This window comes from Pelodiscus sinensis, chromosome 2, assembly GCF_049634645.1.
Source record: "Pelodiscus sinensis isolate JC-2024 chromosome 2, ASM4963464v1, whole genome shotgun sequence".
Taxonomy (NCBI): Eukaryota; Metazoa; Chordata; order Testudines; family Trionychidae; genus Pelodiscus; species Pelodiscus sinensis.
Genome location: NC_134712.1, coordinates 73,063,625 through 73,207,803, shown reverse-complemented (window position 1 = coordinate 73,207,803; position 144,179 = coordinate 73,063,625). Strand labels below are relative to the sequence as shown.

General features: G+C 40.4%; 2 protein-coding genes and 1 long non-coding RNA gene across 3 annotated transcripts; 2 read left to right on the top strand and 1 right to left on the bottom strand.

Annotated features, from left to right (window-relative positions):
* The first annotated feature begins 45,879 nt into the window (after positions 1 to 45,879).
* On the top strand, positions 45,880 to 87,837 carry LOC102451706 (desmoglein-1). Its single transcript, XM_006113601.4, has 16 exons — positions 45,880 to 46,131; positions 55,425 to 55,460; positions 55,845 to 55,973; positions 57,004 to 57,159; positions 57,338 to 57,485; positions 60,266 to 60,429; positions 60,715 to 60,849; positions 61,388 to 61,573; positions 63,099 to 63,370; positions 68,019 to 68,158; positions 69,167 to 69,388; positions 71,655 to 72,029; positions 76,131 to 76,288; positions 76,678 to 76,741; positions 78,682 to 78,884; positions 80,902 to 87,837. The coding sequence occupies exons 1-16, from the start codon at positions 46,084 to 46,086 to the stop codon at positions 81,826 to 81,828; spliced, it is 3,363 nt and encodes a 1,120-aa protein (XP_006113663.2). The 5' UTR covers positions 45,880 to 46,083; the 3' UTR covers positions 81,829 to 87,837.
* A 79-nt stretch (positions 87,838 to 87,916) lies between these two features.
* LOC102451556 (uncharacterized) lies at positions 87,917 to 98,690 on the bottom strand. Its single transcript, XR_012901498.1, has 3 exons — positions 97,848 to 98,690; positions 94,188 to 94,296; positions 87,917 to 88,045 (listed from the first exon to the last, which is right to left on the bottom strand). It is a non-coding gene; the product is annotated as an uncharacterized LOC102451556 (long non-coding RNA).
* Positions 98,691 to 98,735: 45 nt separating this feature from the next.
* On the top strand, positions 98,736 to 142,267 carry DSG2 (desmoglein 2). Its single transcript, XM_025180007.2, has 15 exons — positions 98,736 to 98,927; positions 114,527 to 114,562; positions 116,399 to 116,533; positions 119,780 to 119,941; positions 120,128 to 120,272; positions 122,840 to 123,006; positions 124,494 to 124,628; positions 124,873 to 125,058; positions 126,209 to 126,468; positions 126,934 to 127,076; positions 128,526 to 128,753; positions 129,980 to 130,210; positions 131,449 to 131,573; positions 135,981 to 136,388; positions 138,122 to 142,267. Exons 1-15 carry the CDS (start codon positions 98,877 to 98,879, stop codon positions 139,214 to 139,216), a joined length of 3,507 nt encoding a protein of 1,168 aa, XP_025035792.2. The 5' UTR covers positions 98,736 to 98,876; the 3' UTR covers positions 139,217 to 142,267.
* Positions 142,268 to 144,179: the final 1,912 nt, after the last annotated feature.

Genomic DNA, 144,179 nt, shown 5'->3' with positions numbered 1-144,179 from the left:
TGGGTATTTCATATATAGGGGGGAACATAAATATATTTGCATAATAAATGTCAGTCTAAGTGGGGTACTTCATAAGAAATTCCTTACTAGGTGTGTCTTGGCGCACATTTTGGGCCACTCCTTGAGCAAGACTAAGTGAACTGAACTGTACTTTACCAAGAGAAGCTGGGCCCTAGATATACACTTTTGAATTACAGTTCCATTCCCCTTTTTCCCTTTCTTTCAGGGAGTAGGAATGTTTTGCAAGCCTACACCAGCAGCAAATATGACAATTTCTTTCATGGCTTAGCTGCACTGTCTGATCGTTGGAAAGTCTGACTGGAGCCAACACCCTACTTGCTCTCTGCATACTAGTTCCAGTGAGGAAGACATGCAGTTTCTAATATCCCCCATGCGCTCACATCCAAGTAGTTCACAATGGAATGAGAAGTAAATGGAGCTTTCTCAATTGTTTCACAAATCTTGAAAGAAATTTATATTTAAACATTGGTTGGACCGCTCCCTCCCCCAAAGACATAGAGTTCTATGCAGATACTTACATCAGCTACTTTTTTCACATTCATAAGAGCTGCCACTGACCAAAGAACTTAATAGGGCAAAATATAAGGACAAGGATAATTGTCTGCCTGATCTAGTGAGGAAGCATGTCTGAAGCAGCCTATGTTAGTAGCATGGCGTCCTTTCCTGTGACCCAGACAACTGTGCCATAGTATTTTCTGTTCAAAAACACCGTGGCTAGTTAATTTTACTATATACACTTTTACTATATACAGTAGACTTCTGATAATCCGGAACCTATGGGACCTAGGTGGTGCTGGATTATCAGATATGCCGGACTATCAGGAGGTACTATAAACTGGTTATATATATACTGTATACATTATGTACTGTATATAAAGTGTTCTTAACCCTTTTTATTGTACATACTGTATACAGTATACTGTAATGTTTTTGGTTTTTTAAGCCTTTTTTACCCTTTTTGCTCAGTTCAGCTGCTGCCGCTGTTACCTTGTGACTCATTTTTGCCGAAGATCACTCACTAGGCTCTTGCCATTTTGATGCCGGACTATCAGGAGTGCCGGACTATTGGATGCCGGACTATTGGAGTTTTACTGTAATTCCTCCCCTAACACCAGCCTATAATATGTATGTTCCCCAGACAGAGAGGAGTATCCTAGTTTCCCTGTGTGATTCGGGTGCCCATTATGCTTTTTTATGAGTAATTATTGACTCTGCCCACTGATGTACAGATTTAGCCTCTTCTTGATTCATGCACCATCTGGCCTTGTCAGCCCATGGAGGACAGCATCCCCAGGATCCAATGGCCCCCTGGCTGTCAAAGAATGTAGACGGGCTCTTGGCTCTCCTTCCATACAACTTAGAGTCACTGTTCCACTGAGTAGAGTCACAGCTCCACTGAAGCCCCTATGGGGGACGTGACAGTTTCTCTGTGTACCCAGTGCACAGTACCTCAGCACTTGTTCCTGAACCTGAATATATAGTAAAATTAGCCCTTCACATGTTGACTCTTTTTCTCAGCCTCATGGCCTTTATCCCCAATACTGTCCCCAGGTGGGCCTCAGCGGATCCTGCCCCAGTCTTGAATGAACTCAGTTACCTAACACTGTAAGACCCTTTTTCCAAAAAAATTCCCACAAACAGGCATTTTGTGAAGTGCCTTTCTCTCACCAAGAAGAAAGAAAGGTTCAATCCCAGCCAGCCTTCACAAAATGTAAATACTCAGTCACAAGTAAGCAGATCCCTACCACACCATTCTCTTGTAGCGCTATGGACACACTTTGCCCTCTGGATCTGATTTTCCCATCATCAGGGTCAAGTTGACCAACCCCTCACCACACTGAAAGCGCCAAATCTTGCCCATTCAGGCACTAGTCCACTGACTCTAATGCTCAAAAAATGCAATCAGAAATGTTGCCTGGAACAATTAAATTGCCACATCTGGAGAAGATATTGCATCAGATCTCTAAGGATCTGCATAAAAACAGATTGGCAGGGATCTTGCCTTTGACACCCCCACACAACAATCTGGGTAATCTTTTATTCAGCTACAAACTGTGGTGCCTGTTAAGTGATAAGTGATGGTTGATGACGCTGGGCCACGATGTACCAGTAACACCATGTACTTTGGTTTTCAGGACTAGGGCAGATCATAGGCCAGTCAAACCTGCTTTGTGTTCAGCAATTAATCAGCCTTCTGGCCTTGGTCTTCTGTGGCTGTCACTACAGAGGAGTTCCCAGGGGCTTCCCTTTTTTTGCCAGCAGCAGCTACTTTGTGGCTGTGTATCTGGGGTGAAATCTTGGCCACTGACATTAGTGAAACCTTTTCCATTGACTTCAGTGGGCCCAGGATTTCATCTGCTTACAGCAAGCAAAGGCAAGAGCACCTAATACGAGCATCGTGGGAGGGAGAAGAGAGTGGGGGAAGGGGTGTGGTGGAATATGGCTTGTTTATTTGTTTTAACCAGAGATAATAAAGTAATATTGCTAGAATTCTTTCCTACTTTGGTTGTAGAGACTAGTTGGAGGCAGGAATTTGTAAACAAAAGAGTGAGATTCTGCAGTGACATCTGGGAGTGGGAGGTGATTCACATCAACTATAGCTAGTCCCACAGATCTCCCAGCGTTAGGAAATTGAGAAGGGCATTATTCCTGTGGTGGTTAACTTACACGCAGTGGTCTCCAACCTTTTTACACGCAAGATCACTTTTTAAATGACAGACCAAGCCAAGATCTACCGCCCCGCCCCTTCCTTGAAGCTCCGCCCTCTCTATTCTCCTCCTCTCCATCACTTGCTATCCCCAATCCTTATACTGCTGCTTTTTAAAAAAAAAAAAAAAAATCTTTTGTAGGAAGAGGTTTTTCCAACATTTGGTCTGTCTAGATTGGACCAAATATCAGAAAAAAAAAACCTTCTTTTGGAAGCCACCTTATTCCTTGTGTAAAGAGGAATAGAGGGGTGACCAAAAGAGTCTGTTTGCTCTTCCACTAAAAAAGGGGAAGAACAGATGCAACCCTGGATGCAGAAGAGTTTTTCTGGGATATCTCCAGAATCCTGAAAAACTCCTGCAGTCTAGCTGGACCCTTGCTTTGTTGAGACAGGATGTGAAGTCTCTGGGGTGGGAATGAGGGATTTGGGTGTGGGAAGGGGTGAGAGGTGCAAGCTCTGGGAGGAAATCTGGATGCAGGAGGAGGTGGAGAAGGGGACACTGGCTCAGGGAGGAGGCTCCAGGCTGGGCAGTGTTGGGATACTAAGCAAGCCACAGGCTTGCGGATGTGAGGGTGCAGGAATCTGGGTTGCGGTATGTGAGGGGCTGAGGGCAGGAGGTTCCAGTGTTTGATAGGCTCAGATCTAGGGTCTGGGGAAGGGGGAGTGCAGGAATGGTTGTGGCCAGATGTGGGCTTAGCCCCAATTGGGGGTTTGTTGACCAGGCTTCATTTTTAAATAAAATACTATGTTAAACACAAAAAGTTTCTGCATTCTCTTTATTTATGAGAATGGCAGGAAACCTGCCTTGAGTCTGGGGGCACTGACCCATAGAAAAGTCATTTGGGAGCAGGGGACACAGTACTGGGGAGGGGTGCTAGTGGGTTCTGGGGCAGGGAACAGGGTGCCAGTGAGGGCAGGGGAGAGGGGGCAGGGTGCCAGGACAGGTTTCTGCATCAGGGGACAGGGTGCGGGAGGGGGGCAGGTTTCTGTAGTAGGAGACAGGGTGCCAGAAGGAACTGGTTTCTGCAGGGGGGGCAGGGTGCCGGGGGACAAGTTTCTGCAGAGGGGGGGCAGGTTTCTGCAGCGGCGTGGGGGGGCAAGGGAGAGGGAACAGGGGGCCAGGAGGGTGGGGGACAAATTTGGGGCAGAGGAGAGGGAACAAGGTTGGGGGCAGGGAGTTCCCTACAACAGCCACGGAGGGAAGCCTCTGACCTGCGCTCCCTCCAGACTGACCGCAGGGCAGCCAGGCTGGAGCGAAGAAAAGCGGCTGCCCAGCTAGCTGGCCATGGTGCTCAGCCAAGGTGCCACCAAGCTCCACGTAGGCAGGCGCAGAGGGGACGCCGCTGATCAGCTGGAGCGCGGGGCAGCCTCTTTCAGCTGAAAGCCACAGTCAGCTGGCTGGAGTGTTTCAGCCCTCCCAACCTCCCAGCTCCCACCATTCCTCGCAGCTACTCACCTGTAGTGTTGCTCGGTGAGTAGCTGCTCCTCAAATGAGGAAAACTAATAAATGTACTGAGCAAGCGCGCAGTTCAGAGAGGGCTCAAGAGCTACTCTTAGAGCCCCTGAGTTCTACCAGTAGCTCGCGATCTACTGGTTGGTGACCACAGACTTACAGTATCTGTTACACTGCTACATGTGCCCAAGATTAATAATGGCACAGGTGATGCTTTGTCATTACTTAGCAACTTGTTCTTTAGGAAGGTGATCCTTTCAGTTGACTGTTTTTGTGCCATACTTAAATAGTTTTTAGCTGGAATTCAACCCAACCTAAAATTCATGGTTTTTGTGCTGGTTGCATGGTATGATTGGGTTTATTTTTCTTCATTTCCTAGCAGAAAACAATAAACCTATGTCTATTTGACTACTTAAAAGATGCAGAATTATTTTGAAGACTGCAATGTTCTGTGTAAAATAGCTCAGCTTGGGTAGTGTCTCTTTAAAGAGTCTACAAGGAAAAAGAAAAACCAGTTAAACTACTTTCTTGGGTGGAGTATTTTGTGAATAATTAGCCTTGAGCAATGAAACTCCAGAGCCACACCTGACTTGAATCTTTGATCTGTCATTTTATAGTTGTAATCACATTACAGCGTGTATGGTTTATACAGATCTTGTACCTGACAAAATCATTGCCATCCCTTGCGTACTGTAGCAAAATGTTTATGTCGTTACTTTATCTCTGGATGCTGCAGTTCACAGCTGAATTATGTTGAAAACAAACTGTCTATTCATCTTTTATTTTAGGGCGGTTTAGTCTTTTTAATGCATTGTTGTTTTTTTCATTATTTTGTATCTCTTCTTTTTTTAAAAAAAAAAAAACACCTTGAAAAACTGGAATTCTATGACATGGAATTCTACTTCAATGATAACATCAGTTATGTTGTGAATATGTGTAATAATTCGTTTGCTGCTGACAATACAGAATCTTCATGTGCCCTATTTAACAGGTGTACTTTATTTAAAGTTATTTAGAGTAAAATAAAACAAAATCATTTCATGATTTATAAGATGTATACAATTTTTATTTTAGTTTAACTTTTAAGGATTAAGTAAAAATCTTAAGATCGAGGTATTATTTAAAAAGAGGAAGGGAAACATAGCCTCATATACATAATTTATTTGTGTATCTGACATAGTTACAAGTAAATGTTCATTGCTGAATACTTGGGAAGAAGTGTGAAAAAAGCAGTACTCATCTGTAAAAGCGACGAGCAGTATCTGAGGAAGTGGGTCTTTGCCCACGAAACCTTATGCTCCAATAAATCTGTTAGTCCACTCTATAAGGTGCCACAGGACTCCTCATCGCTTTTGCAGATTCAGACCTAATATGGCTACCTCTCTGATACTATCTCATCTGTGTTTTACTCCTGGTTGTGCTGCTAGCTCTGTTTGTAGTCTTGGGCAAATTATTTAATTTCTTTATCTTCCAGTTTCCCCTTATGTAATAATGATGATAATAATAATAATAAATATTTACTGGTTAATATTTGTATATTGCTTTTAAGATTATGGGCCTGAATCTTCTCTCATTTGCAGTGTATATTAGCTTCATTCAGCTAATTTATAATAGTGAAAGTGAGAGTACCAATACATGCTAAGTACTATTTTTTTTGGAGGATCCTAGTATCCTATGTGAGACAGTTCTTCCTACTGTAGAGATTTCAGTAGGGAAACTTTGGGAATGTCTTTATGCTTTGATTGGAGGCTTATTTGTACTTATTTGAAGCAAAAAAACTTCAAGACCAGAGTTCAAAGAGAAACTGCAGAGCTACAGTTCATCTGCAAATTTGACCCCATCAGTTTAGGATTAAACAAAGACTGTGAATTGCTAGCCAACTACAAAGGCAGTTTTTCCTCTCTTGGTGTTCACACCTCCAGATCAGCTGCTAGAAGTGGGCCTCACCATCCTGCTAGCCTTATTCTGGCCTGCATATTTATACCTGCCTCTGGAAATTTCCACTACATGCATCTGACAAAGTGGGTCTTTGCCCACAAAAGCTTATGCTCCAATACATCTGTTAGTCTATAAGGTGCTACAGGACTCCTTTTTGCTTTTGTAGATCCAGACTAACACAGCTACCCCTCTCATACTTTTTTAGTTATTTACACCTGTGGAAAGTGTGATCCAAGCAGTTTTATTCATAATGTATAACAGTTAGACATCCTTTGCACTGGTGTAAATGATTATGCAAGGTGCAATACAGTGAAGATATGGTGCATTTGTTTCTTAATGCACCATATCTTCAGCTATGCATTGAACAGCTGTAAACACATTGACTACGTCTAGACTGGCATGAATTTCCGAAAATGCTTTTAACGGAAAATTTTTCCGTTAAAAGCATTTTCGGAAAAGCGCATCTAGATTGGCAGGAAGCTTTTCCGGAAAAGCACTTTTTGTGGAAAAGTGTCCATGGCCAATCTAGACACGCTTTTCTGCAAAAAAGCCCCAATTGCCATTTTCGCGATCGGGGCTTTTTTGTGGAAAACTACCGTGCTGTCTACACTGGCCCTTTCGGGCAAAAGTCTTTCAGAAAAAGACTTTTGCCCGAACAGGAGCAGCATAGTTTTCCCAGAAAAGCACTGATGATTTTACATTAGATCGTCAGTGCTTTTCTGGAAATTCAAGCGGACAGTGTAGACAGCTGGCAAGTTTTCCCGGAAAATCAGATGATGTTCTGGAAAAACTTGCCAGTGTAGACACAGCCATTGGGTGTGATTCCCCAATCATTTGCACCATTCTTACACCTATGTCAGTGGAGAGACTCCTGACTGATACCTGTGTAAGTGTGATGAATAAGAGGCCTGGTGTCTGCACCCTATCAATATATATTGATAGACCTGCTGAAACTTTTTGGATTGGATTCCAGTTTAATAATGCACAGCTTTTCACAACTGTCTTTAGATTTTATTTCGTTGGACTGGTATATTTAGCTAAGGTGTATGTCAGACAGGAGAATCTTGTTCCACACTGTTAGTTCCAGGCCTGAGGGTCTTAGGCATCCTTTTGTTTTGTCAGGACTTGCTCGTACTTTAACTAATAACTCACAATTCCTATATCTCTTTAAAATACATCAATGCTGGTAAAGATACCTATTTTTTGCTAGTGCTATACTTCCATGCAGACATAATTAAAAGGCCTTCAATATTTGACTAGTATCCCTTGTGTTATGAGTTAAGCGTCTTTACTGGAGATTATCCAAAACCAGAATGCCTTAGTCCCTTGAAGTTCACATAATCCAAATCTAAACCACCTGTTTTTCTTTTTTACACCACAATAAAAACCACATGGAAAAAGTTTAGCAAATCAAAACCTCCTCCAGTTTTGCCCATCTTTACTTGCTATGGTAATTCTTCTCTCTTGCTCTGAGAAGCTATCTGAAAACAAAATGTTACTTGATAAGAAACAAGGGTGGCATCAATGACTAATGCAATACAGTAGACACCCAGGGCCTCCTGGCTATTTTTGTTTTTGTAAATACATAGGTGTATTCCTCTAATCAAGGCACCAGCAAGTACTGAAAAAACTAAGGGATGTTTATGACCTTAAGGCTAAAGTGCTCAGAAATCCTTAGTGGAAGATGTACAGTGATATTCTATACAAATTCTATTAGTGACTTAGAATGGCTGCCATATATTCTTATATGATTGCCTGTCTACCCCAATGCCATGATGGCTACAAACCACAAAATATACATTTTTATACATTCTAGAAAAATTGTACCCACAGATGTAGATTATATTACGTTTGATGTGTGGGCAAGAAGGTCAATTCCAAATAATTCAAAAGTGTGCTGCCTTAAAAGGTTTAAAAATGATTTCATCTGTGTCAAAAATACACTGTATTTAAAATCTTTTTAATGGGCAGAACAAACAAAGACCCCTAACTCCTAAGACAGGTAATACCAGTCAAATCTGGGAGCCCTTTTAATTGTACTTATATGAAGAGTGGTAGTTTCAGCTCACAGGTACTTCCATGAATCTTTGATTATTATTTTTCTTCACAATCCCAGGAGAAGGATTGGGGGAGTTTTTTGCGGGGAGGGGTTGGGGGAGAAGTAGACGGGGAGAGGGTATTTTTTAAAAGTGTGTGAGAGAGAAATGAGAAGATGCTGAGGTCAAATGATTTAGATCCTCTCCTAGTATAAATGTTGTTGCTCCATTCAAGTCAGTTGAACTACTACCATAGCAAACTATCAGTCCCATAATGGCTCTGGTTTGCCCCAAATTCGGCCAAGGTAAGTTCACCAGAAACTTTAACCAAGTACATGAAAGGTTCTATGAAATTTGTCATGGACTTGGATGAAGTTTCAAATTTGTACCAAAACCAGAAGCTTCAGGATCTCTACCAAGCATTTATAAATCTCAACTACCCACCCAGAGAAATAAAAAAGCAAAGTGAAAGAGCCAGACGAATACCTAGAAACCATCTACTTCAAGACAGACCCAAGAAAACCAACAATAGAACACCACTTGTCATCACCTACAACCCCCAACTTAAACCTGTCCAACACATTATCAATAAACTATAGCATATATTGGAAAAGGATACCATACTCCAAGAGGCTATGGGAGACAGACCCATAGTCTCCAATAGACAACCACCTAACCTCAAGATGATTCTTACCAACCACCACAGGACATACCACACTAATACCAACCCTGGTACCTTCCCTTGCAACAAACCCCGTTGCCAGCTTTGTCCACATATTCATTCTGCTGATACCATTATTGGACCTAACCAAGTGAGTTATAAGATCAAGAACACATATTCCTGCGCATCCAGAAATATAATCTATGCTATCATGTGCCGAAAGTGTCCGTCTGCTATGTACATTGGACAAACATCTCAGACACTTCACCAAAGGATTAATGCCCACAAAACAGATATCAGACAAGATCACAAAGAGAAAACAGTTTCTTGCCACTTTAACCAGAAAGGACACTCTCTAAATGACTTAGCCACCTGCATTCTGCTACAAAGACCTTTTACATCTGCACTTGAAAGGGAATCCTCTGAACTGTCATTCATGTTAAAATTCGACACTTGCCAACAAGGACTTAACAAGACTTTGAACTTTCTCACCCATTACCAAGACAGTTTCCCCAATTATCACCTGTAATACCATTAACTCACAAACATCCCACTCTCCCTACCTTTAATATCATCAATTCACAGACACTTACCTTCCTTCCTCCCCCTTCCCCCCCCCCCCCCCCCCCCCGCATCCCCCTTCTGTTCTGCAATGTGATTTGTCCTTTTCATATTTGTTCATTTTTTTAATTGTATCCTTTGGTATATGTGGTTGTGACTACTTTCTTCCACTATTTGATCTGAGGAAGTGGGTCTGGCCCACAAAAGCTCATCATCTAATAAACCATCTTGTTAGTCTTTAAAGTGCTACATTGTCCTGCATTTTGCTACCAAAACCACACACTGGAAAAGTTTCACCTGCAACAAATCCCCAAATAATAATAACAACCAATATCCAGGATAGTTTTATAAACCACAAAGAACAATAAACTGACAACACAACTAGAAATATGAGGAGAAAATGGGGCCGAGAAATTCTGCAATGGTTGCAGCATCTAGAATAGCTTCAAACCATTCTTGAAATGGTGTCAGAGGAGGAGGAAATGATGATATACCTTCACACACTCCAAAAAAGGATGGTACATTCAAAATATTTTTGATGCTTGTCTCCCCACCTCACCTTTTGACTAGATCTTCCAATTTTCATTTGGGAGCAATGGCATACTAACTATGCCCTAACTCTCCACCTGAACCATTGTTGCTTTCAAGAGAAACCTAGTTAGGAGAAAATTGCAATACTCTTATCTTGGGGGAAAGTAACAGAAAGATAGCCTTGTTAGTCTGATCTTGGTAAAAGAAAAAAAGCAGTCATGTAGCATTTTAAAGACTAACAAGATGGTTTATTAGGTGATGAGCTTTCATGGGGCAGATCCACTTCAGATCATATTCTGAAAGTGAAATGGCGTGACCATTATCAGGGCTTGACAAACCGCAGTGAAATCTACCTGCCAGCCCCGCACTGCGAATGAGCAAGACCCACATTGCGCATGCGTGTGCCGCCAGTGAATGGGGCAACCGGCTGAAATCTACTCACCATGGGCAAGTAGATTCACTGATTTGTCGAGCCCTGGCCATTATATAACAGAGGGATACAATGAAGAAGTAAGGAAATTATACAGTAACAAATCAGCTACATAGAATAGAAGGTGAGGGTAAGGGGACAAGGAAGGAGGAAATTGCTTATTGTAAGAGTCAATTAAGTGGCTAATCTGGAGTTACTACAAATATCACAAGGTGAGGAAGTTGTCTTTGTAATGTGCAAGGTAATTATCATCTAAATTAAGGCCCATTCGTAAGGTGTCGAATTTTAGCATAAGTAAAAGTTCTGAAGTCTTCCTCTGTAATCTGGTGTTAAAGTCTCTTTGAAGTAAGATGCATGTTGTCAGGTCTTTAAGGGAATGGCCAGTTTGGTTGAAACGTCGGCTAACAGGTTTCTCTGTGTGGAGATGTCTGATTTGTGAGCATTATCTTGGGGGTGACAAATGGATGGATGACTGTAGCAGTAATTGCCTCAAAGAGGAAAGGACACAAATTAACAAGAGATCAAAGGTAAAGAAAACATAGTACAGATATCTCAGCCAGAATCCTAACACTATCTCAAACTGAACCCCTATATTTTATCATTCAGTAAATGCTAAATATGTATTGCCCGAGTAAGAGGCAGCAACACTGCATCATGCAATAATTTGAAAGGGAGATTCTTGGACAATAACCAAGCACCTATGACCACCTTTTGAAACTTACTTTACAGTAATGAACTTACCCACTGCTCTTCTCTCATGCAAGCCAGTTCCCCATCTGCCATGATCTACAGCCTTATATTAATGCAGCCAGATGTAGAGGGCTGATTAGAAATTTAATATTATTATCAGAGACAGGCCCTTTAGTCCATAGGTAGAAAATTGTCCCAACAAGTTGAGTGAGATATCCACACCACGATCTGCCATGGGTACAACATTCAAATTGGCATAACTAAGCCAAAAAGGACATAGTTACATGGGATAGAGGAGCAATCTGAGTCTTGCAGAGTACAGTCTGGATCTCAGAAAGAATTCTGTTAGGTCTTCCATTAATAAAGAAGGTAAACTAGGAGAATGAAGTTCATGAAATTGAGATTATTGAATTATTTATTGAATAGACTTTGGGGATAGATAGACAATATAAAGCACAAGAGTGAGCATGAGATAGGAGCAAATAGCAGAGCACAGTACAGCAAAGGAGGGAGAAAATAACAGAGCAAGAAAGATTAGGGGAGAAATATAATATCTATGAATAGCCTTATTATTCCTGTTGACTTGTAAATTGGTGTGAGCAACACGAAAATCAGGTCCAACAATATCTTTAAAAATCATTATTTCCTACTACTGTTTTGTGACATCATTATTCCCTAGTGCCAATCATAGTGGCCATTTTAATATCCTTCACCTTGGGAAATGACACACAAAATGTGACTGAAGTAATATTAGACATACCCAGTGATACTTATTGAAGGGCTCATCCCTGTGGAATTAATGAAAGAGTGGAGCATGATGACCAGCTGAAAAAATATTTTTGTGTGTTTGTTGGAATGCTTTTAACAGCACACACAGACTGGATTTAAGATCACAGACTATAATAAAATAGCAAGGGTGAGAGAGCAGAACAGGGGAAAATAGAACAGATAACCATAGTGGTCGAGAGATAATAGAATGAGGGGTGAAGGTATGAGGCCAGGGTGGAGCTGAAGGGGAAAGACTATGAACAAGAGAAAAGAGCATTCTTGAACTGAAAGCTCAGATCAGTTTTTTCAACAAGTGTGGGGCCTGATTCTGCCACTCTTGCGACTAGCTGGGAATTGTCAGACAAAAGAGAAGGTAAAAGACCTGACTGCTGGTCACTTAGTTATATAAATAAACGGGCTCAAAATTTTCACACTCTGTAGGATTAAGTTAATGGATCTCTAAATCCCCAGGCTTGCTTTGAAAATTTCAACCGTGGATTAAAAACATTCTAAAATAACACACTTTATTAATTATTAAACTTCACTCTTTCAAGAAAATGCCACTGACTTGCTTTATGATCTGTTCATACTGTAGTTGTACTAACCTGCCTGCAACATAGCCATTGATGTGCCCACTTAGTTCCACAGCATTTCATATACAACTTCTAATAATCTTCATTTAAGAGAGAGGTCTGTACAACTTAGTGGCAAATATTAAAGTGCTCTGGCTTTCACGGAGCACTGCTTCATAGGTAGTTCGTTGGATCTAAGTGTTTCTGTATGTGGTATTGTCTTTATATATTTTGCAATAGATCATGAAAGGTTTGCAATATTAATTATTAGAGAGATGCTACTAACACCAACTAGCATATAGCTCTTTTGATCTTAAAACCATTTTTCAAGCATTAACCAAATAACCCTTGCACTATGCCTTTAATGTAAGTAAAGAACATGCACTTTCTGGGTGACACATTTCTTAGATGGCTTGTCTATCACCACAGAGAAAATCATCTTAAAATATTAGAAGGAATTCCTAGCTCCTCTCCCTGTGCTCTAACCCTTCCCATATGTCTCTTTAATAATTGTAACGGGAGGGAGGGGGAAACAAAGCAGCATTTTCTTTATTTGATGGAGTAAAACTCCATGTTCACTTTCTAAATTTGAAAATCGATCTAAGATTGGCTTAAAACAAAATGTTTGTTTAAATGTATTTAAATTTTGTTTCAGTTCAGTTCAGTTTGCCCATTCCTCTTTTTTTCAGACTATTTTTCAGTGACCTGTTAGAAATTGTTACCCCTCTTGATGGGTTGATGCAATTTCACTTTTATTTTGCAAACTCATCTCTCCCTTATTTCTCCAGAATCCAAGGCAAGCCTGCATTCCTCTGTTATCGGACATATGGTTCAGAGACTGAATGTAATATTTAACTAGAGTTTACCCAGACTGGTTTTAGTTCCACAAGCTTGTGGATCTTTTCAGTTTTCTGTGATGCAGTTGGTATGTTTAACTTTGGCTTATCATCCAAGCTCTGCTTGTTAAAGTATATAAATAGCCCTGAACATTTTTTTCAGGTAATTTTTTTAGATGCTTTTGAATTATTTTGTGGTGTTGTAGAAGTCTATGAATTGCACTGTGGCTAGTCTGGCATCGGAAGCTTGAGTTGTTTGCTGAAATGTGTTGATTAATAAAATTCTGAATAGCATCCCACATGTAAACAAAACACAAGTGACAACATTTAATTGTGAATGTAGGATCTCATCCAAAGCCCACTGAAGTCAATGGAAAGATCACCCTTGACTTCAATTAACATTGGATCATCTGACCTGTTCTCTCTCTCTCTCTCTCTCTCTCTCTCTCTCTCTCTATGTATGTACATATATATATATATATATATATAATTGGACAATGGAAAAGCAGAAACTGTTTGGCCCAGATTCACAGCTCCTGTAAATTGATATAGTTCTGATGAAACTAATTCGATTATTGGTTTGCACTAGCTGAGCATCTAGCCCTTTATACTTATGACACCATTAAAACTAATTATCTTCTAGCATATGTACTTTTTGTTCTTCAGTTTCATCTTTTTATTTGTCCCTGGAAACTGAGTTCTAGTTTCACAAAGATTAACTCCTCCACAAGGAGTAACGGTAGTTCGAATTAGCCTAATTCGAACTACCTACTCCATGCCGCGTGTAGCCGCGGGCACGGAGTCCGCACTAACGGGGATTTAAAAATGATGGCGCCCAGGCTTCATTTGCAGCTTCGAATGACTACATTAACCACCCTCGTTCGAATTAGGGTGGTAGTGTAGACATACCCAGAGTGAGGTGCCTAAATCTAGTGTTTAGATCCTGAAGCTCCTTGCTCAGCTACCTTCTAACTATGTAGGCACCTAAAGTACCAACGTCCCTATATTTCTGCTGGTAAGTCCTTAGTGCTTCGTTAGCAAAAAGAAAATCTTCATTTGGGTTAAACTGAAAAGTGGAACTTTATTAAACCCTGTGCACTATGTTGTCCATAGGCTGGCAGCAATTCAGCCCTAACTCCCCACAATTCCTGTTTTCCTGGGGTTCTGTAAGTGACAGCCCCTCCAGAGAACATTGGCCTCCTGATTCCAGTTCTACTTATCACGATACATTTTCCCTGTGTTACAGACATTGTAATATAACCATTAAAAGCAATTGATTCCCTGAGCCCCACTCCTTGCCCGTTTGGCCAGATGTTGCTAGCACATAGCTGAGTTAGAATCTCATCTTTACTACAGACTCAGTTATATTATCTTTGGGGTAATGCTCTCACTAGCAGACCACACTGGGCGTAACTTATCTCTGTCCCATGTCACCTGCTCCTGAGTCTAGCAAACTACCTGTCTGTGGAGTTTTCTCTGTTGCTGTGAGGTTGGCCTCAAAATAGTTCACTGCCTGTCTGTTTTGTGGTGACCTCTGTATTTCTGCAGGATATGTCTAGGTGTTGTCGTCTGACTCATATGTGTCTCTTTTTCTTCAATCATTTGTACCTTCTCAGTAATAATCAGTCCTACAACGAAGATTTCATCTGCAATTATTTTTCATCTGAGGGAGTCTTTCCAGAGCTTGGAGAACCTTCCTTGGAATATCTTTGGTACTAAGATTATGGCCTTCAGCAAGTGCAGCCAGCTGTATTGACCAAATGATGTTGCAAAAGTTGTTTATCCAGGCTTAAATGCCAAAACACATTCCTTACCTCAGGGACCATAACAATTTTGGCTTTGGAGCATTCTGGCAAAATCTCATCACTTGCGGGTAGTGCATCTTTTCAGTGGATGGGCGTTGAGTCAATCCAGGTACGTAATTTGCTCAATGGCTCTTTTACACAACCAAGCTGCGTACCCTGACTGTATTGGCCTTTGTAGGTGCTATGGTACTCTTCTGCTCTGCAAGCTAGTACATTGGATTAGATAGTGCTATTGGAAATTTTCTTTCTAGTGAGGCTTTATTATAGGTAGGGCTCGCTGAACTGCGGCGAGCCCTGCTCGCCCGCCACACTGTCCGGTGATCTGCACATGTGCAGATCGCCCCAGGCGAGTAGACTGTACTATTTGTCGAGCCCTGATTATAGGGTCTGCTTCCAATCGCAGCTTTGTTCTGGAACACCTGTTATCTTTGACAACATTCCCATCTGTTTCCAAAATTATCTACATTATCCATGGGATGCTCCCTTTTGCTTCTTGTGTAATGTTGACAGGTGGATCCAAACCTGCGACCTCTGGAGCTTAGTGCATGAGCCTCTGCTGCTTGAGCTAAAAGCCACCAAATTATAGAGGAAACTCATTCTTTCTCTCTATAAGGGCACATCTACACAGCAGGGCTAATGTGGAATTAAGCTACGCAACTTCAGTTACGTCAATTGTGTACTTAAATCGGAATAGTTTAACTCTGCTTTTGGCACTGTCAACACAGCAGGAAATCGAAGGAAGAATGCTTCTCCTTTGACTTCCCTTACTCCTCGTAAAATGAGGGTTACAGGAATCAGAGTAAGAAGTGCACCAGCTCAACATTATTTTGAAATGAAGGCTTGTAGTGTAGATGCAGACTATGTTATTTTGGAAATTACGCTGCTGTCTAGACATAAGCTAAGTGATCCAAGTGCCACTGCATGGGACAGTGAACTACACCTAGTAGGTGCATGGGTTACACTTGCAATTCAGCTACTACATTCTGAGGCTGCACCCTGATCAGATCCATGACTTGTATGGCTGTATTCCTCATTCATAGCTCCATATATAATCATGACACTAAAATTATAATCAAATATTACAAATTAACAAAGACATATGTATTTAATGTGTACAAGGAGACTTGCAAAGTTTTCTTACTGTCAAAGAGTTAGCTTCCAAATTAATATACTATTTTGATCATGAACTTACCTAAATTGATATAGTAGATGCATTTCAACAGAGAATAGTGATGATTATTTTTTATTATGCTATTTAATCGAATAATGTATTACACAGCTGTTCATTCCATCATCATGGTTTTGGTGCACTCATGAGACATAACTTTTTTACTAAATAGTTTTACTTTATGTTTATTAAAAATAAGAAAGAACACTACATCAAATCTCAAAACAAAATGGTTTGCATATATGTATAGTCACTTTCATGCTAGTGTCCATGTAAGAAGCCTTAGGTTATAAGTTTACAGTACCAGTAATAAAAACTTAATAAAAGTTTAATAAAAACTCGCAAGTATGTATTTTTATTTGCACGTTTTACTCTTTCAGAAAAACTGAAGAATTTTCATGTATTTTGTATACTTTTCAAAAAGTAATCAGAACATAATCTGTTCTCTCTCTACTCATCTACACACACTCTTTCTCTCTCTTCCCTCCCCTCCTCCCACCTTTCCCATTGAAATTAATGGAAGTGATTTGCACCTGCCAATGGACGCTGTTGGCCAAATGCAGAAATAAAAAGGTAAAGCAGTGTAAAATAGACTTCCTTATAGTGTTCTAACTCTAAGCTTGATTCTACAATGTGCTAAGTGTTCTGGCCCTAGTCCACCATAGCCTTTTAAGCACATGTTCAATGTAATTGACTTGGATAGACTACTCACATGCTTAAAGTTAAGCATGTGCTCAAGTTCCTTGCTATATCAGGGCTAACATGTTCAGAATCAAGCTGTTAATTCCAGATGCTGCCTGTTTCTTATTCAGATACACATTATGGTAGAATATATAGTGAACCTCATCTTCCAGGCTTCCCCATAGACAGCCTGTGAAAGGATGGGGAAGAGTTACAGTCCCTTTACAGGGTGCAGACTGGTATCTCTATACTACCCTGGAGGAGGTAAAAGAGACAGGGCTATGGTTTTGCTCCCTGCCCATGCACCAGCAATGGGCCAATTACACTGGGGGGGAAAAGACTTCATTCTACTAACAGATTTCATAGAAGATACTCATCCACTTAATATATCCTGTGCATATAAGGCACAGTGGAACCCATAGACTCTATTTCCACAACTTTTGTTTACTGTGTCATCTAGTACACTCCTGTCTTCTAGTCCCTTGGTACATGAGTTACACCATCTTCTGATAGCCTTATGATTTCTTAGCCTCAGATTATGTAGGCTGAGTTCACAGGTAATTAGTAGGGTACACTGGAAATCAGGTGCAAGTCTAAGTTGGTTTAGCATGCATGGTACATGAAGGTTTAACGTGCATGATTCAACAGCATAGATTGCTACTAGAGTTACTTAAACTCACATCTGAATTTCACCTTGTGGTCCCTAAAATTGCAATTTAGAAACAAAATACAGTTCCTGAAGGTGGCAGCATTATAAGCAAAGCATGTAAAAAAAAAAAAAAACCCCCAACAGAATATTACCTCATAATTATATGGGCTTACTTAACAACAGAGCCCTATATGAAGTGTGAATACAGCATAGCCAAGAGTAAAGCTTGTGTTAAAATGCAGGTGCATATTTTTAATGTTAGCATATGCAGTATTAGCATAATATCAAAAGCCCAGCTTTGCATTGCCACAAATTTCTAGTCAGGCAGAACTATTTACATAATTAATAAGAATGTTCAGTGTTTTGCTAAACAGTTGTAAAACAGATTTAAAAGTCCTTCACCTTGGATTCCTTTTAACATGGCACACCAATAACAATTATGAGTCACCGTTCATATTAGCTGCATTAATGATGCACACTGCAACGTTTTGGTAAAATTGACACATGCTGTTCCTGATTTGTGTTTTTACAAAGAATCCCTTTACCCCACTCTGTTAACATAAGGGACCTTGAAGGGGCTGTAATGGCATTTTATGCTCACTTTGGGTGTATCTACACAGCACCCTAAACTTGAAATAACTTATTCCAAAATTTGGCACATCTACACAGCACCAAATTTCGAAATAACATACTATTTTGAGACATGCCTTAACTCTCATTGAATGAGAGTTACAGGGATGCCAAAATAGCACGCCTCTTATTTTGGAAAATATTTTGAAATAGTGGGCGCATTTTAAAGATACGGGATAGCCTTTTTGGGATATCTCCAGTATTCTGAAATAGCCCCACTGTCTAACGTATCCTAAAAGGCTCTTTCCAAGGGTACATCTACACAGGAAACATTATTTCAAAATAATTTAGTCTGCATCTACATAGCAGGCAGTTATTTCAAAATAATGTCAAAATACTGTCAAGTTGGAGGACTTCTTACTCCAACTCCTGAAACCCTCATTGTACTAGGAGTAAGGGAAGTCGGAGAAAGAGTGCTCTATTTCAAAATAAGTGTGGTCTAGATGCACCCAATTTTGAAATAAGCTATGCAATTGATGTCGCTCAATTTGCATAGCTTATTTTGAGTTAAGTCCTGTTGTGTTGTTGCACACCAAGTGAAAAGGGACCTTAATATAAATGAGAATTTAGCCTTCCCATACCCCCAACATGTAGATGATCCCTAATTTTATCTCACTTGCTTGGATATGTTTGTTCATTTATTAAGGCTTCCAGCTGCATCTGTCTTGGTGTTCTATAGCAAAGGAGTGATGGGTAGAGCCACTGGTTCACACAACTTGTCTCCACAGGCACACAACCCTATGTAGAAGCCACATTTCAGGCTTGGTTGCTCCCTGATCTCTCTCTGAAAGGCTGAAGCTCTGCACAAGCAAAGATTTTTTTTAAATGTTGGTTTCAAGCTCCTACAAAGTTAGAAGCCACTGTCTCTCATTACAATCTGCAGTCAGAAGGAAAGGTCCCATTGAAATCAATGAGCACAGGATGGCCTCCTTATATAGGGCCAGATTCTGCTTGGACCTTTCTCAAAAGTGTAGGGCTGGGAGGAGGAGAAACCTAGTGACCATCCCTCCCTCACTGAGAATTTGCCAAACCATGGGATGTCAATATTGTCTAGAAGCATTACCAACACTTGCATTAATTACTGAGCTCTTAGAAGACATAAGGGGTAAATTAGAGCTCAATAGCAGCACAGAACATTGAAAGTCAGGACTGGTGGCTATAAGAAAACTTTATGGGACCACAGGAAACTTGGCCACACCCATGATAAGTGGACATCTGGCTAACTAAAATCATGTCAGACCATGGATGTTGCTGGACCAGAGAGTGCTGGACTAGACAGGTTTAACCAGTACTATCCCATTGTAACTTCTGCTGGCTACAATATAAGATGTTCTAGCCAGCTCTGACGCTTTTGTTATGACCTAGCAGATGGCAATGTTATAATTTAGTTTGAGAAGGTCAAGCCATTCTAATCTGTTTTGAGAGTGAGTCTTGAGTTTTTTACCTGTCTTTTGGAAATGTGCTGGAACATCACACACTTGATTTGCCTGAGTTTAAAAAAAATGAAAATCCACGTGGTCATATTTGATTTAGGAAAGCAGAAAACTCTTTTTCCCATTTTAAATAAAGACAAATTTGCAAGCCCTCCCCCCCCCCCCCCAATAAAGCTGAAATGGCTGAGTGTTTAAGTGTTAAAATGTAGTTCCAAGCAGATCAAAATAGTGTATGTCAGAGAAATCCAGGGGGGGAAAGGAAGAATGTAATAGATGTGCTGGTGTTGGCCTTTCAGCACTGGTGGAGAATTAGGCTTGTGATCACTCCTGTTATTAAACTATATTGTGCCCTTGGGAACAGCCCAGAGTCAGGGACAGGGTATAAACTGCCATTCCAGGCCATAGATCCCCTGAGAAGCATATTGTGCTCATGGTCCCTTCTCTACGCCTCTCATGTCTAATTATCTCTGGGGTCAACACATGTAGAGGGTGGTGCCCAGGAGCCTCTCTGCCCCTCCATGTCCACTCCCTGCACCCTTGCTCATAATGGGGAGTAACATGTAAATCCTCTTCTCCCCATTTCTACCCTCGGGCCAGGCCAGTCTACTATATCCATGCACAGGTGTGTGAATGGGCTTTACTCTCCTGCTTTGTTAGACCCAACAACAAGCTAGGTCAATAACAGAGGTTTATCTTATTTTGCTGCATGCAGCACAAAAGTTTTTCTAGTGACTGAATTTCATGTATTTAACAGCATAGGTTGTATATGCCTGATTGTACATATGCTCAACCATATTGATAGCTAGAAATGTTCAAAAGAACAAGAAATCAATTCACATTCAAGGCAACTGCATGTTGAAATCTTCAGAACATTTCCAAAGTTTTGTAGACTAGAATTGTCCAAAGGTGGTGGTATTTTAAACAAAAACACAGGAAATGTTTGCTCAAATGCCTGGTTAGCAAACTGCTGAAAATATTCATAATCTTTGTCAGACATTGTTACATGAAAACAGCTGGAATCATAACCCAAGGATTCTTTTCCACTTAAAAATATAATCAAGTCTTGCATAAGAGGATCAGGTCCAGTGATATCTTCTTGCAAACTTAAAAAAAAAGAGAGAGAGAGAGCTACAATGTAGCTTTTAAAATTGAAAATCCTTTATAATGCGTGACATGTCTGTGCTTGAGATTATGAGATTACAACACATTGTCTGTACATCTCTAGCTTTTAAATACATAGTTAACCATCAACAGAAGAATTATGCATGTTGTGTAAGGACTCCCAAATTCTAGAACACTGGTGGGTTTTTTCCTTTCTTTCTGTGGATTTTACTCCCGAAGAACCTTCTCACTTTTATATTTTCATTAATGCTCAGTTCCATTTGAGTTTTAAAGCGCTTAATCAATGGAAGCCTCTTCATGGGAATGGAGAGTTTTGAAAAAAACAATTTTTAAATTATATTGACTTGAGATGGGAGTTCACTTTGGCTGCTGTCCAAGATGAGAGAGAGAGCTATAGCCTAGGAGCAAATTAAACCTCCACGCCCAGTTAGAAATAGGCTGTAGGTATTAGTCATTTGCTGAACAGAAACACTGCGTTAGCAATTTTAGTCTTCTTTGTTCTTTATGCAAGATAGGAAGCTTCTCCAGATATTTAGAAATTATGGCTAGGCTGGTGGTTTTATTAGAAGCTAACTTTCCTCATGTACAATTACTTTTTAATATGCAACTTGCTTCAGCCTAAAAGGGCTATTTTTAAGTGTCTTCTTCCATTCAATATTTTTATAAATATTTATTTTAGAAATTATTCTAAAATACTTCACTGGTTGGTTGGTTGTTTTTCTCTCAGAGAGAACAAATACATTTACTGTGTGTTTCTGTTCCACATTGATATCTTGTGTGTGTGTGTTCTTTTGTATTTCTTTGCACTGGAGTGTGAAGCATCTCTGAGATACATTTTCTGCTGCTTTATATAAAATAGATCTGGATCATGAAAAGCAGTGTAAGCCTTCTCAGGCTTGGGAACAGAATGTTTTAGAGTTAGTCATTCCTGCAGCTCAGTATGAGAATAATCTATATAGTCATAGAGAGGTGTGGCCAGAAAATCCTATCTGTATGAACTTGCTTGGTTTCAGAGATCAAGGATGGATGATTACAAAATAAATCATATTTCTCTTCATCAGATGAACGTGTAATAGAAAAACATGGTACTGTCTATATTTTTTAATGAATACAAAAAAGGCATAGAGATCAATCATGTTCACACAGACGCGGTATATTCCAGTTTTATTGATATAACAAAGGGTAGAAATTAGTCCACAATTTGGCTACAATGTAATCTGAAGCCCCCCTCCCCCATCTTTTATTATTATTATTCTATGGGACTGCTCATGAGAGGAGGATAAGCAAGATTTAGCCTTGCAGAGAAAGCTGTTTTGAATTCTTTAAAATTAAACAAAGGACCAAAATACAGGACACATGCAGTAATTTCACTGTGTCTGCTGGCTCCCAGCAATGTTAATTCTGCCTATAGTAGGATGACCAGACACCAAGCGTGAAAAATCTGCATGGGGTGGGAGGTAATAGGATCCTATATAATATAAAGGCCTGAATATCGGGACTTCTGGACACCATAGCCTAGAGCAGGGGTCTCCAAACTTTTCAGCCCGAGGGCCGCATTAACTATCAAACAGCAGTTTGGGGGCCGACTACACACTTGAGGTCCAAATAAAAAACAATCAAAACATGGATGTTGTTTTTAATTATTTATTTAATATTATTTTATTCAGTTATTATTTAATAACACATTGATACACTACACATGAACACCTGTATTAGTGTGAATGGTGAAATTGTTTCCTGGATGCCAAAATAGCAGACATTTCTGGCTTTAGATTTGTTGTCCCTAACATCAGCAGTGACCTGAGATTATCATCGGACAAGTTTGTTCTCAAATTGTTCTTCACGTATTTCATTCTTGAAAATGTTTGTTCACACAGGTATGTTGTTCCAAAGATTGAAAGGTACCTTGATGCAAAAGTTTTGACATTAGGAAAACATAACGCACTACTGCGTGCCTCTATTTTAATTCGGTAAAAACATAACGTCCACGTAAGCGGCGGCTGATCTTGGCAGGATACACGTAAATTTCCGTAATTTTTTTTCCATAGACAAAAAGGTCTCCACGGGCCGGATGAGAGGGCCTCGCGGGCCGGATGCGGCCCGCGGGCCGTAGTTTGGAGACCCCTGGCCTAAAGGACTGCCGTGGCACAAGATGCCTGCAGCACTTTCCACCCTTAGTATATCTGCTGATAGACAGCCCAGACCCAAAAAGTGACATTACTCTGGTGGCTGGGGATGTCCTCCAAAAGCCTTTCCTGGCTAGGTCTATAATATATATGTGAGAGAGTCTGCCTGTCTGTTTGTTCAAGAGTGCCTTTTAAACATTAAGAGTTAGGACCACCAAATTTGGTATGCAGCTTCCTCTTATAACTTAAAGCAAAGTCAGGGTTTGGTTGTGGCAGGACAATAGGATAGGCCCAGAATAGGGTTGCTTCTCAGAAAACCATACAGAAACGAGACAGAATCACTAGGCAGGTGAAAGGGGCAGCTGGGGGTGCCTCTCCCACATCATGTAGGACTACTGCAGCCCCAAGCCACTCACCCCCAGGAGCCCTTTTAGGAGGGCAGCGGAGGGTGGGGGAGAGAGAGACTGAAGCTCTCCTCCCATTGCTGTCTGTTCCTCATTTTCAGGGAGCAAATGGAAAGTACAGATTGCTACATTCCTCACTCTGGGTGGGGAACGCAGGGGGGCAGACATACACTCCTCCCCCAGCTGTCCCTGCTGGACTTTCAACTATTCACCTTGCCCCAAGGTGCTGCACTGACAAAGAGTTGAGGTATCCTCTCTCCTTGGGCAGCCTGCATACTGACCCCCTCATCCTCAGCCCCACCCAGAGCAATGATTTAAAGGAAACATGTCCATATATATTTTATTTTCCAAAAACCAAAAATTAATTAAGTTAAGGACCTGAGCAATAGTAGGTAAAGCTTCTAGCAAAACATAAAGTTTCCTTCTCCTTGTGGCCATTATGCCCTTTTCTAGCATAGGTAGGAGCAAGTTAAATTCTAAAACTTGCATAACTAATTCTTCCATAGTTCCCTTCCTCCACTAGTCATCCTTCCTCTTTGTTTAGGAATCAGGGTTAGCTATGTTTAAAATAACTGTGAAAGGAAACCCAGTTGACCAATTTGCAGTGAATCGTTTGTTTTAGTAAATTTAAAATTTTGGTGAGCTGGTGATCACAAATTACTGCAGGAGCTTTGATTCAGAGAGCTTCCCTCCTCCCCATGGATCACAGTTTAACAAACATTGCATGAGAAGAGATTTCAGCCTCTGATTGCTTCCAGATTCATTGAAGTATTTACAAGACAAAATTTATTTTTGGAGCCATGGTAGATTGCCTGCATTACAGGGCTTGGTTTCTGGTCTCTGATTAGTTACCCTAACTTTAGAAACAGAAGGAACATCCAGCAAAAATCTTTGGACCTTTGATTCCCTCAGGGAGAGAGTGAGAAGCAATTTAGGGATGAGGATTCCTCAAGTGATAAAAATGCCAAGGAAATTTTAGAATATTTTCCACTACAAGGTAGACCAGTGGTCTCCAACCATTTTAACCACAAGATCACTTTTTCAATGTAAGTGCAATGTCAGATCTACTCAAACCCAAATACCCTTGTCCCACTTCCTTCCCGCCCCTTCTTTGAGACCCTGCCCCTGCTCCACCCCTTTTCCGAGGCCTCATCCTGCTCATTCCATCCCCTTTCCTCCCCAAACCTCATTCACTTTCACCAGGCTGGGGGTAGGGGTTAGGGTGCAAGTTCTGGTCTTAGGTCAAGGGATTTGGAGCATGGGAGGGGCTCTTGGCTTAGCCCCAGGTGGGGAATTGGGGTCCAAGAGGGGTTTCAGGGTGCAAGCTCTGGGAAGGAGTTTGGATGCAGGGGACTCATGTCTGGGGCAGGAGATGGTTCGAGGTTGAGTGCAGGAGTTCAGGAAACAGGCACTGGCTGGGCACCGTTTAACTGAGATGGCTTCAAGGTGGTGGACCAATAGGGTTAAGGCAGACTCACTGCTGCCCTGGTCTTGAACCACTCCTGAAAGCAGCTGGCATATACAGCAATGTCTCCATGGTGCCAAGTGCAGCGCCTCATCTACAGGCACTGAGCTCACAGCTTCTACTGGCCATGGTTCCCTGTTATTGATAAATGGGAGCTGCAGGAGTGGTGTCTGCAGGCCAGGACAGCATGTGGAGACCTCCTGCTTTGCCTCCCTCAGGGCTGCAGGGACATGCCAGCCACTTCCAGGAGCAACAATTACCACAGAAGTAATTACTCCAGCCATGACAGATTACAGTTTTAGACCACAAAAAATTACATTTAAGCATTAGAGAGAAATTAAAATTATGAAGTGCACAGACCAGTCACAAATCAAAAATAACCCACTTTGCAAGCAGTAAAAGAAGTAACAACAACCTCCCATGTACGTGTTGGGTCGGGAGGTGAGAGTCAAGTACAGAGTGTGTCTTAGAGAATGACAGACACAAGCACATAGTGAGAGAATGACAGAGATTTTCATTGCCATGCTCCATCCATCCCCTTTTTTTCTGTGTGGAGATGAGGTACAGGAGTGGAGGAAAGGAGGACATCTTGACATCCGTGCCCCCCTTCTCCCTCCCACACTCTGCACAGAAAGCAGGAGGTTCCCAAAGAAGCAAAGGGTAGGAGCAGCATGACAGTGGGTGGAGGGGCAACTGAAGTGCCACCACTTGAGAGCTTCCCAGCCAAACCAATCAGGATCCCCTATCAGAAGCTGAGGAGATCCCTATTTACTAGGTGGTGACCACTGAAGTAGACTATATTGGGCTGTGCAGATGGTCCTGTATTTAAAGTACCTGAGTTGCCTTCTGAAGCAAAGGAAAAGAGAAGGCTATGAAATAGGAATGAATTCTGGCCCCATTGAAGGCAATGAGAGTTTTGCCATTCACTATGAGGAGGCTAAGATTTCACCTAAGGTTTATCATCTGCCCTGCATAGTGGCTGGTGAACAACCACATTTCCCCATGAAAAGCACCAGAGTGGCTGTGCCTTGGTAGGAGGCATCTCTCCTGATTTTGCTCAGTGCACAAGTACTCAGAACACATTGCTCTTCCCAGTGTGCCAGCCCCATTCCATGCACCAGTATAGAGAGAGGGTGGAGTCATGGCCCTCCTTCCTCCACACTTACCCTTGCTCTCTTTTTGACCACTTTCTTCTAAGGGGAATAAGAGTGAGCATTCCCAAAGGTTACGATTGTGGGGATTAGAGTCTTTTGCATGGACTCAGCCTCCCTCCTGTTCTCTTAGGACCTCTCACAATCTGCCCCTCCCTTTTTCATGTCACTGCTACACCATTGCAGGTACCTGTGGGCACCTACCTGTGTCACCAATTACTACCACTAATCAGTCATCAAGACTGATGGGGAAGAGGAGATGATAATTTTTTTAGAGATGTGATTTTATAAGCTTCAGTAACACACTAATGACATATTTTTGAAGCAAATTTTAAACTAGGGTCCTCTAGACTAACAGTAAATTCAGAAACTGACACTATATACCTGAGGTTGGCAAATATCTATTAAATGGCTTAATTACCACCTGAATGACCCTTTCACAGGCTCAGTGTTCTGCTAATCGGTCTCACAGGCTTTTTAACTTTCAAGTTAACTAAATCCTCTTGTGAGAAAGCAGAGCCACAGAGCAGGGATAGGACGAGACAGACGGGTGAACATTAAGACCCAGTGGTGCTCCAAACTTTCAGATGCCCTATGCAGCTGCATATTCTGGGTATGAGTAAGGACAGCCCTGGTCTCATACAGGTTGTGTAAAAAGAAGAAACATTTATCACTTGGCAGGAGGCTCTTTTGTTTATATGGGATGGGGGCCACTTTTCTCTATTCACAAGCAGTGATTATGAAGGTTGTTGCTTCCAAAGAAGAGTTCATTTGCAGATGATTTGTGGCTGGAGTTTCCTTCTTCTGTGAGCAATCTTGATGATTGATCAGTGGTAGTAATTGGTGACAATTGTTCTGGAGTATTTTTCATAGTTTGTAAGTAGTTACATGAATAGAAAGTATTTGATACTAGAGGGTCCTTAATCTAGCAGTCAGAGGCATAACAAGAGCCAGTGGCTGGACGTTGAAGCAAAACAAATTCAAATGGAAAATGAAATGCAAATATTTAACAAAATAAATCATTTTAAACCTTTTGCCAGGGTTGGAATCTCCATCATTTTTTGACGTCATTTACATCAAGGCTGGCTGTCTCTCTAAAAGACGAGTTTTGATTCAAACAGAAGCTATGGAGTCAGACAAGATGATTACAATGGTCCCTTGTGGCTTTAAAATCTGTGAATCCTGTGTGGAATCCTATGAAAGTGGAGGTAACAGAGGGGAGGAGTTTACCATGATATGCTGCTGACATCAATCCCCCAAAGTTTTGCAAAGGAAAGTGGACTGAAGGGAAGAAGCTGGTACTACTAGATCAATGAAAGGTTGTGGTGACTATATGAATACAGGACAACTCCATGTTGCTCCCTATGCTGGAGGTGCACACAAACAACCACAAACAGTGGAAGAGCAGGGTAGAGCACTTGCTACATAGCAGGAGAGGATGAAATCATGGATTCGAGAGTATAAATCAGGATACCGCTCATCCAGCCAGTGTAAATGAGCTGATATGCCCGTGTTGAAGCAACAGCACCAGTAGGATCTAGAAGAGCAACAACTGCAAAAGAAAGTTGCAGGATCAAATGTATCCTCACCACAGCCATTGCAGTGTCCTCCCGCATGGTGTCCCAAAGCTGTCTCAGCACTTTCTGGCCCACCTCCAGCGTTTGTTTCTACACGATCAACACCCACATCTCCTCCCCAATTACCTTTCTGTGTGCTCAAATTCCTGCTCCCTTATGGTCCGAGCAATCTACTCGTGCCAAGTCACTGCTATCATATGGGAGATGTTGGCATCAAAAACAGGATAAAGGTCCTCCCACTCCATCTACCTTCCAGTGTGACCCCCTCATTCCTCCTCAGTAGCTGCAAATACTTCTTGACCATTTCACTTTGTATTGCCATGATCGGGCGACCCACGATGTCCTTTCTGCAGCAATGTACACCTTCGGGTGCGACGTGCCCTTTGGGCAGTGGTATGTCTCTGCTTGAACTGTTCATTCATTCCCCTCCTCACTGCCTGGCAGAGTTCTAAGGACACAGCTGAATGACCTAGCACGTACCACATTTCACGAACCACTCCTGGAGGGGGCTGGACATGTCGCACTGTTGCTGCTATGCAGCTACCTATCTCCTCATTGCTGCTGATGGTTTTATTTGTTTTTTCAATGGGTTTTAATTCTTCCTGTTCCTGTGCCCAAAATTTTCCTCCTCCCCTTCCACATTGCTGAAAGCTTTCAAAATGGCCTTACAAGCTCTTCCGGTGCACATGCTCTCACTTACATGCTCCTTCATTGCTTGAGACTTGGGCCAGGAGAGTCCCATCCCCCACCTCTTTGTATTCAGTGGGATGATATGGAAATGGTTTCCTCTTTCAGGTGCTTTTTTTACAAAAAGGAAACTTATCCTTTATGAATGATGTATCCATCTTCCCAGCTGATGAGACCAAATGGAATAACTACTTCAGTTATAGGCCCTTGTGTTTGGAATGTGCTTAATACAGGTGAGAGAAATGTCATTGCAAATGTAGGCACTTGAAAAGATGACTGGCTTCCTTTTGCTTTCTTAACACTCTTTGTACATCTATCACTACATGGATATGTCACTCTCTCCCTTGGCTGTTTCCTATATCCTGTTATACCAGTAGGGTCAGTTTGAGACACCACCTTTCTGTTAGATTTTCTGGCAGTTGTGTAGAAAAGGGAGATTTGTTTTTATTTTTAAACTGCATATTTTCTTCCAATGGCTCTCAAATGTATTCGATTGCACCCCCTTCTCTGTGTATGTAATAGTTCATACCTCCTCTCACTCTGCTACCCAAGTACATATACTGATCTGCAAACTGCTTTGCCTGCAGAGCTCGGTGGCTGGAGAACACCCAAGAGCCCAGCTCTGAAAGCAGCATGACCATCAGCAGTAGTGCAGAAGTAAGGGTGGCTAGACCATACCATTCCACCCTTATTTCTACACTTCTGGTGGAAAGCTGCCTTTAGAGCTGGGAACCTGGCTAGTATTTGCCACTCTGCCTTCAGAGGTGGGCAGCAACTTCTCATGCACTCCCCCAGAAGACATTCTACACACCCCCAATTTGAGAACTTCTGTTCTACACCAAGAACCAATACTATTACCAGCAATGGTAGTTCACACCTGTCTTTTAATCTTATTTCAAACAGCCAAATTCCCGGGCTTAACCCATGTATATTCAGTATCTCCTTTATTATTCTGTTTTGCTTTGACAGTCAGAACAATTCAACCTCTATTTTTGCCATTTGCGCTGACATTAATTTTATGGCAGAAAAGAGTCTCACTTGAAGAACACAGATATATTTTCTTCTGGGAAAACCTTCAGTAATGCTTCCCCTGGACATTTTATTATAAGTTGTCATTCTTACAAAATACTTATATCCTGGTAAATTTACACAATGCTTTACAATCTGTGTTCGGAGCAGTCAACAATCCCCTAGCAAATATCAGCATCAAAATTCTCTTCCATCAGAAATTTTTAAATGAAGATGGAATTTTTCTCAAGAAATCAGTTGAGGGAAGTTCTGTGGCCTGTATTATGCAAGAGGTCAGAATAAATAAACACAGTGATCTCTTCTAGTCTTAGAAGCTATAAATCCATGAAGCCTAAATAAAGGCTTTCCACAGAGTAATGAAAGATAAGCACAATCTTACACACAGCTCCGCAGTTAGAGGAACAATTATTGATTTTTGTATTCTTACACTTCATTGCATGGGCAACCAATGGAAATGGGTTACTAACTAGACGTGTAATTTCATTGAACAACCAAACAAATCTCAGGGCTTGACTGAAATGTTCTGATGGTTTGTACAGGGCAATTTTGAAATCACTTTGTCAGATTTTCAGTTTCTGCGCATGCTACTGCAATAGGCAAAGAAGCGTCCTGGCAGTGAGTCTGTCTTTCTTCTTATCAGCATGTGTGTGAAGTACTGAAACTGTTTATCGGTTTCCTAGGTGGCTGCATGTTTACCTGGGCGTGACTCTACTCAGTGCACTGTAAAGCTGCACCTCTGAGTTCTCATTGCTTTCATCCATCATTTTGCTCACAGTATCATTACATGCACAGTATCATATCCTTGAGAAATTGGCAGCTGGTAATTAATTAATGCTGTGGCAGTTCTTTCTCTTGATTCATCTATTAATATTTAACAATAAATAGGACAATTGGGTTTTTTCTTGTCTTTGTTTTTATACATTGTGTACATTATAGTCACTTTGTCGAAGAGTCTGGATGAGGGTTTTCTAAATTACAAATGATTTTTTATAACAACTTTTGGGTACTTATTCCCGTTTTTTTTTCTTTCTCCTCCCTGCAATTATATATTTGAAAAGTGTTAGTTTTTTTTATGTGCATTGGAAGATGGCAGTTTGGGCCGGTGCCATTTTTTTTTTCTGTTTGCTATTAGCAATAAACAGCCTACTCATTGTCAAAGTCCAACTTCACTTTGTGACAACAATGAGGGTTGGAAGATGTGGGAGAGAGGGAGATTGGTATAACAGGTCTGGGAAGTGTTAGATAGTACTAATAAATGTCAATTTCACCATATAAACACCAACTAAAATATTTCCATCAATAATAATTTACATTTATAGATGAGCAAAGATGGAAAAAAGCCCTGCTGCTTTTTAATAACTTTGGTGTTGGATTTGGGGATATTTACTTTTGATATTAACAGTTTGTCGGTTAATCGTTATAAATCTTTAATTTTTTGAACCTCAATGTGTCTCATTAAATTATTATCGATTAATCCCCCAATAATTTCCTATAAATATGACAATTTTAATAGTTAAAAATAGAGAAAAGCTAAAAATAAACATTTATATTATCTGCCAAATTATTTAAAACAATCAAATTCTGCCAAGCCAAATATAATGTGAATTCACACGGTGGATAACTGTTGGTTATGTAAGTCTTCTGTCTAGCCATCAGACACAACAATAGCTTGTAAGAAAGCCTGTTGGTCAGGGGCAATTCAAAAGGGCCTGGGGCTTCCAGACATAGCCACTGCTACTGCTCTAGAAGAGCTTGTCAATGAGGGCTCTGGGCCACACTGTGAGAGATGCTTACACAGGTGCACTAGAGCAACACACAGTGAGCTCCTGTTCTTTATGTGACCATTATGAGGACCTGTCATATTTGCAGTCCATGCCCACATGGGAACTCACAGTCTGCTTCCTCATGGCACCAACCGTGCACCAAGCGGAACGGAGCTGGGAAAAAAGAGGTGCAGGGAGGACAGGCTGTATCGTTCCAAAAGACCACTTGTAACCCCTACTTAAGCCAGTAGTTGAGTGATCTCTATTGGCCTGGTAATTTTAGAAATGTGAGAAATCTCCATAATTTTTCAGTGAAAAGTACTTCAGATGCAGCAGTGAGTCTGGAAGTCTCTGGGATCATAGAAGTATTCAGAAATAGCTATTCCGCATCTTTAAACGTGCCCATCATTTCAAAATATATTTTGAAATAATGGACACGCTATTCCAGCATCACTGTAGCCCTCGTTCAACGAGGGTTAAGGGACTTGTCAGAATAATGCTTTATTTCAAAATTACCTTGAAATTTTGCATAGCTTATTTCGAGATAAGGCTGCAGTATAGATGCACTCTGAGAGAATGATGATTCCTGGGATGCTGGCAGGATGTTCAGATAGAGGGGTGACTAGAAAAAGTACTCATACCCAAGTGAATGGAAGAAGGACAATTGGAGCCAGAGTGCATGGAAGAAGGTCAGCTGTTCTATGAAGCAGCAGTCATCTTTGCTTCTAGGAGCATTCCATGCTTATCACTCATGGAACTGTCCTTCAAGAAGAACGTTGAGTCTTGGACAAAAGAGATTCAGAGTAGCCTTCTCTACTAGGCAGCTGCTCCATCCCATTGGGTAAGTCAGTGAAGAGACACCATGGTTCTGTGGAGGCCAATGTGATCTTCAGCAGTCTGCATTATAAAACAGATAATTGTGCTTTTCAACTTCATCTTCTAAAATATTCAGCTTTGTTTTAGTCTCTGACCATTTATTTTACCTCATCAAATCATATGCATGTTAATTGAAATATGAGTTTTGTCCATCTAACTGATGGACATAACACACCTGTTGCTGACAGAACACGAGTTAGGTAAGCCCAACTAATTGTCCAGCACAAGGAAAGTAAATCAAAATACAAATGAAAAGATTTCTGAGCTCTATGATTTTAGGAACTTTTCACTACAATACTGTTTCTGCCAGCGGGTATTCAGACCAGTTACCTGAGAACTTGTGGGCAGTGTTTTGCTGATCCTCCAAAGTGCTGGTTTATAATCGCTTCTGAGGTGCAGCTCACCTGTATGTTTGCTCCCAAAAATTTCTGTTTAGCACAGATTGTTTCACTTTTCCCAGTTGCAAGTGGAATCATTGTAACTCGGCATCTCCAATTTGAAAGGTTCACCTCATGACAGCTCATCCCTCTGTCCACCAGCTTTGACAGCGAGATGGGTAGAGAATGTAGCTCCTCTTGAGTACATGTCTACTGACTTTGGTTCTGAATGCCAGTTACCCTTGCCTGTCTCCTCTTCATCTGAAGAAGTAGGTTGTACCCATGAAAGCTCATGATACTATCTATATTTTTGTTAGTCTCTAAGGTGCTGCAGTACCATTAGTTGTTTTTTTAAGTTTTTTTTTCTGTTACAGACCAACATGGCTACCTTTCTGTGACTTTCCTAAGAGTGGGTTATTCAATCCTAAGAATGTGCAAGCAGCAGCTTTTATCCACAAATCAACAGGCAGGTTCCAATTAGAATTGCATTTAAACAGCGCACTATTCATTTTTAAAAGGAACACAGAAACAACAAAACTAAAGACCTGCATTTCTTCTTCTTCTTCTCCTTTAGATGCATAGCACAAGAACCCAGCCCTTAGCTACCCTCCAGATGGGTGGATGTGTGGGGGAGGGGGAATGGTATTTGAAAGCAGGCTTCTCTGGAGGATTAGCCTATAATATGTCATATTAATCCGTTGGGAACTTAAAGCAAAATGGAGTCTCTGCCACCCACCATCTACCTTATCAGGGCTGGCGTTTCCATTAGGGAAACTGAGGTGGTTGCCTCAGGTGCCAGATTGTGGGGGGCACCACTAGGACCCAGAGTATAGAAAATTGTCTGCTGCTGGTGCATATATATTCTCTCCGAATTACCATAAGAGGAGTAGAAAAGGAAGAAGGCAGAATTGAGACCTTTCCGTTTTGGCCCAAGCGAGAGAGCATGGGGGTTCATTTGAGCTCCCCGCCTCAGGTGCCAAAATGTTGTGGGTCGGCCCTGTACCTCATATATTAAATGTGGGTTTGATCTAGAAAGGGTAGGCAGGTATGACAGAAAAATGAAAAGTTGTGTGTGGTGTGGTGTGAGAGAGATGGAAAGAGTCTGTCTGAAGATGATAAAATATGTAGTGCTTTGAAGATACTTTCATTCTATTTGCAGCTTCAGATTGATGAAACAAGAGAAATTTGATCAAGAGACTCCTTTTTGTAAAAGACTTCGAATACTTTTGTGGTTTTAGTCAACAATTCACATCATAGTTACTGAGCAAACACTGCCAGATTAGGCAAGAAATTGCATGCCATGCCTTGCTTGCAGTCCAACTAGCTGCTTCCCGCGGTATAAAAAGGAAGAGGTATATTGCCAATAGTACATGGGCATCAGGGCTCATAGCTGTTGCTCTCATACTCTGCTCATTCTCACAGAGCCTAGGTGAGGATAACATAACTGCAACACCAGTACTCTAATACATTTAGCCTAATACAGTACACAAGTCCAGTGTATTGGCTTCCCCAACGCCCTCTGAGAGATGATATAGACTAAGCCTTTGGAGTGCACGATGTTAGTGCCATAATACAGTAGAGTCAAACAGAAGTTTTTCCTTTCTTCTTTCCTTCCTTCCTTCCTATGGAAGTTAGGGGGACTAGTGACCTTTCCCACTGACTCAGGCAGCATTTGTAGAGATGAGATATATCCTGTTATGCACTGAGTCTGTGGTTAGAATTGTGCCCAATCCCACAGAGACAGATAGGAAGAGGGTGTGCCCTCTAGGTGGGAGGCCAGAGAGCAAGCAGGCCTCAAAAGGAGGGGCTAGTCAATCTCGTCCAAAACAGATGTAAAGGCAAGTGGAGGAGGGAGACATATGGAGGCCAGCCTGGTTACATGTTTTACTAGTAATCTCCAAATGGCTCAGTGCACATGTGTGAAGTACCATGGTAACGCCAACTCTTGTTGCTGATATTGTACATATGTGCTGATAGGCGCGAAGTATTTAAAACAAAACCCAAAGTGCCTTGTTTCTTTAAATCATGAACACAAAGGCAGATGACTTCTCTCTGCTGTCATCCAACGCATAAGGCATGGAGTAAGTCCTGGAATCAGTGCCACACCTAGGGTGCAACTATCCTCAGATCAGGTGCCTTCTGCCAATGCAGCTGATTATCATTCCTGCACTGAACACCTGCCCATCCTTGTTCACACAGTGCAGGTCGACTCACGCTCAAAGAGCTTTTAACTGCATTCTTTTCCAAAAGAGCAGAAAATTGCTTTAAAATAAAATGGGGATTTGAGTGCCGTGCTCCAAATATTTATATAAGTTTGTGCACTGAATTTAGTAAGTCTGGCTAGCAACTCTGATCACCCACCACAGCTGCATGGTTAGGCACTGCAATCTTTTCAGTTAAAAATCTATAATCATACAAATAGAGGGAAGTTGCTCTCTTGAGCAGCTGAGTTTAAACATGCATTCACTGGCCACATTTTCCCTTTAAGATCTGTGAAAAGTCCAGCAAGTTAAACATATTGAGGATTATTACGGGCTGTCATATAAAAGAAATGATCCAACAATAGCTTGCTAGTCTTGTGAAGTGGTGAATGTTCAGATCTGCAAAATAGATACTGGCCTAGATCTTGTATCTGACATGTATGGACCTATGGCAGTATTTGTGTCTGCTTGTCTTCTGCCTGCTGTGGCAGAACTCCAGAGGGGTGTGTGAGTAGCAAAACCTTACATTACATTACATTACCTCACTACAGAGGTCGAACTTGGCCTGAGCCAGTACAGTAAATGTAAGTTATAATTGATGTTGGAATGAAAGTACATACTCTCTGGTCCACAGAGGTTTCGGTGGTTGTCGTAAGCATAGTAGCTTTGAAGCATTTGGGGGTTTTGTTTGTTTTTTTATTTATATTTTAAACAGAGCTCCAAAGCTTCTACAGTGCTATAAAAGTCTGAACAGAAAGGCAGTGACCTCTTCCCAAAGGCTAGAAGGTGCTCTCTGCTCCATTTGCAAAGGTCAGAGAGCAAGTTGAGGGAGGCAGTGCTCCAGAAATGGAAAGGAACTGGATAGTTGGATAGCTTTGTGAATAGCTGGGGTTCCTGTTCATGGGGGTGGGATTCATTGTCCCCTGTGTTCAGATATTGTTCTGCCTAGATGGTGTAATATACTGGCTAGTTTTTGTTTCTCTTCTGAGTGCTAGCTGGAAGAAACTTCCATTTAGAGAGAGGTCAAATCACTTCTAAAAACTTTCAGTAATATATTAGCACCCTAAAGCAATGCGGGAGGAAGGGCAAAGGGCACAGCTGCCCCGAGGCCCAGCGATTTCAAGGGCCCAGGCTCCAGCCCTGCCCCTTCTGCATGAGGCCCCATCCTTTCCAGATCTCTGGAGCCTCTGGGTGCTACTGGAATGTTAATGATAACAACTTTAATTTGCTTTTGATGCTCATTATAATAATAAAACAATAACAACATTAATTTATTATAATACTAAAACAAAATAAATATTTAATACATGGCAACTTTCAGCACTCCTGATGCTCCCACTGACAATTTTGCCTTTAATCCTGACGCTGTTAATTTGCACCTTAGCGCTCACATTTTGGGCATAAGCATTACAAAGACTAACAGTCTGAAAACCTCTGCCAAAAACAAGTGTTGGTATAATCCTGTCCAGCGAGACTAGTTCTTCTAATACCATTGTCTTTATTTTCACATGAGTGCCACTTCATCTTTACTTACGTTTTAGGGTCTAATTCCATGAGATGCTGACTGTTGAATTTAGACATATGGGACAGGTCTCTTAAACCACAAACCATGGTATGTAATACAATGGCTCAACTGCATCCCTGGTATGACACTGACTTTTGAGGGGTTTGCAGCAAGGATTGATTTGGCCTTCTGTTGCCAGCTATGTATGAGCGTACTCGCCCTGGTTAAACCATATCGAGAAGCGTTCAAAGTACCGACAGAGGCTGCTATGGAGAAATTACAACATACCTACCTCACCATACCCCAAAGCTGGTCAGGTGAGTTATGATAGTTTATCAAATGTATTGATCCTGCAGCATAATATTGGAGTCAGGGTTGCTGGCCTAACAGGGAGAAAGTTTATACACTTTATCTGAATAACCAAGGTGTATCAAGCAAAACCATAGCGGTGGGGGGGGAGGGGAAATGTATTTAAATTTTGCACTTATGTATACTCTGTCCACTAGCCTAAATGTGCCATGTCTTTTTTCAGATTCCACCTGAACAGCTGTTCTTTATTTAATAGAAAAAAAAAACCACAGAAGCCAGTTAGTTTCCTCTCATGTACAGCAGCCGATATCCATAACAGTATGGAATGAAACAGAAACTGTGCTCTGGGTTTTGTTACATTTAATCCTGGGCAAGTAACAACGGCAAAGGTCAATTTATATTGGGATCCATTATCACTGGAAATACCATTTCATCCAGGGCAGATCATCCCAAGGGCTCCTATGGGTCCCAAACAGAATGTGCATCCCACTCTGACACAGTTAACCTTTTTGGCTGCAAAGTGCCTCTCTAAAGATGAGGCATACTTCAAAAGGCATGATTTCATACAGCTGGCTCTCTTAGGCTGCCTCTGTAGCTCCTCCCATTGGCCTGGGTCTCCTCTCCCCCACATTCATTTCTATGCTCTGCACTCACTAATAGGCACACTAGTTCTGCTGGCTGTTCCCAGACTCCTCGTGGAATGAGGAGTAATGGTAGTTTGAATTAGGATCTTTAATTCGAACTACCTAGTCCGTGCCGCATGTCGCCGCGGGCACGGAGTTTGGACTAAAGGGGATTTAAAAATGGCAGCACCCGGGAACATGAAAATGAAGCCCGGGATATTTAAATCCTGGGCTTCATTTGCAACTCCGCTTGTCCTCATTACCCTACCTAGCTCGAACTAACAAGCTAGTGTGGACACACTCATAGAAACATTAATCTTAGGGATGGGAAAGACTGCAGCACTGGTTCTCACAAAGTGTGGCCCATAAAGCACCAGTGACCTGCATAGTGCTTTCTGGTGATAAATATTTTTTTTGAGATTCCAGGAATGGGTTGGAAAGAGAGGTGCTTCCTGAGAACTATGCAGTTTTCTTTATTAATTGCTCTGCAAAACTAAGGGACAGAGATTCACTGAACCATAAAAGCAGATTACAATGTCAGCCCATCCAACTGTGCTTCTCTATACTTAGCTCTCTAGGGCTACGTCTACACTGACCCCTTCTCTGGAAGAGGCATGCTAATTTAGAACTTTGGAATAGGGAAATCCGCGGGGGATTTAAATATCCCCCGCGGGATTTAAATAAACATGGCCGCCGCTTTTTTCCGGCTTGGGGAAAAGCCGGAAAAAAGCGTCTACACTGGCACGATCCTCCAGAATAAAACCCTTTTCCGGAGGATCTCTTATTCCTACTTGCAAGTAGGAATAAGAGATCCTCCAAAAAAGGGCTTTATTCCGGAGGATCGCGCTAGTCTAGACGCTTTTTCCGGCTTTTCCCCAAGCCGGAAAAAAAACGGCGGCTATGTTTATTTAAATCCTGCGGGGGATATTTAAATCCCCCGCGGATTTCCCTATTCCAAAGTTCTAAATTAGCATGCCTCTTCTGGAGAAGGGGCCAGTGTAGACGTAGTCTAGGAGTGTGTCTTCACAGCAAAGTTATTTCAGAATAACAGCTGTTATTGTGAACTAACTATGTGGGCATTTACACAGCAATTCTGTTATTTTGAAATAATTTCAAAATAACAGACAACTTATTCTGACTTCTGTAAACCTCCTTCTATGAAGAATAATGCCTATTCCAAAATAGTTATTTGAAAATAGGGGTTATGTAGATGCTCCACTTCTGCTATTCCGAAATAGTCTCACACAAGGGCCATTCTAAATTATTTCTCCTGGGGTTCTAAATCGAGATAACACATCTACATTAGGGAAGCCTGCCTTGGACTAATTTTGAGGCTTTCCTGCAGTGTAGACATGCTATTTCGAAATAAGTTATTTCAAAATAACTATTCTGGAATATCTTACTCTGAAATAACAGTGGGGTATAGATGAAGCTTAGAGGTACATTTACACTACCGAGAAGATTGAAGCTACTGCTGTCATTCTTCCAGGGTTCGAATTAGTGGGTCTAGTGAAGACACGCTAATTCAAACTGAGACGGGCACTCCAGTCAATGCCGGTAGTCCTGCTTCCACAAGGAATAAGGGAAATCAAAGGGAGAGTGTTCTCCCTTCGACTTCCTGCAGTGTGGACAGTGCCAAAAGTCAAGTTAAGGTACTTCAACTTCATCTATGCAATTAACATAGTTGAAGTTGTGTATTTTAGTTCAACATAATGTAGACAAACTCTAAGGCTTTTTCCAGTCTAGTGTTAAATTTATCTAGTGTTGGGACTTCCATTACCTTTCTTGTAGCCTCACTGTAGCGTCCAACAGTCCTCATGGTTAGGAATTGTCATAGGATCTTCAAATCCTAGGGCTGGACGAGAACTCAGGAGGTCATCGAATGCAGCCCCCAGCCCAAAGCAGGACCAACTGCAACAGAATCATCCTGATATTCAGCACACATCTTCCTGTTCCTATGTTTATTCCGTTACTTTTGGTTACACTGTTTCTTTTGTAACTCTCAAAACAATTGCTCTGCCTTCTCATGCCCCAACCAGCACCATCTTCCTCATTTATTCATATTTAAGTCCTATAATTTCTCCTCTTAACTGAGTCTGACCACAACAGTATTTAGGCGCACAAGAATATTTGAGTAAATCCGCAAGCACAAGCACTGTTACAGAGTCCCACAGCTATTGCATCTTATGGTTGCTGGCAAAAGAAGCAGCCACTGCCCACTACTGTCCTTGCTGAGCAGGTGGCCTTCTCCCCACCTGTCTCATGCATGTGAGATGCAGGGCTCAGCAGGCAGGCAGATGAAGGTGATGTGTAAAGCGCTGCCATCTGCTTATATTCACTCCTTGGCAAAAGCAGAAGTTTCCTGCTGTAAGATGAAAAATTAGCATTTTTCTTCCACCTCTTCTTGGCCCCCTACTAGCTCCCATTCAGCCTTTTGTTTCTTTCCTTCCCAGTCAGATAGCCGGGGTTAAGGAAGTCTGTGGGACCTGCTTATTCCTTTTGCATCAGTGAGACCTCCCTAGACGTATGGCCTCTAAGCACCACAGTGCATAGGGTAGGATTGCCAGTGAGACTAATCTAATACCATTAAAAAAAAAACCTTTAAAAACAATGAATAGTCTAGTAGCACCTTAAAGACTAACAAAACATGTAGATGGTATCATGAGCTTTTGTGGGCACAGCCCACTTCTTCAGATGACTGGAGTATTAGAAGTCCAGATCCAAGAATAAATAATGGAAGGTGGGGGAGAGGAGGAAAAAAAAGGAGACAGCAAATAGATTGTCCAAGTAGTTACAAGAGACTGATAAGAACAATTAGCACCTCCATTATTTGGATAATTTTGATAATCCAGTCATATGAAGAAGTGGTTTATGCCCACGAAAACTCATGACACTAAGAACATAAGAATGGCCATACTGGGTCAGACCATAGGTCCATCTAGCCCAATATCCTGTCTGCTGATAGTGGCCAATACAGATGCCCCAGAGGGAGAGAGCACAACAGGTAATCCTCACATGATCTCTCCTGTCACCTACCTCCAGACATACAGAGGCTAGGAACACTATTCCTACCCATCCTGGCTCATAGCCAGTGATGTACCTAGCTTCTGTGTATCTATCTAGCTCTTTTTTTAACACTGTTACTGTTCTAAACTTCACCACATCCTCTGGCAAGGAGTTCCACAGGTTGGTGATATGCTGAGTGAAGAAAAACTTCCTTTTGTTTGTTTTAAACCTGCTGCCTATTAATTTCATTTGGTGACCCCTAGTTCTTTTATTGTGGGAATAAGTAAATAACTTTTCCTTACTCACTTTTCCCCTATCAGTCATGATTTTATAGATCTCTATCAAATCCCCCCTTAGTCTACTCTTTTCTAAGATGAAAAGTCTAAGTCTTTTTAATCTCTCTTCATATTGGACCTGTTCCAAACCCCTAATCATTTTTGTTGCCCTTGCCTGAAACTTTTCCATTGCCAATATATCTTTTTTGAGATGAGGCAACCACATCTGTACGAGGTATTCAAGATGTGGGCGTACCATGGTTTTATATAAAGGCAATAAGATATTATTCTCTATCCCTTTTTTTAATGACTCCTGACATTCCATTTGCTTTTTTGACTGCTGCTGCACACTGAGTGGGTGTATGTCTACACTACCACCCTAGTTCGAACTAGGGTGGTAATGTAGGCAACCAGAGTTGCAAATGAAGCCCGGGATTTGAATTTCCCGGGCTTCATTTGCATAAAGCCGGGTGCCGCCATTTTTAAATGTCCACTAGTGTGGACTCCATGCCGTGCGGCTACATGCGGCATGGACTAGGTAGTTCGGACTAGGCTTCCTAGTCCAAACTACTGTTACTCCTCATGAAACGGTAGTTCGGACTAGGAAGCCTAGTCCGAACTACCTAGTCTGTGCCGCGTGTAGCCGCGTGGCACGGAGTCCGCACTAGCGGATATTTAAAAATGGCGGCGCCCAGCTTTATGCAAATGAAGCCCGGGAAATTCAAACCCCGGTTTCATTTGCAACTCCGGTTGCCTACATTACCACCCTAGTTCGAACTAGGGTGGTAGTGTAGACACACCCTTGATGTTTTCAGAGAACTATTGACAATGACTCCAAGATCTTTCTCTTGAGTAGCTGTATCCAAATTAGTCCCCATCATATTGTATATGTAGTTGCGATTATTTTTTCCAATGTGCATTACTTTACATTTGTCAGCCTTAAATTGCATTTGCCATTTTGCTGCCCAATTGCTTAGTTTGGTGAGATCTTTCTGAAGCTCTTCACAGTCTGCTTTGGTCTTAACTACCTTGAGCAGTTTGGTATCATCTGCAAATTTTGCCACCTCACTGTTTACCCCTTTCTCTATCATTTATAAATAAATTGAATGGGCTTGGTCCCAGGCCAGACCCTTGGGGGACCCCACTAATTACCTCTCTCCATTTGGAAAACTTACCATTTATTCCTACCCTTTGTTTCTTGCCTTTTAACCAATCATCAATTCATGACAGGACCTTCCCTCTTATCCCACGATAACTTACTTTACTTAAGAGCCTTTGGTGAGGGACCTTGTCAAAGGCTTTCTGGAAATCTAAGTACACTAGATCCACTGGAACCCCTTGTCCACATGTTTGTGGACCCTCTCAAAGAATTCTAGCAGATTAGCAAGGCATGATTTCCCTTTACAGAAACCATGTTGACTTCCCCCAAAAAATGATATTCATCCATGTGTCTGACAATTTTATTCTTCACCAACTACATGTTTTGTTACTCTTTAGGGTGCTACTAGACTACTAGTTGTTTAAGTTTTTCCTGTTAGAGACTAACTTGGCTACCCCTCTGAAGCTAGTACTATTCAGTCAGCTCCCTCCAGGGATTATCTTCCTAGTCTGTGCTGTGATGCAACTGTGTGTGTGAACAAAATCCATACTTCTGCCTTTTTTTTAAAGTTATAAATAACATTAAAGACCATTTTGATTTTTTGGTCCCATCTGTTAGGAAGATGGGCTTGTCAAATTTCTGTCACAAAGTAGCCTTGTGATTTGGATCACTTTGCTTAGGATTGCATTTTCAAGGGGACAATCTCTTTTTTTGCAGATGGGAAAGTGATCCCAACATTTTTGAAGATGCAAATCTAAGTGTGTGTGCTTTTAACTATGTGATTGATGGTATAAATCAAGTATTTAGAAGCACAAGCTCTCAGATTTGTGTCTGCAGTGAGATGCCACAGATATTCAGGCAATAATTTTGTGTTTGCCACAAGTAGGAAGACCAGTCCTTTCCCACAAATGGGTCTTTAATATGCATCTCCTTTTCTCTTACCCATTTATAAAGTGCTTCCAGACCATGCTTTGAGAACATCCACATAAGTGTGTTGTTTTAGTAGTAGTAGCATTATCAGCCATGTCTTTCAGCATTAATGCTTTCCAAGAGTAAGCAGGATCTGAAGGAATGATTCTCTTATGGGTAGCTAGAATGGAGGAAAGACCCTGGGTGTACCTATGTAAATACAATTTACTCCTCCTTTGCTTAGATTTGTGCAGATAGAATGCTATTTTGCTCATTGTAATCAACTTAATTTGTGACCCAACACCAGCTATGTTTGTATTAAATGCAGGTATAGCTAAAATATAGTTACCAGTGTTTGTAATATTGTAGGAATACAGAAATGCAGGACTGTGCTAAATTATTCCAAAGGAAAGGGCTCACAGTGAGCAGAAAGAAGCTTGCTAAGCAGGGGCTTGATTTTCAGAGCTCATTGAGAGGGAGGAGGTAAGGGAAGGTTATTCTGGTCAGGAGACTGTATAGCTTCCCTTGCCTGGACTGGTTTAACCTGTTCCCCTCTACACTGTTCTAAGAAAAGAGCTAAATAGGCATAATTAAGAGCCCCTTTCTTATGTAAATTGTATTAGAATTTGTGTTTATTCTACCCTGATTGCTAAGAATTGAAATAAGGAACTGAAATCACTTGAGACTGATGGGCAGAAGTCACAGCCAAGAAGTGGATGGTAGCGGATGGTGACTGACAGCCAGCAGGGCGGCAACAGAGAGATGCAGATGAGTGACCAGCATGGTGGCAGAAGTATGACAAGTGGCCAGCAGGGCGGCAGCAGAGCGCAGTAAGCAGGTGGATGGTGAGTGACCAGCAGATTGAGTAAGATGGCTCTTTACCTCCTTATCTACCCACGCCGGGAGACAAACTCTGCAAACGCACCTTTGAATTCTAGGTCTGCACTGACTAAGGGCAGCAAATCTGAGTGGGGGGCAGAGAAGGGTTGAGCACGTGAAGGGGACATTTATATTGCAGGACTTAAGAACCTGAGAGGTAAAGAACATTGCCCAACCTACTTGGAATAGGACTTTCACTCATAGTTTACATTTATTAACTCTGTTTGTGGTATTTTCCCCCAAATTAATGCCAAGTTATTTCCCTCCCATGTTATTGAAAGTTTATTTTCTATACTCAGACTCTGTGCTTGCAAGTGGGGAAGCATTGCCTCTCTAAGGCACCCAGGGGTGGTATGTTAATTTCCCAAGTTACTGGGTAGGGGCTCAAGTTCTGTGTTGGGTGGATGGAAAGGAACCTATAGATTTTGAATCTAGCTGCTACTGGCTCCACCTGGCAGAGGGTTACATAAGTATCTCCCTGTCATTGAATTTCCATGATCTAATAGAGTTGTACTTCCTTAGACTGTGTCTGTATTGAATTAAAACAATGGATTGATTACTCTTTTATTCGGCTAGAAATAAAACTAGCATGAAACCCCATGCAAGTTTGCTTTCAATGAAAACATCCACAAAGAGAAAGGAAAGACTATTTTTTAAGCAAGTTAGTTTATACAAAAGTATTTGTATAGCATGGTAATAGAGTTATTCCTGTGCTGATATACAAAGAGTGAGGCAGAAAGCATACAAAATCTTTATTCCCCTTTGCAACCAATAGCATAAACAAGTGCACTAAGAGATGAGTCTAATCAGCCTGTGCAACATGTCCCCATGGGCTTATGGTCAGTGAATCAAGGGTCCGTCTATCCCAACCTCCATCCCTCAGTGGCTATCAGGTATGTTGCAGTTGAAAATACTGGTTGACAGTAAGTAGGAGCATAATTGGCTTCTGCTCTCAGACTTTGTCTACACTACCGCTTATGTGGATGTAACATATGTTGCTCAAGGCAAAAGGACACAGACTGACTCTTTTAGATATGGCCTATTTAGGAGACCATATATTGATTACTTAAGCATTCCCAGTTGTCACTGAGGGTTGGTAGGTTCTTGTCCCAGCATTAGGCCCAGTATTATGTGCAGAGTTGCAATACTCAGACTGTAGCAATCCTTCTATGTTACAATAGTTTATTGCTACATTTAGCAAATCACAAACATTCTAACTCAGTAAGGTAGATACAGATAATACAGCGTGTACATCTGAGCATTCATATAATCATGCCAGCCCTTGCAGAACAACCTGAAATGTTAGTCACTGTTTTCTTCCTCATCACTATCATTCTGACCCTAAAGGCAACATCTCTCTCCTCCCACTGCCACCTGGGATACAACTTTTATAATATGTTAGGCTCAGGCTACTCTGTCTAAAGCATATTCAGTAGAGGTTTCTTTCCCCTTCCTTATTTGTATTTCTTCACCCTATTAATGTTGTGATGCCTTTCTCCTATAGGTTAGTGTATAGATTCTCAGCTTATCATATCTGACAATTTGTAGCCATAGCACTTTTGTGGTCAGACAGCTGCATGTTAGCTGGTTGGCTGGTGTTGTGGTAAATTTGAACAAAAATCCCCCATACCCAATTTTTTCTCAGTTCCCCAAAATTTGGAAGTTTCTGTTGAACAGTTTATCTGTGCCAAATGTAACTTGCTTCCTGTGAAATCCTGCTGAAGCTAATGTCTTACAAGATATGGATCTGTTGGTTCCTTGCATTACTGCTGAATAGAATAAAGGCAGGATATTATGAAGGCAAGACAGTGAGTATAATAAAGGTACCAATAAGAGCACTGAATAGAACTGGAGCTCATGCTGAGCAATTCCTGAGATGCTGAGCACTCTCAGCTCTCATAGAACTCATCTGAAGAGATTCTTAGCATGTTGCAAACCAGAGCCATTATGCCTCAGGGAGTCAGACTTCTCCCAGAATTCCCAACGTGCTTAAGGGGCACACCCACTGCACCATTCCTTTGGTGTGGTGTGGCAGGTTTAGAAAGAAAGTGGAGCCGTCTGCTCCACCTTCTTCCTGTCCATTTTGGGATGTTTTGTGCACCTACGGGTGATGTCTCTTCAATCTGTGTTCCTACATGCTATTTTGGCCCACCCCAGAGTCAGGTGCAAAGAAAAGAAAGTTTGAGGCTTCCTTCTCTCATACACTTATGCAATGGTCATTGAGTCTGGCCCCAGCTGAGTTCCAAACCACCCTTCCTTGTCCTGCCAGAAGAGTTCTAGCCATGGCCCACAGGATTTCTGTTTCAGGGGATGTGCTGTGCAGCCTCTTTGCTTCCAGTTGGTAGCACCAGGATGGAAATGATCCATGGCAAGAAAAAGGATAGTGTCAAAGCACAGCAGTTAATAGGATCATAAGGGCTTTGTTTCTTATCCTAAATACTTCTGGTATTTTTATAACCCTAAAAATAAAGATTTTTATCAAAATATAGTATGATCTTGTTTATGACTATTCAGTTTATTTTTTCCTAATTGCACATATGGTGTAAATAGGTCTAGTCAATGTCTGGTCCAGAAGACAGCTATTTGGTTTTATTCTGCTGCATGAAATGGATATATATTTTCAGATGAACTCGTCATTTGTTAAAGTTCAAATTCTTTACAATAATATTCATTATGTGCCTTTAGTCTACTGACAGTAAAGAGAAATCTCTCAATTGCATTTGAAGTGATCAGTTACCATTTTAATTTGTTCTCCTGGTGTAAGTTGTAATGTATTTGGTATCATCCCTGTAAAGCTTGTCTTCTCTCTTTAAAATGATCTCTTTGGTATCCAGCAAAGGGGTTTGTTGCAATAAGAATTAAGGTGTGTCTCTAAGCTTGTACCTGGAAGCAATAATGATGTTGTTCAGTATTTCAGGTGAGACCAGCCCAGGATTTTTGGGTGGGGAAACAGACTCTGTTATACGCTATCTTCAGTGCTTCCTTCAGAGGAAAGCAGAACCTCTCCCAAGCTAGGGTGAAGAACATCTAGCCAGTGTCTTTTTTACACTGGCACCAGACTGAAGGAGGGAAAGGGAACCGGAGTGTAACAACAACTCATTTGGACTTGTATCTAAGAATAATCAGATTCAATGGATTGGTTCCCTTGCAGAACAACTGCATTTCTAATCATTTTAATGGTAAGTAGAATTTTAAAACAATATTTGTAAGCTTTCTGTTAATTTCAAAGTCTTTTTCTGCAGATGATTACATTTTCTGCTGTCTCCACTTTAACTACATTGAAACTCATATTAATCAAGGCAGTATTAAACATTGCGCATTAGACATTAACCATATTTTAAAACAACAACCCTGTTTTTAATTTTAATGTTAATTTCTGAGTATAATTCTATACATTGGACAGCTTTGATTGTTAATACAAGACACGTTTATAGTCCTAAATATGTCTTAAGAGGCTTTTTCATTATTATAATTATTTGTCTTTGTTCAATTTAAGGGGGAAAATCCAGAATTCTTTAAAAAAATCATGACTAGGATTATTTCACTGTAGGTTTCTGTAGTGTAGTGGGTATCATGTTTGCCTAACAAGCAAAAGGTCCCTGGTTCAAAAACAGTGGTTCTTTTGGCCCTGTATTGAGGGTAGGAGACTGGACTTGATGACCTCTCAAGATCCCTTCCAGTTCTATGATTCTATGATTCTAGTGTATAAAAGTAGAGAATAAAGAAACCCTTATTATGGAGATGATGATCTGTTACTAGGTTTGTATTTTATTATGAGGGAAAAGGGGCAGGAGGCAGAATAGTTATATAAGCATCAGGAAGTTGAAACTAATTAAAAACAGGGAAAAACTTAAACAACAATAGTGTAGTAGCACCTTAAAGACTAACATCTTTAAAACAGAGAGATATGAAAGAGGATGCTCTGTTCTGGCATCATATTTTATTTTATTGGCTTGGGGTTTGCTTTTCATAGTTCATCTTGTGTTTCTATAGTGAAGGACAATTATAAGACCCTAAAAACTAACACAAGTAGAAGTCCTGTACAGGAGTTTATTCTGTGGTGTTTGTTTCACACACAAGCTGTAGAATGAAGTGTAAATATAATAACTTTTTAAATACTACTACTAAACTATCCAGAGGATTATTGACATAGAATAAAAATAGTGGGTCTTCTTTTGGGAAGATTAAACAAACTTTAGCTCTTAACTTTGCATTCCGTAAAATAGATCTAATAAAGAGGGGCAGCTGCAAAGTAACTAATTTTGACTGTTGGCACACACAAAAAAGGGTTCTGATTCCGACTAGTTTCTGTTTATTTCTTGTAGCATACTGGTCTCTTCCAGGTACGGAATATTGTGTGCCATGTTAACAACTTTAGCCTTTTGTTTAATATTATCAGTATTAGGTGTGACCGGGTTAATTAAATTACATGGTAATAATTCTTCATACTTGGATGGGCAGTGCAAATAAACTACAACTGTACTATAAACTACTGTCCATTCAGTGCATATTTTACTGTAGAAAAATAATCTTTCAACACTGCATTTTTTAAATGCTTAATTTTACCATTGTATTGTGACTGAGTGAAAATTTCAGTTTCAACCAGGAAAACTGAAAGCTTATGTAAACACTATTCACATTTTGGCAAGTGTTAGCTGTATGGAAAATCATTATGCAAAGAAATTAGCTATTATCTTTGGAACATAGAACACGTCTTTCTCTTGTCAGAGGACTGGTCAAATGATCATAGCTGGGATTTAAATGAATCTTCTTTTAATTCAATCTCATAGTAATTCCCAAATGGATAAGAAAAAGAGTCCTTTTGTACATATGGAAGTGGAGAGATTAAATACATTTTGAAATAATTCAGTTTAATAAATGACATAAAGCCTGCAGCAATCCAAATGCCTTTTAAAATTAAAACGTTAATTTACGAGAAGCACATTGAACTCTGCAACTATTAAAGTTTTGGTACACATTTCCCCACTCATAGGCCTGATTCTACAACTTTTACTCAGATGATTTCCAAGGGCATTACTTGCTTGAGTACAGGGTGTAGAACTGGATTTTGTTTCTTATTGCTGCAGAGGCATGTTTTGATGAAACTGTATGTTTGATTCAGTATGACTTGTCTCCTTCCAGCTATCATGTGATTGTTAGTTTATAACAATCTTAAATTCATCATCTCTCTTGCCTGACCACTTTTTTCCATTTATTTTCGGCACTTTCTCTTCTGATTGCAAAGATACAGGTTTCATTGACTACTCATAATTTCTGCAATACATTGGAAACTGAAGGTGACATTTATACATGCTATGTTTTCCCAATGTATCTCCCACTGACATTAAGAGAAGTTACACTCCCCACAGCAATGACAGCAAAATAAAGCCCAAAGTTTCAGTCACTTTTAAATATTTGTATTCATGAAACTAAACATTTTAACATGTTTGTCATCAGGATTTTTTCTCCCCTATGAGATAAATAATACAGGACAAACCTTGAGAAAGGACTAAAGGTTCCTTTGGGTATGCATGTAGAATACCCACTGAAGCCAATGGAAGATGCAACAGAATTTAGCTTGGGAACTTAAGCCAAAGTTTTCAAAGTATCTGAAGTTAAGTACTTACATTTACATTTAGTCTTCTAAATAAAAGTGGACTGATTTTCAGAGATGCTGAATGGAAACTGTGGATTGAAAGCACCACTGGAAATCAGAAATTTTTTATTTAGGAGCCTAAACATGGATTTAAGTATCTAACTTATTAAATTCAAGTTTAGAAAAATAATTTCTCCTTAGAACCTTTACTCGGGTTAGTTCTCCATTCATTTTTTAGATGGTTAATGTCAGTTGAGAAATGGAACCGTGTATAATTTCTACAGGGTTTGGCCTTTATTATTCAAGTGACAGAGGAAAACAAGTCCTGATGACAAAGTGATGACAAATCATGCATCCCCTTAAAAACTATTTGATAAAAACTATTTGATAACAAAAGGGAAACCAGTTAGATAAGAGCAATGAGAAATATGCTTTTCTGTTTTGATTTAAAGCTACTACATGCTTTATTTAAATAAGTAGGGAGGGAATCTCAGGCCGAAGCTTCAATCCTATTCCTCATTGGTTAGCATACAGTGGCTGGGGTTGGTTTTTCTGGAGTTGAGTTACAGAACTCTGGAAATAGACATTCATGAAAGGGTTTGTTCTCATAGACTTTTACTCAGTGCAAGTGTTGGCTGAGTAAGGAGTGCAGTATATGACTTAAAGTGCTGATGCAAACATAAGCACAGCAGCCCAAGGATGACTAATATAATGAGTGTGAGTTCTCTATACTCCTCCCAACAAGATCAGCAAACACTCCCCTTGACTTCAAAGAGTAGAATCAGGTGCTATAGAATGATGCTGGGAACCAGAGCAAAATATGGGCATGTTCAGTCATTTGGATGTGAGTAGGTGGAGGAAGGAGGATTCCAAAATTGCATATTATAATTTTGCTTGGCAGTCAGTTAGTGATTAGTGAATGTCTGAATACTGCTTTGAAGATGCAAAATGCTATATAAATGCTAAGGGCCAAATTCTGCTCCCAGCTACTTTAATATAAACCTGGAGTAGCTCAAGTGACCTTAATGGTGTTTTAATAGATTTTTCTCCAGTGCCAGTGGCCCAGGTCTTTCATATTCTGCAACTGAATTGCAAATCTTTGAGACAGACAAAATATAAAAATGTTTAAGATGGTCTTAATTAACAGGACTTTTTGGCATTGCATGCCTGCCTCAGTCTAGCAAATGCGTCCCTCAACTGCCTGCTCACTCTATTATGGACCTTCTTTCAGTGTGAAGCCTCACACAGGCTAATGGTCTGTGAAAGGACAAAAATTGTGATGCTGTGCTGAAGGGTACCAAGGCTCGTTCCCTGAGCCTTCCAGCAAACCTATCAAGTTTGTCTCTTCACTCAACTTTCCATCTGCCCCAAAATTCCAATAGCATACCTCATGTCTTATATCCTTTCAGTGGTGCTGAGGGCTGTGCATGTAACAAATCAACAGCAACATAGATAGTGAAGCACTTAACTATATAGGTTTGGATGTAACAGATATACTTAATATTGATATTTCACCACAGACTTCTCATATAACCTTGGGGAAGTCGCTTAGCCTCTCTGTGCCTCAGGGCCCAATCTGTAAAATAGCACTTCCCTACCTCCCAGTGGAGGATAAATGTACTAAAGACTAAGAAGTGCTTTGAGATCCACTGATAAATAGCACTGTACGTTCCACGAGGCGTACAGATAGTTCGGAATGGCTACCTAGTTCGAACTATCTAGCCCGTGCCGCGGGTAACCGCGTGGCACGGGGTTCGCACTAGCCGGCTTTTAAAAATGGCGGCTCCCCGCTTATGCAAATGAAGCCCGGGAAATTCAAATCCCGGGCTTCATTAGCAAGGTCGGTATGCATACATTACCCCGCTAGTTCGAACTAGCGGGGTAGTGTAGACATACCCTAAGAGAGCATCATTATTATTGTATTGTATACAGACATCACATTCATCAGCTCATTGTGTACTTGTAACATGGGGACCCTTGACTCAAAAATCAAAAGTCTCCTAAGAGATCCTTTGTTAACCACAAGTAGCGTCAGGGCTTTTTTAAAAAAAAATTCTGTAGCACAGCCACTAAAGGACAGAGGAGGCACTAATTTTCCCTTCACAAACCGCTAAGTGTCACTGTGCGAACTGTTTCTCTTTCCCCACCAATTCTGAGGTGCGCATTCAGAATGTTCCCAACGAGGCGATGTCTAGACTGCAGGCTTCTTTCAGAAGAAACTTTTTTCAGAAGAGATCTTACAAAAAAATTTCTTCTGAAAGAGACCGTCCACACACAAAAACGCATCGAAAAAACAATTTGCTTTTTCGAAAGATAGTGTACATTCAGTGTGGACATTATCTCACATTTAAGCTGTGATTAGTATGGTCGAAGTGGCCACCAGAACACCTGTGCTTTTTCCTCTTTCCTCTTCTTTCAAAAGAACTCCCTCTTCCCCATCCACACAAACCTTTTTCCGAAAGAACTCTTTCGGAAAAAGGCTTCTTCCTCATAGAAAGAGGTTTACCAATGTTAGAGAAAAATGTCTGTTCTTTCAATTTACTTTCGGAAGAATGCAATTGCAGTGCGGACATAACTCAGGTTTTGTCAGAAAAACAGCCGTTTCTTCGATAAAGCGCTGTAGTGTAGATATACTCCTAGTGATGGCCTCAAAAAAACAAAAGAAAAATCTCCAGTGTAAAACTAGTACTTCTCATTGCTTGCTAATTGTTTTACCTGCAGGTCAGGTGAGACTAAAAAGAAAGATTTTATGACTATTCGTAAACTTAAAGATGAATACCTAGGGGTTCTTTAGTAGCCCAGTTCTCCTATAGTGGTAACATTATATCTTTAACACAATCTTGTGATAATATATTTTGAATAAAGGAATTCTATTGGATAGCTTAGCATATGTCAACATATGGAATACACATTAAAAAGCCGAGTCTTATAATATATATATATATATATATATATATATATATATATATATATATATATATATATATATATATATATATATATATTCCAAGGCCACTAACTCTCATACACCTTTCCGGGCCAATAAGGTTGCTTGCAAGCTGGGGGGAGGAGGGGCGGGATTTCATTGTAAGGAAGCACTAAGATCACCAGCACAGTCTCTTTGGGTGCCATTTTAATTCCCAAAGGAGCTACACAGAAGCTCTCCCAAAGGAAGTCCCTGCTAAAAGACACTGAATCAGTGTAATGTCTGGCAGGGTTTTTTATCGTGCCATTTAGGTGGTGTAATTTGTTTCATGCTGTCCCGCCGGTAGGTCAGCTCTGCAGTGACATCGAATTAGGCTTGTGACTGTCAAGCAGAGCACAGTCAAATGTGGGCAGAGTATCCTCCCCTTCTCTCACTAAGTGGGTAATAATTGTGTCTGCACTAAAATCTGATTCCATAGCTGAAAGTTTAAATTATCACCTAGATGTACTTTTTTAGATTAAAAGTGAGACTAAAGCTACTTGTCCAACATGTCCATAGCTCTATCTTTCTAAAGAGCCTATTTGCCTATGTCGTTATCCTTTCATGGGGAATACTTTTCTTGTCAATTTAGGTCCCGATTCTGCCCCACATCCACCTTACAGTGAATAGTACATACTCTTTGAACAGTCTCAAGGCTCTATTCAGTCTACATTCAGGTGGCAAAATCTGCCCCATAATCACTTCTCTTCATTTTGCACTAATTAGGTGGGACCAGACTATAAAGCTTACTGAGCAGTATCTGGTCACACTGGCAGTCCCATTCATTTGAGTGGGATTACCTGCATGTTACTATTTTTGGAACTTGTCACCAATGCACATAAAGGGTTTACAATGTGGCGAAGTAGAGTCCAGTGGACAAAATTGCCATTTGTGAACCTCATTGCCTTTGGAGAGAAGTGATTTTTAAAAAGAAAAATAACTACAAATGGCATCCAGTGATAGAGTTCATGACCAGCTTCTGACAACACACTCGTTCAATAATCTTTGGAGGAAAATGTTTATAGGAAGGATGCATGAATTAAAATTAGCACATATTACACAGTAACTTCTGTTAAAACCACAACTTCTAATCTTCCACAACACCTGGCATGAAATCTATTTGTTTAAAATGCACAGCAAATGAAACTGTGGTTAGTTGCTGTTTAGTACTACATATTCCTATTAAGAAATGGACTTGGTAGCAGGGATTCAGGGAAGAGAAGGCTGTCTATGAGAGCCAAAGATGATGAGAAAAGAAAAAGTCCAGAATCTCATTTGAGCCGCTCGCATTGTTGGACCTTTTCAATGCTGAATGGAAATAAGGCCCCAATCCTGTATCAGTTCACATTAGGAGTCTTTTCTCATGAAAGAGATGCAGGATCAGGGCCTAAATCTATAACTGACACTGTGAACTGATAATTTTACTGTATCAATTGCCCTTTTTTCTATATTGAATGATATACTTAACTAAACTAAGTTTCCTTTCAAATTTTATATAAAAATGCCTCTTTCCTCCTGATTTTTTTTATTGTTTTAAAGCAAATTCACATTGTGTCTGACCCTACAATCGTTATGCACATGAATATTTCCTTACTTAGTTAGGGTCTGTCCAAAGGCCACTAGACTCCATGGGAATCTTTCTATTTCCTTCCCTGGGTGTACCAGCCAGAGCATAATCACTTTGACATTAACAGAACCTCCATATGAGTAAAAACTTTCCATGTGAAGAGTGGCATAGAGTCTAACCTAATGTACTTAAACAAAGCCAGTATATTGGCCCATGCTTGGACTTTGGCATGAACCTAGTAAGAACAATTGCAACCTTTTTACCAATACATCTCTTTTAAAGCAAATCCAGGACCCTCTTTTGTAGTCCTGTCTTTGAGAAACGCAGTCTGACAGAATCAGATTATTTTAATCTAATTTTGTTTATCCATATTTAAGGAAGAGGTCTCAATTTTTAAATTTTTAAATATATTAGGATACTAAATTATGAAGAAACAATTATGATATATAAATTAAATTTTCAAACAAAATGTTTGAAAAATATTTTATCCTTTTGCCAAGAATAAAACTTAGAATTTTGTTGCATGATATCAGGAGTTGAAAACATCACTAATGCTGAAGCAGAACACGGTACTCAGTTTTAGAGGTTAAAAAGTCAGAGCAGTAGTCTTGTCTCTAACTTTAACAACAACAAGTAGTTCTATGACACCTTAGGTGCAATTGCATAGCTGAACTCAGCTTTTGGCACTGTCCACACTGCAGGAAGTCACAGGGAGAACAGTCTCCTGTTCAACTTCCCTTACTCTTTGTGGAAGCAGGACTACCAGCATCAGCTGGAAAGCCCTTCTCAGTTTGAATTAGTATGACTTCACTAGACCCACCAAGACTAGGTCTACACTACACCCCTCTGTTGGCAGAGGAATGTAAATAAAGCACGTCGAAAGTGCAAATGAAGCGGGGATTTAAATATCCCAGGCTTCATTTGCATAATCACGTTCCGGCGCTGTTTTGAAAAAGTGCCATTTTGAAACTGAACCCCGCAGTTTAGAATTGGTTTTGCCAACAGTGGGGAGTTTTTTCGACAAATCCTGTACTTGAGGAGTACACGATATGTCGAAAAACACCGAGCTGTTGGCAAAACCGTGTCTAAACTGCGGTTTCAGTTTCGAAATGGCGCTTTTTTGAAACAGCGCCAGAACGTGATTATGCAAATGTGATGAAGCACGGGATATTTAAATTTAGATCTTAGTCTAATTCAAATCCTAGGAAAGATCAACAGTGGCAGCTTGGATCTTCTCTGCAGCATAGTCATATCCTTCCAGAACAACATAAGTATAGTAAAACCTGTGTTATCCAGCATGCTCAGGGATTAGGGCATTCTGGTTATCTAAAAATTCTGGTTATCTGAGGATCACATCAACTTAGGAAAAACCAACGGAAAATAATAGTAAAACTCAAGTTTTTAATATTGATAGTTTTGTAGTGTGAGGCAATTGCTTTTACATTTCTAGTTTGAATTAAATATGATTAGTACTTCTTCAATAAAAAATTGTTAAGCCAGTCATGGTAAATCAAGCAATTCAGTTCCTCTTGAAGGATGGAATAAACTGTATTTGCTTTTTTTCCTATTGTTCTCTGAAAAGAAATGATGGCACTATTACCCCCTTTTCTTCTAATCAATGTCATTTCTTTGTTCCTCTTCACTCTGTGTTCCTTTGTTTGTTTTCAACAACAAAAAACTAAGCCCAAAATCATGTTTATAGCAACTCGCCCCAATGAAGTGCCAATTCATGAAGAAGTTGTAATGAAGTAAATGCCAAATTTTCCATTGACTGAAATGGGAGCAGCATTGGGTTGTAGAGCTTCTGAGCTACCTCACAATTCTTAACTAGAATGTTTACTTTCTGAAATTACTAGTTGTGATCCAACCACTTAACACATGCTCTTAAGTCATCTACTGGGAAACTGTGCTTTAAACCCAAACCTCTTGGCTACGTCTACACTAAGATCTTCAAAGTAGGAATAAGATCCTCCGGAAAAGGGCGCTTTTTCCGGAGGATCGGGGCCAGTGTAGACGCTCTTTTCCGGCTTTTCTAAAAGCCGGAAAAAAGCGGCGGACATTTTTATTTAAATGCCGCGGGGGATATTTAAATCCCCCGCGGATTTCCCTATTACGATCGCTGAAATTAACATGCCCCTTCTGGAAAAGGGGCCAGTGTAGACGTAGCCCAAAAGTAATCTGAGTAAAAGTCACATACTTTCAGGATATATCGTTTCACAGACAAAATTCCTTGTGTGGAACACACAGATTGAGTGCTAAATATGTCTCAGTACGTTTTTCTTAGATTTGTTAGTGAAAGATACCCAACCTTTGTAGTCCACTGACTGCTTTGCTATATTTGCAGGTATTTTTGGATATCAGCGCTGGATTTCATGTTGAGGTAATATATTTCTAAAACTATTTATTAAAGAGCAGATATTTTTGAAGAATGAAAATGTACCACCATTAAAAATGAAAGGCCTTTGTAAGCTAAGAGATTTTTGGACCATAAACCCTGACAAAAATACTTAAATATTGACCTGCTAAACAAGAAAGAGATCTGCTCCTGCAAATTCCTAATCACTAGGGTAATTCTACTGAAGTCAGCAGACTATTCACGTAAACAAGAATAGTGCCATGCCATCTTAGGCTCTGTGACTATAAGCTTTATTAACAAGCTATGAGTCTATATAGATGTCCATACGGTCTTCCCTACTTTACACTGTTAAAATCCTACCACTGTATTCAGATTGTCATAATGACCCTGGAACCCTTTCTGTCCAAGGTGAAAGAATGGAATGAAAATAATGTGACACGATGGAAAACCTTCAAAAGACAAAAGCGGGAATGGATTGAATTCGCAGCAGCTTGTAGGGAAGGAGAAGATAATTCAAAAAGGAATCCAATTGCCAAAGTAAGTGTGCAGGAGTGGTGTTTATTGATTGAAAAATCAATAGCGTACTCCCCGCCTCCCCTATTTATTTTGGGTCTGCACATCCTAAACTCAAAACTCTGGTCATCTGAAGAAATGGGTTGTGCCCACAAAAGCTCATGATACCATCTACATGTTTTGTTAGTCTATAAAGTGCTACCAGACCATTTGTTGTTTTTTAAGTTCATCAGTTATAGGCGTCCAAGGGGAAATATGACTCACTTCGAGGTATCACAGAGAGATGCTGCAAAGAACATCTAATAAAGCTAGAGGCCTAACTGAGCTAATTGGTGGAGATCTTTAAACAATACATTTTGTCTAGACTATCTAAAACAAAAAAGGCAGAAAAGGTGAGGGAAGAAGCTCTAGTACTGCTAGATATACTGAAATTGCAATATCCACATAAGATCAGAGATTTATGGGCTAGATTGTGGTACAGAGTGTTTTGAGGGCAGTACAGAGGCCTCCTAGACCACAAGAGGAACATGAATGCTGCTCCATTTTTTGGAAAATACAGCTTACATTCTGATTGTCTGATGTCAGGTACACTATCGTTACATAATGGCACTTTCTTTCTCCACACACTTTGAGAATCCCTGAGAGCAAGGTTTGGGATGGTGCCTGACTAGTGCACAGGAAGGCAATTGGGTGTTTAATTGCCAGGGCTTGACAATTAATGTAATCTACTCGCTTATGGCAAGTAGATTACAAGCTGGCACAGCCACACAGCACAGTCTGCGCGTACGCAGCGTGTTGAACCGCGCGGCTGGTAAGTGGGGCTCGCTACAGCTCGGCGAGCCCTGTTAATTGCAGTATAGATGTATTTTGAAAGAGCAGCACTGACAAGCTATCTAAGGGGCTACTCCCAGCCCACCATGAATTCTGACATAATACAGTCTGTGGGGCCCGGGAGGAGAATAACTGAGAATTCTGTGAGGGAGGGGAAAGCCATCACTTGTGATTTCAGTAAACTATGATGAACATCATAATTTCCATTTGTTTATTTCTGTAGATTCGGTCTGATTGTGAAGAAAACCAACCAATTGTATACAGCATCTCAGGAATAGGGATTGATCAGCCACCTTATGGGATCTTTGTTATTAATAAAAACACTGGAGAAATTAATATAACATCAATAGTTGATCGAGAGGTGACCCCAATGTTTGTTGTAAGTATTAAATCCATTTAGTAGCATAATAATTAGCCTCCTATTTTTTAACTTTTTGCCTTCTTTTGATGAATGCCAACAGAGAAAGAAGTGAAGCTTCAATTAATAATTATGTTCAAAGTTTGAGTTTATTTCTTCTTCTTTTAAATTATGTATATTTGTAACCCTCTTTATCCAGATAAGATGCTATGCTAGACATGCAATTACTAATAGAGAAGTAGAACCACCTCTTGACCTTCGCATCAGAGTTCTGGATATAAATGACAATGCTCCAGTATTTTCACAAGCTACATATATGGGATCTATTGAAGAAAGTAGCATGGAGAGTAAGTAAATATTTGGTGTACATATTATAATAATTGTCACTAGCCATTTGCAATAGTGGAGATTCCAGGAGGATTGCAATGGTTTTTGTTTTTGTTTTTTTTTCAGTTTCTCATAATGTTCTCAAATTCTTTTCACATTTAGAATTTTTTAGGAAAATTGGTTCCTTTTTCTTTTTAAGTTTGATTACTTGTTTTTGAGGGTAAATAAAATATTCTTTCCCCATTTGTCTTGGTCTGAAAACATGTGATTGTATAACCAAGAAAGTGGCTGAAGCTGTCAATTGCAAAGTAATATCCTAATATGACAAACCCTTCCTACTAAGCACAAGGCTTACTATCAAAAGAATTCCAAATTATCTTATACACGTGAATAACTTTGACACATATTGATATATCACTGAACTGAGTGGGATTATACAGATTATTCACGTGAATACATGTTTGAAAGTTTAAAGCCTTGTGCATATCATGACTTGAAACCAGTCCTTGTTTAATAAAAACCACTTATTGCTTTTTAAACTAAATTGGACCTATATTTGTCAATGTCCAATTTTTATATTAGAAGAATTTCAAGACTTTTTTTTTTGTTAGGCCCCAATCCTGCATGTAACTCCATGTGTCTTGTTTGGTAATAATTTTTGAGAATTTATTTTTTTTTAAAGTAATTAATTTCCGTGACCCAGGTTTAGCTATAAGTAGCTATCACAATGTGGACCATGAGTTGTCCATGTCTATTCTGATCCCAATCATTTGAGAAGCATCATTTAGCTCAATTTTCATGTGTCATATTCTAAAATAAGGCAATTTGCGTGAAGTTAACCCTGGAAAGGCAATAAATAAGAAAGTGAATTTACTGTTTCTGGCATTCCCTCCTCTCCTATGTAAAGAGGACATTTTTCCATATCTGTGCCATGCACCAAGTAGGAGAAGAAGGGACACCTAATAGCTATGCCATCCTCCCTTTTCCCTCCTGCCAAAACTTGAGTAGATGGAGAGGATAGTTGAGATGTGAGTGGATGTTCCCCTTCACATCTCCGTATTGTAAGCATGTCTGTTATCACTGGGCTAGCTATAGGTCTGCTTAGGGACATGGACTCCTTTAAAATGTATTTAATCAATTGCCCTCATTCTTCTCCTCCTCCTGTGTCCTACTGCACAAAACGATGCAGTTTGTTTAACCACATGCCATCAGTATACATAGGAATATATTAATATAGGAATTCATTAAACCTGTTAATGGGTAACAGGTTTAAAACTAATAAGCAAAAGATCTTCACACAGCGCATAGTCAACCTGTGAAACTCCTTGCCAGAGGAGGCTGTGAAGGCTAGGACTATAACAGAGTTTAAAGAGAAGCGAGATAATTTCATGGAGGTTAGGTCCATAAAAGGCTATTAGCCAGGGAATAGAAATGGTGTCCCTGGCCTCTGTTTGTCAGAGGCTGGAGAAGGATGGCAGGAGACAAGTCACTTGATCATTGTTTTCAGTCCACCCTCTCTGGAGCACCCGGTGTCGGCAGATAGGCTACTGGGTTAGATGGACCTTTGGTCTGACCCAGTACGGCCATTCATATGTTCTTGTGTTCATATAGCCACAAAATTAGTGAATGCCTCCTGCTTTTTTGATGTGTTCATAAATACTAAGGCATGAACGGAACCATAGTCAGATTTCCTGAATAACTCAGGTCATAGAATTTCAAAGTGTATCTACTTTAACCATTGAAAGTAAAGCCAAATTTTTATCCTAAGGAAATTTAAAAATCCAGCTGTTCAGTTAAAAGCCATGTGAATAAATTTTTGATAGAACATAAACTGCTGAATAATAATAATAAGTTCTCCAAAACACCTGTGGGGAGGAAGGAAAAAGTCTGATTTTCATGATTTTATTAAAACAAATTTTGAATATTTGCTTTTACAATGTTTTTCAATCTTAAATATATGTTTATGCAGCCCTAAAACATATATGTAAGATTAGACTACTATTTTACAAATATAGTGTGATTATATGTGCTGTATATAATCTGTACCAAGCAGCACAATACGTAATTTATTGAGAAATTATTTGCTGGCATTTCAAAATATTAGGGTTACTAACATATCTGTTCATCTTCAAATAACTTCACTTAGGCTATATCTACACAACAGCATTATTTCAGAATAACTAATGTTATTCCAAAATAACATAGTCTGCATCTGCACTAAAGCAATTATTTCAACCTAATGGACTTCTTACGCCAACTCCTGTACACATCATTTTACAAGGAATAAGGGAAATTGGAAAAGAGATGCTCTAACTCAGACTTCCTGCTGTGTAGACAGTGCCAAAAGCCGAAATAAGCTATTTCATTTTAAGCTATGCAATTGACGTAGCTCAAGTTACGTAGCTTATTTCGGTTTTAGCCCTGCTGTGTAGATGTGCCCTCCATGTGGCAAAAATTATAGATAGTTTACAATCCTGATTTTTCTTTTTAAAAATGTACTGATGGTATAAGTTTCCAAACCTCTGCTTATCGCATCATAATAACCACTGCAAGGGAGTGTAAATGGTGTTAATAATAATCAAATTATCGATTCCCCTGATGTAAGTACAACCACAAATTTACTAAACAAAGCACTTTCTCTTCTTTTCTTAGTAAATGAAATAAAACATAGCTCCTTATAGGAACATAATTATTGTGTTTTCATTAACTGAGTTTTTAAGACTGCTTGTGTTGCTAAGTACCTTAAATTTACAAAATGGGGCTTTTATGCCAATTTAAATGATATTGTCTTAATTCCTAGCTACTCTGGTGATGAAATTAATTGCCACGGATGCAGATGAACCAAATAACTTGAATTCCAAAATTGCCTACAAGATAGTGAGTCAGGAACCTGCAGGTGCATCAATGTTTATTCTAAATAGAGATTCTGGAGAAGTTCACATAGCAAATTATCTTGACAGAGAGGTAAAAACTTCAATATGTTAATATTCATGAAAGAAAGAGTGTGTGTGTGTGTGAGAGAGAGAGAGAGATTAATATATTTAGTTGTTGCAAGGTTGAACAGAAGATTGAAATGACCTTATTTTATAATAAAGAGGTGTTGTATGGGTTTTTGCTATATTATATGAAATATTTGTACGTATAACAAATTGACATATTTGAAAGGAGCTGCAAGAAATTACTGATCAGTATGGGGTTTTTTTATGTTTTTGTTTGTAAATAATGTGTACACTGCTCTTTCCAATTTAGCAATATGACAGATACTCTCTTGTTGTGAGAGCTTCAGACCGCGATGGAGCTGCAGATGGAATCTCTTCCCAGTGTACCTGTTCCATTGAAGTTATTGATGTCAATGATAATTTCCCAACTCTTTTGCAGAATTCAGTAAGTTTTTTCCCATCAAAAGTAACATCACTAACATTTCTCTTCCATAACAGCTCTGAGATAAAGAGTGGAGCCCTTACTCATTGTAGGGAGAACTTGTTCATATGAATAGTCTTCTCAAAGCTACTATTCCCATGAATAAATACTCACCAGTATAGGTAAGCGTTCAACAAACTAGCCTATGGTTTCTGGACACAATTGTGATGACATTCACAGCTTTCTTTTGAATCTCATGAAATCAGCTTTGTTCATGCAGAAACGGGGGACAAATTACGTAGTCCAGAGATTATTCAATCCTTGCTCATGGAAGATACCATTGTCTTTACCCAAGATGATTTCACAGACATGCGAGGCAATACTCACATTTGATTCAGCAATCAGAACCACACCCAAATGAGTATATTCATAATTAGTATTGATTGTGAAAATGCCATCTTTCAAAAATGTAAAACCAGCATATGCTTCTTTGTAGTAGTATTTCTTCATTACAAAATATCTTTTCAGTGCTTGTTAACTGAGTATGCATCTGTCATTCTAGTATTCAGCCAGCATTGAGGAAAATACACTCAGTTCACAACTGCTAATGATACAAGTTGTAGATCGTGATCAAATGTTTTCAGACAATTGGGCGGCAGAATTTTTCTTTCTATCTGGCAATGAAGATAACTTCTTTGAATTCGTAACAGATACAACAAATAATGTGGGCATTCTGAAGGTTATTAAGGTAAGGATGTAAAAGTATTAAAATTCACAGATTTAACAATGACATTTTCAGATCATTAGGGGGCAGATTCTGGCATGTGTGTTAAATACAAAGGAATCCCAAATCATGCACTCCCAGTAGAAGGTTCCGTAGAAGCCTATGTTAAGAGTGGAGATAGGTTCTTTGAAGCAATTATCTATCTTTAGGCATCAGGGGGGCTATGGTCCCACAACCATATCACATTAACTAGCAACGCTTGCCAAGGGATGTGCATGTTATGCTTCTAGGAAAGAGCCACTGAAAAATAGTCCTTATAGTTCCAGTGTCTGTGTTCTCATTGTCATAGCACTCTGTACAGAAGGTTTCTTTTTCCTTACCATATTTGTGGTTTACATAGCCACTATATACCATTCATAGAGCAATCCACAGTAAAAAAAGCTAAAGTTCACTTTCCTGCCTAGACTCAAACTGCTATAGTAACAACAAAGAATAAAAGAGGGATGTCTATTTTAACTTTGTATTTCTTGGCTTTTCAGCTTACTATGACTTTATTAAGTGGAGTATTTTAAATATGGATTTTCCTCTCTAGGCTCCCTGTATTCATAGTTACAGTTTCTTTGTCTTAAAGGATATGATTTATCTATAGGAGCATGAACATGTTTTAATTTATTCTTGGAATTAGAAAACTAAATTTAGAGTGATACATAGAATAATAATCTGAGCAAAGCCACATGTACTATGTGATTATGAGACTAAGCAAATAGTCACCTAATCCTCCCCTTTCATTAAGCAGTCACACCAGTTTCTTATGTGGCACAGAAAAGACCAGCCAGAGGCTCAGGCACTAGATTAGCAAGGAGGCCAAAGAAAAAGATCAGCTTCAGAAAGAGGCTTGAAGATGAATCCCTGCCTTTGCTAAGCTGGCTGGATCAGAACCCCCAGTCATATGCTCCAATTCCCTCCTTCACGGTTTAAGAGGTCTACCGTCCTGGAGCTGGGGCAAGCTGAGTAGTGATAAGGAAAACAGCTTGGCTGCTTCTGTTAACATCTTTGGCGTGACACAACTGGGAGTGTGTCTACTCCATTAGGTTCTGAAGCTTTCCTGTGAGCGCAGTTCTGGTGTAGCGTGAATTCAGCAGCACAGGCATCTGGTCCTGGGATCCTGCTCAGCTCTAACTTTAATGGCTTCAGCTGCTTTCCTAAATCTCCCCCCGACTGACCTAACTCTCAGAATATCTTCCCAACAGAAGAGAAAGAGGCTTTCAAATATCCTGGGCTTACTTCATTAGACAAAAGCAGCCACACACAAGTAGATCAGCTGGCCGCACCCACCTTTGCAGGTGGTGGCAGCCCTGCCCCTTGTCATACATGCGTTTTGGACTTCCCTTGTTCATGCTGTCCAGTCAAAGGACATCCCTTGCTAATGAAAGTATTAGCGTGCGCATTGGGAAGAGAGGCATGTGTGTTCATTTAACTAAAATTAATGAGTGAACCGATATTTCTGGATTTGACAACGTTCCTATTTCTTTGTTTCTAACATTTTTAGCCACTGAATTATGAACAGATGCAAAGTTTACAGCTGAGCTTTGCTGTTAGAAACAAAGCTGCATTCCACCATTCGATTGCTTCTCAGTATCAAGTTATTGGAACTCCCCTGACAATACAAGTAATAAATGTGAAAGAACCACCATCATTTCAACCATCTACTAGGATCTTTTATATACCAAGAGACTTATCAAAGGAAGCCATGTCTAATTACATCGTTGGAATGTGTGCAGCCACCGATGAGGAAACTGGATTAATTGCATCAAATGTCAGGTAAGACGGGCTTTACTTTCTGTGGGTAATATCCTCTCCCCAGCACCCAGCCTGATAATTTGAGCACCTGAATAACCAGGGAGAGGAAGGAATCCTCTACTCTAGATCATGGAAGAAGAATCTGAGTCTGGGACAGGTGCATATTTTAAAACAAGAGATTTTTCAAAAATGAAATGAATAAAGCAATAAATAGCCTTTTAAATAATCTGAAAATGTTTCATTCTAACTTGGTTACCGATACATTTTAAACAAAGCATATAGGGAAGTAAACAACAATATTGTCTCCATTTCTAAATGACATACCAAAGCAGTTTATATTACAAAGACTATTTTGTATTCATCACATCTCTGTGTTGCCAAAGACAATCTTAGTGGCTGGTCCTACTGAATATCAGCTGCTAGGAAAGGAAGAGTGGTAACTCAGTCTTGGTCACATCTGATCTGAACAGATTTTTTTTCAGGATTTATAATACATTGCATTTTAAAAACAATATTATAAGAGCATACAAAGTCAAACACTTGAAAGTTAGTAAATTTCACCATTATGGTCACCCATGAATCCTTACTTCTAGTGCCTTGCGCAACTAGTATTTACTGAAGGATGCTGGATTTTGTGCAGAATAAAAGTATGAGATGATGTCTTTAAAGATTATATCATAGTGATGGACAACCTAGGCTAGTGAGTGGGCCATATTAGTGATCCTCCATCTCAGTGGGCCGCAAGATAATTGAAATCAAGATGACCTCCTGGGATAATTTTTGCTAACTGCACTTGCATACCTAGAATTTACCAGCTATGCTAATTTAACAATAGCAGCGCTTTGAGTGGATGGAAGGAGGAGTGCACAGGCCTCAGTCAAAGTTGTGTTGTGCAATCAACATGCACCACACTTCATTTCCCCTTACTTTATGGGTGTGTCTAGACTACATGCCTCTGTCGCCAGAGGCATGTATATTAGGCTACCCGGCATAGGGAAATGAAGCCGCGATTTAAATAATCGTGGCTTCATTTAAATTTAAATGGCTGCCGCGCTCTGCCGACCAGCTGATGATCAGCTGTTTGTTGGCAGGTTGGGGCAGTCTAGATGCGCCGCGGTTGACAAGGAAGCCTTTGTCGACCAGCACAGGTATGCCTCGTGAAACCAGGTTTATCTGCGCTGGTCAACAAAGGCTTCCTTGTCAACTGCGGCGCATCTAGACTGCCCCGACCTGCTGACAAACAGCTGATCATCAGCTGGTCGGCACAGTGCAGCAGCCATTTAAATTTAAATGAAGCCACGATTATTTAAATCGCAGCTTCATTTCCCTTGGCCCAGTAAACAAATCTACATGGCTCTGTCGATGGAGCCATGTAGTCTGGACATACCTTATGTGTGTGTCACTTTAATAACACCCATAGAAGAAGAAAAAAACCGCTGTGGATGGAAACCAGCAGAAACTGGAAACCCTGCATATGCAGCCCACAAGATGCAATTTACCCATCATTGCTATATAATAATGCATATGCCCAAAGGGGTCAAAATAAGGTTTCCCAGGCAACCAGGAACCTGGTATCTCTTCACTTTTGAGGGTTTCAAGTAACATCACCAGGTGAACCTGGGACTTTTATCTCAACAGCAAAGAATGCTGCTACTTACACAATAGGACTGATTAAATTAGGGGAAGACAGTTATCCCAGACACAGGGATGTCCCAGGGATGGTAATGGGGAGCCCAGTCCAACTTTCTCTCTCACCTCTTGGGATATGTAGGTATTTATCCCTTTTTGTGCTATGAGAGGGCTGCAAGGGACACGTGCTGCGTCTGGAGCATGCATTGAGGAATTTAGTAGGGCAGAACTGGTGTTAGATGTTCTGCCTACTTCTCTGTTCTGCTATAGCTACTTCAGCAGCTCCCAAACATTCCCTATGTAGGGCTTTAGTGCCAGCAAGAGCCCAGCTCTGAAGAATGTCTGTGTTTAGTTACTATTTTGGTAAGCTGTCCAAATGTGCCTGAGACTTAAATGTGAGAGGAGGGAAATGTCATGTCTCACGCTTCATAACTCAGCTGAATCTGAATAGAAATTAGACAAAAAAAAGTCTCTCCTCTAGCTGAGGGGTTTTCTACCAGCCAAATTTGAAAGGCCTGCAGCAAACAATGTAGGTGTTAGTTCAGGGACGGACAAAATACAGTCTCCAGCTCAGATCTGGCCTGCCAAGCTGACAAATTTAGCCCATTAGAGTCTCTGCCAATCTCCCTGTCTGCCCAGACTAGGGTTGCCAACTGTCCGGTTTCTGTCCGGGAAACAAATTGAGAAAATACCAGATGTATAATTTTCTAATTAAGTAAGTTGTATTATTATCATGAGTGTCAGTACGTAGTTTCGTACTGCCTGGCTGGTAGTCATGCTCAAGCTGTGTAAGCGTATCTACCAGCTAGGCAGTACACAACTACGCAGTAGAGAGGAGGGGGACGGGGCTGGGGTGAATAGAATCCCTGGCGCTGGACTCACTCGTGCTCCACCGGGACCATGTGTGGTATCGGCAGCGCCCCAGGATCTGCGTGTGCCTGGGTCAGCCTCACTCCCTGTCAGCCGGTTCCCCTCTGCTCCTCCCCACCCCATTCAGCCTCCCCCCCCCCAAACTCTCCCAGCCAGCCCTGCTTCCCATTGGCCAGTTCCCCCTTCCCCCCCTACCCCAATTTCCCCCGGTCAGCCCCACTTCCCCTGACTTTCTCCCGACTAGTCTCCTCCCACCCCCCATTCTGAGATCACAAGTGTCCAGTATTTTTTTGAAACCCATCTGGTAACCCTAGCCTACATACACAGACACACTGCTCAGAGCAGCTCTCTGAATACTGCAACCCCAGGGGGAGGGAGAGGCTTCATGCACTGCCCCTACCCTCAGCACAATCTTGCAGCTCCCATTAGCTGATTTCTGGCATGCAACGTACCCCTCCTCCTCCTGGCTCACAACATTAAGAACCACACATGGCCCCAGCAGCTGGTCCAGGGGCATGGAAGGCAGGAAGCCTGGCTGAGGAACCATCTGGGTTGCTGTCCAGGAGCTGCCCAGGTAAGTGCCTCCTAGTCAGAACCTGCATTCAGCACCACAGTCCTTCCCTCTCTTCAAACCTCTGTCCCCCTTCTCTAGGCATTATGTGGCTCTTACAGAGGGGAGAGACTTCATGTGCTGCCCCTGCCCCCAGCACAATCTTGCAGCAAGTCCTCTCTTGCACCCATACCCACAGCCCAACCCTGTGCCCTATTCTGCACCCCTCCCACAGGTCAGAATCCTCTCTTGTACTTATACCTCCTCCCAAATCCTGCACCCCAATCCTCTGCCACAGGTCAGAACCCTCTCCTTCACCTGAACTCCCTCACAGACCCCAGATCCTCTCCTCAACCTTAGTGCCCAACCCTGAGCACCCTTCTGCACCCAACCCCAGTCCCCACCCCCACTTCTATTGAAAAGTGTGGCCCTTGACCATTTAACAAAATCTTGGAGTGCCCCCCCTATCAAAAATTATTGCCCACACCTTTATTAGTTTCATTAATAGTAGTTGTGATTATAAAACTACTACTACTACTACTACATGTTTATGATAGAAAGTAAGAGTAGTCTAAATACAGAGGTCACTTTCAGCACATCTTGCAGCAAAAATAAACAACTCTAAATGTGTTCCTATTGAAATCAGTGGTAATTTTGCAACTTATTTTACTTTGCATCCATCTGCACATATTTGCAGCTGATTTCCATGGGAACAAGAGTAGTTCCTAGTGCATATATATTTATCTAAATATATACAAACTTACATATATAGGAAGAGGGAGAGAGAGAGTTTGCAAATTTTCTGTAGAGCAGATGATACAAAGTCATATGATATAACTATATAACGTGATATCATATTACTAGTCGCCTGTTCAATGGGATTTAAGTGATACTCACTGATTTTTAGAAAGGATTTGCAGGATTAGGCCCTATATTACTGTTAGAATGGTATATCATATTAACAACAGGATGAATCTGCGGCCAAATCCTTCAATTAATAGTTAGGTATTCTTCAGGCAAATCTCCTTTTGAAGCCAATGGTATATTTGCTTGAGTAAGGACCATAGAGCTTGGCATTTAGCAAACATAGAAATATTATAAAATAGTAAATATTATTTTTAAAATAGCAAATACATAATAGTATATTACAATGCAATGATCTTATATTAGGATTCTGGTGACAAATTATATGAGATGCCCTTGCAAGGTTCAAAATGTCACGAGATCTGCTGAATAGAATTACCCTTATACTACCTGGCTGATTTTCTATTATGCTAGTTTTACTGGATAAAGGAAAGATAGTGTATAGGCTGATGTAAGATATATTTTTAAAACTGTAATGAACATTGTATTGTTATTCAGTGTCATAGTTTATAAAACATGTTAGTACAGTTGTATTTCTCCAATGCATTAAATGTTATTTCAGTACAAAAGTTAAATTAATAATTTTCTCATAAAAACAAAATTGGGAGCCTCATCTTCAACTTGTGAAAATTGCTGTATTTTCATTTAAACCAATTAAATTATACTAATTGACATGAGCTGAATATTTGGTACTGTCATGTTTGTAGTGCTTTATATTTAACATAATCCTGAGCAGTTTGTGTAAATCCAAAACAGATATCTGATGGGATATGATCCGGCTTCCATGTTTAAAATCAATGCCAAAACTGGTGAACTCCGTTTGAACAAATTTGATTGGTCGATGTTGAATGTGGGTAAGGGGTTCTACAAGGCAGAGATACTGGCTATTACAGAAGGTAAGAAAATAGATTTACCCTTTGTCATTTTGTATTTTTATAGAGCAGTCCTGATCCTATTAATACTTGTCTCCTATTCTATTAAAGTGTCTGTTTCTTTGAACAAAAAGAATTAGAATTAAACTGGACAAAAGCCAAGGTTTTTTTTCACATGGAAATCTTCAACAAAAACAAAAAGAATTTTAATTTTCATCCACAAATTTCCAGGAAATTTGATTTTCTTCAGCAAAACTTGAAAAACCAAAATAATTCAGACAAAAATGGGAGTTCAGCTTTGTTCCTTTTGTTCCTTATGTTCCTTATTCCCCTGTCTGGGCTGGAATCCCCAGGTGGACTACATCTCCCAAAATGCATCATACCTCCCTTGTTTGTGAGAAGCTATCCATCAGGGAGACTGCGGCTCTGATGCATTATGGGAGATGTCTTCCCATAGAGACCAGCTCTCACAGAGGTCTGATTCAGCATACCATTAGTCACTGGAATATTTTCAATGAGACAACACATGAGAGCCAGAACTATGTACGTGAGTAAGGGTTCATAGGATGGGGCCCATTCAGGTTTGCATTCCCAATCAGTGCTCCTCGTGTAACGTGAGATTTCAATATACAGTTATGGGCTAACGTAAGTGTTGGATCCCTTCAACCTCACTTGTATATGAACAATATTTTTATCCTGGAAGTTGAAAAGTTAACTATAACTCTGTCTATAACAATGCAGATCCAGCCCAGTGTAAGAGATGGCAGCATGCAGAGCATGTGAGCAGCTGCCACAGCTAAAGCCCCTTGTTTGCAGTGGCTCTGGGGACTGTGGCTTTGATGCTATACAAAGGCATTTGAATAATGAATATGCAAACATGCAAATAAAATGTTACCCATTACACTAATATTATTTTATCATGCTGTATTAATATTTTAGACTGTGATATAAAAGAGGTATAAAGATTGTGCATGTTTTGACAGGCATTTACAATCCCTTAAATACTTCTTTAACACCAGTTATTGTTGACAGGGATTCCTGCAAACACTGCCACTGGTACCGTTGTGATTACAATCCAAGATGACAATGATAATTGTCCAGTTCTTAGTACTGACATAAGAAAAATATGTATGAGTGCTCCCTCAACAGTTCTCTCAGCAAAAGATCTATACAGCGAGCCATATGAACCTCCCTTTACATTTATCATAGTTGACCAACCTCCAAAAGGTTCATGGACTCTTAGACCAATAGATGGTAAGTAAAGTTAAATTTGTATAACATAAGTAAAAATAAAAGTCACAGTAGTGATAGAAGTAAAAACTCATATGTTTAAGAATGATAACAATGATATACGTCTACAAGCAAATCAAATGAACAATACAGTTATTAGGCTTTGCTTTGATCTCACTCCAATAGTTTTCATATTGATATTATTCATTGACTACATAGAGTTGCTCCTATGTTCAATTTGTATGAGGAAAACAAGGCTTGTTGTTTGCATTTTATTTAAAATGATTCGCTTTCAAATATATCCAAAATATAAATGTAAACAAAGATTTTATAGGACAGTTCCACTTTTTTTTTCCTGCACTGTAGTGATAGTAGACAGAATATATATCTGAAAAAGGTCTAAAGTTAGTCTAGCAATTTACAATAAACAATAAGTTATTTGAGACATATTCTGTTCTGTGAATTGGCCAAAGAATTCTCATCATTTCATGAAAATCCCAAGCGTGTTAATTATATGGCGTTATTCATTAATTTCTTGCTCAACAGAATACTTGATTTATTAAATGAGTATATTATAATTGCAAATACCATTTGCATTACAATTCACAATCCTGAACCCATTGCCACTGACTTTAATGGAGGAAGTGTTCCCTACCTTAGTTTAATATTGAAGTAAAATTACAGCATGCTTTTCAGACTCTAAATTTTAATTGTCACGGATTACATTCTGTTACCTAAGTAAGACATCCAACTAAGAAATAGAAACAGTATCACAGGACTTACAGAATATGAGCAAATGGTCTTTCAATTATGATGTAAGTACAAGTCCACATATTTTGTAGCGGGTCAAATCACCCCCTTTGCTGGGTGAGGGTGTTATAAATAGGTCACTTCAAAATAATCTCCATACAAAGCTTAATCTCAGGGTTGGCTTTTCTTCCCATAGACTGTTGATCCAACTCTCTAGATTTCTCATTCAGAAGAGTGCCCCTACTTCCTTTACATCCAGAATGGAGTTGGTACACCACACTTATAAAAGAGTCAAGAGGGTTCACTAGTCATCTCCCAAAGAGTCAAAACCTGCCAAGAAGGTGGGTCCATAGAAGAACTTGCCACCATGTTACACCAAACAATACAGTGTAAACTTGGAATTGAATATACATTATTTTATTTATATTACAGTAGCATCCAGAACCTCAGCTAGGATCTGGGGCCTGATGTAATAGGGACTACATAGTAAGAGTAATTATTGTCCTGAAGAACTAATCTACTTTTGTTTCTACCCTTTATCTGTTTTGTCCATTTAAACACAAAGAAGTGACGTGACTTACTCAATATCATAGTGTAGAAGATCAGCAGCAGAGTTAGGGCAGAAACCCTGGTGCCCTGACTCCTAATCCATTGCCCACTGTACTAGGCCATGATCCCAAAGTTCTTTTGTGGAGAGTATTCAAATAAAACAGCCCTTTGGAAATGTTTTTGCTGGTCAAGTTCAAGCACTTGTGTGTCTATGGAAAGGGACATATTTATATCATGTTTGAACTGAAAGTTTGCATTTCAACATGAACTAATTTTCATATTAAAATGTTTCCGTTATTCTCTTCAGCCCAGATTGTAAAATATATTTCAGCATTACTCCAGTCAGCATATCAAGGCCTATGTGAGTGAGATTAACTAATTCCCATTTTAAAAAGTGACTTAGTGATCAGAAGTAAGGATACAACTACTAATAACCTTCCTTCTTTTCAAGCTTTTCCATATATGCATATTCAGTGGATGATTGGGAATTATATCTGTTATCTACATGCAAACCTGTAACTATAAAGTTTTGAAATCTAAAAATCATATTTTAAAGCATGAAACATAACAGAAACTGACTTGCTCAGAGAGAACAGCAAAAATGTAACATTTTATGTTATGTTCATCATTTTATATCTCTTTGAGGAGAACCCTGAAACGTTTTAAACTACAGTATAAAGAAATGTATTTTCCCTTTGCAATTTCTACAACTAGATACTTGGTGACCTGATTTGGTTCAGACTTTTTTGTAAAAAATAAACAAAAAAACCCACCTTTTGACTGAGACCAGGAAGGTTCAGCCCCAGCGACAATTTTAGACTTAAGAGAAACTGAAAAGACAAGTTCATCATGGGAATACCATGTTATTTTCAATCTTAATGTTCTGTATTGAAAACACCATAATAATGAATTGCCACAAAGGGTATAGAAGAGAGTACATTCAAAGCAGAATTCTTAATTTACATCATTATTTTCTTTTTTTCCCCAAAAGATCTCTCTGCAGAACTAACAGCTCAAAAGATGGAGTTTTTAATTTATGACATCGATGTATATGTGATAGATAGCCAAGGCAGAAGATGTGAACGACCACAACGAATTCCTTTGCAAGCCTGTGTTTGTGATGATCGCCAAACATGCACTACTGGGGCTACTGAAAAAGCACCTATTGAAAGTTCTACAATTAGTGGTGGGGTCACTCCTCGTGAAAATGGTTTTATAACTACTGATCCTACTATTTATACCGCTGTTTCTACTGGCGTTTATGTTGGAGATAGTACTCCAGGACGCTGGTCTGGCCGAGGTGGAACAACTACACTTGGTGGTGGTGCTATTGCTCTGATGTTTCTTGGAGCCTTAATATTTCTATGTAAGTATTCAATAAGGTGTGCAATGTAATGATATTTCTGTGCAAAAAGTACTCTTTTACTCTTCTAAAATAATTTATATTTTTTTTATTAAAACAGAAAGGCACAGAATATCTCTGTGGCAGAAAAAGCAGCATCTTTTAAATAATGTATTTTTGTATGCAGTTTATTCAGAAATGATGAACTAGTACTGCCCTTATCATAATAATGATTATATGCTGCTCCCATTTAAGTCAATGGGAGTTTAAGCAGGATTAGAAAGAATTGTGGAAGTCAGGAAGAAGAGTCAGTAAAATCTGGGCAAAAGCAGGCTCTGAAATTTTACCACAACTTGCATTTATTTAAATGTATTTATTTACCGCAACATGAATGAAACTCCTTATTTAAAAAACATGTGTAAAAAGAACAATCCATGTTAAACTGAAAACTAACCAAAAGGCAATAAATAAAAACCCAGTTCTGGTTTCAGTAAAGATAGAACAAAAATGCCCTGGACTTCGATGGCAGAAAGACCAAAGTCCTATTATTTAAGTCCATTTCTGAATTGGTGAGTATATGATAATGAAAATTGATATTTTCTGTGAGAACAACGAGAATAGATTACTTATGTAAATATGTTCTCATTTTTGAAATATCATGCTATGGGGAGAAAAATCCAATCACACAGTCATGCTTACGTAGCAAAGGTGGACTTTAGAAATGACCTCCCACAATACCAGAATCATAAATGGTGATAATTTTCAAAAGTATGACTGTTAATGAGCATGCCGGTCAGAAACAAAGAGCTTTAACCATAAAACCCCCTTGTTTTAGTATACTTCACAGTTGTGTAAGATAATGTAAGTAATTAATTATTCTCAGCACATAAAACTTCTTTAATACTATCAATGGCCTTTTAACAACATTTTGAAATTGCCGGATTCACAAATATTGGTTACAGTTATTGTAGCTTCCCATTGAAGTATTTTATTTTTATTAGTATGGGGGTGGGGGTGGGGAGGTGAGTACATAGCCGGTCTAGCAGCTGGGAGGCTGGCAGCCTGAGGCCCAGCTGCAGGGCCAGGAATGGAGCCAGTCTGGCAGCCAGAGGCATGGAGCCCAGCCAGGACCAGCAGTGGAGTCTGGTGGTGAGCACTGGCAGTGGGGCTAGCCCCCATGAGGAGAGTCCGTCCAAGAGGCTGCAGGCTAGAGAGCCCAGAGGCCAGCCACAGAGGAGCGAGAATTGACCATCCCTGGTCTGGCAAACTCCCTCATTCAGGACCAGTCAGGTATCGAGGGTGCTAGGGAGGTCTGACCTATAGAAATGATAGGTTATTTATTTATAGGGCATATCTAAAGAAGCCCCCCATCCTCATCCCTAGCTTTTCTGTCCTTAAATTTAAATTTCCCAAAGAGGAAATGTATTTTCCTTTTTGTGATTTTCAGTATAATCAAGTATCAGAGGGGTAGCCGTGTTAGTCTGAATCTGCAAAAGCGGCGAGGAGTATAATCAATTTGTTTATAAAGTTGTCCGTCCACAGGATTCTTGAGTTACAATAATTCAAACAAAACACCCTAAAGCATAATAAAAACATGTTGAAAATCATCCTATTCAAACATCAGGCCAACAGAACAAACCAATAGGAATCAAAATTGGAAGAGAAGGTCATAAATGTGGGTACAAAGAGACTAATACATCTTATGTATCTTGGCCCCAATATTTTTGAGATTTGTATGTGCCTCCCCAAATGCCTTCATTCATATACAAATTCATACACATACACAAATTTCATATACAAGTCATTGATGGGAATATTTGCAGTTATTCAAAACACCTCAAAAACACCTATAATTCAAGTTGGCTGATTATAATTATAAAGAAACTGCTTATAATTTGTCCAACTTGATGTGTTCAGGCTAAAATTTTCCATGCTAAGTTTCTGCCTCAGGCTGATATATTTTTTTCAGTTTCTTGTTGTTGTTGAAAGTTTCAGCTACAATTATTCAGCTGTTTCTGAGAATTAGGTTAAGGGCTTTATGTACTGTTTTACATACATTAAAATATTATTATAAATATTTGATTGAGAAGCTCTAGCATTTTGATGCTGTGTTATTCCCATGACAATCAGACCAAATTTGGCCAAGTATTAAGACACTTAAAAGCACAGTTCTCACATGCTCAGTAGAGTTTTTTAAGAGTTTGTTGGCTAATTTGCAGATTCCATCTCTACTGGACATGTTCCAGCCTGGGACTGCAGAGGCTCTTTCAGAATTTTACTTGCAGTTGCTTCTCCTGGCAGCTGAGGTCCACGGTTGTTCAGCTTCCTGGCAATTTTCCTTTGCTTCCAATGATCCCATGTTAGTGCTCAGGCAACAAAGGGGAAAAGGAGGAACCAATCTGACTGGAATGTAGAGAAGTGAGGAGCAATAAGGAGAGGGGAGACAAAAAGGGGAAAAGAAGAATTGGAACAGTGGGAAAGGAAAATAATGGGAGGGGAAAGAGCTGAAGTAGGAGGGGACAGGAGGAGCTGAGGGTTGGAGGTGGATAGGTTCAGAAGGGGCTGAAGGAAGGATGCCTGGGAGTAGGGATGAACAGATAGGGAGGGCATAGGAGGGAGCCAAATAGGAACAGAGGAAGGGGGGGGGGGCAAGAATCAGGAAGGTAGGGATATATAGGAGCAGAGATTGTCAGAGACATGTAGCAACTGAATTGGAACAAGAGTGGGGGACAGGTTGGAGGCACAGAAGCAGAATGGTTTATAACTACTAGAGAACTTTGCCCTGCAGGACCTGGAAGAGTCTTGTTATGAGTCTTGACATAGTGTTTAGCCAACAACTGTGAAACCCACAGGCAAGTGTGTAGGTCATCTCGGGATCTGACGCAGTAGAGGTTTCTACCCCCATTAATTTTTAAAACTGCATTAAAAGAATGTTAAGGTTGCAAAGTCAAACTCTGACTTTGGGAAATGCCAAAAGTAAATTTGTTTATGAGCATTTAATTTGGTCCTCTTATCTGTATGAATTAAGATACAATCTTTAATTACATGACCACGCATTATTTTATCCACAGAACTTTTGCCTCATTCGGTGCATTGACTTGTCAGGGTTGCATCATGAATGAGTCTTTTATCCATAGAACTCTTGCCTCGTGCACTGTAGAAAATGGAAGTTATATAGTGAACGAGGCAGGAGCTTTCTAGAAAAGGGGGGCTCACAGTTTTCAGAGCTGGATTTCTTTTTCTGCCAGAGTTCCTGCTTCTTTCTGGAGTCATTTGGAACAATTAACATAAACAATTTGTTAAGTTCTCTGAAAAATCAGGTCTGAAGAAGTTGGACACCCAAATGCAGTGGATACTTTGACCTTAATCTCTCTGTCTTTCTCCTTGCCCCCACTCCATATTAGTTTTTCCCGCTATAAAGAGGGGATCATACTTCAACCTTATCATTTGATAACTCTTTGTGAAATAGTCACATAAGAGTACTGTAGAAATGCACGAGAAAAATTAAAAATTTGGTATTTAGAACATATATAGCAAATGGTGTTTTGAGCCACATATTGAAAGAGGAGATAAAAGCAAATATTGAATAACTACCTATTTAGTGACTGAGGAAGGGTTCTTTGGCAACTATAGCACATGATCATATAATTAAAGATTGTCTCATAGTGCCTATATGGAAGAAGGCTGAATTAAGAGCAACCTTAATTTCTTTTTGCTAGGACTTTAACAATGGCTTCAGAGGAAAATGTCTGCTCATGCATGTACACTCAAGTTACCCTGAGCACGAGTATGCTATGTTTTACAATGTTACAGATATAACAGTACTTATCAAAATCTGTGCCTAGTTATACTGGAATAAGAATGTGTTAGTAACTCCTTTCTGCTCCACATTTATTTCATTGCAAGGGAAAGCAGATGTTCTCCTGATGATAAAATAATATGTGCATTTGCAAAAAAAGCAATAGTGATTCTGAATGTCCCAGTTTTTGTGTTCCCAACTCAGAATGTCTGACGAGTCACCTACCATGCGAGGAAAAAGAAATCTATAGAACTAGCTCTAGGCGTAGAGATAGAAATGCATTTTAAAATATCACTGCTTTCCTTTTTTGTTTCTTTCTCCATTAGTGGTTCCAATTTTGATGGCAATGAGTGCCTGTTGTGACCGTTGTGGTTATAAAGCTAGACCTGTAGGTGGCGTTGGGGCTGGATTTGAGCCTGTTCCTGAATGCGATGGGGGAGCAATTCATTCCTGGGGAATAGAAGGGGCACATCCTCAAGACCAGGTCAGTTCATAGTTTGTAAAAGCACAATCATTTGTACATGGAATTAAGTCTATCGGAATGCCTAGAATTAGGTCCAGGATGGTGGTGCTTCATCTTTTTTAAATAAAGGGATTAAAAAAAAATAAAACCACAGAGATACAAATTGTTACTCATGCAAGTTTGTTCCTTGACTTACATGGGGGAGTTACTCACCAGAGTGAACATCTAAGTAGAGTTTTAGGATCAGGCCCAGACTTGTAAAGTATTACAGCTGACCTTACTGTCTATGTTAATCACGTATTTCAAAACCAAGCACAGTAAAAAAAAAGAGAAAAAATGGAAATTCATCCAAAATGGTGACCTTTAGATGTCTTAGTACATATCTGAACAGCTGAACTATTATTTTCCAGGATGTCACAAGCATCTCTGTAACAAAACACGCTGGCAGTGCAGGTGAAATTGTTGAGTCTTCTGGTAAGTTGACAATAACCATCTCTACACTTTTTAATGCAAACAGCCATCTTTCACATAGAATGTGCTTTTGATATAAAAGGACATTATCTGATTTAAAATGTTTGTTTTCAAATGAGGGTCCAGTCCCACAATATTTATTAATACAGATAGTCTCACTGAAGTCAGTGGCACTTATGTGAATAAAAGGCTACTTGTGTGAGAAAGGTTTGTAGCTTTGAGTCTTAGCTTTGTATTCAAGACATAATAGTTTTGAAATACTTCCCAGTGCTTTCCATCCCTAATATATCTTGTTGTTACAGTCCAGTTAGCCATTTTTTCCTTATCAAAATTAACTACTTCAGGTGCAATATAAGAAATGTAATAAAAAATAATGTTCATTGTTGAAATAATGTAATTCTCAGTAATTGCTCAGTTCTTCCCTGATTTTAAGCAATGTCTGGCACAAAGGAGGGTAGGGACTGCCAAGAAGCTGGTTTCTGCTACCCAATCTTTTGTCAGCCCAGACACAGCATCAGCTAGAACAGCCTTTGTGATCACCAGGTCCCTTAGGCTACGTCTACATTGCAGAGCTATTTCGGAATACAAGTATCCTGAAATAGCTATTCTGCATCTTTTGAGCAAGCCCATTATTTCAAAATGTAACAGGCTCGTTATTCCAATGTTCCTGTAAACCTAGTTCCACAAGTGTTATGGAATGTTTTGGAATAGCACTCTATTTCAAAATTAACTTGAAATAAGCCATGCAATTTGCATAGCTCAAATTGCGTAGCTTATTTTGAGCTACGGGTATAGTGTAGATGCACCCTAGATTTTATGCTATTGGATAACCAGTTTAACCATGGTTCTTCCTTCCCCCAGTATGCTTCATATACCAAAGGATGGACAGCACAGCAGTCACCTCCACTAGGTTAATGATAGCAAAAAATTCCCTTCCACAAATGGTATTCTATAGCGGCCATTTACAAACACAAATTTCGTTACTCTCGAGAAAAATCAAGGGATGGAATTGAATGGTCCTGAGAATGGGGACTTTTATTCAGTGATGCTGAGGGAAACTTTGCCACAGTAATGACTTCAGGATTAAGAAACTTGTAACTTCATTCCCATTCTTGTCTTTAGTCCTCTTTCAAGAGCCTATGGGCCATATTCTAACACCAATTAAAGTCAACAAAAGGTGATGGGTATAAATAAGAGCAAAATTTAATCTCCCAGTATAACTTATTGCACTCACAGTCAAGACAACAGTGACTGAACAATTAATTGTTTCAGTACATGTTGACATTTGACACCAATTCATTGATTGATCTCATATAAAGATTTCTGTAGAAAAGAAAATTCCACATGACATACAGAACTTTAAAAGGAATTTTTCATTCTGCAGTAGGAATACTATATACTTTAGCTATTGCCTTTTATTTCCTCCCCCAAGAAACACTGCTTTTGAACACTTATGCACTAGCATATGCGTCTTCCTGCTCTTAACTTCCACTAAACATACATAAGGACTGATGTTCAGTAAGATTATAGAAGCACTCTTATGCATGTACATCTATTAAAGTACACTATCAGATGTACTCATGCAAGTCCCTGATACATGCACACATGCCTTTATAGGCACCTATCATGGGCAGATGAAAATCAAGGATTTGCTCAAGCACATTCTATATTGTGTATGCAAATACAGGCCCAGAATCTTATAGAAAAATCAGGAAAATTTTAAGTTTATATCTCTATGCATTTACTTTTTATTGCAATTCCACTGTTTAGCACTTATAGCACGTGCCTGTGTGAATTTGTTATTGCCATTAGCGCACACTGCCCTTAATTGAAAGCATACTAGTTCTTTTTTTGATGTTTCTAGTAATCAAATGGCAAATGATTAATTTCATTTAAAGTTTTCCTACTGTGTATTATAGAATAATATTATTTTCTATTTTCAGGCATTTATACAAATACACGTGGAGGAACAGCAATAAATACAGGAATGAAAGAAACTTCAGGGCTCGAAACAGCTGTAGATTATGGAAGATTTCCAATCTATGGGACAACTTCTGGTTATAGAAAAGAGTCAGTTGGAGGGACATTACAAGAGTATAGAGAAGGAGGAGTAAATATGGCTTTCCTAGACAGCTACTTTGCTGAGGTAATTAATCTACCTTATTTTTAATATGCCCATCTAGATATTGTGAGATTCTAATGTCACACACACATATGTAAATTCAAAGTAACCTCAATGAAATCAAGTCCATTGTATATATTCATAAAAATGGGAATAGTAACAAATGAAATATAATAAATCTGAATGCTCAATAGCATTGTGCATTAAAGTTTCCTAGTATAGGGATATAGTGTCCATTTTCATTAATTGTGAAATTGGTTATTAATATGATTTGTCACTGTCCTGGTTAGGACTAGAACTGACAAATAGCGCATAGAAACTCATATATTTAATGAATGTCACCTTTTTTTGATTGTGAATTGTCTATGAATAGATCATATAATTCTTGAATATAATTTTGCAAAATTAATCATGAATTTCTTCATCAAATAATGCTTGGTTAATGCACAGTTCATGAATTGTGAATATTATCACTTCTCACTGTCTTGTTCTTTTCTTATTGGCTCTGTTCCCCGAATGGAGGACTAAGGTAACTAACCAACACAATGTGAAATACATGCTGGCTACGTCTACACTGGCCCCTTTTCTGAAAGGGGCATGCTAATTTTCAACTTCAGAATAGGGAAATCCGCGGGGGATTTAAATATCCCCCGCGGTATTTAAATAAAGATGTCCGCCGCTTTTTTCCGGCTTGGGGAAAAGCCAGAAAAAAGCGTATAGACTGGCCCGATCCTCCAGAATAAAGCCCTGTTCCGGAGGATCTCTTATTCCTACTTCAAAGTAAGAAGAGATCCTCTGGAATAGGGCTTTATTCCGGAGGATCGGGCCAGTCTAGACGCTTTTTTCCGACTTTTCCCCAAGCCGGAAAAAAGCGGCAGACATCTTTATTTAAATCCCGCGGGGGATATTTAAATCCCCTGTGGATTTCCCTATTCTGAAGTTGAAAATTAGCATGCCCCTTTCGGAAAAGGGGCCAGTGTAGACGTAGCCGCTATGTCTACACGGCAGAGTTTTTCTGGCATACCAGAGATATCCTGGAAAAACTCTGCCACATCCAGGGAACGTGTCCGCTTTTTCAGAACAGTTTCCAAAAAAGCAGGCATGTTCTTTCGGCATCCCTGTATTCCTCATTTTATAAGGAATTAAGGGATCTTCCGAAAGGGGAGGTTTTTCTGACATTTGGCCCCATGTAGACGGGCCAAATGTCAGAAAAGCATCTTCCAAAAAAGAAGTGGAAAAAGGTATGCAAATTGTGGTTCACAATTTGTATATCTTTTTCCAGAAAAAAACCTCCACAGTGTAGATATAGCCATAGTTGCATATTCATATGTAAAATGCAGTCTGTACAATGTTAATTAGTTACGTAAAGTAATTTAAAAATGGAATAGAAACACTAGCATGGGACTGTTGTTAGCTAACAACATGATCAATGAGTCTCATATGTTATAACTAGATAATATCAAAATTCATTTTTGGTGGCTATTTGAACTCAAATTCCATTCTTCATAAGTACTTGCCTTAGCAAAACCTTGAGAAGTTAAACCAAGTATACGAGGACAACAAATGCCAACAAGTAGAAATTTGATTAAAAATTCACATAAACATTGATGATTAAATTCTCCACTGCTTTTATCCACTTGTAGTTGTAATCACCTGCATTTTGCACTATTATTACAGTAGGTTGCATTCTGCCTGAAATCTACAACTGATAGATGAAGACCCATAGTGCACAAGTCAGTTTGCCCAATTCTGGCCCACTGGAAACATTAGAGAGGCATAGCTCTGCAGCTCTTCTGCAAGAGGCACAATGGACAGAAGATCATTCACAATGACCAGATGTTCAGGGGCCTACTTGATAATAGGCAAATCACAATCTCTCCCATTATGCCTCAGATAGTCAGTGCCTCTTCCTTGCTTTTGACACTAAGCCATTCAATTCCTTGTAAAAATAATCAGTATAAAGACTGATAATATTTGATCTCATCTGATCTAAAGAAAAAAACAAGTCAGTCTAATTCTGTTCTCCCCTTTTCTCCTTCAGAAAGCATTTGCCTATGCAGATGAAGATGAAGGTCGACCCGCAAATGACTGTCTGCTAATATATGATCATGAAGGCATAGGCTCTCCTGTTGGTTCCATTGGCTGCTGCAGTTTTATCGGAGAAGATATGGATGACACCTATTTAGATACATTAGGACCAAAATTTAAGACCTTGGCTGAAATCTGCTTAGGCAAAGTCGTCGAACCCATTCCAGGTGTTAGTGCTACCTTTCCCAATATTGACAGTGATCTAAAGTTGCCACCCCCGGGAACTACGATCATTGTTAATGAATCTTCATCTATGCCTCCCCAAGTTGGTAGTACAACATTTGTTACCGAAAACACCTATGCATCTGGTGCTACTTTACAGCCTGCAAGGCCTATCCCTGATCCTTTACTCCATGGTAATGTAATGGTGACTGAGACCTACACATCCGGCTCAACTTTTCAACCACCTGCACTTACCATTGATCCTCTCCGTGCATCAAATGTTGTAGTCACAGAAAGGGTGCTTGCTCCTAACTCTGATTTGCGTGGTGTTCTAAATATTCCTGATCTAACAGATGGGGCAAATGTTGTAGTCACAGAACGGGTAATTGCACCTGGTTCAAGGCTACCACCTTCTTTGAGTATCCCTGATCTAGCAGATGGATCAAATGTAGTGGTCACAGAACGGGTGATTAGACCTGCCTCTGGTCTGCAGGGCAGCTTAAATATTCCTTCTGAGCTATCAAATGCACATAATGTGGTTGTTACAGAGAGAGTACTGTCTGGCCCTGGTGTGAGCGGCATGGGGGGCATGAGCAGCATGACTGGTCAAATGCTTAGTGCTGACTCTCATTTTAACCAGACATTTGGATCTGCTTCACCTGGTACATCTCGAAGAAGGGTAACAAAATATAGCACAATACAGTATGCTAATCAGTAAGGCTTCTATTAGTATCTTTTTCTGGAGAGATCATGATTTACACTGAAATTTTTAATACTTACTAAATATACCAAAGTATATTTTTATTATTTATAACTAGCAAATAGTATTAAAATGTGGTGATTTTTGTTTGAGTAAGAATCTCGTAAAGCTACTCAGTTTCAAAGTCAAACACAGAAACTTTGTCAATGGGGAAAGTTCAGGTAAGCAACTTTAAATATTTTCCTTTATTATTAGAAATACAGTGCTAAATACAGATAGTGGCTTTTCTTCCATAGCATGCCCTTTTGCATGTTGTCAGTGTTTAGAGTAAGAGTATCATCCATTCAAAATATCACTTGCTCTATATTTGCCTACCATATTTCTCTGGCATTATAAAAAGGGAACAGCACTGAAGCTGTGCTGAAATATTTAGGGACAATTTTGAACAGTTCAATTAGTTCAGGGTGATAGACTTATGCAGAATCTATCCAGAGCAAAACGTTCACATTGGCTAGCCAATTCCCATACTTATACAGCCAAGGTTAAATGAGAATAAAATTGGTCCTGGAAGAGTTCACTATATGTTTATAGTACTGACATGCATGAATTTTATATGGTGCCCATACTGAGGTCTTCTCTCATATTGTGACTTGTCATGATAGAATTGGTCTTTATTTAAATTGGGATTAACAGCCTATGACTGATTAATTGCCCCATTCCTGCCTCCAAATGTTGTGTGGCAATAACACAGTGCTGTCTTGGGAAAGGGTCATCAGTATGACTTGTCAAAACAACATTTAAAATCACTTTCATATGCATAAAATTAACATTGCATGTTAGCTGTACATTTTTTACAAAAAGTAATGCATGGTAAGTCATTCCTTTGCCACTAGCAATACAATGTATAGAAATAGTTACAAGCATATGAGCGCAGTATATTCTTATTACACACCATACATTTCAGTAAATGCCAAGGCATCCATCTGACTCAAAACACACCACAACTAGTCAATTTGATCTGGTAAGGGTATGAAACTATTAGTCATGTCTGTGTCTCCACTAAACTTACTACCATAGCCTGATCAGCCATGACTGCTGTCCTCAGTGACTCAGAGGCATGTTGTCATCTACTAACCAGAAGATAGTCTCCAATTTCTGGGCATTTTCTGAGTATTATAATATATCTTACTAGTTCTCTGCACTAAATAATCACAAGGAAATATCACCTTAGCTTTGTGTTCTGTGGAAACAATTGAAATCTAGTCAATTTTGATCTTGACAGTAAAACATTTTTCAGAAGAAAAACTTTTGGAAAATATAGTTTTGTTAGAGCAAAGTACAGAGACTAGATATTTCATATAAGGTCTGTACTTTGTATTGTACTTTGAAAGTGAATTTGAACATGTTAAATGGGAAAATGCATGAAAGTGTTTAGTTCCTATTTTTCCACAAGATGCTAGCTCAGCAAAAGTCTCTATTTGCTTGATACTAAATAAATACAAACAATAAAATATTGGCACCAAATTTTGACTGATATTTAACAAAAAGTCAGAAATCTTTTACTATCGATTGTCTCTCTTGATAGCTTACTAATTGCATATATACATCACAGAGTACATGAAGCTGGATGAACAAAATACTGAAATATAGTAAGCTATCTTGTTTTAATTCTGTATCATATGTAAAGTAGAGTAACTATAGTGTATCCAACAATACTTTAGTGTAAATACAATCAAATTATTCAGGGGGCTTGTTTGCCCCTAAAACTACAAAATCTGTATTTCTTTTCCCTCCTGCTTTGCTATGGGTAAATTATTGAGGAATTTATCAGAGTTGCATTAGGAAAATCACTTGATCTCTGACATCACTTCTGATGAGTTAGAAGGGAAGAGGCTTAGTCACATGCCTAGACTAATTTATCTCATAAGACATGGACAAAGTTTTTGAGCCTGGTGTCATTTAAAGGCCTTTTATAAATATTTTCTGAAATGCAACTTGGCCCCATTGTCCAAGAGTATGTGCAAGGCTTTCTGCACTGATATTACAGTCACAGATATCAATAGTTTACTGAAGTTTACCATATAAAGCTCAAGGCTGCTTCACAAAATGGTTCTCCCGTAGTATTGTATCCAGTTTCAAACCTCACGTAAGGACACTTGTTGTATTACATATTCGACACATTAGTGATAGTGTACAGTCACTTATTACCTGATTCTGCAATCCCCACTCAAGTTGGGTATCACTTAGGTTGTATTGACCTAAATGAGATCTTTCTCACCAGCATGTCCTACAAAGAGGGCCGTAACAAGGGTGAGGTGAGTGAGGCATTTGCCTTGGGCGCACAGCTGAGGGGACACAGAAAAGACAGCTATTACACTGTCTTCACTCATGTCTCGCGCCATATCAGCACTCCTATCTGCGCCGAGGACTGTCTTACCTCAGGCACCAAATTAGCCAGTTACGACTCTGCTACAAAGTCTGAATAAGGATTGTAGGATTGTTCGCTGAAGAAGGAAAATAAGTTGCTCACATACACAGGTTTATGGTTTTATGACTTATTATTGGAAACTATAAAATTCAGTACAAAGAAATCAAATGTTGCCTTTTTCATTAACCCAAAAGCTTTAACAAAAATGACTTTGATGTGAAAGGATTTTTTTTGAAAATAGCAGTGTTCTGTAAGTAGTTCCTTAATCATCTTATGCAAATCAAAAATATTCTTCTTCATGATATTCACTAGTAGTAAAATTAGACTTCAGAAGCACTTCTTGTATCTTGTATTCTTTCTTTACCCTGTTGAACAGGAATGTTGTATGTTGTATCAGTTTTTGAATTAGAAATAGTCTCTTGCATGTCTAGGAATAGAAATGGTTTTGAAAAAGGGGAAAATATGAAAAAAATACATTTATTTTGATTATATGGTAGCTGCATTTCTTTGTTAGTAATAACTCCTGCCAACTCTTCCTAAAGAACATTAGTTTGGTGTTTAGTGAAGTGTCATGAAAGAATATCCTAGTGTAGTTTTTAATGCTTGATTTCTAACAGATCAAGCAGCAATAGCATTCTTCTCTTTCAAACTGTACTACCAAGGCATTTCTGAATATTAATTTCTCTTGCTGTATAATTTCAGCTTTTTAAAAAAAGTTTGTTAGCAAGATATGGAGGATTTTTGGTTACTACAAATGGTTGAACAAAAATGTATTTGGAAATGTAAGAAATTATTCAGTTTATTAAAAATTCTGTACAAACACTTTTGCTAGACTTATTGTTGAAAATGGCATATGCCTCCCCCATATGTACTCAAACATAAGCCCATTCAAACATAAAGCTGACTCCCAAAACTTACAGAGAAAAATTGGTTTATTAAAAAAAAAAAAAAAAAAAAAAAAAAAAGGTCACTGACCCGATTATAAGCCAAATTCAGAGTGCAGACATCCAGTCCCAGCTCCTCAGGGTGAGCATCAGCAAAAAGGCTCTCTACTGAGCTGTTAACACTTCCCATGCCACGGTAAGCAATTTGTGCTGAAGGATTTTGCTCTGTGCTAGCAAATCCTTCGGCAGGAGTTGCTTCCTGCAGCTCCGGAAGATTCCGTGCATAAGATGACCCCTGCTTTTTACAGCAGGATTTTTTCCCAAAAAAACTTGGCTTATGAACAAGTATATACACATTTAGCTTCGTGTGCTTTCCTTCAGAAAGTGTGGTTTCTGCCTTGGTTTTTAATAATGTTTTATAGTGCAACGTAATTGCTGTGCAAGTTAGAAGGGCAAAACTGAATGTGAATATATAGATTTCAATTCTGATGCAAGTCTTTCCCAGAAATACTCCCACTAAAGTACAGAGGGCTTGGAGAATCAGGCCCACTGCTTGTATATTTGTGCTTGATTCTGCATTTTTACACAGGAGGTGCTAGATCCTCAACTGGTATAAATGGTGTAATGGTGTAACACTACCTGCCCTGGAACTGCAGAATTTAACAATTTGATCTAATTCCTGTTTCTGTTGGACTAAATAGAATAGTTAATATTGGGAATAGGATGAGACCTATTACTTGTAAATCCAGAAGACTTGTGCTTACAGTTTAAAAATGAAGCATTATTAGAGAATCTTCCTATTTTATCTGAGATAATATAACAATACTCTTGAAAACTTCCTGCTAATGAATTCTCAAACACCATCAAGTCTCTTATATGTTTAAACTTTTGCTTGTAAGAGCCAATGAATGGAATAGAAATAATATTTCTATAAAGACAAATAGCCATTTACATTTTTTTTAAAGAAGTGCTGGTCTGGATTTTTCAATCAAAATGTCTTTTGACAACAAAAAAAAAATGCAGCTTCTGCAAAACTTTCTTCAAGAAAAATTTAATTATGCCCAAGTGTTTTGATTTTCTGTCAGAAAAACTGAAATGACATATTTTATCTAGGGTCAGGTCAACATGAATTAAAACATTTTGGTTTGGGTCAGTTCAACATTCAGCTGTTGATGAATGTGTATACATGTACAACTGTCCTGATACAGTGCCACACATGCCAATATTTGTCTTTGAGCCATACTCTCTGTCTGGATGATAATTTCTATGATGCCCCACAATCTTCCTTATAGCTGAACCACTGGAGTACATCTTGGTAAATATAGGCCAGCCATGTAGGCCAGCCCTTACAAAAGAAGAAGGGCATGAGACTCATATGTTACAACTACCAGGAGACATTACAGCAATTTAAAAAGGTGCAGTTTAGTGTTGAATCAAGTCAAAATAAAACAATTCCGTTTGACAAGTGGAAACAAAACATTCTGATATTTCTGAACCATTATTTCCTGAAATCTGCATTCTGTGAAAAAAATATTTCAACTTTTCAATTCAATATGAGACACAAGTATTTTGGCCTACTCTACACTAGGATGTTTGTCTGAAATTAGCCCCCCAAAGTCAATTTTCTGAGCAATGCATCCACACTACCAAGCCCGTTATTTCAGACTAAGGGGCCACGGAATTCACACTCTGTAGTCCTGCTTTTCATGAGGAGTAAGACTATTCCCAAACTTGTAAGTCTGAAATAATGTTAGTATACACTCCGGTGCCACTAATTCAAACTAATTTTCCTCTGGGAAGCCTCCCACAGCTTCCCAGGGTGCTTCCTGGGGCTCTGAATCTGAGGCAGGCTCCATTAATGTGGATGCACTACCTTGGACTGCAGTCAATTTTTCCCCATAGTGAGCAGACACAACTTTGAATTTGTAAAATTGGGTGCACAGAAATCAAACTTAATAAATTCAAAATAATCGCCCAGTGTAGTCATGGTCTTTGAAATCTTATTTCAACCAGCACCACTTTTTAAAATGCTCTATTTGAAAGTAGCATGGTATCTTTTATTAATCACTGAATATTTTCAAACATATATACATAACATAGTGACTACCCTAGAAAGAGGGCAATACTAATACCAAGAGAAGTATTGACAGCATGTTTCCTTTATTTTCAGTGGACTGAAAAGCCTACCATTGCTTTTCAGTGTGGAAGGAAAATGAAAACACAATAAAGGATCAGATATTCCCCTTTTCTGTGCAAGCAATCCCCATGTAAATCCATGGGAGTTATGTGTGCAGATTAAGGATAGCTATGGCCCTAAATAAGAACAACATATTCCAAATGAACTGAAAACTTATGTGAAAAGAAACAATGACAAAAATATACTTGTGTTATTTTCAAAAAACAATCATATAACCATAAAAATGTCACTTTTTTCTTGTTGCCATTAATATTTAAAGTGTCATGAGAGGTATTCTTTGGAAAGGAATATGAAATTCAAAATGCAGTTAAATAAAATATAAAATGAAATAGCTTATCTAAGCAACTAAATAAGTACTCTGGAGCTGTTAACTGACATTTACAATGTAGCCTAACTTTTGATATTGATTATGCATTAGCAGAATTACTTGAGAGTAAGTTTATTTTGTATGTATTGTCTATTCATTGGCAACATTTTTGTACTTTCTCAAATGCCTTAATAAAGTGATACTAAATACATACAGTGATTGTTGCAGATTTGTTTTCAACTTGTTCACTAAAGGCTTGTTTAAAGTCATTCAAACTCTACCTGTAACAGATGGTAATTTTCCTCATATAGTTCCCAGTCTTGCAATGTGTCTATGTGTATGGAGCCCTCTTGGCTTCATCGGAGCTCTGCACAGGTGCATGGATCTATCTGTGTGGAAGTCATGGCAGGATCAATGCTCTAGAAAGGAAGCGTGATCTTGTGACTCTGGACTGGGACTCAAGAGATGTGGCTATGCAATAGACTTCTTGTGGGATCTTGGCAAATCATGTAATTTCTCTGAACTCTCAGTGCCTTGACTGTAAAATGGGGATGATAATTAATTCCCTGCCTCTTAGGGTATCTCTACACTGCAATATAAGACCCATTGCAATTATTCTCAGAGCCAAGCACTTGACTCAAGCTTGTGGTACTCAAGCTGCAAGTCTAAAAATAGTCGTGTAGGCATTCAGGTTCAGATTGAATGGATAAGGGGGGGAAGGTCTTCGAGACTGAGCTTCAGCCTAGTCCCAAATGTCTACACTGCTGTTTTTAGCGCAGCCTCTGCAAGCCTGAGTCAGTTGGCTTGAGCTCTGCAACTTAGCACTATGGGTTTTCCATTGCAATATGGATAAACCCTTTAGGTGCTGTGAGGATATATTCATTATTGCTTGTGTGGTATTTGTGTACTCTAGTGCTGGGCATCATGTAAGTACCTAGATAGATTTTCCAACCATGTCTTTCAGCATCTGAGACTGTGGGCTACTGAATTCCTCCTGTAATCTGCAGTGCTGAGTACCATCAGCTCCCATTAAAACCCATGGAAGTTGAGGGCTGCATTCAGTTTGCTTTTGGTGATCCCTCTACTTCAAGATAAGAAGTCCAGCATTGAGGTAGCTTCCAAATTATTTCGGTAGAGTTGAAAGTTTGCCTCAGATACGTCCATTACCATTATCAATACTGCAGTTCTAATATAAAAGCACCCGCAGTATCTATATTAAGTGATATCAGAATTTATGACTGTATAATGGTGCCCAACTTTACTGGATATTAATCTTCTGCCAATATCATTATTTGGGGTATGCATTTTAGCACATTGATTTTACTCAGTTAATATATTACTCCACTTGTGTTGCTACCATTGCTACTATGAGTTTTTAAAACTTGAAATGTAAACAAAAAGTCTAGCCTCAGCATCTTTACTCAAGTAAAATTGAAGTTATGGGAACTATCAAAAATATTGTAAATATCATAAAATAATAAACATGCAACAAAGTAATACAAATAAATTCCAACCTGTGCATCATAGTAACTCAAACTCAACTCTCACATTACCACAAAGTAATGTAAATTGTAATATTTATTTATGTATTAAAGGGCTAATCTAAAATCCACTAATGTTAATCATAGTCTTTCCATTGACTTCAGTGGACTTTTGGATGAGCCCTTCACAGAACTGGCAAGAGTATTCTTCCGTAACTGAGCATCTCCTAGAATTTTCCAATCCCAGAACAGGATTGAATGTATCAGAGTATCAGAAAAAGGCAAAAAAACAGAAGAGCATGCGCTCTACAGCATACAAAGCTGTGAAATCTTGAGTGTCTAGTGATTATGGTCCATGATTCTAATGCTGTTTCCACTGAAGACACTGAAAGCTTTGCCACTAACTTCAGTGGGAACAGAGTGAGAGCTATTAGGGTTGGGTTTGATTGTTTTCTGTTCATTTTGGGGAGGGTTTTGTTTTCTTTATATTTGCAATCTAAACCAGGATTTCTTGTGAATTTCCATAAGCCAATAAACAGATTGAAATAGATGTATCCTGTAATCATTCCACACAGGGAATTTGACATAAAAATACATGCTATATTACAACTTTCAGTAGATATTATAGTACATTATAACTGTTCGTAGTACATAAAAGAAAACTAACCATTTTAATCACTACAGTAACATGATATTTCAAAAAAAAGGACACTTCTAAATATATGTATGAATTTAAATATATAATAAAATATTTAGCATAATCTTTTAATATGTCATGCCTCTAAGGAAAGTAGTTGGGATCATATTTTTTTTACTAGTTTGATAAAACGTGTGCCCAGTTTGAGATGGGGGTTGCAGCGTTTTATGCTTTTCAGCTGTGATATGACACAGGCTATGCTGTATCACAGATTAGCAGTATCATGGAAAAGACCCAATAAGTCCCCTTGATTTCACTAACCATTCTATTCATGAGGATTGAACCACAGTCCACATATTAAGCATAATGCATGGATGTGACAGCCCTCTCATTTCTAATCCTACATGACATAGAGACATAAAGTTTTGCTGTATAATGTTGTAATCTCTAGCAATGTTGATTATTTATGGGGCAAGACTCTTTCCCCGTAATGCATGGCATCTCCAAACCATACAGCTGCTGTTGGGCGTCTCATCAGTTTTCCTTCTCATACAATTGGGCCCTTTTGGTAAGATTAATTGTACATGGATCAGACATCATGGATTTCAGGCCCCAGATTAAGGGATTTAGGATTTTCTTTATATGTCTTTAAATTGTTTTATTTGTTTTTGTGTTTATTCTAACCCAACTAAGAGTAATTTCTGCTTTGTAGGGCACAACACTGACCCCCTACAGGACACTGAGAGGTCTCTATACCACCAGGTATTCTCATTCTACAGGATAAGAGTAAAGCTCTTTTCAGAGTGCAATCGTCTTCCTCCTCAAGCTTCAGTCTCTACTATTTATCTTATCTACATCCCTCTTTTTGGAGTGCAGCATCAGCCACATGGAGCTCCCAACAATTCCTAGTGTGAGGAACGTGAAATAAAGCTGAAATTCACTAATACCAAATCAAACTGAAACCCACCAACGATGTGATAAAGAACTATCAATGAAGCACAAAAGATGTAGGTAACTATTCTTTCTATTTTTTGTTTCAAGGTTTTAATTCCAGAAAAAGAGAAATATTGGGCCTAATCCTGAGAGTTACTGAGTTCTCTGAGCTCCTCTCAATTTCAGCTTAGCATCTTGAATGAGTAGGCTCAAACAAAATTTCAGTGCACATAACGTAATACTTTCTAGGGGACAGAATGAGTTGCACTTTACTGTGTGAGTAGCTCCACTAAAGTCAATGAGATTTCTTAAGGAGAGAGCTGCTACTTAACAAGTGTAAGAAAATCTGGCCTATAGTAACAACATTATGACTTAACAATAACCATAATATAAAGTTATTTTGTAGAAAAAATGAAAAACTGAGTGAGAGAGAAATCTGAATATTTTATATTTACTTGTAACTGACCATTAGGTATTACAGAGCTCAACATTATGTTGTTTTACCTACAATTTCTTTGGGGGGGGGGAACCAAAGATCCACATACAAGGGCAATCCAGTCCACTTTGGGGGATTTGGGTATGAAAAAAAATCAGATTCCTACCAATTTCCTATTCTCTCCCAGAAAATATTCAGATAAAGGTCCAAATTCTACCCTAAAATTTCCACCACTGAATCTTGGCAAGATGATGATTTGGGGTGATTTTGCAGTAAGTTCTAGCAAAATCTTGATATGGCTACATTCTATTTGGCTGAATGATGATGGGTGTCTCTATCTTTCACATTTGTACTCTCCTGTCCTTAAAAGAAATTAGAAAAAATGATTTCAGACTAAATTTCCAATTTCCAATGCTATCCGTATTCCTATGCCATTCTTTGCCTTCTATTCAAATATACCTTTTGGAATGGACAACTTGGTCTATATTCCCATTTGATATAGAGTCACTGGGAGATGTGAAGTTAGTAAGGATCAGTATTAACAGCTTTGACATGGGACATTACAGTGATTTTTACTTTATCACTAATTGCTAGTTTATGTACTGTAGACAAAAAGATAGATTTGCACTGTGCTCAATCTTCCCTTCCGAGCAGGTTCATTTCCTAGAGAGCTGTGTTCCCTAAGGAATACCTTCCCTGTCCAGTTAACTTGGATGCTTGTCACCCAGGTATGAGCACCTGGCTTAGCCTACCCCAGATGTGAGTAGTCACAGTGAAAAGCCCTATTTTGGTGGTGCACCTACCCATGTGTGTGACTAGGACTTTTGGAGGCATATGTTCTTTTTGCGCTGCAGTATGCTGAGTCATTCTATTGTTTTTCCTAGTGAATTGTGGGAGAACTTGTCTGGTTTTTGTGGCACAGAGGGAGGAATTTTGAGAGAGTACTAGAAGACTATCAACACCTGAGTAATTTAATGGGCATCTTCACTGCCGAAAGGACGGGTTACCAGACCAAGTAAAAGTGAAACCCAAGTTTCTGTCTTCATCCTCAGTCAAGTAAGTTAACATGCATTTAAAGCATCACTTACCCGGAGTGAGACGTTTCTCTGTATGGAACAAAAGGAGAGTCAGGAGTATCACCTGAGTAAGAATGTAGGCTAACTGCAGTGAAGACATACCCTTAAGAGTTCAAGCAACTCCCAGGCTAATTCACTTTACATTAATATACTCTCTGTGTACTGAATAAATACAAAGAGTGAATTGATTTGCAGATATCAAACTCCATTTGTGAGGCATTCACAAACATAGAAAATGGATCAAATCAAAATATATATGTCTATAATAGCTTTAATTTAGCTTATTTCACTGTCTGGCTGCCCTACCTGAGGCTTGCCCAGAAAGATCATCGCTGTGTACTGTACTTAAGAAAAGACATTTCAGATAACATACAAATCCATATCAAATGACCTGGGTTGTTATGCAGCTTGAAACAACAAATGACTTGTTCTGCCACTCCCTTTTCTGTACAGTGTAAGGGACTTTCTTTTTCATGTTTTGGTAAAAGAACTTGTGTTAAAGAGCAGAATTTTGTGACGGTTTTAACAGATTTGCCAAGCAAACAGGTCCATGTTCAACACTAACTAAAATGTGTAATGTTACAATTCGCATAATTTAAATGAATTATTATTAAAGCAACTTTGCTGAACAAGGAAACAATTAGTTATCTATTGACACTCCTGTAGGGGGACTGCATCTTGCCTTTCCTATATCCATGCTGCCCAAAGTCTGATTCAAAATTCATTGAAGTCTGTGGGACTATTTCCTGTGTTTTCAGTGAGCTTTGGATCGTGCCTTGAAAGTTCTGTATTTGGCAGCCTACCCTGTAGTATCGCCCTACAGCTTCGCCCTGAATTGGAGGTAACATTTTCTACAATCATCAGCATCATGCTCCCCTGCAGCCTGCCATGATCACTGAAGAAAAAGGATCAAAGTATAGCACAGCAGATGATATCTAGCTACTTCAGTCTAGCCACTGGTACCACAAAATACAAGGGTGAAAGAGAAAAGGATAGGGAAATACACAATTAGAACAAGAAGTCCTGCAGCACCTTATAGACAAACAGATTTATTGGAGCATAAGCTTTCATGGTCAAAGACCCACTTCGACATCTGATGAAGTGGGTCTTTGCCCACGAAAGCTTATGCTCCAATAAATCTGTTAGTCTATAAGGTGCCACAGAACTTCTCATTTTTCTTGCAGATTCAGACGAACATGGCTACCCCTCTGATACTAATAATTAGGACAGAGAACATAGAATAGGGATGGGAAGAAAGATAAGTGGGAGGGGGAAAAAAAGAGATTGAGTTTGAGAAGAGGTAGAACAGGAGGAGGAAGCAAATCATTCCAGTCATTTAAAGAGAAATAAACATCTTAAATTTATTAAAAAGAGATGAACAGAAGAGAGATAAAAAGGATCAAATACTGTTTATGAGCATAGAAAAATCAGAAGCATTTATGTGTCCAACTACCATGTATGTAGTAGCAAGTAATGACAGTGAACCATTCTTCCTTGTCCATACTTTCTATTTCTCCAATATTCTCCCATGAGCCCCAGACTTGTAAGCACTGAAGTCCAGGCATAGCTTTGTAATGAATGGAGTTATTCCCTTTATAAAGTTAAACTTGTTTAATGGATCATGCCCTTAATATGAAGAGAGCTTTTCTTCTAATCCTCTGTATCAATTAGGCACCTTAAAACTGATAATTGTATACATAGACCTTAGATAACATTTTCATCAGTAGATCTCAAAGGAGATCAGTATTATTATCCCATTTTACAGGTGGGGAATTTGAACCACAGAGATAGACTGCTTAAGCACAAAAGGTGTTAAAATTAGTGGTAGTTGGAAGTGGATTCTTGTGCAACTGTGAAATCTGGTCAATGCCCTTTAATTGCAAATAATTTTTGGACAGATTATTGACAATAGTCATAAAAATGGTGTGGTAAGAATTTTAAAACAGTGGAATAGGGTGAAGTGTGATTTTTAAGACAATGAAAAACATTCTCAGTTACCTTAATATGACACACAAAGAGCTCAGAGCATTTCATCACAGCTATACACTGAATTTCCTCTTGTAGCAGCACTTGTTTAACACTGTACCTGTTCCGTTTAATTCAAAAGCTAGAAAAAAAACCAGATAGTTTGTCTTTGGTTTCAACACTTTAAAGGCATTACAATAGATTTGTCATTAATTTAATAAGGAACTGGGTTGTTCCTTAAGGCTGGATATTTTAATTTATCTCCTCGCCCTCTTCTTCACCAAAAAGAAATGAATCCTATTTGAATTTCAGCTAGAGTTGTTAGCGTAGCTTTACTCACCATGAAATGGGAGTGGCATTTATGAGTGATCATATGAGAATGTATCTACTGGAAGCACACAAGTATGCTCATAATAAATAATACTGTGAATTAGTACAAATGTATATTTTTATGAAATTATGTTTTTGTTAAAACTTTGAGGAAATTTATATAGATGTTTAAACTTTTAGAAAAGAATAACAGTTTAGGGCCTGATCTTATGCTCCTTGAAGTTCAGTAGAAGCTCAGTTATGAATACCTTAGGAAAGGAAGTTGCTTTTAACTTCTGAAATGTTCATAATCCCAGACAAAATTGTGGCTATTCTTTTAAAAAGTTTACAACTGAACATTGATTTAATGTAGCTTTGAAACATTACTATACAGATAAAACATGCTTTTAACTATCTTTATTTCTGTGCTTGTTTTATTTAAATTGTTTTCTTACCTTGTATCTTTAACTTTCCCTTTATCTTTTCAGTAGTTTTTGTTTTAGCAGCACAGTACTTGACTGTTTGTTTGTTTGTTCTTGGGTGGTTGAGTATTTTTTGTTTGTTTGGTGTGTGGTTTTTTTATTTTGTTTTTTTGGTCTTAGCTGCTGCCTGATTCAATGTTTCTGGTTCCAAATAAGGTGTGTGCTTCATTGATGTGTTTGTAATTTTGGTGTTTGTTATCCTGCAATTCTGCTATAATTGGAAAGACTTACACTAAATCTTTCATGGGCTGTGAATGGGGCTTGGTCATTTGTAGTTTTCAATAATGACCAGGATATTATGCCCAAAACAAACAAACAAACAAAACCTCAGCCTGAGAGTTTGGACCTATTTCCGCATTGCTTTTCATCATGTTTGAACTTTGTACCTGTATCCTTCTGTTCTTTCTCGTACAAGCACCTGTATCTTTGTATAGTTTACCTTTGTCATGTATAAATGGATTTCCTGGGCCATAATTGTAGTTTCCAGTTGCAGTGCTAATGTTAGTAAAGTGCTGCGATCTGTTTAAAACATTGGTGATTCTTGAATAAAGAAGCAATATAAGAGAAAATTATAATTTTAGGGTGACCAATGATGCATGCCATACTTTGGAGAACAGGACTGAAGCCCATAATAGTATCTGTAGTTTTAACTGGGTGAGGAAAACTAGATTCAAAGCCCTGGATATATTATGATTGACAGTTTAAGAGCCCCCACATCATTAGAATATAAATGAAAGTGTCTCGTGTCAAAGATCAATAAGGAAAGCTGAAAGGGCTAGTTTACAGCATGGATCCATGTAACTGAGTGGATGGTCACGTGGTAAATAAGGCTGGAAACAAATGTGGAGTCAGCTCCTGGATCTGCCAGTACTGTGTCAACTTCAGCAAGGCACCTCCATACAATAGGGATAATATTTCCCCATCTTAAAAAGAAGCTGTTGCACAGTCAAATTCATACAAACATGTAGTATGTCGACGAGTGCTATAAACATTATATGAAATCAGGAAGCTCTGCATTAGTGGCAACTGCAATTATTTGCAGAAGCTTTGACTACCCATGTGAATGTTATAAGCATCACAAGAGCAGATTCAGCAAAGGGATGTTCTGAGAGCAGAGCTTCTGCATACTCAATGGTTGATCTTTCTTTGGCTGTGTTCTGGGGGAACACTTCTGCTCCCTGCTATCTCACTATTCCTGCATTTGGCCCTGCTACAACAAATGCTTTTGCATTGAAGTCAATGAGATAGGCAAGCATGTAATTTTAGTTACAAGTGTTTGCAGGATTGGGGCCTCAGTAATATACACGGGCCTATTATTTTTAATTGATTTTAAATCAAAATGAGGTTTAGCTTTATTTTAACTTAGTTGTAAAAATTTATTTCACTAATCAACATACTTTTTAACAAATGGCTCTAACAAATAATTAGCAATTTGATCAAAGTTCCACTTGGCTACATTACAGAGCACACATATAAAAATCACCATCATCCAGCAAATGAGCAAACTTCCCTTACAGATCCTTGAAATAATGAAACACTTTCATTTATATTGTAATTATGCTAGAGCTCTTTAAATCGTCAGTCATAATACATGCAGATCTTTGAATCTTGGTGTAGCTCACCCAATTAAAAATATTGTATACAGATCATATTAAAGGCTTTGGTCCTGTTCTCCACTGTACACTTTAAAATAATAATAATTTTATTGGGATTACAAAACTTCAAAATAGGATGTCAGCACTTTACTTATATTAGGTATTAAGCCTCAAACCCTGTTTGTGAGGAACAAAAGCATTAATACACCAATTCACATGTAGCTATACTTCGTTACACAAAAATTACGTTTATTGACCAGTGAGACTGTTACTCAGTGGTTGAACTAGGAATATAACACTGTAATCACTATACTTGGACATGTAGTATCACTGATTTTTTTCTAAGTAACAATATGATGTGCATAAAAAGGCAAGAGAAGCTTCTATATCACTGTATCCTAAATCAACAAAAGCGAAGACATTCTGAGACAATGCATATTCTGTGTCCTCAGTTTACCACTGTGTATAAGTGCAGCTGTTTCACATAGCTATGAGATACTACATGTATAACACAAAAGGCTCCCCATTAACTACTCCTCTGAAAGGGTCCTAATTCTGTTCATGATATTTACAGTTGATTGCTTCAGAAATTATGTGAAAAGATTTACCATAGCTGAATCTGACCTGATCAACCCTAATTAATCAGCATCTATTAGCATATAGGTGTTCCATTCCCTGTAAAAGTAAGATGCACACTAACCTTAATTTCCCACACACACACCCGCCTGCCCCCATATAATTAGTGTCTGGACTGGTCAGTGTTAAACAGGTGGTGAGCAGAGAGCAGTATCAGAAATGGATACAAAAAAAAGTGCATTCAGACCACGGAACACAGATTAGGAGTATCAACACTGCAGGTTTTGTTTGAGCAATTCTTTTTACTTTCCCATGAGTCCATGTTTTTTCCTGTAAGTTACTCATTAATGAAGGCTGCCCCTTTGTAACAGGATTGTCAGCTTGTAAAGCACACCTACTTGCTATGACTTGTAGTGTTCTTTTGTATGGTGAGAAGGGGAAAATGGAAAGAGCGCTCCCTATATTTGAAATCCTTCTAAACTCAGATCTTCATCCAAAACCCGCTCAGAAAGAAAAACATGACTGTTGATCAGATGTGGGAAATACCCTGCAAGGGGTGGGCAAAAACCTGTCCTGTGAGAAGCAGATACTTTATAGCAAAGATCAAAAGACACAACAGGTAATATCGCCAGTTTTATTATTCAAACTCAGCACTCACAATGGCGTTTCCCCCGGATCCTAACTGAGATAAAAATAGTTGTAACATTAAAAAAAAAATTAAAAGTTCTCACCTTAGAAACTTCAAAGAGCCACCAGACTTAGAGGATCAACAACCCCTGATCCCCGTAAGCGGCCCCTGTAAGAAGGAATGGAGCCACAGCTGGTGGTGAAGGCACAGAGTCGGTCAGTGGCCAGGGCTGCTCCCTTGCACGAACTCGGCAGTGGAGGGGGTGCGCTGGGATCTGCTGGCCCAGCAGGCCCTTCCAGGTATGCAGCCACCCCTTGTGCGCTGGCACAAACCATAGCAGTCCTTCAGATCGCAGCCTGTGGCGAGCTGCAGGGACTGGGCGGCGACTGCAAACATGGCCGACTTATCCCTTAGGCACAGTGCCTAGGGCCCACGATACTTTTAGGGTCCACGAAAATGTTTTAATTTTTTTTACAATCAGAAGAAAAAAAAATGAACTTTTAGGGTGGAAGCAAATGTTTTAATTTTGTTCTCACATCAGAAAAAAAATGAAACTTTTAGGGCCCACGAAAATCTATTCAATTTGGCCTAAGGCAGAAAAAAAATGTTGAAGTATTTAAAGTTATAGCAAAAATCATTTTTAATAATGATATGATTATGGTGGGAGGGGCCCACGAAAGTCATAACGCGGCCCTGACTGCAAAGTTAGTGCCCAACACCTGCAGCGTGGAGCTCGTCTCCTCTCTCCCCAGCTCCTACCCCCCTTTGTGTCTGCCCGGAGCTGGGCAGGAGTCGGAGGAACTTCCCCCAGGCTCCGCTCCCGCAATGGCAGCGCCGGGAAGGGGACGCGCTGCTGCTGAGGGTCCAGCCCCCAGCCAGGGCGAGAGGCTGGTCCGCCAGCGCCCTGCAGCCCTTCCCCTTTGTGCAGGGCGGAAGCGCTGGGGCACCCCCGCCTCAGAGGAAGGCGGGATTCACCTGCCCCCTCCCCCAGGTGTGCCAGTGTCAGGCCGGCCCCGCGCGGCGCACTCCTCCCCAGCCCCTCCGGGCGGCCCCATTGCTCGCCGAGCGGCCGCGGAAGGAGCCCGACGCGGACACTCTCGGCTGCTGCTGAGGACACGGAGCGGGCTGGGCTATGGCGCGGGGCCCGGCGGCGGGCGGGCTGGAGGCGCTGCTGCTCCTCACGGTGAGTCCCGCGGGCGGCGGTAAGCGCCGATTGCAGGGGCTGAGGGGGATTGAGCCTGCGGCCTGCAGGGGGGCTGGTCGGGGCGGGCTGGGAGCAGCCTGCCGCCCCCGTGCGGGAGCTGGGGGGTCGCGCTCTGGCAGCTCCCTCGGCAGGGGCTTGTGGGTGCCTGCTCCGTCTCCCTGCTGCGAAGGGTGACCGCGCCCACCAGCTACCCAGACACACCTCGCCCTGCCTCCGGGCTTCGGCTCCCAGCGAACATGCCCTGAGCTCGCTGCTTTTCTTTTCACCGATCTAGAAGCATTCAGCTGTGGGGCGAACACAAACTTTTTGAAAACATGAATTCCGTATCCTAACATTATTACTGGCTTAGGTTTTTTAAACGCTGTTTTCAGTGGGTTTCGGGTTTGTTTATAGCAGTTTCTTAATTTTATTTGGTCACCGAACCCTTTTAAACTCAAAAGAATTTTGCAGAACCCCTAATAACAGTAATAGAAATGTAGCCGCGTTAGGCTGGTGTAGCTGAAGCAAAATACAGGACAATGTAGCACTTTAAAGACTAACAAGATGGTTTATTAGATGATGAGCTTTCGTGGGCCAGACCCACTTCCTCAGATCAAGTTTCCTCAGACACTTACCTTCCTTCCTCCCCCCCCCCCCCATCCCCCTCCTGTTCTGAAATGTGATTTGTCCTTTTCATGTGTGTTCATTTTTTTAAATTGTATCCTTTGGTATATATGGTTGTGACTATTTTCTTCCACTACTTGATCTGAGGAAGTGGGTCTGGCCCACGAAAGCTCATCATCTAATAAACCATCTTGTTAGTCTTTAAAGTGCTACATAGTCCTGTATTTTGCTTCACCTAATAACAGTATGATATATAACAGGCAATTGCACCACTGACTGACTGTGAGCATAGCTCTGAGTAGTGACATCATTATCCCCACTCTGGCTTAGCTGGCATTACACAGGGACACTTATCTTGGCACAAATGAAAATTGTTTTCAATAAAATTCGTCAGTTCTTAAATATTATTTTTAATCATAAAATGTTATTGTCAAGGAGTTTTCTCGCAGAACCCTTATTTTCACTTTACGGAATCCCAGGCTGCGTCTAGACTGGCATGGTTTTGCGCAAATACTTTTAACGGAAAAGTTTTTCCGTTAAAAGTATTTGCGCAAGAGAGTGTCTATACTGGCATGCGCCTTTGCGCAAAAGATTTGCTTTTGCGTAAAAGCATCCATGCCCAGTGTAGACGCGCTCTTGTGCAAGAAAGCTCCGATGGCCATTTTAGCCATTCTTGCACAAGAAATTAACATGGCTGTCTACACTGGCCCTCTTGTGCAAGAATACTTGCACAAGAGGGCTTATCCCTGAGTGGGTGCGTTGGAGTATTTGCACAAGAACCACTGATTTTGTACAGTACAAAGTCAGTGTTCTTGCGCAAATACTCGCAACCAGTCTAGACAGGCGGCAAGATTTTGCGCAACAGCGGCTGCTTTTGCGCAAAATCTTGCCAGTCTAGGCACACCCTTAGGTTTCCACGGAACCACATTTGGGAAACACTGGTTTATAGTCAGAGCTGGTTAGAAAGATAATTTCCATCCCATGAAAATTTTTGCATGGCTTTTTTTCCTCTGTGGCAGAGGAATAATCCTGAATTGGGATGAAAAATCAAACTTTCCAAAAATAGGTGTCCCAGCTGGCATGAGAGCTGCAAAGGGGGTCTATGTCTACACTAGCGGGTTCTTGCGCAAGAACAGCCGTTCTTCTGCAGAGTGTCCACACTGCCCACCCGCTCTTGCGCAAGAATGTTTACAGTAAAGCGTGATAAAAGAGGGCTTCTTGCGCAAGAGCTAAGCTCTTTTCTAACAAGTGTAAGGCCCTCTTGCGCAGGAGCTCTTGCACAAGAGGTCGGTGTGGACGCACGGCAGGGTTTTCTTGCGCAAGACAGCATCCACACTGCCATGAACGCTCTTGCACAAAAGCACATGGCCGTGTGGATGTGTTCTTGCGCAAGAATTATCTTTTCAACCAGCTCTGACTATAAACAAACCAGAAACCCACTGAAAACAGATTTTTAAAAATGATGTTCTTGCGCTAGAACCTGACAGTGTAGACATAGCCGGGGAGGGCCACCTAAAGGAACAAGGAAGGGATACCCCATTTAGCAATGAAGAGTTTTGGCAGGGCACAGGGGTGCACCCCCAAGCGCACCACAAATCACCTACCCAGGCTTGCTGGCTTTTTGCTTTTTGGACTGACTAGCTGCCCAACTGATGGGCAGGAAAGCCATCTTGTTTTCTAGGCTTGCAGGCTTCCCATGGGCTTGGTTAGTGGATGGTTTATCAGGTGAGATACTAGATCAGCAGCCAGCCTATCTCCATGCCTGCCTTTTCTTGAAAGTTTTGAAGGAATTGACACGGTGCCATGATGCATTTCGATCCCACTGAAATCTCATTTTCAAATGGAAAACTGAGTAGCTGAAACTTTTTTGACCCTCTCCATTTATAGTTTCTTAAGATAACTGTAAGGACAGAGTCAACTTAAAATTCATGTTTGTTGGGAAAAGATTTACACACTGTTGAAAGAGATACAGTGGGAAACTTACAAATTTTAAGTGGTTTGAATTTTTCACTAATTTTACCAGTATCCCTGACTGTGCAGGAGGATCCACATGGGAATCCCCTTGCTCTGATGCAGAGACCATTGGCCTTCTGTAGACTAGGAAAAATATGCTTTTCTCAATTGAGTTAGCTCAAGTCTAGGCAGAACCATAGTCTATAAGCAAACTTTTTAAAATCAAGCTAATGTATTAAGCAATATCTGTCATTAGTTGAGCAAATAAAGCAACAGTTAGCTTTGAGTGTAAATCTCCTTTTTTCCCCTCCTACTGACCTGGTTGCAAGCATAACAGTCCACCTGAGTAAATTAATTGGAAGATATCTGAGTCATTTTACAATATCCTTTTAAAAGTTATTATTTATAAAGAAGGCATTGAAAGTTTTAAAAACGTGTGTGTGTGTGTGTGTGTGTGTGTGTGTGTGTGTGTGTGTGTGTGTGTGTGTGTGTGTGTGTGTGTGTGTGTGTGTGTGTGTGTGTGTGTGTGTGTGTGTGTCTCCTCTACCTTAGGAAACCTCTCCTTTCCTCTCTTCTCTTCATTTGCTGTCAGAAATATTTGGAATTCCCTTTTCTTCTCTCCTCTCCTCGTTTCCTGGGGGTACCTTTGGAAAAATGAAAATGAGAGCTTTCTTGGCTCTTAGTTGAAGGGGTTGGTGTGTTGACTCTGTAATAAAATGTTGAAAGAAAAGATTTCTTTGTTTTTTATCTGAGTCAGTGAGGATAAACAAAACAAAAACAAAAATAAGTGCTTTAAGGAATGTCTAAATTACGTTCCCACAATATTTGTTCAAGTTTCAGTTCCTTGATACATGTGATATTATAATTGTAGGAGACTGCCAGGTATCCATAGAAGGATTGGTTTGTTTATTTGTAAAGAAAAACAGGATAACAAGATCTGATCCTCTACTATGAAAAATATTTGGGGGGGGCAAACTTTCAGGCCTTTGTCGTACATTGCAAGGAAAAAAGTATGGTACTCTTTCCTTGTTTTGTGTTTTTTTTTTTTAACTTTGCAGGGCAAAATTTTGTAAAATAAATTTGGCCTTATGCTGTCGCTCCTTAATAATAATAGTTCCTGTCACACTGACTTGTAATGGGATTAAAACATGTTGACCAAATTGTCCCCTTCTGTAATGGAAATTATGGGAGGGAACTATTTGCAAAAAGTGGTGATTTTTCCCACAGCACCCTGTTAGGACCTGTGTTCTCCCCTCTCTCCCTCCCCCCCCCCCCCCCCCCGCCCCCCCCCCCCCCCCCAAATCTATCAGGCCCTGTGAAGCTTTTTATATGGATTTTCCCAAATTTTCCCCACTTGTAGAGTGACACGTGGGAGGCTAGGACTGCCGTCCCTGACAGCCTGCCCACCTCATTTCTTGGCTCCACTGGACTGTCTCTTTGGTATAGTGGCTGCTAAAGACCACAGGCAGATCTGCAGACATTTAATACAGTACTGTATGCCCCATGTAGGTCAATAGAGTGTAAACAACAGTAAAATTTGGCCCCACATAAAGATTTCAAAATTTGGGTATTATAAGGGACTGGAGCTATATTAACTGCTTGGGCATCTTTTGTGGAGCTGGATGGAGGATCATGCCATCAGGGATGTTCATGTTATTTAAGTCCCTCAGCAAGGGGGAGGAGGTGGAGATCAGTGATACCTGTAAGCTGTGTGTTTATGCAGCCACTCGGGAGAGATTCAAATATTGCCCAGCTGATGAACAGAGCCCCTACAGTTAAGTTTTTTCCTACTGGTGGTGTACATTTGCACATGTCTTTGTGCACATAAAATTATTCTGCACATGGATGGCAAAGATTAGAGGGAACATTAATGGAGATGACCTGTTGATGTCCCTTTTAGCCCTTTATTTCTATGATTCTATTTCCCTGGCTATGCAGTGTTCCAAAGGATGGGAAGAAGTGGAGTACAAGTAGAGCCAAGGCTTCATATGCTGGTTGTCAGAGCATGCTAGCCACGTAACAGGGAGAAGAGTTTGCAAACTGCACATAAGAAATAAAGCAGAGAAAATATGCCCTTTATACAGCATAAAACTTGTTCTGCATCATCTCAGCCCCAATAAAGGTCTGGGCCTAGGGGGCCTTTTGTATGTTGACAGTTGGGGCTAGATTCTGATCTCAGAATAATCAGTGTGAATGGGGAGTAACTCTACAACAGTTAAGTACATTGGCGTGTCCACTCAAGTGAATTTGTTGGAGTTAGTCTGTGTTCACACCAGTGTAAGGGTACCTCTTGCAGTCCAGCAAGAGGTGTAATTTCCAGCTCAAGTAGAGCTGGGCCTGTATGGAGGACAAAAGGAGAAGGAAGAAGAACCGTGACCCCTCAGCACCTATCCCGGATCAGACCTATATTTGCAGCCATTGTGGCAGGACCTGCCTGTCCCGCATAGGCCTCATCAGCCACCAGCGTGCCTGCAGAAGACATGGATTTCCTTCCTAGATCTTTGTTCGCGAAGCCAAGCATGATGATGATGAGATTTATGCATGCTAGATTTGATCGAACTAGCATGTCAAAACTAGAATTGTAGATGAAGAGATATTAGCGAAGAGATGGGCTAACCACCCAAGTGGGTGCCCGTAGTCCCATGTAGGACTGTACTTAGGGCAGCTAGCCATCCCACCACCTCCACTGCTATGGGTGGACACACTTTTATTTTAAGCTTTATAATGATCAAAGCTAGTGTGTGTACTTCCACCCACACTGACTATCACACCTCCAGTTCCAGACATACCTTAAGTGAAATCAGAATATGACTCATGGTGTTTAAATAAAGGGTTTTGTTACAAGGGTGGAGTGTATCCATTCTCATTCTTCTGAAAAGGTAATTTTATTTCTGTTAGCAATTTCCTGAAAAATCATTCTGAGCTTCTGAGTCATTGAAGTAAGAATTCTTCAGGGATATCCCTAGAAAATAAGCTTATGCTAAAGAAATGTCAGAGTAATACTGAAGAGGTCTGTGTACTTTGATTTTAATTTTAAATGCTTCCATGAAATCAGAGCAGTACATTACTGAAAAATTCTTACACTCTGCATTGTGATGTGTACAGTTCTCCTAATCCTGCCCAATTATTTAATGCATAGCAATATAGTGATGTGAAAACAGAAATTCAGAAGTCAGTACCTTTTTGGAAACCTCACTCTTCAGTAACACATGGAAAAGTTGCAATTTTAGATAAAAGAAGTGCCAGTATTAAACAAACAACCCTTTAAAACTTTCTACCAGTAAAAACCATACAAATAAAAACCAGAGTATCAGGCAATCAAATCAGATCTCTGGTTTGGGCTCTTTATGAAAAGACTTAAGCATCCTTAACTGTTTGATGTTTTGTTTCTATTTTACTGCTAGTTATTAATTTAAAAGTATCAAGAGAGGGCACATAGTTATTCATACACTTCAGACATTTTATGTAAGCAGTGGTTTGCAAATGTTCTGGAGCAGGGCACACCCTGCACTGATCCCTCCTATCAAGGCAAAATATAGACCAAATGCATCCAGAATGTCTACTTGAAAATATGTTAAGAGCAAGATAATTTCCCTCTTGACACCTGTTTGTGATTTCTCCCAGTAAGTTGCAACCTCCAGGAGGAAAACCAGGGACCACTAGCCAGATGTTGTCTCAGTGATATCCATTCAGGGACAGTAATTATAGATAAACTTGTTCAACCAAAATGCAGAAAGTTTAAGGAAGCAAATTGTCATAATTTAAGATTCTGTAGCTTCCATATTACATGTCTTTTATAGAATTTGTTCTCTCATTGTGTATAACTGCATTGGCACGAATGATAGTTACGCTGTCCTGTCAAATTTCAGAATTTACTCTATATGAATGTACATGAGCCAGGACAGTGAATCTGAAATCAGAGAGACTAATTTTCATCATCTAAATCTATCTTATCATTATATGATGTGATGTTTTGGTCAATTCATATGCTATTTCATATATAACCAATATATGCTAGATTTAAGTTGCAGGATTATAGAAGTGGATTGATAAAGTATTTAGGAGTTTTGCATGTGCATTAGGTAAAGCATGGCTTAAATGTAAGACCTACACTAGGCTGATACCTATAAGATTTTAACTTAGCCATATTAGGCATAGGCATAAGATAGAGAGAGAGTGATCTAGGAATAACTGTATGCCAGCAAAGTCACATGATTATTTCATAAGATGTGCAAATAGGTAATGTTAGGAAAAACTAAATTGAAGTAGACTGCAATGTCTTGTCAAAAACCACTAGACACCTGGTTGTTAACATCTTTACCTGCGTGACATTAGAGTATGTGTTGTGCATGGATGCTAGTGAGAATAAAGGGACCTACAATCAACCTGTGAAAAATTGGAAACCCCTATATTCATTGGGTTTGGAAATGAAGATAAGGATGAGGGTTAACACTTTCATGTGTATGCATAAGGTGTTAGGTGTGGTCAGTATAAAAAAGTGTTCTATGGTTGGGTAAAAGTGGGATGGCCCCACAAGATATGCCAGCAGGAGCAACTCTCTAGTAATAGACATTCATTGAGAGGTCCACCAGACCCTAGAATATTGTTGAAGATGCAAGTATGAATACAGTTACAATTATTGCATAAGTTTTTATAAGATTTCTATATGCATGGCAGTTGTATTGTACTGCTAAAATTTGGAGTACAGATATGATTTTGTACATGAAATTGTGTCTGTGGTCATTATCCTTGGCTGTGTGTTCCTAAAGGTTCCAAAATTGAGAGACGCACCAGAGGCAATTTAACTTTTTTTAGCTTGAAACTGTAGCAACCAGAACCAAACTCATGGCAGTATAAATACATCATCACTACATTCATTTATATTTTACTTTTACCTACTCTATAAATGTTAAAGGTTTTAATATTTATAGTCTAATGTCATCCTGACTGACATAACTTCCTTGTTGTTGAGATGAAAGCATTAGTTCAAGACAGCCAATGCTTTGGACGTATTTCTTGGAAGTCTTTAAATTAAGCAATACACTTTGGTGCAGGATTCTAGATACAAAATTTGTATCCACATCCATATCCACAAAAATGAGCTGCAGAGATCCACATCTACAAACCTAGCATCCACATCCATAGACATGGATACCTGTCGATATAAAACAGATATCTGCAGGGCTCTTTGTATATTACTCAAGGTGGTATATTTTTCACACCTCTGAGAAATGTATGTGGGTTGGTCTAATTTTGTAATGTAGCTCAGTCCTGGGTCATGAACAGAATAGCAATTTATGCACCTCAAAGATAACAGGTTTTGGCAAACCATCAGATTGAGAGAGAACTGAACTTCTTTCTACATTCAGAACACGCCCCTGACACTTGAAATAATAACAGAAATTAAAAGAAAAACACTCAAAATGTTTAATTGTGAAGAAATATAAACATGATTTATGATTCTTAATTATTGGATTGATTCACCTAGGTAGCAAGTGGCTTCAACTCTTACTGATTTCAAAGGAAATTGTAGCACTTCTCAGGATATTTCTTTACACATACATGTGGCTTTATACTAACTTCACATTGACTTAAATAGGGCTACTTAAATAGTACTAGGGCTACTGGAAAAGCACAATCTCCCCTCCATGTTTCACCCACATTATAGCCTGTTGCAGAGACACTTTCTGCAAGGTGTGGAGATGCACTCAACCTGAGGATTTCTCACTCAGTTCTTAAGTTACACACACAAATGTTTACATTATTTTATTTAGTGATTATACTTAGGGAGATAGATTTTAGAAGGGCAGGCACTGGCCCTAAATTGTATTTGTCAATTCATCATGAGTTGTCATGATTGGATGTAGCCTCAGCAAATGGCCAGCTAGGCAACTAATACGGAAATGACTGCAAAATCTTATATTTGGACCTTGAGCTTCCTCTTGGCATAGGGTTACCAGGTAGACCCCATCAAAAAAACGGATACACTTGATCATGGGCGGGGGGGGGGGGGAAGCAGAGCTGGTGGGGGTGGAGTCCGGGGACTGCAGGGCTAGCCAGGAGGAAGGGGGGGCACAGGAAGCGGAGCTGGGGAGGGGCCGCAGGGCTGGCTGGGAGGAACAGTGGGGGAGGGCTGGGGAGGGTCAGGGGCCACAGGGCTGGATGGGACAAGGGAGGGCCTGGAGGAAGGAGGGCGGGAAGAGGAGCTGGTGGCGGGGGGAGAGGTGCAGCCACTGACCACAGCCGGAGTCCAAGGGGCCATGCCCCCGGCAGGCACTCCCTCGAGTTGCTAGTAAAAGCTGGGCGGGGGCGGGCCTGAGAGCCACTCCCCCCGCCCGGCTTCTGCATGAAGCCAGAGGCTCCCAGCTGAGAGGCGCGGCCGCAATTGGCCCTGGGAGCATCTGGTCACGTGCAGAAGCCGGGCAGAGGGAGTGGCTGGGGTCTCAGCCTCCCTCTCCCCCCCTCCGGCTTTTGCACGTGACCAGAGGCTCCTAGCGCCAATCGCGGCCCTGCCTCCAGTCGCTCCACCGCCCCTGCCAGGCTTCCGTCCTGCACCCAGCCGGGAATTCAGAAAATACTGGACATTGCGCATGTCCGGTATTTTCTGAATTTTTCTACCGGACAGACGGTGCAAATACCGGACTGTCCGGTAGAAAACCGGACACCTGGCAACCCTATCTTGGCACCATTGAATAAGTGGCATATGGAGCATAGATTTCACAGAGCTAAGTAAAATCTTATAAACACTCATGCGTATGACATTTTTACATGGCTAAGTTATGCTTCTGTCCTTGGCTAAAACACAGCAAAATCAAGCCCTCCATGTAGAAGGCTAAGGATATGTGCAAATGTTTAGCATTATAATAAAAAAATGTGACACACAAACGAAAAAAAGAATTTTTGTTTTTATGTTTGGAAAGTTCTGTAATCACATAAGACTTATTTTCATTATGCCACAAGCTTAATTTTTTTCTCATTGATACTTGTAAAATAAAGCAAATATGAAATATCTAAATTTCAGAAAAGTTGGACTTCTAGCTTGACTTGATTATTTTAGGCAAGCCTATAGGACTAAATCTTAGTTGAATAAAACTCAATAAGAATTTTGCCACTGAGATCTGTGGGACTGGATTCTGCCCCATAAAGTAGTCCTATTCTTCCCTTCAGACTGCTTCCTTCAAAAAAATGCCTGTGATATGGTTTCTGATAGTGTGTACTACTTGATACATTGACCAACCCTGATCCTGCAAACTTCCTTGCTCTGTACTGGTCAGTTCCCGAGCATGCTAGACCAGGAATGTTGAACCTGTAGCCTACTTTAACGCCATGGTCAGTGCCTCTCAAACATGGAAAAGAGTGCCATTTCCTGACTCAGTGCAGTACATACATGGTTCCAAACTTTTATTTAGATTTTCAGTCATTTATTCCTGTATTTAAAGTTTTAGTGGGGTTTTAATGTGTAGGGAGATATTCAGCTGTCTCTGTATTTCCTAAAAGCATGTCTGTTACTAGTCAGGTATTGCAATTGCATTTTTGTTACCCTTTAGTAAGTGCATTAGTTGTTAGCCTCTTCTGACATCAGACTTCAGGTTCTTTGTATGGGTGCTCAATCTGAGTTTTATACACAATTTATCCAGTTCTGGTTGGCACAAATTAAACCAGATTTCACTGGCAGGATTTATATGGCAGGAAAGGCCACTCAGGAACAGGTCACTTTGGTTCTTAACTTGAGACAACATTCAAACCAATCTCACAATAGCACCCACTAAATAGTATGGGGAAAGAAAGCAAGGCTCTTGCAGAATCTGAAAGATGGACGGTAGTGGAAGAGAAGATAAACTACTCACTGGGGCTAGGTCTACACTGCAGTGGTAAGTCGGAAAAAGAAACAAAATTTGCGGTACGCAAATTGCGTATCTTTTTCCGCTTTACTATCGAAAGAGGCTTTTCCAAAATTTAGCACATCTACACGGTGCCAAATTTTGAGGAAAAAGTGCTCCTTCAACACATCCCTTATTCCTCGTAAAATAAGGTTTACAGGGATGGTGAAAGAGCACATCCACTTTTTTGAAAATTTCCTTGGATGAGGCATTGCTTTTGCAGGATACCTCTGGTATCAGTCTAGATGTAGCCTGAGTGACCTGAGTCTGAAATCACCCCTGTCAAGGCTATTAACAGAGCCAAAAATATTCTAGGATGCAAAATCTAGGGGTTGTCAGAAAAGAAAGTTAAACTCTCCAATTTCCTTCTCAAAACTCAAATTTTCAGTTTCCAAAATCAAAATAATATCACTGTCTACAACAATTTAACTCAATTTTCTTTAATTTTCACATATCTAATGTTATATAACCTTTTGAAGACTTTTGATCTCAAAGATTTTGGGACAGTGAGATAAGTCTGGACAATATGGTGAAGTGAAGAGAAGGTCAGTGGTTGTCTTGATTTAATCTATTAACACCAGAAAAATACTCCTCTATCTTTAAATATGAAAAAAAAAGTTCTGTAAAGTGTCAATTTAAACATATGGAGCCATGTCTACAGCTGGGGTAAAACAGTGCTGAAAATCTATCCTAAGGTTGCTGATCTGTGGAATGCTACCGTTCCGTATCTTGAAGCAGATTCTGCAACAATTTGAAAGAATGAATGTCACTGTTGGCAAGCCAGTAATAATGTAACCATGATTAAGGCAGATTTTGTCCTCTTTTCTTTCACATATCTTGTCAGACCTTTTAATCCAGAACTCTAATTGACTTCAATCTGAAGTTTTGCATCCAATAGAATACCTCTTAAATAAGATCCTACGCCCTCTTGAAATCTGTTTCTACCTAGACGACCATGTGCGGTGGAGTTAAAACAAGAAGAGAAACTACATTATAACACTATTTTAAAACATCACTTCAAAGATACTTAAAACCCTAAAATTTGCCAAATAGTTCAAAGGGAAGAATATGTGTGGACTGGATATCACTGATCATTCCCTATCTTTTGGATAAACTTGATCTTCACAAGTGACACTATGAAGCTATGGTAGTTTCCTGCAAATATTCTTGAAAAACCTTACTGTATTGTGTGCAAAGTTATGTATTATTGTGGGCCAGGATTGTTTGTGACCTGGGAGATGTGATATGAGGCCTGGGAGTTCAAAGATATTTTGAAAATGTACCGGACGAGAATTGATTTCAGGACAGTGCTGGGCAAAATACGGCTCGGGATCCATCCTGCGGACCACCCTGCATGGACCCTCAGGCACACAGGTTTAAAGTTGCTGCGGGTTTAAAGCTCAGTCTGCACGTCTCTGCTCTGCACAGAAGGGGAGGCTATGTGTGATCTCCTAGCCCCGACCCCAATCCTCAGCTTCTATAGGCTGGAAACAACCGGCCAATAGGAATTGACACCAGCCAAACTCTCAGCTCCTATTGGCTGGAAACAACCAGCCAATAGGAGCTGAGAAAGTGGCCTGGGGTGCACAAGGGTACGTGTAGACTACATGCCTCTGGCGACAGAGGCATGTAGATTAGGCTACCGGACATAGTAAAATGAAGCGGCGATTTAAATAATCGCTGCTTCATTTAAATTTACATGGCTGCCGCGCTGAACTGACAAACAGCTGATCAGCTGTTTAGCTGATCAGCTGTTTGTCGGCTTTGCGCGATAGTCTGGACGCTCCCCTGCCGAAATCAAAGGTATTTGTCAACCACCCAGGTATGCCTCCTGGGATGAGGTTTACCTGGGTGGTCGACAAATACCTTTGATGTCGGCAGGGGAGCGTCCAGACTATCGCGCTGAGCCGACAAACAGCTGATCAGCTGTTTGTCGGCTCAGCGCGGCAGCCATGTAAATTTAAATGAAGCGGCGATTATTTAAATCGCCGCTTCATTTTACTATGTCCGGTAGCCTAATCTACATGCCTCTGTCGCCAGAGGCATGTAGTCTAGACGTACCCCAAGCCTCTTTCCTTTCCTGGAGCTGAGAGCCATGGGGTGGGAAGAAGCCTGCAGTTTAAAGTGATTTGGGCCTGCAGCAGGCAGGGAGCGCAGCCTGCCTTGGGGATGCTGCAGGGCTTCTGGCTTAGATAAGCACCTTCCAGTCAAAGCCTGCCCTTGGCACCCCTGCCCCTCCCATACCCCAACTCCCTCCCCCACATCACCACCCAAACCCTCTGCAGTCTGCACCTCCATTTCCCTTCCTTCACCCAAACTCCCTCTCAGATCTCACACCCTCTTCTGCACCCAGTCCCTTACCCCCATGCACCCTTCTGCACCCAACCTCTATCCTAGACCCCGTATCTCCTCCACAGAAAAGTGTGACCCTTGACAACTTTCCAAAATCTTGGAATGACCCCCCCCATCAAAAGTTATTGTCCACTTTAGGATAATAAGTGGATTTCTTGAGAAACCTATGAATTAATTAAACCAAATCCCTCCCGCCTCTGCTTATGTAAAAAAATGCAGACTTTTGAAGGTTCACCTTGAGGAGCATGTCACTGTCTGCTCATAACCTATTTCCAGAGACAAGATAAAAGACTCAAACTATATAAAGAAAAGTTGAACTTTGTGGCCTGGGTTCTAGTTCTAAATCTCAGACAGTTATGAACTTGCCATAGAAAATTGTGAAGGTCAAGATTATAACAGGGTCAAAAAAGAACTAAATAAATTCATGAAGGATAGGTTCATCAACGGCTGTTAGCAAAGATGGTCAGGGGTGGTGTCCCTAGCCTCTGTTTGTCAGAAGCAGGGGAAGGCAACAGGGAGTGAATCAATGATTATCCGTTCTGTTCATTTTCTTTGAAGCATCTAGCATTGACCATTATCAGAAGACAGGATTCTGAGCTACATGGATCTTTAGTCTCACCCAATATGGCCTTTCTCATGTTCTCACGGACAACATCAGGTTGTGAGTTTTGGAGAATTGACATCTACCAATAGTCTGAGTTTGGAGATCGAGTGACCTCTGATAAGCTTTTTAGCATGTGTAGTTTCATTTATTGTTTTTAATATGTTTTCTCTGCAGTGCTTTTACCTTGAGAATAAATGTGTTTGCTTAGAAATAATTATGTGGTGGCTTGTAACTGTAAGCAATTATACTGTTCGTAGACTTCAGAATGAGAGCCAAGAAACTGGCCTGTTTAGCAGTCTGGCTTACTATCGCAGTGTAATGTGGGAGCTACCTTAAAAAAACAGGAAGGAGACCGATGGGGACTCAGCCCAAGAGAGGAATTGGGAATTTACAGTGGGTGCCTTGAAGGCACCATAGAGTGGGAATACAAGTGCACACGCTACAGACACATATGTTTGGAAAAAATATCGAATACATTTTAGATTATATTATATGGAGTTGAAGGCTATTACTTACTGTAAAGGTATCTAGGCAGAGAACTTTTCTAATTCATAAGTATAAATTAAGAAGTTATTTTGATATATCTTTGCCTTAAGACATTATCTGAAGCCTTTTTGATGCTTCTGTGTCAGGCCTGGGAAAAATATGGCCCGCAGGTCGGATCCAGCCTGCCAAGCCACCAGATCCTTCCCGCATACTCTGTGGAGAGCCCCAGACAAGCTTTCCACTTGCCTCGCCCCATTCATATGCCACTCAGAAACACAGCTGCGGGGCATTTTTTCTTTAAAAACTGTGAGTCCGGAGGGAAGGGAGAAAGCTTTAGGAGCTGCTCCAGCTCCCAGCACAAACCCATTGGCTAGTATCTGGCCAGAAACTGGCCAATGGGAGCTGCCTGTTTCCATAATAGGTAGCCACGAAGCACAAGAGGCTACAGAGCACATGGCTGCAGCCTGTGTGAGAGAGGGGCAGGCAGCAGTGTTCCCTCTAAGCCGCATGGCAGCACAGCTTTACAGGTGATTAATCAGCCTGGTCTAGTCTGAGGCTCAGGGCTCCATGCATGGAGCGGACTGACTGGGCAGGGCTGATTAATCACCTATGAAGCTGTGCTGCCTCACAGCTTAGAGGGAACACTGCCTGGCAGGGAGGCCGATTCAGGATAAGACTGTTGGCTGGTAAGTCTCCTGGCCAGACCCTGCCTCTGGGACTCCAGCCCCTCCCAATCCTTTGCCCCCCCCACTCCACATATCCAAATCCTCTGCCCTCATATCCCCTCCCAGATCGGCCCCCCAAGCCCTGCCCCAGATCACAGTCCCCTCCTGCCCTAGCTTACAACCCAAATCCCTCCACCCCCTTCTGTACCCTACTTCTTTGGGCTAGGAAACAATCCAACCCCCTACTAGGGTTGCCAAGTGTCCAGTTTTTAACCGAACAGTCCAGTATTTGAGCTTTCTGTTCGGGAAACAAATTGAGAAACTATAATTGAGTAAATAGAACTGTCCAGTATTTTCTCAATCAGATGTAATGTAGATTGTGATGTAATGTCAAGTGTGTCCAGTATTTTTTTTGAAACCATCTGGCAACCTTACCCCCTACACTTCAGTCCAGTGCCCCAGATCATAACTGCCTCCTTCACCCAAACTCCCTCCCTTACCTAAAGCTCCCTTCTGCACCCAACCTCCACCCCAGAACCTTGCACTTCCTCCATCAATATCATGGAAGAGTGTGGCCCTCAACCACTTTACAAATTCTTAGAGTGGCCCCCCATCAAAAATTATTGCCCACCCTTGTTCTACATGATCCACAGCCTAACAGGGCAAAGGTACTCAATGAGACAGACAGAGAGAGGTTCACTCTAATGCTGCTGGCTTCAGCATTATAGGCCTGATATTACACCCATCTGAGTCAATGAAAGGCTCCCATTGACTGTTACACCAAGAGATGATCACTTATGCATAAAGAAGAGAGACTTAATGAAGTCTTGTATGCAAGGATCCTACTCATATTAAATTTTCTCATAAACTATTTATACGGTGAGTGAAATTATTAAAAGTACCTGAATGACTTGCAAATGTCAGTCTTTTGTTTTTGGTTTGAAGTTTGTTTTGGGTGTGGTTGTATGAGCTGTACCTTAATGCCACTATACTGATGCAGAATGAATAATGTTGACTATATCATTTATTTGACAGATCTGTTTGAACTTTGGAAATGGAATTCACTTAGAGGTAGGTAATGGCTAAGAAATAAATACAATACCCCATCTGTATAAAAGGTTTTCTAAGCAAACAGTAAATAAGAGAAAAGTGTTTATAATTGGTATCTTGATGTAGACATAACACCCAAAAATAATGTAATATCACTTGTTTATTGCAGAAATATAAGTAAATAGGCTCAGTCCTAAACCTATCAAAACTAATGCTATTTTCCATTGGAAGAAAACTTCCCTAAAATATTAAGGTTGTGATGAATCAACTTTGAGGTTCTCTAAGTTAATGATGGTGACTATTAAGGTCAGATTCACCAGGGGGATTTAGATGCTGCACCTCTACCATCTTTTGTCCAGTTTTAGGCATTAACAGAGCAATCCTACTACACAAGCAAGATAATGGAGAAACTCCTAGTCTGAGAGTCCCTCTGAGGCTTAGGCATGAATAAGAAACCAAGCTGCTCAAGAGTGCAGAGTTACAGAGCTGCCTTCATGCTCAGCAATCAAAATTTAGACACCTCTGAGAGCTTAATATAGGAAACGTAGGTGTCTAGGGAATTTAAGCACTTACAGCAGGGTTGGATAAGATGTGGCCCCGGGGGCCAGATCTGGCCTACCTAACGGATTGCATCTGGCCGTTTTCTATTTAATATTCTATTTAATATCCTGCTGTCCGTGCCACCAAATTTCTAAATGGTAGATCAGGCAGCAGGATCCTATTTAAATGACTCACGGGTCTCAGTTGCAGCAATACTCCGACAGGAGCCACAGCCGCAAGCCCATTAAATAGCTGCAGCTACCTTGGGTGGCAGCAAAGCAATGCAGTAGCGGTGAGGCCGTGAGCCCTTTGCTGTGTTTTTAATTCAAAGCCTCCAGCCCTCTAGACAACTCTGAGGGTAGGTTAGTCCCCAGCCCTGCCCCTTCCATCCGAGTCCCTGCCCCTTCCAGAGATGAAGCTCGCCTGTGACCAGGTATCAAAATTGATTAAGTGTCCCCCTGTAAAAATTATTGCCCACCCCTGACTTACAGGAAGAGGCAGCAGCTAAGCAGTGGTTTTGTGAATTCCAGTGTTACCTGTATGTGGGATTTAGGCATCTAACTGCCACTTTAGGTATCTAAGATGCCAACATGATTCCTACCCCAAAGCTGAATCGCGATACTGAGAGCCACTGCACTGATTAAGCCAGGCCACAAGAGTGAACGGGTGGGTTTTCATGGGAATGAGAATAAGGTCATGGAAACAAGTAGTTTGCAAGTCTCTAGGTTTGACAAGATTATGGTGCAAGGTTGGATGACAAAGAGCCACTGGGAGGATGGATGTGGAAGCCTCTTGTTCTGAGGACGAGGGGGAAGGAGGGGCAAAAGAAAGAGGATCGAAGTAATTTACTGGTGGTGAGGAAGGTTCGAGGGGAAGGCAAACAGGGAAATACGAGAAGACTAAGACTACATAGATAATTTTTTCCTACTGTCTGATAGGCACCACTTTTATTCACACCCATTCTGGGAGATTTGATTAATCCCTAGTTGTCTCATAGTTTTAATTTATTCATTTATTTTATTTTAAACCTGGCCTTTAAACATTTCAAGTGAGTGTTTTAAAAGAAAAGACACATTTCTTTCTTAAATGGGGTTTTGGGAAAGAATCTGACCTTCACCATTAAAATTAACCATACATACTTTAAAAAAATATGTAGGGTAAAATCTGTGTGTAAATTTTAAACAGCCAGCTGGTTAAATTAACATTATATGCAGAAAGTTGCATTCAGAAGTTCTGGACACAGTAGTGTGCAACTGCATGAAGTATAAATGTTTCATGGCTAAAGTGTAATGTTGGAATTTAAATCTGTTTTTATAGGTTTTTAATCAAGGTGGCAAAATGGATCATCTGTCTAATCAGAATAGCAATATCAGACAAAAGAGAGAATGGATTGTTCCACCTGCTACAGTTTCAGAAGAGGACGACAGTTTGAAAATTAATCCAATTGCTAGAGTAAGTCAGAGAACCACTGAAACACGATACGATGGGAAGCATTATTGAAAATGTATTGCTGCATGTAATTATGGCTGGACCTACTCTAAGCACCCAAACTATTAAGAACACTCTCCAGTTCTTTCAGCATTTGCAATGGCCCCAATAATGGAATTTTGAGCATTAATGTTTTGCAGGTTAGGCCAATGGTAATTGTCTTTACTATTCCTTACATTGGTGAAGAAAATCCTAATTTTGTATTTGTTCAACAATGAATAACATGTACTAAATAGTCTCAGTGGGTAGCCATGCTATTCTGTAATTGAAAAAAACTTAAAAAAGAACAAATAGTCCTGCAGCACCTTAGAGATTAATGGACACAAATCAGATATCCAAAATGGTAACACACAGAAACCTGTTGGGGAACATTTTAACCTGCCTGAGCACTCATTAATGGATCTAAAAGTGACTATATTATTACAAATCAATTTCAAAAAATCAGCTGGAAGGAGAAGCTGCATATATTGCCTTCATCTGAAAATTTGACATCTTTAATCAAGGTCTGATCAAAGACCTTACTGTAATGGGCTGCTACATTGAACACCCTAATGACATTACAAGTTAAGTACGGGCACTTACAGCCCACTCTCTTAGCCTCAGTTAACATGGACACTCTAATTGACCTTTTTTCCCCCTTCACTTTCCCTCCCTGGCCCCTTTTTTTCTGCTATTTGCAACTTGCTCCATTTATCTGAAGAAGTGCGTTGTGTCCACAAAAGCTCATGATACCATGTACATTTTTGTTAGTCTCTAGGGTGTTTCAGGACTATTTGTAATTTAAGTTTTTTCATGCACTGAATAGAACAAATTAATAGTTGCTTAAGGTTCTATACAACACACAAACAACTTTCTTTGTGCAGTACTGAGTATATGTATTTTATAGTGCTTGTTTATATGAGAAAAATGTCAGTGGGCTCTGTTTAATGTTGGCTGGCCTCAATTTTTACCCATTTTTTCTTCTTTTAGTTTGTGATGTTTATACTCTGGTTACCCATAAAAACTATGTAAAGAAAGTTAATGTTAAGCAAAGTTGCCTGTGCGACCTTAGTTTGTCCTTTCTGAGTGTATGCATTATAATAATATTTAATCGTAGCTTTAATGCTCTTCTAACATAGTTATAATTTCATGTAATTTCCTAGGTTTATTTTTTTTAAGAAACAGAAATTCTATCATGTGGTGGTATAATGACCACCACATGGTCCATCAGGTGGTTTGGACTCTTTAGATCCACTGCTCACTTCTGAGGCAGTTGAATTCATGGAGTAACAGACAGCAGTAATAGTTTTTCATTCTCTGTGTGGATCAGAACTACAAGGGAATTAAATGCTTATTTGACAGTGGTGTTCACAAATACTTGCTGACAGCAGAGAACTGGTGAGATTCCTCAATCTTAGATTCAATTTTGGTCTCTGGAAGGAGATGTGCTGTGGTGAATGTGGTCTCTTCTTCTCCGCCCTACCCCCATTTTGTCCTGTCTAGTCAAACTTTTGTGTCTCATTCCCACCCCAACCCTGTCCTTACCCCAGTCTTCACTTAAATCAGGTTTCACATCCAGGTATTTCTTGCTCAGTCACTTTGGTCTCCCACTCCCACTCCCACCCTATCTAATTCTCAGTCTCCAGCTCTCCTCCCAGTTTGCCCAACACAGGCACAGACCTTCCCAGTTTTTCATCCGAGTTTAGTGTTCCTCCCTCCCCAGCTGGCTTCTAGTCGTCCCAGTCTCCTTGACCATCAGTCTCAGTCCCTCCACCTCCTGCTTCTGCACCTTCACTCCTTAACCCCAGGCTCCCTGCCCAGACAGTCCACAATCTCTCCTTCCCCCACAACTCCTAGTCAGAGTTTCATTCCCTCAGCCAGGTCAATCTTATCAGTTCCTTGTTTAGACCGCCTACATTCTAGGGATGTGAACAATTAGTCGACTATTCAACACGCTAGTCGACTAGTAACTCCCCACATCCTTGCTGCCTCTATCAGGAGCAAGGGGGGTAAGAAAAGGGGGTGCTTCAAAGCGGCAACGCTGTGTGGAGCCCAGGGTCAGAGGCTTGACTCCCCCACTGGCCCTGTGCTCCCTGCAAGCTTTTGCCTTTGAAGTGTAGCAACAGCTCTGGGGCTGTTGCTGCACTTCAAAGGCAGAGGTGCCCTTGTCAGCTAATCGAATAATCAATGACTTTGCATCCACTATTTGATTAGTCAATTAATTGAAATTTAACATCCCTACTCCATTGCCTTCCCACTCGTTTGGCTCTTGTCTCCTCTGCATTTGAGAGAGGTGGCTTCCTCCAATAGGGAATGGTCCTTGAAATCATAGGAAAGCTGGGCTCTCTTCTCTCAGTTACAGTGTCTGACATGATCCCAGGCCATAGTATGAATTATAAGTGAAGTCTGACTTAGTCCTTTTAGCATTGGGCTACTAGCGTATGCTCAGTCATTCTATTGTGGTGGCACATGGTAATGCTCCACTGTACACAGCCTTACTGGCTGGAGAGCGCAGGGAAGCAGGCATGCTCTCGCTCCCTGACAAGAACAGGAAGGGGAAGAGAAATTGTCCTTGGCATAAATTTTCTTTTTATTTAAAAAAAAACTTAATTGAGTTAATGGCCCGAGCAACGCAGGGTAAATGAGCTAGTAATGACATAAAACAAGTGTTTTAGGGCTATATGGTGTGTTGTAGGTGTAGCTTTGGGAGGGACTGTATCTTAGTGAGCCTCCAGAGGCACAGCAATATGCACCAAATTGCTACATTCCTAATGATAGTACAGTGCATTCATTATACCATGCCCATTTAACTCTTAAGGGCCACAACAGAGTAGGGTGGGAAGCCGATTCTCCTTTTTCACACCCCTTTTGGAGTTGTTTGATAGGAAGCAATAGTACCTGCACTCCATTCTTGCACAGGACATGTAAGGTTCCAGCTCCTTGTATCCTTCGCTACTACTTTGAACCCAAACAAGGGCCATGCAAAAGCTGGCCCTTAATTTTTATTTATTTAATTAGTTATAGTAAAAATATGAATAACATATTTTCTTGCTCATTTTAGCTACCCTCCCAAAAAAATAAAGAGAATACACCATAGCTTCCTCTACATAATTAGGGCACATACTACTACATACAAATAAATATCTTGCTTGTTGTTCATAGTATGTTTCTATACATTTTTAAGGAACTTTCATTTACTGAATGCAATTAATTCTATTGTGTTCCTGTTAGATAAGTTCTGATCATGCAAGTGATCCAGGGGTGACAATTACTTACCTAATCTCTGGCCAAGGAGTGACAGAACCACCTTATAAATTGTTTATCATCAATGGAAAAACTGGAGAACTGAACATAACAAGAAAAGTTGACCGAGAACAACATTCAATGTTCTATGTAAGTTGAATTTGTGAGTATAACTTTCTCTTTTTTTCCTCTATATGCTCTCTCTTTAACATTTCAAATGAATTGCATCTGTTTGTTTGAATGTCTCCTGACTTCTTCTCTAATGCAAAACATTAAGTATTAAGAATTTCTATCAGTTTGAATATTCCTATTTTTATGTTTATTTGTCTATTTCAGCTTAAAGCTTATGCACTTGATCAGAATGGAAAAAATATGGAAAAGCCACTAGACCTGAGAATTAAAGTTAACGATATAAATGACAATTACCCCATATTTTCAGAGGAAGTTTTTTTTGGCTCTGTTGACGAGTTAAGTGAAACAGGTAAAATACTATAATGGTTCTATATGATCACTTAATCCCTTCTGTCCTTACTTTTTTATACCAGTCCTGTATGGTATTGTTTTCACCACTTTCTAACAAGAGCAATGATATCTGCTAAATTTGATTTTACTTGTTCTCTCAGGAAAAAGATTTTGAAAATAAAGACACTGACTTTTTCAGTGACAGCTAACGTTGCATCAGGACACACTCCACCAATTTAAAACCTGAAAAGCGTGGAAATAAATTATCACCTAAGTTCTCCAGCTAAAACCCCTCCAGTGCATCACTGACAATCCACAGCCTATTCTGGAAAATGTTCCCTCACTCTCACAAACCTTGGGAGACAGGCCAGTCCTCGAATACAGATGGTCCCTCCAATCTGAAGCAAATACTTACCAGCAGCCATACATCACATACCTCAGATACACTTACCCAAGAATTTACCCCTGCAACAGATTCCATTGCCAACTCTGTCCACATATCTATACTAGGGATGTCAACATATACAGGTGACCCCCTGCACTTACGACCTAATTGGTTCTTGGAGAACAGTCGTAAGTCGGGCCGTCTTAACTCGAACCCTTATTGCCCATATAGGCAATGTTATGAACAGGGGTTCCCTTCCTGGCCAGCTTTGCTTCCTGTGAGTTGTAGTCTCCTGGAGCCAGGGGGCTCTGCTGGGCAGTAGGTGGCCCCGTGGCACAGCACGAATGGCGCCATGAGCTGGCCAGCTGGGGGCTGGGCAAGGCAGTAGGTGGCCCCGCAGCCTGGTGCAAATGGTGTTTTCAGCTGGCTGGTAGGTGGCCCCACAGCTTCTGGAGCAGGGCGGCCATAAATGTGGGGGGTTACAGGTCAGGCAGTCACAAATTGGGGGTTGCCTATAGTTGACTTCATCATTAACTGTTAAGCCTGGACTTAATAGTTAATCTTGTTGACTACATGCCTTCCCCACTCCTCACTGCCTCTGTATCAGAGGTAGGAAGGGTGGAGGAGAGTGGCAGCTGGTGCCCATGAGGTGCTGGCTTTAAGCAGGCTCCTCACGAGCACCAGATCCGCCTGTCCCCCCCCAATCCCTGCACTGCTGCCTCTGATAGCCCCTAAATGGCTCCATAAGTTGGTCAGCTGGGGGGTGGGCCAGGCAGTAGGTGGCTCCACAGCGTGGCGCGAACGATGCCATGACCCAGCTGGGGGCTGGGCTGGGCGGTCACAAGTTGGGGGTCGCCTGTAGTTATGTGCCGACACGTGGGCAGTCAGCTTTCAAGCTGGCTCCCAGCATATGCCAGGTCTGACGATACGCCTACCCTTTCCCCCACTCCCAGAGCCTCTTACAGAGGCAGTGAGATGAGGCAGGCAGAAGCCAGTGCTGGGGGGAGCCAGCTTAAAAGCCAGTTCCCCCCAGCATCAGCTCCATGTTGCTGCCTGCCCTCTCCCTCCCGTGCTGCCTCTATGAGAGGCAGGAGCACGGGGATGGAGGAGCAGGGGAGGCTGCCGCAAAGCAGCCTCTGTCCACAGCAGTCCCTGTCCACGGGGGTCCCAGCTCTCCGCAGACAGGGGCTGCTGCTGTGGACCAGCCTCTGTCCACAGGGTGCTCGGATCCCCATGGCCGGGGGCTGCTGCCACTCCATGCTGCTGCCTCTATAAAAGAGGCAGCAGTGTGGGGCAACAGACAGCCAGTTTGAGTGGGGAGCTGGTTTTTAAACTGGATCCACTCCCGCCTGCCACCCCGCACTGCTGCCTCTGATACATAGGCAGCAGAGCAGGGTGGCAGGGGGCTCCCCGGGAAGCCCACTCCTGAGGACTATTGAATAGTCATATAACCACTAAGATTTCATGTGGTTACACGGTTATTCTATTACACGATATCTAGCATCCCTAATCTATACAAGTGACAGCATCTCAGGACCTAACCACATAAATCACAATATCAGGGTGTTATCCACCTGCACATCTGCTAATGTGATTATGTGCCAGCAATGCCCCTTTGCCCTGTATGTTGACCAGATCATACAGTTGCTGTGCCAAAGGATAAACAGATACAAATCAGAGATTTAGAAAGGTAACATACAAAAAACAGTGGGAGAACACTTTAACCTCCTTGGATACTCAGTAATGGATTTAAAAGTAGCCATCCTTCTATTAAAAAAAAAAAAAACCTTCAAAACTAGACTACAAAGAAAAACATCGGAGTCAGGTCACCAGGCCTGAGAGCAGATGATGTAAAAGGACATTTTGTTTGTTTTCTGTTTGTATTAAATTATACCTGTGAAGTTTCCAACATATTTTTAACTTTTAGTTAAAGACCATCCATATTAGTCCACTTGTCTTTGCTGTTACACTGAGGTTATAGTATTTATATCCAAGATATGCATTTGTTTGCTTGTGCAAACTATCTAATGAAATATTAGTGTTAAATTGACATTTCTTCAACTCTTATTAAAAAATAATTAGAAGTAAGACACAAAAAAGTTCAGTCGGCCTGAAAACTTTCCATCATTTTATAAATGATACTTTCCAGTGTATGACAGAGCAATGTAAATCAATATATATGTATGTATTTTAATTCTCAGCCACATTTGTGATGAGGATAAATGCAACAGATGCAGATGAACCGAACAATCTAAATTCAAAAATTGCTTTCAAGATTCTTTCTGAAAAGCCTTATGAGCCTTCTGCATTCCATATTAAAAAAAACACGGGTGAGATTATAACAGCAACGTTTAACCTTGACAGAGAGGTAAACTATACTCTTATATTGGCTCTTTCCCAGAGTTTTTACAACACTGTTTCAGTCTTCCTAGCTCATTGCTGCTTCGTCCTGCTCAATAGGTGAGGGCTGGATCCCCCAATCTCATTCTGCATGCCTGGCTCCCTGCCTTGAGAATGGAAGGTATAGGCCTTTCCTAGAACTGCTGGCTTTCTCCCTTTGTGTCTGCTCTGCTGTGCTGGCTGGTGCTTTTTGTTCCAGTTAAGAATTAAGGCCGTGCTCACAAAGTTGTCCTAAATTGCACCAGAGGGAAGTAGTGGCCTGGTGATAGCTTGTCCGCCCACCACTACATTGGTGCTTACAGTGTAAGTAGTAAGCACTGGGGAGTAATAAGGGCTTGTCTTGTCCTACAGTGTGAGCTAGGGTGACCAGATGCCCCAGTTGTATAGGGATAGTTGCAATGTTTGGGGCTTATTTCTTTTGTCGGTGCGCACACACACACACACACACACACACACACACACACACACACACACACACACACACACACACACACACACACACACACACACACACACACACACACACACACACACACACACACACACACACACACACACACACAAAACTGCAAAGCTCATAATCTGGTTCTGTAAGAGTAGTCCTAGATTTTATGGGTATATATTGCAAATTAAGACCTGAATTGCCACAGGCAGATTTCTATAACCCCCTGTTCAAAGCTGCATATTAAGTGTTATCAACAACTTTTTTGAACCTATTAACTTACATATGTAATGCTTTGTATTCTTATTGTCCAATAGATGGTGCTCCTTCCATTAGCCATCTACGTGTATACAAACTACTGCCATTAGAGAGCACCCTCCTAACAAACAGATTAGCATTCTGGCAGTGGGAGGACATGGCAGGAAAGTTTTCATTTCTTACCTTTATAGCAGGCCTAACTTTATCTAGCCAGTACTATCAGTCTGTCATTTGTCATGGAGAATAGTGTCAAGAAGTTCACTAAAAACTGAAGGGAAATAACTGAACTATTAGTATAAAACTTTGCTAATTATGTTTGTTATGTGCGTGTGTAATAATCTAATAATAATTATTTTATGAAATACAGCATTCACAATAAATTTCTCTTTCCTCCAGCTGTGGCGTAACCATTTTCTAGCCCACAATTAAAGGACAGTGATAAAATTCCCAAAGCCCTTTGTGCTGGGGTGGTTGTTTTTGTCTCTTTATGTTTCTCTAATTCTTTCTACCCTCCATTTACTAAGTTCTTTGGGAAAATGCTAAGTACTTTCCTGAGCTTAGGACTCTGGTACAACAACTTAGCTGTCAGGAAGGTTATGATAATTGAAATTGAATATTAATGAAACATACTGCCATAGCCAGCCATTTCATATCACAGAAATATACAGAAAACGTACTGGAGCAAAAAATGTTTTATGTGATTTTGCAATTTGTTTTTGCATAGATTTAAACATTTATCTTTGAATGTGACACAGGAACAAAGTAACTACATTTTGACTGTAGAAGCCAGGGACAGAAATGGAGACAGAAATGGGCTAGCTAAAACCTGTACTGTAAAAATCAAGATTTTGGATGTCAATGATAATCTGCCCATTCTTGAAAGGGAGACAGTAAGTTTGTTTTTGTTTTGTTTTTGTTTTTGTTTTTGTTTTTGTTTTGTTTTTGTTTTTGTTTTTGTTTTTGTTTTTGTTTTTGTTTTTGTTTTTGTTGGTTGACTGTTTGAGAGAGACTGTGTGCTTCTGTGTCTGGTAGTAACATGTAATTTACTATCACATGATACACAGAGGATATATTCTGCCATAATGAAATCAGATAGACTTAACGTTTTAATAAGGATATATTGTTTAATTGCAGTATGAAGGCAGTGTTGAGGAAAATAGAGCAAACGTGGAAATTATACGAATGAAAGCATTTGACAAAGATGAAATATTCTCTGATAATTGGCTGGCAAACTTCTCAATTGTCTCTGGGAATGAAGGAGGTTATTTCCATATAGAGACAGATGCTCAAACAAATGAAGGAGTTTTGACTCTTGTGAAGGTAAGTGGATAATGAGAATCGGTTTCTTTAATCAAAGAAGACTTATTAAATATTAGAATAAATTACATAGGCTATTAATTTAAATTAAAACTGTTTGCATTCTATCAGCATGTGAATAGCAAATAATACACAGATGTAATACGCCTCTCAGGTGTAGTGAGTAATTGTTTTTACATACAGAAGAAAACATGTTCCCCTTCACTTTAGTAAATCATTTTGAGCAGTGATACTCAGACTGAGGTTTGCAAGACACAAGTGGCCCTTTTAATTAGTCTCCCATGCTCTTTGCCGTAAGTGATGGTAAAACACTGTATGATCCAGTTATTAACCAGTCTAAGTTTACTAACCAATCAGGATGCTTTTGCTGTGTTGTTTTCTAATTAATTAATTTGTACAAATTTTTCCCCTGTCATAATGTTTAAATATGTATAGTAGTATAGTAAATTAAACACTGAATTCACATGACTCTGGTTCTTTAGGTTAATGTTGGCCAGTAATTTGACTACTGAACCACTGAGGTCTGAGTCTCACTGCTTTGGAGCCTGATTTTGCAGACTGTTGAGTATCCTTATTCCCCTCAAGTCAACATGAGTTGGGGATGCACAGTAACACTCAGCATATCAAGTAACTCTCGGTGCTTCAGTTTCCTTTTCTTTAGCTTTTGAATACAATGCTTATAACGTGGATTTATAAAGTGATTTAAGCCCTACAGATGAAAAGCATTTTTCAGTGTTAAATATGATAACGATGAGAGGGCAAAAACTAAAATATACAAAAGCATTCTACTTCTTCTTTCCAATTGTGACTCCTGGAGTAAGATCCTTTCCCTATGGCCAGGGGATACTGTTCTTTCCAAAGTCAGCAGCATGAAGCTCTTACCTTGAATTTATCCATACAAATAGCTAGATATTATATTCTTCTTCTATACACTGTTTGATAATACAGGACATTATATATTGAAAGGAGACTTGACAAGTTAAGTCATACTTCTCTTTCTGGCGCTGTCATTCTGGGACCTTTAGCTAGCCTTAATTTATTCATTTTTTAATAAAGAAAATGTGTAAAGTCTGAACATTTAAATATTAACTGGGTGTCAAATTCTGTGTTTACTTTTTGAATAAAGTTTAAGGTTTCTTTATGCTTTTTGTAGGAGCTCAATTATGAGGAAATTCAAAGCATGAGCTTGGGCATTGTTGTTACAAATAAAGCAGCATTTCACAAGTCAATTCAGAATAGCTACAAAGCAAAATCGATTCCAGTCACAGTTAAGGTGAAAAATGTGCTAGAAGGCCCTGTATTCAAACCCCACACAATGGTGATTAAGACAAGTGAGATTATAAAAATAAACCAAATTATTGGGACATTTCAAGCCTATGATGAAGACTCTTCAAAAGTAGCAGAAAATGTCAAGTAAGCATAATATTTTTAATAATTATCAGTGTTACTATTTATAGACTGTCATGCTAAATCTTTGTATCAAACAAGCATTACATTGAAATTATTTCTTAGTCATGCTGTTTGATAGATGTCTAATTACAGTCTAAATGAGATGGGCATTGTATATGGTCTTATGTAGAGTATGGACTTGAAAAAAAAATTTGTTTTTGTATTAGTTCATATGATGAGAAGTGCATCTCCCTATAGAAACAATCTGTATTAAGGTGTCCATTTAGTAAACCTACAAGTATGCCATTTGTGGTTTTTTACTGTGGATTGAGATTTAGGATGAAACATGTAGGGATCCCATATGAATGGAGATGATACATTGGTGTAGAGCAAATATTCAATTTGTGTTCGTGCACAGCAGCTTCCATTCCCTCCATCCCACAGTTGTCTTTCTAATTATAATGACATTTTTGTGTTTATTTCAAACAGATACCTCAAAGGATATGATAAAGATAATTGGATCATGATAGATTCCTCCTCAGCTGAAATCAAGTTTGTAAAAGTACCTGATTATGAATCCATTTATGTAAATAATGGTACCTACACTGTCACCATTCTTGCCATAACTCAAGGTAAGTTTTGAGGCATTAGCTTTCATGTCATATGTATTCATAAACCTTTCTTTACAAAATTTCATTCTTACTGAGGCCTCAACCTAATGTTGCATAGCAAAGGTGTGTCTGCACTGCAGCCATAGCTCAAAATAAGCTAAGCAATTTGTGTAGCTTATTTCACAACAATTTCAAAATAAGCTTATTTCGAAATTTGGTGCTGTCTACACAGCACTTATTTCTAAATAAATCACTATTCCAAAATGTCCCTTACTCCTCGTGGAATGAAGTTTACAGGGGAGTCGGAATAGCAAGCCCATTATATTTCAAAACAAGGGGTGTGCTCAAAAGACACGAAATAACACTGCAGTGTAGACGTAGCCCAAGAGAGCAAGCAGTCTGACCATCTGATCAGTACCCATGTAGGCCTAAATATTACAGCCTTCTGTTGATGAGCACTCCTATCAAAATGATAGCAAGCGCTCATCAACATAAACAAGGGCTGTATAGTCAACCCTTTTAATAGTGTAAAGGTCAGATTCTCTGGTATAAGCAGGCAGGGCTCCTTTGACTCCAGTATCTATGTAAATTGTGGTTACTTCCTTGTTCAGTTTGATATCCTTATGCATTCTAGAAATGCATCTTGGAGAAGTTTTTGTTGTAATTTTTAACACCACATACAAATATTAAAAGGTTTCTAACCGCTGCACTTTATTTTGGTTAGGGACTATAATCCATTTATTGAAAGGACTACATGCAAGGCATGTCTGTGTTCAGAACACGTGAAATTGAAATACTGCTTGTCAAAATGGAAGTGTTTAAATATTGCAGTATTATGAGGAGAAGACTTAACATCTCAATAGTTCTATTGCGGTTGAACATAATGCAAAAAGAACTGAAACACATTGTCTTTTTGCTTTTGATGTATGTGGTTAGTGTTCTCTTTGTATCTCATTTGTTGTTTGTAATGATTCTTTTAAACTATAGTTCTATTTTACTAAGACTAAGTCTACACTTAAACCATTAAAGCACTGCCATGACAGGACTTTTGGACCACCTTACCAGCTCTACTAGTGCTATATGTAAGCCACACCTAATTGGGGGGCCAATAGCCACCACTCCCCATGCTAGGAGCTCATTTACACTGGCACTTTACAGTGTAAAACTTGCTGCACTGGGGTGGGTGTGTTTTTTTTTCTCACCCCTGAGCCAAAAAGTGGCAGTGTAGACACAGCATTAGTTTTTAAAATATATTATATTTAAAATGTGTCACTATGCTGATATGTCTATAAATAGTAAGAGTTAAATCTTGGCCCCCTTAAAATCAAAGGCAGAACTACCTTTGACATCAGGATCAGGTCCTAAATTTGTAATTGTTATGCCTTTTATGCTCTGGAAAAAAATGTGAGTTTTTAAAAGCAAAAATGTATGCACACACAAGAATTTAAATTTGTACAATTATATTTGCAGATTACTCTAAGAAAACAGCCACTGGCACTATTGTAATTAAGGTTGAGGATATCAATGATAATTGTCCAATCATTTTGACTCCAGCACAAACAGTTTGTTCAGACGCAAAGTTCTTCAGTTTTACAGCTGAGGATCGAGATGCTTACCCAAACAGTGCTCCCTTCACATTTACTGTCATTGATGAGCCTGAAGGGACAGCAAAGAAATGGCTGATTGAAGGCGTAAATGGTAAGAAAAATATCAATTTGACTTACAAAAAATGTTTTGTTTACATTTTTGAGTTCTTTGCAGCTTTGTTTGTGTCATATTTTGCTAACCGTGGGCAGATGAGAATTTTAGGGTTTGATTCAGCCAAAAGCACCTCCACACCAGGAGACATAGCAACAGTTTAAAGTTAGTCTCCTCCCCGTCTTCCCCCCTTAATTTCTAATGGCCATAGAATACAGAATTACGTGTTTTGTGGTTGAAGTGATTCTGTAACCTATCCTATCACCTGTGATTGGGCTCTTGAGAGTGATGTTGATGCTAAATCCACTTCCCTCCCTCTTTCCGCATCACATTCAGGTGACTGAGGATCTTCCCAACAGGACTGAAGTTGCAGGCATATAATTGCAGTCAGCAGTCAGATCACATTCCTGACTGGCAGTTCAGTTCAAAAGTTGAGCTATAGAGAAAAAGAAAACTGCTTTGCACTCAGCACATCAACTGGATCCTTAATCCATTGTCCAAGATACTCTAATACTTTAGGGGAAGGAAGAGGACCCTCACAACAATATCCATCTGGTTGGGGAGTCTTACTCTACCAGAGTATATGCCCAATGTGAGATCGTTTCTGTTCTCTGATTTGAGTGAGGCAGGAGTGCCTACATTCACAGCCTTTTCTTTGACCCCATCACAATGTGATGAGCAAGACAGCCCCCCACTGCACACCCAAATACTTGTGCAGGCACTTAAAAGAAGTGATCCAGGTAAAGCAAGGAGTTCTTTTGCTCAACTGCTTGATGCTCCACTTCCTCACCCCTGAAGAGCTCTTCTCCATGATACCTATAGGGATATTCCTAGGAACCTGCTCCCACTTTCTCAGCACAATTGCAGTGTGTCCATTATGTCAGGGCCCTCCTAACCTTTTGAAAGTGGAAGAGGACTAGACACCTGTGACTCATTACAGAGATGAATGGTATTGGGAGTAGGGGGGGTTCATACAGATGATTCAACTTTTAACAAGGCTTTTCCACAGTCTCTAGAAATTAAAATAATCGTTGGTTATATTTTGCCACAGAGTGCGTCGTATATGATGATAATAGCAATTGGTATGATTAAAGTCAATTCTGTTGCATTGGTAGAATTCTGTTTTGCTTTTCTTTAGTAAGAGACAGTGATTTCTAACTTTCTCTCCACCCAATTCGTGTTTCACTGATTATGTTTTTCTTCACCGCAATCCTTTTCCCTCAAAGAAACAAGCATTCATCTGTTACTACCAGAAGATATAAAGCCTGGCACAAATCAAGTTCAAATGTTAGTGAAAGATATGAAAGGTCTAAGCTGTGCTGAAAAGCAGATCCTTACATTGAGTGTTTGTACGTGTGTGGATGGGGGTTCCTGCCAAGACAGACTCATCAACTCTTCAGTTGGGCTGGGAGCTGGAGCAATTGCAGTAATTATCCTGGCAATTTTATTATTGCTACGTAAGTAACTATTTTATATTAATTTTAGGCATTGATACATGTTCTATGAAATCCTGAGCCCACTGGAAACAGTGCCCTTCTCCACTACTCTAGCTCCTCCCCAAAATGTCAACTCTGTTTCTTTATTCCAACAACCCAACTAAAACACAGGCATTCGTGGGTGAAATCCTTTACTTTGGGAGTAGCAAGATGTTATGTATATTGAGGCAGCTATTTATAGCAAAAAAAAAAAAAAAAACCCAAAGCTGGAGGTAGTGGCCTTAATTGTATTAGGGCTCAGTTCAACAACTGGTGACTTTAGCACAGGGGTGGGCAAAAGTGCCTTCGCGGGCTGGATTCAGCCTGCCAAGTGGGTGGATCCGTCCTGCGCAGGCCCTGCTGCTCCCCCACCCCTCAGGCGCTAATTGATCTGGGGGCAGGGGAGCGTATGAAGCCTCCTCCCACCCTGCCAGGAGCACATGGTGCTTTGAAGCGCCGCACGCTGCTCTCAGGGAAGGAAAGAGGAGAGCGGAGGAGGCTTTGCGCATTCCCCTGCCCCTAGGCCCTAATTGGCGTAGGGGCAGGGGAGTGAGGGAAGTCTCCTCCCACGCCAGGGTCATGGGCACCTTGGGGAACTTGGGGTAGGGACAAAGGCACTCCCTCACCCCCAGACCAATCATAGTCTGGGGGTGGGGAAACCGGAAATATTTTGGCTACACCCCTTCCATTCGAGCCCCGCCCCTTCCACACGATGCCCTGCCCCTTCTTGTGTAGCCTGGGGCCAGTTCAAAAATTTCCAGAGTGGACCCCGGCAAAAAATTGCCCACCCCTGCTTTAGCAGAACTGCTTTCATGTACGCAATTAAGCACATGCATGAGTGTTTGCAGAATCAGAGCCATAGTACATATTCATTATCTACTGACCATAACTGAATAACCTCTGCATTAAATTGCTGAATTTCTGAAAACTGTGTGCATGCCCACACATGGTACAGGGGTTTATTGCTTAACTAACTACAAACAGAAATAGAGAGGTAGCCATGTTAGTCTGATCTTGGTAAAACAAAAGGAAAAAATATGTAGCACTTTAAAGACTAACAAGATGGTTTATTAGGTAATGAGCTTATTACCTAATAAGCCATCTTGTTAGTCTTTAAAATGCTACATATTTTTTTCCTTTTGTTTAACTACACATAGTTACCTAAAGGTGGTTTATGCTCTAGTTATCAATGTCTAATGATCCTTTCTGCTCCCCTACAGTTGTACCACTCCTATTGCTGTTGTGCCGTCATGGATCAGGTGCTAAAGGATTTACAGCAATACCTGACAATAGTGAAGAGATATTACGTAAATGGAACAATGAAGGGGCAGTACCTGAAAACAAGGCAAGTTTACTTTAGTCATATATTATTTCTCTTTTTTAAGCTAAGTATTTCAATTTCTCATTTGGAGTTGGTTTTAGATTGTGGTTGAGATTTCAAAATAGTGCATGGTATTTAGGCACATGCTAACATAAATTAATTAAAAAGTATGTGTGACTAAATTCAATATGCCACTCTGGAAATATCAACCAATGGGTGTATCTAGACTACAGGGGTTTTGGGGTTTTTTTAGAAGTGGCCTTTTTTCGAAAAAACTTCCCCTGCATCTAGACTGCTGCTGCGTTCTTTAGAAAGTAAATCAAAAGAACACAGCAGTTTTTTCAACCATGAAAATCTCGTTTTACAAGGAAGAATGCCTTTTTTCGAAAGCGCTCTTTCAAAAAAAGGCACCATGTAATGCAAACTGCTTTTTTGAAAGAGTATCAAGACTGCCTGGGTGCTCTCTCTGGAAAAAGCAGCTTGCTTTTTTGAAAATACTGGTTGTAGTCTAGACGCTCTTTTTTGAAATAGGCTTTTTCAAAAGTATCTTTCAAAAGAGGCTTGCAGTCTAGACGTAGCCGTAGTGTCTACACTGCAAAGGAAAAGAAAAGCAAAATAGTCAAGCAAATAGTGATTCTCACAGTTCAGGGCAATTGCACTGTATTTTTCCCTCAGGTTTCTGGCTCCCCAGCTATCATCTCTCCTGAGTGAAAACCTGCATCTCCTTCCCTTTCTTCCTCCTAACAGGTTTTTTTCTAGTCTTCATCGTTCCCAACCAATACTGTGTCTGTGCTTTGTTTTCTCCCCAAAAGCTGTGTCTGGTTGCAGTTGCTCACAGTTACAAGTTACCACAAGCTTTCCCTAAGCATGTACATTTACAGGGCTCGCCGCCCCTGCTCCCCCTGATCCATGCCCCCCCAGCTCTGTGCTGCCCATTCCCTGCACTGCCCCTAGACCCCGATCCCTCTGCCCCTCCCGTTCCCCACGTCCCATTACCCGTGCCTCCACCTCACCCTGCTCCTCCCGATAGCTGCGTCCGTCTGGCTCTGTGCCTCCCATTCCCTGTGCCACCTCCATATCCCCCCACTGTTCCCTGCACCCCTCTGGCTCTCTGCTGTCCCTGCACCCTGCTCCCCCTGTGGGTCAGGAGTGAAGGGTGCTTGTCTACAGGGAGGGGCTGGACAGGGCAGGGAAAAAGCTGCTGTGACCCAGCAGGAAGCGAAAGGGGGAGTTCACTTGAAGCGCCTTTGCCTTTATGGAAAAAAAAGAATGAAAATTCTATTTGCTATTTATGGGGCTAAAATGCCGGGACAAAAACAAAACAAAAAAAACCCCATTGTAAAATGCAAACGTGTAAAAGACGACAAAAAAAGGGGGGGCAGCCAAAAATGTTTTGCTTGGGGCAGCAAAAAACCTAGAGCTGGCCCTGGGAGAGGGGGAGGGGAAGGGGCTGGGCTGGGCTGTGGGGAGAGGAAAAATATGGGGAAGGGGCTTGTGCGGAGGGGAGGGGAGGGAAGGAGGTCAGGAGAAGAAGAAGAAGAAAGGGGAAGGCACCAAGGGACAGGGGTGCAGGAGAGACAAATGCCAGGGGGCCAAGTGCAGACAATGAGGAAAAGGGCAGGAGGAGAGGTGTCAGTGGGAGGGGGACAGGGTGATGCTGGGAGAGGAGAGGGTAAGGGCACTGTGGGCTAGAGGGGGGAGGAGGTGGTGCTGGGAGAAGGCTTGAAAGAAGGGGTGGGCATGAGGAAGGCGGGGATGGAGCAAGGCATGTGTGAGGGCACAGGGGCATGAGGAGAATGGGGGCAGAGGGTAGTGAGGGGGTGGGTATCAGGGAAAAAGGGGGTAGGAGCAGTGAGGGAAGGGGGAGGCACCAGGAGGGTGCAGGGCTAAGGGAAGGTGCAGATGCCAAAGGATTCTGGGGGTGAAGCAGAAGGGTAGACACCTGGGCTGTGTCCAGACTCAGGGTTTTTTCTGAAAAAAGTAGCCTTTTTTCGAAAAAAACTTCACCTGCGTCTAGACTGCAGCCGCGTTCTTTCGAAATTAAATCGAAAGAATGCGGCTTTTCTTTCGACGGTGGTAAACCTAATTCCACGAGGAAGAACGCCTTCTTTCGAAAGTGCTCTTTCGAAAGAAGGCGTTCTTGAAAGCAAACAGGCTTTTTAGAAAGAGAGCATCCAGACTCACTGGGTGCTTTCTTTCGAAAAAGCGGCTTGCTTTTTCGAAATTCCGCGTGCAGTCTAGACGCTCTCTTTCGAAAGAGGCTCTTTCGAAAGTATCTTTCGAAAGAGCCTCTTTCGAAAGAGGCTTGCAGTCTAGACATAGCCCTGCAGAGGAGGGACCAGCACCAGAGGAGAGAGGCAGGGCAAGTGTGTAGAGGGAGGTGTTAGAAGAGGGGATGAGGAGGGGTAGCTCACATGATCAGAGTAGGGCTACTGGAGGAGTGGGCACAGGGGGGAGAGAAGGGCTGGCGTAGGGGTGCAGGTCTCAGGAAGGCTGATGGCAGTGAGAAGGGCAAGAGTCAGGACACCAGAGGAGGTTGATGGGTTGGGGGGGGCAGCAGGCACCAGGGGAGCTGATGGAGCAAGAGGAGGAGACATGGAAGCAGAGAGAAAAGGTAGAGGTTTATAAGATATTTATTAATAACTTGGGTGATATTTATTATTAACTTATTAGTAATTACTGTTCTTATTCTTATTAGGAATTTATGCCATTAAAAAAACATTTTTTGTGGGGGAGGGTGGCGAGTCCCTTTTTTGTCTGGTGAGTAGGGTTTTCCATAATTTGTCGACCCCTGCTAATAAGTGTACCAGAGTTCACCACCCTTCCTCACATAACTCCAGTAGTGGCTCTGGTAAAAGTCACTCCTTCAAACCCTTCTGCAATGATTGGGCACCTTCCCCCAATCCTCACACCCGTCTACCTTGGACAAAAGGTCCTGTCTGTTTGGTGGACCAGAAATAAGGCCTTAAGACTCAATTTAAACTCAGGCTATTTATTCAGAAGCCCTTTGTTGGACTCTGGAGAATTCACTTTGAACCAGTATGTGCTAGCCTTTGCAGGTGTTGGTACTTCTAGGGATGTGTTACATCTTCAGTGACTTTGCCTAATCATCCCTCTGTTCTTAATTCCTGGAAGAGCTGTGATCGCCCTACCCCAAAGAACAGGGCAGGCAAAGAGGCCTCCACGGGCCAGATCTGGTCCGCCAAGTAGTTGGATCCAGCCCGCGGATGTCCTGCCTTGCAGGCCGGGGGCATGAAGCAAGAGACTTTGTGCGCTCCTCACGCCCCCCAGCCCTGATTTGCCTAGGGGTGGGGAGAGCTCGCAAAGTCTCCTCCTGCCCTGCAAGGGGGCGAGTGTCTAGAGGGAACCACCACCTGTTCAGAACAGCTCGTGGTTCTCTCTGGGGAGGGCAGAGGCAAAGACTTCACATGCTGTCCCACCCCCAGGCCAGTAAGGGTCAAAAATGTGTGAAGTGGCCCCCTGTCTAAAATTATTGCTCACCTTTGCCGTAGAATTATACACACTGGGAGATTTAAATCTATGTATTTATTTAGGTTTGACTGTATTTATTGCAAGAAATTGCCACATCTGCCATGATGTTGCTGTTTTGCTAAACAGAAAGTAGGGATGGAGAAGTACTGGTGCTTCCAATATACAAACCACAAAAGAGTTAAATATTTGCATTTGTAAGGGGAGAAGTGTCAGTTCCAATCTGTGGGTGTGTTAATGCAGCAGACAAAAGATGATGTATGGAGGGGCGCAAGTATGATTTAACTAAATTGGAAAGGAGGAGAAAGTGAGGGTAACAGTGAGTACTTGGCATGCAAGCCCCAGTTTGTCAATTACAGGAGGCTGAGGCTCAGGTGGGTTGGTGCAGGACCAGTAAGTAATTACTAACATGGGCATATTCTCTCCTGGAACTGGTAAATACCCAGGCGGAATCACTGGGCATGAGTTTCTCCTTAGAGCCTGCATCCTCCTTGGGAAATAGCAATATGTCCAAGCTGCCATGGGAGAGAAGACAGCCAGGCAGCATCACAGAGGGGCCTGCAGAGGCTATAGGATCTGAGGGCTTAAGGTGTGGCGTGAGATCACTCTCCTTTCTCACTGAAACGAGTATTTGGAAAATTTTTGCCAGAGGAAATTCCAGCAAGTTCACAATGTTTCTTACTTCCCTATCATTGGTTTTAACGGAGGATGATACCATATATCCCTAAACTGGCTTTTATAAGCTTCTTTGGCTACACAAATCATAAAGGCCATGCCCTTTTTCATGAGTATAGGTTCAGGCCCACAAGGCACTTTTGTAACAGCTCATTGAAACAATCATGCCAACTCCCTCCCTCCTGGACTCATCCTAGCACAACTGCTTAGAGAATTCCATGCGCAGCACAGAGCACATTTCACATTGTATTTTAATTGTTGTTTCAGGCACCCCTAAGCTTCATTGCTCCCCCCCCATTGAGCATTTCAGAAGCAAAGGGACGCAGTGGAGGAGCAGCAGTAGAGGCAGTTGGATCAGGAGGAAGCAGTTCTGTATCCCATATCAAAGAACACCATGCTAATTCTATCATCAATAGGAGATGGGAAGAGCAAAGATTCCTTTCTGGTGCAGACTATGGAGCTGGCGGGGCCACAAGGATGGGCGCTGGCGGGGCCACAACGATGGGCGCTGGCAGGGCCACGATGATGGGACCTGGCGGGGTCACGCCAATGGGAGCTGGAGGAACCATGGCGATGGGACCTGGCGGGGTCACGACAATGGGAGCTGGAGGAACCATGGCGATGGGAATTGAAGGGGCCATAAATGAAGAATTTTTGAGAGATTACTTCAATGACGTAAGAACCTTGTTTGAGACTATTCACATATTGATGTTATTGTTTTAAAACAAAGAAATCTTGTGGGAGCAAATTGTCAAAGGCTGTTAGTTCTATTTCAAACCTAAACATATTTTATCAGGATTGTTTATCTGATACACATTTTGTTTTAAAAGAAATTTTGTCTTCACAGTCTTATCTGCCATTTCTTCCTGGGCCCCAATCCAGCAAAACACATAACCATGGGTGTAATTTTGGCTTCAGTAGGAGAATTGTCACAAGTAAAGTTACACACCTTCTTAAGTCTTCGAAGGATCAGGTCTCTAGTGGTCAGGTGTGGCTCGAGGAGAGCTGCCAGCAACTGGCGCCCTAGGCGGAATGCGCGAATGGCGCCCCCGCCTCCATAGCCCTCAATGGCATGACGTCATAATTGGGCACTGCGTTAAACGCGGCACCGTAGGCAACTACTGAGGTTGCCTACATCCACAGGCCACCCCCTGCTAGTAGTATACAAATGCTACACATTTAAACCAGAATGCATTGCTTTCCAATTCCAGTGATTACACCTCAGAAATGACTTGAATACATCAGTAATCAGTGAGGAACAGTACCAATTTATTTTTCTAGCAAATCTGCAAAAGAATGAAGGGATATGTTTTTGAGGAGATGAGGAAGAGCCTAAATGGACACCAGTATAATAATAGTTGATTTACTTAAAAAACTGAAATATTTTTAAGGGCACGGACAACATTAAATCATTCCATAATAAATACAAACTGGTTTCAGCTACTGTCTCTCAACCCCACTGATAATTTCTGTGGGTTTAATCAAATTTTTCTATTTCTTTTACATTTTTTTTCTCCCCACCATCTATTGCTGTATGAAATACCCACATACAAACAGGAATCAGCAACTTGACTGGCACCAACTGTGCCATCTATGCAAATTGAAAAAGACAGAAATCTTCTTTTCTTCTACTGGCTTTCAGTTATAATACATTGAGGGAATATCTGTACTACAAGCTAGGGCTTATGATTCCTCTGCTCATGCACACTTATGGGTACTAGCTCTTCCCTACCTAGAATGAAAGTAAAGAGCAGTGTCGCCATGGTAGCATGGGTAGCTGTGCCAAGTACATACCCACCGGTTTCAGGCAAGTTTGTCATTGGCACAGCTCAGCCATGACACCACTGTCGCTACTCATGCTACCATGGCTACATGGCTATTTATACTCATCCTAGAACAATAAGATCTAGTGCAAGTATGTGTATGTTAGCGGGGCAATCACACCCGTAGCTCGTCATTTGGACTGGGAAGGGGAACCTAAGGTTCACGGGCTGGATGTGACCCCTGGCTTGCCTGGATCAGGCCCCTGAGTCTTGTGGCTCCCCCCACCAGCATTGGGGAGTCCATGCTGGTGCTCCAGCTCCCCCGCTTACCTCCTGTCGAGCTGGAGCTCTAGTGTGCAAATGTGGTGAGTATCTTTCTCCTTCTCGGTCGAGGCCACATCAGTGAGGCTTTGTTTGGGGGGTTTTTTTGCTTCTCAATTGTGTGTGGCCCCCGACTGATTTTTCTGTGGGTGTGCAGCCCTCAGCCCCCAAAAAGGTCCCCCCCTTGTCTAGAAATAGCTTTAGATAATAATAGCGAGTAAAAAATATTTCAGTAAAAATTCAGCTGTTTTTTTTTTAAGTTGGTAATGTGCCTATAACGTTTTGAAACAACATTGGTAACAGCTTTTGTTTCCTTTGTTTTAGAAAGCTGACACTTTTGCTGGTGAAGATGAAGCTCAGCTAGCGAAAGACTGTCTCTTGCTTTACTGTCAGGAAGAAGGAGACTCCCCACCTGGGTCTATTGGCTGCTGCAGCTTTATTGAGGATGACTTGGATGACCGTTTTCTGGATGATTTAGGAGATAAATTTAAGACCCTAGCAGATATCTGCCTGGGCAAACGTGCAGAGGTGGAAGTCAGCCAGCATAGTTCCCATGTGTTGAAAGACAGGAATACTAGGCCAGCAGTGAATGAGTCAGGTTTGCATCTTAACAATGCCTTGCCACAATTTTTAGATCAGCAAAGTGCTTTCAATTCAGAACATACCTATTCTTTCGACCCTAGCTTCCAACCACCTGAGCCTGTGCATAGAGTAAATGGTGTAGGTTCAGAAACTGTGACACGGAAGGCATTCACTGAAACACCTTATGCCCCTAGGGCAGGCCTGCAACAAGCTAGGCTTCCTGCTGATCCCTTGGCTAATAGCAATGTTATAATGACAGAAACATCCTATGCGACTGGCCCTACAACGCAACCCACCACCATCGTCCTTGATCCTCAATATAAGGAGAACATTCTTGTAACAGAAAGAGTGCTTGCTCCTGCTTCTGGTTTGCAGGGCATGTTAGACATCCCTGATTTGTCAAATAGACATAACGTTAGGGTAACCGAAAGGCTGATTAGGTCAGATGATACTATGCCTGGAGTCTTAAAAGTTCCCGACTTCCCTGATTCACAGTATGTTGTTGTAAGGGAGAGGGAGAGACTGCTTGTACCTAGTTCAAATCTAAAGGGCTCGCTAAGCATTCCCAATTTATCAGAAGGGCAGAATGTGGTGATAACTGAAAACTTGGTGACACCCACCTCCGGGCTGCAGGCTAGTTACACAACTCCAGCTCAGATTTCAGGGATGCAAAACATTAGAGGACAGACCACCCTCTCTGGACCTGGAAGGCAGGAGCATATACTAATCACAGACCCCCTACTTAACCAAACAGGCTTAGGTTTGGAGGATTCTTCTACCCTCGGTAAGTCTTCAAATATCACAAAATACAGCACTGTACAGTATACACGCTCATAATATATGTAATTCTCAGACAGCTCTGCTAGGCATCATTTATATCTGGATCAGCCACAACTTTCACTTCTTAAGCTTCAGAGGGGTAACTGAGTTAGTCTGTAACTGGAAAAATTTAAAAAACAACAAATAGTCTAGCAGCACCTTAAATACTAGCAAAACGTGGATGGTTTCATGAGCTTTCATGGGTACAATCCACTTCTTCAATCCAACTTCTTCACTTCTTAGTATCTCAAGAAATCAACTTCCTTGTGCTTTGAAAAATGACATGGATTTTCTTACAGCAGTTTCTGTAAATAAGAAATATGAGCTGGGGAAAAAACAGCTCACTTTACAAAGTTCTTAGTTAGACAGTTAATAGGAATAATGTTTCCTTGTTTCTTCCTCTCTACCACTGTATAATTCTTCACATTGATTGGTGAGAGCTAAGCCCATTACCCACGTGCAGAGTACGATATACTTAAAAAGCCAGAAAGGTCTCTAATGATCAACAAAAAATATTGTTAAACTAAATGTCTAGAACCATGGTTCCCAACACGGTGCCCCCGCTGGCCTGGGGCTGGCCTGGCCCCGGGCACATGACGCGCCGCTTTCAGGGAGCATCATGGTTGGGGACCACTTGCGGGGGGGGGGAGCGCCGGCCCCGGGCGCGCGGCACTTGCGGGGAGGGGCACCGGCCCCTGGCGCGTGGCTATGGGGGGGCCCCAGCACCGGGCATGCGGCTATGGGGGGGGGCCGCCCCCAGGCATGCGGCTATGGGGGGGGGCGCTCCCGGGCGCGCAAGTGTCCCCGCCCCCTGGTGCCCGGCAGGCGAACCGCCACGCCCCCTGGCGCGCGACAACCTCAAAAGGTTGGGGACCACTGGTCTAGAAGATAGGAGACAAACAGTTCATAAAGTATCTTGGAGGAGCTCTGGAACTTAGTCATCAATTTCATTCCCTTTCATCTAAAAGGACCAGAAACAACTTTTCCTGACAGAGGTGAGGGACTGTATATCGCAGGCTGCAGCAAATTTTACAAATGGCGGAATTTGTCAGTATTTTCAGAAATACTTTGAGTCAGATACTGTGAGATTTAGTCCTCACATGTTTCTGTGAGGTGCACACTGCCTCATACCTGTTCTTCAGAATGTATTCCAAAGAACCAATAGGTATGCCATATGTACACCTCATGTAGGAGACCAGATATTTTGACATCTAATCTGAATTTTGATTTCTTCTCCCACCTTTCATTTACATATTTACCTTTTAAGGAATATTTTAATACCACAGCCTTGAAAATAACTAAACTTGAAAAGATAAAACTGTTGAACAAGTTGCCTTGAAAAAAATAATTTCCATCTTGTGTCTGTGAATTTTGGTTGTAGTTATGGTGTAATGCTTACATTGTAAAATCAAAAGGAAAATTTCCCTGCAGTGATTCCAGTCCAAGTACCAAGAAAAATGTGCCTTTACAAATGAGAATTTGTGTTGCAATGTTTCCTCAAGCCTTTTAAATAATTTGTGGATCTTGTCTGTGGAGATCTTCTTTCTCTTTCTCCTTTAAAATGTGCAACACGTTAGGCCAAAAAAAAAAAAAAAAAAGGCTAAGGCCTGCCAAGCAGCCAAACCTGTTGTGTTCCCAGAAATGCTGCTTATGGAACTCACAGGGAGGATACCTATCAGCATTTCATATCATTCAAAGCAGTACTTGCACCTTGGCGCAGAGTTTGTAGAGTAAGTAGCAAGACAGCTGAGATGCCTGCAGAGCACCAGGTTTGATGTAATGCACATAAGCATTTAATCATCCATATTTTGCTAACTTTTATTGGTCACTAAATAACATATGAAACAAGCACAGCTTTCCCTCTTTCTACCACTGTGAGCAAAGATGTAGGACTACTGTTAGACATAATTGAGATGACTTAGACAGTTTAGGACCTGGTTTGCAGATGCAATTAGGTAAGTCACCTAAATTGTGTTGTGAAATTGCAGACACAAAATTGGAGGTGCAAATTGCAATTTGGCATCAAGAGCCAGATTTTGCTTCCACTGAAGTCAGTGCTTAAATTCCTGCTGACTTTAATGCTGCATGCTTATCTTTGGTGAGAAAAGAGGGTGCTCACTACAATTTGTATAGAACTTCCAGTTAATCATTTCATTTTTTGTCTTGATATTTAAATGTTGGAAAAAGGTAAAACACAGTTACTCATTACAAGAAAGGGAAAGTAATGTATATATCTGAGTGTGTAAATATTTATTTTTATGAAATTTGGGAAAACCCAAATAGATTTTAAACAAAAATTCAAGGTACAAGGTGCTATGAATAGGGGAAAAGCACCATAATGTCTTTTGGCATTGTTATGACAGTAAAAATATTATGAGTATTGTTAATTACCATTTCATATCTATGTATTAAGGCCCTACACTTGCATACACTTTTACCTGTGAAATATATGGGACTGCTCTTAGTGGTTAAATGAAGCACGTGTATAAGTGTGTGAAGGACTGGGGCCTTCAACTGCAGAGCCAGGATGTGATTCTGATTATTACTTTTCAGTTTCACTTTAATTCTAATCAAATATTCATGTGATTGTATTGCTATGTAGCACCATATTATTTTCTGCCTGAAATGTTTTTGAACAGAGAGGTATTGGAAACAGGAGGGGAAAATACCAAAAAATGTATAGAAAGCAATTCAAAACTGTAACTTGTATTATGTATAAATAGGAGGGGGGAATATGAAAATGAGAACTATGGACTCTGTTCAGCAAAGGGTATGTAAGCATGCCAAATTTGAGCAAGTGGGTAGTTCTATTTAAGTCAGTGAAAATACTCATGTGCTTAATTTTGGCACATGCTTAAGTACCTTGCTGAACTGAGGTCTATATCTCTGGGTTTAATTTTTAAAGTCTATGGTATAGACTTGTATTTCACTCCAAGCATGATTTTTTAATGGAAAGCTCCTTTTTTTCCTACTTGTAGAGAAAATAGCTTTATACTGGTTTTATACATGACCTACTTTGCAGTGATTTCTGTATTTTTATGGAACTTCAAATAAAGGGAAATGTTGAGATTTTCTGTTTCACTATTTAATTGGTTTATAATACATCAGAACAAAAATATCAAGTCTTTAGTATCCTGTTTTTGTTTTTTATTCTTTCATCTTAAAATAATGAGTGCTGGGATTTTCAAAGGTGAAAAGTGAACAGTGCCCAAGTCTCAGTGAAACTCAGTTGGGCCGAACTGAATGTCTGAATCAATTAGATGCTTTTGAAAATCTCATGCTACCTAGTTAAAGCGACGAGGAGTCCTGTGGCACCATATAGACTAACTGAAGTGTAGGAGCATAAGCTTTCGTGGGCAAAGACCCACTTCTGACGAAGTGGGTCTTTGCCCACGAAAGCTTATGCTCCTACACTTCAGTTAGTCTATAAGGTGCCACAGGACTCCTCGTCGCTTTTGCAGATTCAGACTAACACGGCTACCCCTCTGATACATGCTACCTAGTTGTTAACACTACTACTGATCCAGAATCTGCAGATGACAACAAAATGCTGCATATTGATTTTCATGGGTTTTACATCTATATAGCATATCTACATAGCAATCTTACATCTTCAGCACCCTTTATAAACATTAACTTTTCATCATAACACCTACCAAGGTGGGCATTATCTTCCAGTTTACAGCTAAGGAAATTGTCACAAAGACTTGACATAATAGATAGGATCACAAAACAGAAGGTCCTGCTACCTCTGTGTGTGTGTGTGTGTTCATTCTGAATTGCAGCTTGTCATCACTTTCTCAACAATTATCATACAGGATCTTGAGACCGATGCTATGAAGAGCTCACTTACATTTAATTTTAAATTAACTCGTTTATCAGCTTGATTCACTCAATCAGAAATTAGGGATGGAAAAGGATGCTGATATACTTCTCAAAGTTCACAATTGCAACATCTAACCAAAATTCTGTCTTTAGGGTTTTTTTCCAAGAGTTCTATGTATAATTATTAACTTACTCGGTTTTCTATTAAAGTTTTATTTACTTTTCTGTACTCCAGATGTGTGTGCATCTGTTATGTAAAGCAGATACTATGTGTCTAAAGATAGTGTGGAGTCAGGAATAAGGGAATTTGTGTGCAGCCATCTTAGTCTTGTTAGCAAGAGAGCAAGAGTCAGGCTAATTCTGACTCTTGACAACACGAGAGCTGTAATAAGACGCTGCCTTCCCCTCTATACGGAGATAAGGATGGGATGCTGACTCCAGTGAGAACCTTGAAGATAAGGTAGAATCTGGGAGGAACTAAGAGATAATTGTCTACCCATTGTCGCATGTAATGGGAAAGTATATAAGCTGCTTCATAACTGTTTGTATTTGAAGATCTGCCCGGGGGGGCGGGGAGGTCCCCCGTCCGAATCAGGCTTCCCTTGCAATATTGCTCAAATAAACTGTCTCTGGCTACTTGTTGCTTATAAATGCAGAGTGAACACTTGTTTTCTTCCACAATAGAAAACTTTCAAGTTATTTCCATCTTAACTTAAAGTGTTATCTGGGAGACACTTTATCTGTGGTTTAGTCTGAAAGATGAAGCCCTGACAATGTAACACTGTATGTTTTGTAGGTCTTTGATTTTACTTTTCATTAAAGTGTTGGACGAAATTATTAAAAAATTGTTGGCAATACTTGGCGAGAAATACCAATGTAAGTACTTTCCTACCTCAAAGGAGTGGTGTAAGAATTAATTCATTTAATGTTGGGGAAGTGCTTAGAGAAGACAGTGATAATGGCCCTATAAGCAGATATACTGTCCTCTAATATGTCATTAGTCCAAGGCTACGTCTACATTGGCATGATTTTGTGCAAGAACTCTTTTGCGGAAGAGTTCTTGTGCAAAAACTCTTCCAGAAGAGGGCATCTACACTGGCATGTGCCTTTGCTCAAGAGATGTGCTTTTACGTAAGAGCATCTGTGCCAGTGTAGA

Excerpts from the sequence above, each read along its gene's own strand:
- LOC102451706 (XM_006113601.4), top strand. The coding sequence starts at position 46,084 with ATGGATTGGTTCCCTTGCAGAACAACTGCATTTCTAATCATTTTAATG. Across the intron at positions 61,574-63,098 it reads GCATTCTGAAGGTTATTAAG|CCACTGAATTATGAACAGAT; the intron begins GTAAGGATGTAA and ends TAACATTTTTAG. Across the intron at positions 78,885-80,901 it reads TAGACAGCTACTTTGCTGAG|AAAGCATTTGCCTATGCAGA; the intron begins GTAATTAATCTA and ends TTTCTCCTTCAG.
- DSG2 (XM_025180007.2), top strand. The coding sequence starts at position 98,877 with ATGGCGCGGGGCCCGGCGGCGGGCGGGCTGGAGGCGCTGCTGCTCCTC. Across the intron at positions 119,942-120,127 it reads AACAACATTCAATGTTCTAT|CTTAAAGCTTATGCACTTGA; the intron begins GTAAGTTGAATT and ends TGTCTATTTCAG. Across the intron at positions 136,389-138,121 it reads TGAGAGATTACTTCAATGAC|AAAGCTGACACTTTTGCTGG; the intron begins GTAAGAACCTTG and ends CCTTTGTTTTAG.